The sequence below is a fragment of the Cucumis sativus genome, chromosome 6, assembly GCF_000004075.3.
Source record: "Cucumis sativus cultivar 9930 chromosome 6, Cucumber_9930_V3, whole genome shotgun sequence".
Taxonomy (NCBI): Eukaryota; Viridiplantae; Streptophyta; class Magnoliopsida; order Cucurbitales; family Cucurbitaceae; genus Cucumis; species Cucumis sativus.
In genome coordinates, this window is record NC_026660.2 from 15,016,643 (window position 1) to 15,158,632 (window position 141,990).

Genomic DNA, 141,990 nt, shown 5'->3' on the forward strand with positions numbered 1-141,990 from the left:
TCTTTTTTCTTTATATATATTTAAATATCACAATCTTCGATCTTCAATTTTTCTTATTAAATTCATTTTCTACTTTAATTTAAATTTTCCTTAATCAAAATTACACATATCTTTTTTTCCAATATTTAATTTTTTAAAAAAACTCATATATTAACAAAAATGTTATTAAAATATATTAAACAAATAAAAATAGAAATAATAATAATACTTCACCTCAAATCACCTATTTTTAAAAATAGTTTTGCATCTACCCTATTTTTTATATATGTTTCAAATTTTACATTATTTTTATAAAAAATCTCAAATTTAGCAATTAAATTCAAATTAATTAAGTATATAGCACAATTTTAAAAAAAAATTGCAAATATAGTAAAATTTGTCAAATTCTATCAATGATATAAGTCTATCACTGATAGACCATGTTGCAAATATTGGTCTATCACTGATATATCATATGAAGTCTATCAGTGATACAAGCCTATCAGTGATAGTTTTGTTATATTTACAATTTTTTTAAAATGTTGCTATATCCTTAATTATTATTGTTAAAATAGTCATTCATTGCAATTTCTCTAATTATTACCGTATTTTTTAAAAAATTGCAAATATAACAATATTTTCATTTCATTATGATCTATCAAATGTATTCACAATTTTGTTTAAATATTACTATATATACAAATATTTATTCTTCAATCTATTTGCAACTATTTTATTTTTAAATTACAAATATAGCAAAATCCTTCAATATTGATATTTGATAAACCATGTTAAAAATATTTTGATAAATCATGTTAAAAATATTAGTCCATCATTAAAAGTTCATCAACAATATAAGTTTACCGCCGATAAACTTTTATATGTTTATAAGTTTTTTAAAATATTGTTAATTATTATTCCTAAAATTTGTAGTAGTTGTAATTTTTCTAAAATAATTATAAATATATATAAAAAAACCATCAAATATTTTTATTTGTTTTTGTTCCTATTGTGTTTTTTTCATGAGTTGGATTCTCTCACCTTTTCGTTTAATTTTTTATTTTAAATGATTTTTCTTGTTGTTTGTTGTTTATCTGATTTCTTATTCCCGATTAAAGTTGGAATCTCTTTTCTCAATTTTGTCATATTTTTTACTTTAATTTTCATCGGATGTTCTATTTTCTTAAATTATATATTTCTCTTTCTTTATAACTTCGTTTTTTCCATCGCTATAGTTTTCTTTAATTATTTCTTTAACATTTTGACATTTATTAAAAGTTTATTTTTCATGTAAGTTGAAGTGTACTCCATATTGATTTTATTACTAAATATTTTTTCATATTTTTTATAAACAAATATATTGAAGAAACTAACTAGAGTCAAACATACAAGACTTCTCACAGAACAAGGGAAGTCAACCAGGCACAAGAGCGTCCTTACACTCACCTCCAGAAAGGCGACAAGGAAGCAACAAAAAATAGTCCTATGACTACTAGAAGAAACTATAGCACGTGCAAGACGATGAAAAGCATTGTTCGCCAAACACAAGCACAACCCAAGAAACATAATCTGAGAGAAGACAACAAGCTAAGGGTCTTGATGTTCGAGAATAAACCATCCAACTCAAACAGATCAAACCCCACCTCATTAATAACATTAATTATTAGCTCGAAACAATCAAATTCAATGAAAAGAGGGAGAGAGAATCCACAACAAACCTGGAACAACATCACAAAGAGCATTGAGCATGAAAAGAGCTCCCAAGTCTTTTATACCTCATTCAATCTAAACTTTTCTTACTTCGTGAGAATAAGCAATAATCCAACAAAATCACGAACCACTCAATTGATACGATCAAATATAGCATGATCAATCCAACTCAAGAGGCGTCTAAGTTAATCTCCAGCACCTAGGACGATGGAGAGATCGATTTCATTTACTACTTTTAATTAACTATATATCTAAGTCTAGCATTGATAAATGATTTTCTTCTCTCACTAATGGATTTGAAACAAGTATTTATTTTTCTCTACTTTCTCACTTTCTTCTTTCAAATCCAGTCTTCTTTGTCCCATTCATTTTCAATGCAACAAAGTTTCAAAGTAATTTCATGCAACCTCTCTTTTTCAAAGCAGCCATAACAATTAGAAAACAATTAAACTGCAGTTAAACTATCTATGCTTAAAGCTTAAAAGTGTTATAGTGAAAATCTACAGGTATCCTTCTATGTAAGTGATAGATTATATGTCATTAGCTATTATTGATAAATTTTAAGTAACATACGTTATAAGTCGTAGACTTTAATCAGTTTATTGGTGATACCTCATATCATTGATAGAGTTTATCAAAAATACCTCGTACTACTATAGAGTCTACCCATTGTTGATATCAATCTATCGATTTATGCTTTTTTTATTGATAAAGTATATGATTGATATAAATCTACCCGTGAGAAAAATATATAGTAATAGCAAAATTTAATAAGGATAGAGTCTGTCATTAATAGCCTCTATCCTTATATGTTAATATCATATCTAATTGATATATTTGCAACTACTTCTTTGTTATAAGTATTTGGTAAATGTCGCTTGTGTCATTCATTTTTTCCAATAATGCGGAAGGAAAAATTGCACGTTTGACCTCAAAGTTTACGATACATGTTTGATTGTCTATTATATATGTCCAATTATTATAATAGAATTTGAAATAATTATTAATATATTACTACGTAAAGATTGCTCCTTAATGCAACATTAGACTATCCCATAAGCAGCATTAGAAAATTAATGATAGTAATAATAATAATGAAAAAGGTTGGTTCCATTAGCAAACTTTAGATTTGGAGAAATTATCATAAATCCTCCTTTTCCTCCAATCTATAAGAATCTTCGTATTGACTTTTCTTTAAATAATATAAAGTTGAAGATGTTATCAATTTTTATATTGCAAATTCATAAACTATTTAATCTCAATTCTTGAATAGTTCACACAGATTTCTAATTAGAAAAAATGACAAAACGGTGAATTACTCAAATTTAACTTCATTTGGAGAAGTGGTCTAATATAAATTGATTTAGACTTAAGGATTTCATTTGAGAGAGTTAGAAATAATCTGTCTATAGCTATCGCAAATTAAGAAAATCTGTTAGGAGTATAGTTTTCTAATTTCTTCCTTTTTTTGGTTTGAAGAGAAAAAGAAAACCAAATAATACATTTTGGTAGGGGTTGATTGAGAGGTTTCATAGAAGCAAAGCAATGAAATAAAAATATATTATTAAAAGGCATATAATTTGAAAGTAAAAATGAAGAGAAGAGATGAAGCCTGAATGAGCAAACAACTGCCATCATTACACACCATTCTCATGCAATGAGTATTCATAAATACCTTTGCTTAAAATGTTGGCAATGCCCAACTTCACTTTACCACCACAACTCATATATCAAAACCTTCTACTATATTTTTTTTATTTATTTATTGGGTACATGTTTTAATGTTTAAAAAGTTCTTTTTAATAATTAAATTTTAAATTTCTTTTAATTAAGATTTAAATAATGAAACTCATTTGACCTTCATTTGTAGTAAATTTATAGTTTTAGGGAGGAAAGACGACTTACCTAACAAGAAAATAAAACATTAGTATGATGTTTCTGCTACGAAATCTTCTCAAGTCAAGATTTAGCAAACCATCAGCTCAAGCGAGAGATGGAGAGAGAAACTTACTTATGAATTTCTAGTCTCTTGTAGCATTTGTGGATTAAGATTCCAAACCTAAAATGGATTAGAAAAAGTAAAAGAAATTACAAAAAAGTTGACCATGAGAAGTGGGTCGGCCCCTCAAGGGCTAGGGATGCTTACCTCGACTCGACCTCAAACGAGTTAGATTTGTTTCATGTGCTTTTTTTATCCTTAATAACAACCGTTTTTTTTTTTTTTCCACAGTCACATCTCTGAATATAAATATATCTCTAAAGGTAAAAATATGTTAAAACTAAACTATGGCATTAAGTGGATATGGCAACAAATTAAAAGAATTAGAAACTTAAATTGTCAACTTCTATATTCTATTAAATATCATATCATGTCATGAATTTTAATGTTAATGTTCTTTTAAACATGAGGGGATTTAAGTTAGGTTTTCTTTTTAAAAAAAAAAATGGTAATAAATTAAAATTTTCAAATAGTATGATCTATGAATGAAACCCAACAAAAAAAGAAACTGGAGATTAAGACACATAAGAATGGCAGGTATGATTAATCCTGTGGGGGGAAATCATTATTAAAGTCTAAAAAGTATTCTGAAATTATATATTCATTTATATATTTAAAATATACTTTAGATAATTTTATTTATTATTTGAGTTGAAATCATTTGAGTTTCATCTTTCCATTTAATAATATAAATCTAATTATTACTTATTACCTTACCTTCCACGAGTATTTTGTATCCACACCTCATTGCTTCTATAAGAAGAATCTCCATATTTTATGTATGGGAAAAACAAAAAAATTAAGAAAAAGTTCTATGAATTGCTTCATTCTTATTCAATTCATTAATAAGCTTCATTTTTAGTTTTATACGTGTGTCACTATACTCTCTTAAATAATTATAAAATTTATCTCAATTCCCTCAATTGTTTCATTTAACTTTCAAACTAATATTTTTCCTCACATTAACTAAGATGTTTAGAGTTCTTTTACCCTAATAATGATTTTATTAGCGAAATTTTTCAGAATATACAATATAGCGTTGCTAGGTTTATCATTTGAATATTCGTGGAAGGAGGGATAAGAAAACAGAGGGAAGAAAGATGAACAAGACATTTATTCTTATTAATTTATGATAATAAGATTTACATCACTACATTTTTAAATTGAAAAAGTAGCAAATTTAAATCAGATGACCCTCTGATACACTTTCGATATATCAAATTACTTGTCATCTTTGTAATATACAAAAAATTTGTGTATTAACATTTTTTTTTTTTTGTCATATGATGTAAATTTTCTTAATAATAATATTGAGTGTAAATTGTTAGTACCGTCACATATTGAATTCAAGGCATTTTAATAAATATTAAATAAAATATATAATGATCATTAAACAAAATATTTTTAAAAAATTAAAAAAATTATTATTTACATGTTGTTAGTAATGAGAATCACCAATTGTAACTCGAAATAAATTCAAATATGTCATAGATGTCATATATATACTTTAGAAAATCACTTTAAAGAAAGGTCAAGGGAATAAGCTAATTTAGCCAGCCTTAAAAAAGAGGGGGAAAAGTAGTTTAGGATAAAACTTTTTTATTTTGTATTGAATTTCAGTATAAAGTTTGAAGAATTTAATATGAAATTAAAACAAAATATATATAACTTTTTTTTAAATCCTTAGGCATAGGGAAAAAAAATATATACATTTACCTTTTGTAAAAAAAGTTTAGTAAAAAAACAAAATATAAATAACTTATCAATTTTTATAATTTTTAAAAAATTTCTTTTTTAGTTCAGAAATATTTTCATTTGTCAAATAATTTTTAAAATGTTGAGTTTGAATTTAGTATTAGTTTTAATCTGTTACTTTTTACTTTTGAAATTTTAAGTTTGTCTAAATTTAGTCTTTAAAATTTAAAATTTTACATTTTTAACTTTAATTATTATTTAAATATTCACTTTCACCCACTATCCTGGATATCTATTAATCAATTTAAATTAGTTATTAAGTGAAATTTTAAATATAATTTTAATGTAGTGAAAAATTATGAAATTTAATTAATTATAGATAAAAAATAAAAAAAAAAAACAATCTTCACCCTTAAAATTTCATAAACTAATAATTTAGGTTTCATTTTTATAACAATGTTCTTTTTTGTTTTTGAAAATAAACATATTTTATTTTTCATTTCTTACGATAATTTATATTTCTTAAGTACAAATTTTTAGGTAAATTCAAAATAAAGATAAAACTTTATAAATTAGCTACTTCTTTTAGTTTTTAAATTTTGGTTTATAAAACATGATAAAATTTTATAAAATAGATCTTAATTTAAAAAAAAAAAAAAACAAAAATTCAAATGGTTGTTAGAACTTGGTTTTTTGTGATTTTGGTTAATGTATTTTCAATTTTGTAATAATTTGATCAGTATAATTTAAAATGTATAACATTGTGGGTACAAATAATAAGATGTTTTCGTATTTAAATGGATGAAATAAATTGTTATAACCTCAATTAAAATATAATTAATTAACATTAATAAAATACATAAACATTTAAGTGACGAAGAAATCATGCCGAATTTATGCAGAAACGAAAAACCCATCCGTTTTCTTTTCCCTATAATATTCTCTTTCACATTCCTTTTATCTTTCTTCTACCTATAAATAAAAACCGTAACCATTTTCTCAAATCCCTAAAATCCACCATGGCCTCCGTTTGCATTTCCAATTGCATCAACGACGCTCGTCTCCCCGTCCGTCCCACCTACATAAACCTCTACAAGTGGCCGGAATCCGACGCCGAGTTCATCCGATCCGTCAGTTCTAAGCTCAATCGAACTTCTCGAGTCGTCGATAGCATCTCTTGCCGTCAGATGTACCTCCGAAGCTACACTTTCTCTCGAGAAGAAGAGCACGCGCCAGAGACCAAGACTAATAAGTGTTTCGCTAAAGTCGGAATGCGCCAGAGAATCTCTCGCCGGAAAAAGAAGAAGACGGCGGCGTCTGAGTCCAGCGACGGCGATGAGAAGATTAGGAAATCTTCCAGGTTGAAGAAAGCGAAGGAGATTTCCTGCGCCGCTTTGACGTCTGTGTTCCGACGGTTGTTATCGTGCACCGCTAAAGTCGACGTCGCCGATACTATGCGAGAGGTTCATTAGTTAATTTTTTTTTCTCTTTTTCTTTTGGTTAAATTGCAAATTTCTCCTTTGGAAAAAAAAAGTGTAGGGACTAAATTCTAAAACTTAAAATTTTAGGGGTGAATTTGTAATTTAAAATTTCATTTTTCCTTTTTGGTTCATAGTCGTCGATGGAATTCAGCGAAGAAGAGGTGGGGATGGTGTACGGACATATTATTATGTAAATTAGATTTATTTTTTAAAAGTTTTTTTTAGAGAGATAATATTTTTTTATTTATAGTTTTCATGTGGAAAAAAGGAATTATGTTGCAATAAATATAACGGGTAATTCTTTTTTTTTTTTAATTTGTTAAATTTGATCATGCAAATCTCGCAAATCTATAATGTATTTTTGTTAAATTTGTGGAAACATAATCTTTTTTGGAACTTTTCTACCCTACGAAATCTTTATCTTTCTTTTACATCTTTTTTATATAAAATGTACTTAAATTTTAATTGGCATCATAATAGTGTTGCAATAGTTGGCGATATTAGTATTAGTATGAGATTAATATTTGTGTGTTTGAACCAATTAAATTGTTAAGTAGGTCAGTTTGATGAAGTTTTTTTTATGATTAATTTTACAATATGAAATTAAAAGTTAAAAAAATTGTTTTGTAAAAAATTCTTTAATTAGCGTTGCTAATTAGAACACCCTAATTATATATCAATTCATAAATGAATGATGATGTAAGATAATTTTCTAAGGTTTGAAATACATTAATATGTTTGATTGATGGAAGGAAAAATGAGATGAGTAGATAAATGCGCTAATTTGGAGACAATGATGAAAGGAAAAATGATTGAATGCATTAATATTTAAAGAAATATATTAAGTTGATAGAAAAGAAGGTGGATTATGAGTTTAAAAATTGAAGAATGGGAGATGGAAAGATTGGTGTGGAAGAGTTAAAGACAAATAGGTAGTTACATAGGAAAAAAGTAGTGTGTGTGGCAAAGAGCAATATGGCAAATAATTTACTAAGCACGGTTTTAGTTTTTGGTCCATAAAATCACACATTCAAAAACTCAAGGGACCCCGTAGTCTTGATAAATTGATAAAGTTACTTCACAAATTACAAATTCATATCCAAGAATACCTCTTGAAAAACATATTGAGAATTGAGAACGAACCCCGTACTATAAATTTATTTACTCTTATTCTTTTTAAAAGTAAGTATCAACTTAATTACGTAACAATTTCAATCATTATAATTTTACTCTAAACAATTGCTACTAATTAGAGTTTAAAGATTAACTTGATTATATATTTGAATGTAGTTGATTATATATTTGAATCAACTAAAATTGTTGTTTTTTATGAAAATTTAGACGCAACTAAAATTGTTGTTTTTGATGAAAATTTGGACGTTGGAAGTAATTTTCAATAATGATTTAAAGAAAATTTAGTATAAATATATGTATATACAGATACAAACAATTTAGGAATTTGGCAAATAGTTGAGGTTTTGAAATTCAAATGTTATAAATTCCACAAGGGTTGTGCTAAAAAGGGCTTGTTCGAAACTTTCTTTGTTTTATTCTTTACTTTTTTTACGTCCATTTTCAGGTTTAATCAAAATTTCAAATTTCAAAAGCATTTCAACTGTGGAAATGAACAAACTCCTTAAACTACATTCATCAAAATATACTTTCATTTATTTAATTCAAGAAACTCCATCCTTTTAAAATAAATTTACCACTTAAAACATTTTTTTGTAAAATAATTTAAAGTATATTTAAAATGGAAGTTTTATTAAAAGTGTTTAAATAAAGACGAGCTTAAATAAACATTTTTTCTCTAATTTAATTCACATAAATCTCTAGTAAATTTGGTAGGTGAAAATAAAGAATAGAAAACAGGGGCATGCTTTTACAAAATAAAAACTAAGAATGAAACTCTTATCAATTCATGCTTACAACTTTTCAATTCATTTTGTATTTGAAGTCGTTTTAGGATTTAGAAAAACTTATTAACTTTAGTTTTTTACTTTAAAATTTGTAACGATTGTAGTGTTTGAATCTAAATGAATAATAATTTAATCAACTTACTTGGTCTCGCACCAATTTATTCTTTATATTTATAAAACTCAAATCAAAATTAAGCATAAACTTTTGTTAAGTAAGACTTTAGCTATCTTTGTGTATTAGAAAGCAATTTGTTCCCTATTTGCTTATCAACTACACGGGTAAGAAAAGTGTTTGAAATTGTAATCTAGGAACTAAATTGCATCTAAATTGCAACTAACTTTTAAAATATAAATTATACTAAATTGTTAGTTTTAAAAATTTGTGTATCTAAAGCATTAACGAATTTAGTACAAGTTTGAGAGGTTCAACCTCATACTCTTTCCATAATATATATACATAGAAAATAGAAATATAGAAATAATAACAGTATCATAAGTTAGTGCACGGGTAAAAGTGTTTTGAGTTGTTTTAGATCAAATTCAAGCTCCACTTTAATACTTAGTTAAATTTAAAAAAAAAAAAAAAAAAAAACTTTTTGTTAGTTTATATAGAAAGAAAGTTAAAGGAAAAAGGGAATGTTTGCAACAAATGAGTTTGAGTTTGGAAGTTTGTCTGTGGGTTGTGGTTGCGTCATTGTGTGGTGGGACAAAGCTCCCCACTACCAAAGTAGCAAATACAGCCATTCTAATTAAACTCTTCCCACCACGCAACCCCCCCGGCCATGCTATCATTTCTACTAATTACCTTTAAACCATCACATTACCTCTTTTCACAACTCCCATCATTCTCATTCATTCTATTCAAACAAAAATGTCTCACCCTTCACTACTTTCCCTCAACATTAAAACCAAAATCAAACTCCAAAACTGTTTCCACCCTAACTCATCACTCTATTCATCCTTATGAAGTACTTCATAAGACTACACCTAATCCTTCTACATATCCAATATATAGTAATTATATTCCATTTTTTAACTTCTAATCCGATCATATTTCTTGATTTTATTAATATTTAAATTGCAAGTTATTGGATAGCTCGATTTTATCAAAATTTTCAAGTGAAAATCCGAATAAATAACAAGTAAACTTACTACACGAACATTCAAATTAAATAAATTTTAAAGGGTAGAGATAAAAGGGTATTTTAACTTTTGCTTTTCTTTTTCTTTTCTGTTTGATACATACACACCTACGTGTGTGTATATAAGTTTAATCTTAGTTTAACAATATATACTTGTCATAGTTATTTTTAATTTTTGAAAAAAAAAATGAAAAGGGAAATACAATAAGTAAAGTTAGGGTACATAGCTTTTTTTTTATTAGATTTGAGACATGTAGGTTAAAGTATGTGGCAATATTATGACATTTAGAAGCTTTTATTTAAATGTAACAAGAGAAAACTTTAGGATAAAGTTTGAAATAGATTTGGGTTAATACCAAACTAATAGTCTATAATATTTTTGGCACTTCTTAGACTTATCTATTTTATCCTCAATATATATTAAACACAATTAGTTAGGTACTTTCATAAAAATAAATAATATAAAATTTATTTCAAATAAAACTAACATCATTCAATTTATTTAATATCATATTTATGGTACGTTCATATTTCACTTGGGTAATACCATGTGTCCGTTTCTTTTATTTTTTTCCCCTAAAAAAATTATTTTACACCAACGGATTTAGTTTTCATTTGGTCATATAAATTTCCGTATTTTACGTTTTTAGCCCTCAAAACTTTGTATTTGATTACAAAACCGTTGCCTTTAAAATGTAATTTTACTGTGAATTTTGGGTTTGATTCTGACGTAGTCTCTAAATTGAAGTTAAAAATGTAAATGTTGAAACTTAGAAAAACAAATTTCAAATTGTAATATTTGGAAGTCCAGTTTAAATTGAAACCAAACTTAAATGGGTAAAATACTTCTTTGTTTGGTTGGCTAATTTTGTAGTGGTCTTGTTCTAGTGGGCGAAAGATCTCTACTTAGGTTCACATTCCTTTTATTATTTTCATTTTTTATATACATATTTTTTGTTTTCTTAAAGAAAAAAGAGTAGAATTTGGTAATTAATTAATGGCCAAAGTGGGTGCCAAATATGTATTTATTTCCAAACCCTTGGAAGAAGTCAACATATTAAAGCATAAAACAGGGCACTACTGAATTATTAAATTATAAATATACAAAGTTTCCAAAGAATCAGTATAGAAATCTTGGAAATTTTGGTAATATTAGTGAGGATCACATAAAATAATGTTGTCACATTATCGGTAACACCTACTACAATATAATAAAATCAAATTGGAGCCTAATTTAAAGAATACCAATACTTTAAGAATTGATTGTTAGGTTTATAATTCACGCAAGTGCTCTACTTTAAACTCTTGTTTATAATTGTTAACTTACACGTAGTATCAAACTTAATCTTGAATTTTTAGTATAAATGGAGTGGAGGAATTTGAACAATGGACCTTCACTATTGTACAAATCAGGATTCCAGGAGAAAAAATCAAACATTTTGAAGTTTAAATTATATTAACAAAACCTTGAGACCAAACTCTCTCTTGAAATGACACATAGACATAAATGGTTTCAAATGAATTTATAGCATATGCTAAACTACTATATTGGAATGAAAAATCAAGAGACTTTGATCGTCCAATAACACCAAATTCAAGACAAGAATGCATGGATGTTCATTACATAGTCGAAATATTCATAGTTTCTCAAAGTAAACAATATCCAGATGAAGAATTGTCCTAAATTGCAGCAAATACATATGCTCCATCAAAAAGAGATTCAGAACTAAACAAATACACAACAAAGCGCCTCCACACCGGATCTCATGAAAGAATAACATACGATCATCATTCTTGACATGATGCTCAGTTAAATATAAGACTAGATGTCTCAACAATTCTAGACAAACACGAAACCAGTGGCAAAAAAAAAAAAAATGAATATGATCGATGAAGAGATGCAAATCAGAATCAATCGGTAACGGAGATGCAAACTACCTTGTTCCTTAAAGAAGTAACATGTTTGGTAGATATTGCAAAGACTCACCTGGACAAAACCCCTTCTGTACATGAAAAGAACCCAATATGTTACATGTAGTTTGACACTGAAGAAATCTTTATAGTTTTGTTTGATTTGGTTCCTCCCTCTGCAAGGGAAAATGGCTATTTGATGTGAAAAGAAACCCAACTACAGACTGTCATGTTCATATTCAATGAAGCAAGGAACGTTGTTTAAACGCTCATGCCTACATTGTTGCCTGAAGTTTACAGAACACCTCATATTCAGCTGCGTCGGACCAATTCAAAAGATCGGAAACATCACTTTTCACTACTATTTTTTATGGGTTGAGAGTAGTCTATCGGGAGCAGATTAAATCAAGTATAAGAATCAACAGGATGGTCTAACACGGAGCAACATCAGGTCATCTACCCTCAGATTTCACCAGCTGAGAGAACACCCTACTCATAGAGACTCCAGAAAGATCATCCACACCCGGAATGTCGAACCGTGTGGCAGAAACACCTGCCTCAATGTTGTTGAAATTGTTAATTTGTGGAGAGAGCTCACCAATCATATTTGTACTGTTATCTTCAGGATCAGTTTCAATGACAGCTTCTTGTAGCTGAAGCGCATACTCCAAATTCCATAAAACGTCTCCCATCGATGGTCTGTCAACTCCATAGTCAGCCAAGCATTTTTCAGCAGTTTCTCCAAACTTTCTAAGAGAAGTTGATCTAATTTTTCCTACTAAAGTAGAATCAATTATTTGATCCAACTGCCCTTTCTTCTGCCATTTCATTGCCCATTCAGCTAAGTTTACCATTTCTCTAGGAAGGGTTGGATCTATGACAGGTCGTGCACAAAGGACTTCAAACAAAACAACCCCAAAAGAATAAACATCTGATTTCTCAGTCAGTTGTTGCCTCCGGAAATATTCAGGATCAAGGTACCCAAAACTTCCTTTCACAGCTGTACTGACATGGGTTTGATCAATTTCAGGTCCCGTCTTTGAAAGTCCAAAGTCAGCAACCTTTGCCATGAGAGTTTCATCGAGCAAAATATTAGCAGACTTCACATCACGATGAATAACGGGTTTAGCATAACCAGTGTGGAGGTAATGAAGTCCCCTAGCGGCTCCAATGCAGACCTCCAATCTCTCTTTCCAGCTCAAACTAGGGAAATCCGAACCATATAGATGACTCTTCAGTGTTCCCTGTTCCATGTACTCGTAAATCAGTATCATCTCATTTCTCTCATCACAGTATCCAATCAACGAAACAAGATGACGATGACGAAATTGTGATAGCATCTCGATTTCAGTTTGAAACTCTGCTAGTCCTTGTTGGGAACGTGGATTACCCCTCTTTACAGCAACTTTGGTGCCATCATTTAAAACTCCTTTGTATACTTTCCCAAACCCACCAATACCAATAACCCAACTCTCATCAAAGTTATTAGTAGCCTCTTGAACTGTTGCAAAAGGTATACGATATCCATAGTTGGAAGCAGCACTTGTGATTGTACCATTTGAGTATTTACTTCCCATAGTGTGTGACATTTCTCCAGCAGTGGATATTGAAATCCATGTTTTCGATGTAGCTTGATGCATTCCCTTTCTTCTTCGTTTGTGCAGTATAAACAGAATGCCAACCAATAGAGCTGCAACAAATGCCCCAACGCACACACCCACAATGACACCAATGTGCTTACTTGAAGAATTCGAGTCTGGAAAACTAATTACAGAGTCTTTCCCACTAAGACTGCCAACTGAGTTATTCATTTTCATGATTTCCAGACCATTTAAAATGGCATTTGGATACACATTAGCTATATTCGCTGGGCCAATACTCACAAGAAGTTCGTCATTATTGATCACTCCTGATACAGAGTCTATATAGTATGCAGTGCTCAAAGCATTGTTAAGAGGAACACTGAGATCTAGACCCCCAACAACCAGCCATGAGTCAATGTAAACATTGAAATAAAGTTCATGTAGAGATTTGCTCACAATATCACAGAAGTGAAACCTAACAAGATACTGAAACTCAGGATCCACTTTAAACTTCCACGTCACATTGAAATTGCTGTTTGGATCATCCTTCGAGTTCATCTCAGAGAGGGTACCATAGACAACATTTGGAGCAATCTCTGGCGCTGCCCCTTCAGCACTATATTTAACAGCTGCAATGTTGGAGAAACTTGTAGCAAGATTCTTATTAACTATAAAGCTGTCATCAGAAACCCAACTCCGAGTAAGAGGATCGTTATCAGGAGCAACTTTCGGCCCACCCATATTAACTCTAGCAACTGTCTCATATGCCTGATTAGACAACCCTTGAAATTTACCAGATGGTTCTAACAAAATGGCTTCATCACCAATGAGGATGTCAGGAACAGAAATAACTTCAATGGCATTCACATATGCAATAGAGCCATTAACAGGAGCAAATATAACTTCAAGTGTATCTGATGCTAAGTTCACAGAAAATTCTTTGATTATAGGATTCTTCCCTCCAGCTAAATCTCTCAACAGAACAAAATCTTGGGTCGAAACACTAAAATTTGCAGCACTCATATTGTAGACAGAAAACACAAATGGAAAGAAATAGAGACGGATCCAGTGCCTTCCAGCCTTTATTGGGAACTTGTATTTTGATGTTCCAGTGAAAACTCTAGCCGTTTTGAATAACAAGGAATCGTTGGAAGAAGTAGCAAGTAATGAAGATGTATTGGTATCAGCCATAATCACTTGTGGGGTTGAAAGAAACTTTGAAGCCAAATTATCATCAGCCATGAAAACACGATTACCCACAGAGACATTAGCAGCCGATCCACAATCAATAAGATAATTATCTACCGGATTAAACAAGCAAAAAATGGAAGGCAGCAAGGAGATAAACAAAACCCAGGACAGCAATCCAAATCTTCTTCCACAATCCATGGCTACAAGTTTGAAGAAGCAATCCAAGAAAGAGGACCAGAAGCAGAACCTGATTCGAAGCAAACTTTTTGAAAACTGGGGGTTTATGAAGAAAAAACGATCAATAGAATGTTGGTTCAATCAGAGCCCACGAAAGTGATGGAGAAAACAGCCGCTGCTTTATCATCAGAGATCCAAACAGTGATAGACCCAGATGTAAATTGCTGAAGAGAAAGCAAATCTGAGGCAAATAGGGAAGGAAAGTACAATAAATCTCAAAAAGCCCCAAGTGGGTTCAAGTTGAAGAACAACTTTAATAAAAGGAAGCACATAGAAACAGTTCCATAATCCATTACAAGAACACCGTGAAATAATTTGAGAGTCAAAAGGGGAACTATAGAACGCGGAGTGAGACAGCTGACTTCGCTCTGGCAAAACTCAAAAATATAATATGAAGTTTATCTCTGGAAGTAAGTTGAAGAAAACAAAAGAAATTGGGGAAAACAAATGAAAGAAAGAAGAAGAAGAAAATGGAATAAAGAAGTGAATTAATAAAGTAGGTGTGATAATCGGTCGGGCGGAATCCATTTTGAACAACACCAAAATAAAAATAAAAAAATAAACACCTCTCACCATTGACGACTCGGTTTTTATCGGTCGGTCTACTGGTTCACAGAGATGCTGAAATCGCCGGGCGGCCGATAACGTCAGTTTTTCTGACAAGAAAAACCATTAAAAAAAAAGAGAGAGGAATAAATGAAGAAATAAAGCAATGGAAATTGAGAAGAAAGAGTGAGAGTAAATGGTTAATTGAAAACATAGGTTCAAGTGAGAGAAAGGAAGGAGAGATGATGAAAATTTGAGTTGGATTTTTTTGGAAGTTGAAAGAGGAGTGGAGAAACATAAAAATTAAATTAATTAATATATTTTATAAATTCAAAGTGCTTTCATTTTATTATTTTTTTTTTTGGAGAAAACCACTATTGCACATGCTTATATCATTCAATCTATGCACTTTTGTTTTTATTTTGTTTTTTTATTCTTTTTATTTTTTCCTTTGTCTCAGTTTACTCTCTATATTTTATATTATAATTTGTTGAATTTGGTGTATTTAATTCGTTTTTTAAACAAACTCGGTAGTTTTTCCTTTCATTCAAACCATCATTTGTGAATAACAAGGTAATTTTCATAGAAAAGTTAATTGGGATGCTTATTTAAATAACAAGGTGAGAAATATAGTTATTTTTCAAGATACGTGAGTTGTGGCGAATAACAAAATAATAATTTAATGTATAATGGAAAGAAGCAAATTAGTGTTTAGGTTTTATATTTTAAAAATAAAGGATGAGGAATAGGACCCTATTTTGTTTGTTAATTGTAGAGAGGAGGAATGTAATTCTTACATCTTACGAAATGGAAGGGAAATAAAAAGTGTAAACATATGCATTCATATTTGTGATTAATTTGATTTCTGCAGCTCTCCTCCTGTCCACGTTTATACCTAATGTGATTGTTACGTTTCTTCATCAATTTCTCTAAGTTCAACCAATAATAGAAAATTATTCCAATATTTTATTTTATTTTTCAACTAATTCACCACTCAATTTAATTTGTTTTTATTAAAAACCCATTTTCACTCACTTTACGAGTTTTAAATTTTAATCAAATTTATACATAAAAAACGTTTTTTACTTTTTAATTCTGATTTGGTTGTTCACCCTTAGTGATACTCCAACAATACTACAATCAAATCAAAAGTTAGTGCTATCTATCATTGTTTATAATCTTTGTGATTACCTTCTGCTAGGGCTACTTTCACATTCTTCTTATATTTATGGATAAATATGCATAAACATAACAAAAGTTTTAAACATTTATAAAAGTCCGTAAACTCAATTATCTATTTATCTTTGTTTGAAAATTTTAATTATTACGAGACAATTTTTAAGTTCTTTTTCGTCTTTGTTATTTATTATTTTAATTACTTCTCCTCATTTTTTATATTTCCAATTTTTTTTATTCTCTTTCAAAATTTCTTTCTTATTTATCTTTAATTTTCTTTTTTTCTTTTTGGTATAAGATTGGTATAGGATCTAAACAATCGTGTACAAATATATAAACATTTTGGCTTTTTGGACTTTTAGTTAATATATATCAATCACCATTTAAATTATATTCATTGGTTAACAATAATCTATATTTACAATCTTCCCCAAACTATATATAGATTGTTTTTTGTTAATATTATATTTAGCACGTGTAATTTGACATTTTCAAATATAGCAATAAAAAAAAAGTTGAAACTATTTTAAAAATATAGTAAAATGTATTAAAATTGTTTTTTAGTTTTTTGTATTTAAGTTTCATTTATTTTTTTGAGTAACATTATTCATTAATATTTGAATTTAATTTATATTTGATTATTGAGATTTGAAAAGTGATATCAGTAAAAAGTAATTAACAAAACATTAAAAATTTGAATAGATTAATTGTTTAATAAAACTAGAGTAAATGATCGTCTGTCACTAAATTTCACGTAAACGTTTTAAAATAAGAGATGCTTAATTATGACATTCCTAATGTCATGTACTCGTTACTTTTACACACTACTTGTTTTATTTTTTCAAATAGTTTCCAAATTAAACTATTTTAATATTTAATTCGAAAAAGGAGTAAATATTGGGGTTTGTTAGTTCATTTTAAAACTCAATCCACTGTATATAAGTGTTGCTAATCAAATTCAAATTATTAAATAATTAATCAAATTAACTCTATACTATACTGTGTATCAAAATCAATAACAAAAAAGAAAGAAAAAGGATAATTCAATTCAAATCTAAATTATCATATTTGGATTCCATGTGTGATGTATAAAGAAATGTATTAATCTCAAACATCTAAATAAAAATCAAAGTAAATAGTCACCTCAAACACGGTTTAATAAAACGTATAAAAATTACTTAGGCAACAAGAATGCATTAGTTTGGAGAAAGAGATGTATTAGGTAACATAAATCATAGAGATATTGTAGTTATTTAATTGTAATTAAAAGATATTATTATACACATCTAACCTAAAAAAGAATAGTACAAGTTTTATGCTATTTTAACTATAATTATCTGGACCCAAATGGAGTGTTTGATCCATGGATTTGGAATTTGAAGTCAAACTCATGTTTGTTCACTTGTAATAAAATTCATAAGATTAAGATTTTAGACTCACGAGTTTGGATTTTTTTATAAAAAAAATCATTAAATATATTTTTTAGAAAAATTTTTACTTCAACATCTTATCGATAATCGTTAACAACAATTGTTAGTCAACTTCACGATCAACTACAATGACCGATCGACGTTCACAACAACCGACAGTTTTAACCGTTGCCTCTGGATCTTTATCATCTTCTTGACCGTTGATTATCAATTGTCTTGATCGTCGGTGATTGATCTTGATTGCTTGTGATCTACAACTTTGGACGTTACTGTCGTGGGGTGAACATCTTGATCGACAACAACCAATCGTTATCATTAATTATCGATCTCATGCCTATTAACAAGCGATCATAGTGATGCTCAATGATCAATAGTCATAACCCTTGACAATCGATTGCTATGATGGTCGACGACCAACCAATCGTCTTAAAATTGGTGACCGTTGATCGTTTTTATCATTGATCAACGAGTATCTTCACTGAGGCTTCCTACATTCTTTCTCGTTGGATTGAATAGTAAACACTATTCAAGGCCATGGATTACATTTTTTTCTAATTCAATCTAGAAATTTCATCAACCAACTCCAAACACCACTCTAGCAACCATTGTCGGTCAATCACTAGGTGTGATTTCTGACAAACTCAATCGACGAACTTCCGACCACCACTTTTGCTACTGCTGCAAACCTTGAAAATTAATAAGAATAAAATTTTGAAAACTTTTTTTATCGAGTCATTTCATATACGTTTTTTATTTAATCACACTTATATATTTTAAAATATACACATTTTTTCATTCTTTTATTTTATTTAGGAGTTTTTTTTATAACAATTGTTATTATATCATTTTTTTTAATTATCTCTTTTCTCTTCTTCATTTAAAACTATTTTTTCTTTCATTTTACAAAATTAACATTTAATTTGTTATGTTTTTTCAAGGTGAAAATTAATTACCTACCTATGGTGATCTCAAGTATAAATCAAATATTAATATATTGATAATATAGTAGAAATGTAATTATCTATCACATAATACCATAGCTTATTTTTAGTTTAATAACATTTTTCATATTTTTGTTAGTCACTTTAATTAGAAGACTTAAAAACTTGTTTGGATTGACTCAAGAAAAAATGTTTTTTTTTAATTCGTTTTTATTTAGACTTCTTTTGATAATATGGTTTAAAATACATTGCATGTGTGAACACTTATAACTATGGTTAAAACTCTATTTGACTTTCGCTTTTGCACGACCTTTTTTATTATGCTTATTTTGAAACCTATTAGACAATTTTTAATGTTGCTTAACTAGAACTTTCGTAAATTTCATTCGATTAAATGATTTGTTATATTTTGTTAATGGTTTGTAATATTCATACTTAGACTATTCATGTTAATACAACTGTAATCAAAATTATTGTTATATAATATTAAAATTTATCATTTTTACATTATTTTCATTAAAATCAATAGAGTCAACAAATTGAATTAGATGTACAAAAAATATATTTAAAAAATCAATTAAAAATTTGATAAAATAAATTTATGACGTACAATTAATAAAAAAAAATCAAACAAATTAACTAAACCCATTAATTCAAAATCAACCCCTCAAACACAGGCATAAAAATATAGACTTTCAGTTACTTCCCCCAAACACAGTAATTTGTAATACTCCATTAAAACCCATCAAATAAGTGACAAACATTTAATTCTCAGGTATTTGATTATGAATACATGCCCGTCAAACGTGGAAAAAGGTATTTAAGTATGCACAATAACTATTTCACAAATTAATAAATAATTTTGATCTAAAGTTTACTTTTAGTTTCATTTAATTGGATTGGTATTAATTTGGTTAACGTAGTTAAAAAGTAATTCTTCAAAAAGAAAAGCAAAATAGTGTTTAAGAAGTAAGAAAAACAAAACAATACTTGAGAATAACTTCTAATAATATGTTTTCTCTTTGAACCCAGATAAAGAAATTTTGAAAATGAATTTTTGGATAGTGTCATTAATATGATGTTTTTATTTATTTTTTAAATGTCAATTAACTATAAATCTGAGTAATTATAATATGAAGCGATTATAAGAATAATAATTAAATGTATAGTAACATTTTTTAAAAATACAAATATAACAAAATGTTGATAGGCTTTTATATCTATTAGTGTTAGATGATCTATCAATGATAATCTTCTATAATTGATAGAGTTTAATAAATTTCATTATATTTACAATTTTTTAAAACATTTTGGTGTATATATACTAATATTTTGAATTTAATTAGATTATTCCTCCGAATTTTAGCCTCTTTGATTCCTTTTGTTTACTACACCAAATATAAATTGAGATGAAGTGTTAAGATTGTGTATGGATATTTAAATTCAAAAGAATGAAGAGATGTCACCTATATAGTTTTATATTTTTTTAAAAATATACTTATTTATATAAATAAAAAAGTGGAAAGAGGCCTACTTATCAATTATATATATAGTGATGCATGTGAAAACAAGAAATTCAAAATGTGTATTAAATGAAATCAGGCTGAATTAGAGATGAGACTAAGTTATTTCCCATTATTAAACTTTAGTTGGATATACATAGAATAGAAAGGTCATGATCAACCAAAGGGTGAGTTGTTATAATTCTTTTTTAAATTCTCTCATACTACCTGCCAATGCTATATATATATATATATACTTACGAATTGACTATAAAAATAATATTTTTCAAAAATCTCATTTTTATAATTTTAGTTATTACACAGTATTCCGCCATATTCTAAAATGAATTACTTTATTAAACATTTTAAAATATATTCCAAACACACTTCTTAAATTTGTGGGGAAAAAAACTGAATCATAGACAGTTGAACGAACTATATAAAGTGCAACATGATTCTTAATAAAATGTTATATAAAAAATGTCTTATCATAGGCAACTTAAAGATAATTCATCAATTCAAACAAAGTTAAATGTTGAAAAATTGTTATGCTAAAAGAAAGTAGCTGTGAAGTGTAAGGATTCAAGAAAATACAAATACCTTATAGAAAAGACTCTTATTCAAAGTGCATTTCGATTATCCAATTTTGATTCGTATCTTTTCAGTACTTTTTAAATTTAATTTCTAAATATTTAACTTGGATGAAAATGAGTTAAATAATGATAGTAATTTTTGGTGCTCACAAGATGTGAGTGTATTTGTAAAAAGGAGAATAAAATTAAGATTTATTAGAAGTACATAGTCAAAGAAATAGAGAAATTATTATGGATGGTAAGAAAAGCTTAAATGGATTCTAGAGCATTTGATAGACTTTTCTAAATAGTTTTACTTTATTATTATTATTTTCTTTTTTATTTAATGTCATATTTAAAAATATCACTGAAAATTAAATAATTGAATGGGAATGAAATAAATACCAAAAGCCAAAAAGAGAAAGAAAATTTAAATAATAATAATAATAATAATGTAATTAATTGGAGTAAGAAGAATTGTGCGCCACGTGTTTGATTTGGCAGTTGAAAAGGACGTTCATTATATATTTTAACACACAAAATTTCAACTTCTTAAATAAATAAACAATCAACGACTTTTTTTTCTTCTTTGGTAACCGACGATAGTTGCGCCACCGAATGTGTCTTCAAAAACTATTTGTTTTTTTTCGGTTTTCTTTCCTTCTTTACATTTACGTTTTCTTTTCATATCGTTTAATATTTATTACGGAACATTGTTTCATACATTAATACAAATTATTTTCGTATGCTTTTCAAAAAAAACACGTGAAAAACAATAAATAAATATATATGGATGAGTTTTAAAAGAAACAAACCAACCAAATATTTACGCATCATAAAATAATTTTGAAAATGAAAAAAATTCATATGTTCACAATAATACAAAAAAATATCCGGTTGACATGCAATTATTTTGGTACGTGCGTAATTACTTGGTACACGATCTTGTTCCATTTAGATTTTTAAACGATTTTGAATCAAATAACAGTTAAAGAAAATATAAAAGAATAAAAGAAAAAGGCGATTGAAAGGAAAAAAATGCAAAACTATAATATTTTTAAAAAAATAATCGGATTTATGAACTCTTTTATTTGGTTACACGAACGGTAAACATTTTGATATTTTGTTATATATATATATATATATATATATATATTTAAATTAGTAAAATTTCAAATAAGTCAATAAATTTAGTACTTACGTAGTATTTTTTATATTAGTGGATTGATGTCAAATTCATGTAAATGTGAATATTTTAGTTAATGTTTTGTTTTCAAATCCTAAATTATAAGAAATAAGTTTTTGTTTATCTTATGATTTTTAGTTCACCACAAGAAATTTTGCCTTTGCCGACGCCCTAAATTTCATCGGTAAAAGTGGCATATGCCAACGATATATTTTATCATTGGCAATAATCATCGACGGTCAAATTTATAGCGTTGGCATAAATAAGTTTTGCCAACGACATATTTTTTTTCTGTCGACAAATGTAGACATATAGTGTAATATTACCATCGGCGTAAGTGAACAAATGCCGATGGAATTAAAATACCCGTCGGCGGTTCATTTGAAACAAGAAAAACCTAATGCACGATTTTTTCCCCAAATCACTTTCTTCTTCTTCCTTTCTCCCTCCCACACAGCCGCCCACCCCTTCCTTCCCCACACAAGGACAGCTGTCGGAGCCAAACTTTCCTTGCCACGCGAACCGACGGCCGACCCCCCTCATTTGTTGGCCATTTTTGGACGACCGCACATCCGTTGCTCCCTCTTTTTCTGGACAGAGTGTGGAAGGTCATCGTCGGTTGATTTTTTCACCCGTTCTCGTGAGTAAGTTTAACTTAGACCTATATTTTTTACATGTTTTTATATGAAAAAAAATGATAGATTCACTTCAATTTTACATGTTTTTAGAATAAGATTTTAGTAGATTATTTTGATATTATAGTTGGTATATGTGTTTGAGATCGAAATTATAGTTATATGTATTGAGATTGAAGTTACATTTATACACATTTATATGTATAGTTAATCTCTCCCATTTGTTTAGGGTTAGGGTTTATGAGATATAAATAACATTTTGTTTAGAATGCAAGATTGAAAAAATTATTGGGATGTAAATTGTAGAAGTAATAAGTCAAATAACGAAATAAATAAAAAATGAATGTGAGATTATATTGTTTGGAATGAATGTTTTTTTTGCTTAATTTTTGTAATTTTACATTCAAGTATGATTATTAGTTATTTTGTTTTGAAACATGAATTGTTCCCCATTTGTATAAATACAAAATGATTCAAAATGTTGGGCATGTGGTTCAAAGTTAGTTAAAACTAACTTTGATATTTTGTGTTGTTTCCATAGGTTTAAGGCTTGAACACTCTGGGAGTACCCAAGTTTATTAACTAATTGGAAAGAATATAATTGGAAATGTATAGAAAGAATGAACAAAGCAATTTATGGCGTCACAAGCAGGAACCTCAAAATAGTTATGCACTATCATTTTCTTCCTATGACGTTTGTTGCTATCCTGCAGTTATGGTAGGCAACTGTAATACATTAACAGTTTATGGATTGCTTACATATATCATGGTTTGAAGTTGTTGCTATCTTGCAGTTATGGTAGCAATTAAGATGTTTTTTGTATATTTGTTTTATTAGATGTAGGATGAAATATAGTTTTGTTTTTGTAAGTTGTAATTGTTTTGGTCATGTAAAGTTGTTCTAAGGAGTTTTGTTTTTAAGTTGCTATGTTTTCGTTGTAGAGAGGGGTTCATGAACATGTGTTTATATTTTAAAGTTGTTAGATTTTGGTTGTTTTTGTTATTATTTTGGTTTTATAAATTATTTAGTATGTAAGTTGTTATTTTATTTGGTTATAGAGAAAATTATATAAACTGTTATTGTAAGTTTATTTTTTAGTTAAGGTAGGTAAAGTTTTTTTTTTTATATATATATATGGAATATATTTCTATTGTTTTGTGTCATTTGTTTTTGAGGTTCAACTTTCAAGAAAGAAATGTCAAACAAATTAGTGGTTATGTACTATTTATGTGTTTATTGTAAATTTTTGTTATTTTTTATGATTTTGTCATTTTTATTTTCTTATATTTCTATAGTTTGAATTGTGCTTAGTTACAGATCAAAAGCAATGTGAAAAAATAATACAAATATAAAATATGTATTTTAAAGGATAGACTTTTGCCCACAACATCATTTTAAAAGCGTCGACATTTCATGGATTTGTCGACAAAAGTTATAGCTGTCGGCGTAACAGATCAACATTGTCGGTAAGAAATATTGTCGCTAATACAAGGATATGCCGATGACATTTTTACACCGTCGGCAAAATATACCCACGAATTATTGCGAATATCCCTTTCGCCGACGGTTAATTTCTCTTGTCGCCATAGTTTCGTTGGTTCAATTTCATCGATAGTTCATGTTTTCATCGTCGGTGGAGGATCTTCCGATGGACCTACGCCGATGGTGTGTGCTAACGACTTATTTTCGTTGGCAAAAGAAAAACTGACAAGTTTTTGAAGATTTGCCGACGATATTTGTCATCGGCAAATGGTAAATTTCTTGTAGTATAACCGATTTTAACTTTTGGTTCAATATTCTTTTGTTATGTTAATATATAACGCATAATTTCGTTAGATGGTTGAAATGAAATTCATCTTATTTTCATAACAAATGGCTACATAATCACATGCTTGTCTTTAACTTATTTGAAGATATAGTAATGTACAAGGTTGTTACACATCTGGATTAGTTCTTACAAGTAATTTATCTTCTTCTCCCTTTTATGTCAATGCATTATAATTATTTTAGTACATATCTTTAGAGGTCACCTCTTAATCTATAGTAATTACTATACAAATTTTAGTTTAAAATTTTATACATATATACACACATGCATTTTCACTAAAGTCATGACTTTATTTTTGTTCTTTCACTTCAATCTATTTTTTTCTCCTACTTTAATTTCAATATTGATTTGCTGATTTGCTCCTAAAGATAATGCTGATTTGCTCTATATTGAGGTTTGTTTTTGCCATGTTCTCTGTTTGTAGGATTGTTTTAGTCGTGTTTCTTTCTTTCTTTCTTTGGTTTGTTTTGTGTGGCGTTTTGTCCTATTGTGTGCTCTGACTATGGATTGTGAGATTTCCTTGTTGTTTAATGTATACATTTTTTAAAAAAAAGATGAACAAAGTAATATATTATAAAATGATTTTTTTTTTGTAGTGGAAGGGGTTATTGCTCATACAGAAAACTTACCATCCATTACATGGCAAAGTGTATACCGTGCCTCATTCACAACTCAAACTCCCTTTTGTTTTATACTTTAAGATATTTTTGATTTTGATAGGTTGGTTTTTTCTTTAATCTAACGTAACTTTCCATTCAAACACATTTAAAGTTTCTAACCCTTTTAGTTCGTGATTTGATGTTATTTTAAATTTTAAATTTTTATTTAATTATTTATGAAAAGTTTTAGACTATCCGTGACATCTATAAAAGAAAAAGCAATATAATTTTAAGATTATTTTCGTACGTGATAAACGGATCAACTTATTTATAAATATAGTAATAGTAAATAAAAAAATCTCAACCCATTGAAAATTTTATTTATGTTTGAAAATATTTGGGTATGTTTTCATTTAAAGCAATATTTCCAAATAACAAATTATAAAGAGTTGAAATATTCTATCTACCACATTCATTCTTACAAGAAGACAACAATAATAAAAGTTGGTAAAAGTATTTTTGTAGGCACATATATAAACACACACGTAAAATAATAATAAAAACAAGTAAATACAAATAATGGGGATAGGAATTGTATTCTCCCATTCTCTATTCCCTCCTCGTCTCCGACCTAAACAAGGAGTCATAAGCCTCACAATAAAAGCTTATCTCTCTGTTTTTTAGTTTTCCTCCATCATCCTCCTACAGTTGTACTCAAATATAATAAAAAAATGTGTAAATAATATTTTGGTTCGTGTATTTTTTACGTTGATTAGTATTCTTTATATTTTCAATATCTTCATTTTGATTCCTCTATTTTTAACTTTGGTTCATCTTCGTCGTTTTATTTTAATTTATAAGGAGTACGAGGATAGTTACTTTTTAAGTTGAAAGACTAAAATAAAATCAAATTTCGAGCGGAAACTAAAAGTAAAATAAACAATAAATAAATATATATATATATAAATAAAATTAAAAGGTATAGGTTTAATAGTAATCTTATTTGTTAAAAATAAAAATGAAAGGGAGTATAGTTTTGGTTGTGGGTGCCAAATTATGGGCCAAAGAAGAAAGAAGAAGTAAGGAGAAAGGGCTTTAGGCTTTAGGTCCACAAAAACCACCAATCACAAAACGAAGGGGAAAAAGTGAAAAAAAAAGCCGAAGGCCAACGAAGACGGTTCGCCGCTGCCATCACCGTCGCATACCGACTTTCTTCATCCTCTCTCTTCTCAATTAGGGCACACAACTACGATCTTTCTTTCTCAACCGGACGTCTTTCCGATCTGCTTTTCAGGTTTGATTTCATTTCTGATCCAGATTTACACATTTCGTTTTGCCTTCCGATCTTTATTTTTCTTCCTTTTATCTATCAATGCTGCTCCAAGGGTTTCCTCACATACTCTCGAGTTCTTTTCTTTTGTGGTTCTACTCTGAAAAGGATTATTTGAATAGAATCAGTTCAGAAACACTACGACAATTCTCATTTTGTTTATTTGTTTTAGTTGAGGGATAATCATTCATTTTTAGTAGATGTAATTACCTTTTTCTGTGTGTTAGACGGCGATATCGTGTTTGTCTTTGGAAGATTTTTGAAGAGTTTCTGAGTCGTTGGTTGCTTCTATAGATATGCGTTACTTTACTAGTTACAGTCCTTGATTTTGTTATGGAGGTTTGGATTTCATTTTACTTTTATTATCTTGTTTGGAGGCTGCCTAGACTACAGTGACTACGCTTTTCTAAAAGCAATCTGAGAATTGTACACGTTAGAAGTATAATATATGTACTCCTTGTTTTTCATATTATACTGGCTCTGCAGCCACATTGGGTTTAGTTTTGGTGTTTTTATCGTACTTATGGGCTTACTCTTACACTATACTATTATTTTCAGGCTGTAATTTGGTTAGCAATAAAGCATTTCAAATAGCTTCTCTATCTTTTGGCTCCTCAAAGACTGGAGTGTTGGGCTGTTTTCGACGAAGGAATGAAATTTGCCTAGTTTATTTTACTCTCACCTCATGCCATGTCGGGTTTACTTAATGTACTGTCACCTATCTACATTACTTTCATGCATTACTTGTTTCTCTGCAGTAGTCATTTTTATTTTCTACTTTTGATAGAAACAACTGCTTTCATTGAGAAAAATTGGAAGAATGCAACACCAAAAGCAAATACCACGATACCCCTTAGAGAAAGGGATTCCAACCAAGTAAAATCTTGCCTAGAGAATAGTACGAAAATAATTTCGACACCGAAGCCCAAGGAGAGACATGCAACCTCACTAAGGACTAAACCTCACTAGGGTCTGTTTCCACACCACGAACACTCAGGTTGTTTCTCTCCTTCCAAAGATCTCACAAAATTTCACACACCCCAAAATCCCAAAGAAAACAGTCGTTCTCTCTGAAAGGTGGATGGCAGAGGAACTCCCCGATCATCAAACGAACATCCCTTTGACAAACGAACGCAAAACCAAACTCCTGAAAGGAGTCATTTCACATAAATCTTGCAAACTGACACTCAAAGTGAAGGTGCTAAAGGTTTTCCATTCACCTTTCGACAAATGATGCAACACCAACAAAATGTATTCTTTCATTATTTCTCATGAAAGTAGATTTTACTATTTAGAAAAAGGCCCCATTAGTGTAGACATCTTTCACAGAAGCCTATCTCTTGTGTTCACATGCCCAAGCAAACCTTGCCAATAAAAGAACTTGACTTTCTTTGGAATTTTATCCTCCATAACAGTCAAGACTGACTCAATAGCGAGAGAGGGGTCAGGCAAAAACCTAAAGAAGGACCTATAAGAGAAGCCCTTCGAAGGGGAAGGACTCCACACCTTGACATCTTTCCTCCCAAGCCTAAAGTCAAAACACTCAGTCAAGGATAAAAGGGTGGCCACTTCTGTTTTCCTATTGGACGAAGACCCAAGAAACCCAGAGGAGAAAGAGACCTAATTTCCTTAAAGGTATGAAACTGAAGGTGAGAAAGAGCTACCTCCTTAGAGCCTACCTTAAAGGGCTCAACAATGCCACCTTCTACTCCTTTGTAAATGAGACAACTTAAAATATCCACTACCAGCAGGAAAAGGAAAGGATATAAAAGACCCCATGTATCAGGCCTCTAGAGGCTAAGATCGACCCCTGAGGGGAGCCATCTAAGGATCAAATAATTCACATTCCTAATAAATCCACACATCTGCGTTCTTCATTCATAACCAAAGTCTTTCTTTTCCACCACCCTGTTTAAGAAGTCAAAATCGACATGATCGTAAGCTTTCTCAAAGGTGATTTAAAAATACATCTTCCTCCTTCTTGGTCTATAATCCTCAGTGGCTTCATTTGCAATGAGGGCTTGATCAATAATTTATCTCCTCGCAACAAAGGCTCCTTGAGCTTTAGAAATGCTTTAAGGGAGCACTTTCCTAAGATGATTAGCTAGGACCTTAGCAAGGATCTTGTACACATTGGTTACATGGTCGATAGGTTTGAACTTCTTGACCTGCTTAGCATCTTCCTTATTCGAAATGAGACACATAGATATTTTCGAAAGAGAGTAATTCATAATGAATCTTACAAAGAATTCTTTGGATACATTTTCCAAATCCACCTTTAGAATGTTCCAGTTATCTTTGGAACAAGCCATTGAGAAGTTGTTTTGACCCAAAGACTTATTTCTATCACTCCCAAAAACCACCTTTTTCATTTTCTCCACAGTGAATGAGACTTTCAACTCTTCACCCTCTTTGGATGAAATGGGACACCACTCAATGCCTTGACCAAACGTCCTAGGCCTAATGATGGGGCTTAGCATGTCTGAAAATACCGACAAAACCTCCTCTTCCACCTCCTTATCGCTATGTGTTCGCTCCCCATTGTCCTTGATCAAAGGGCATATGCAATTCTTGTTTCTTCTACCATTAGCCACCTTGTGGAACATAATTGAAATGTCTTTTTGCCCACTTCATTTTCAACTTTTGGCACCAGCTCATATTCTCCTTTCTAATCACTTCAACAAACTTCCCTCTAAAATTTTCATGACAAGATCCATAAGCCCCTCCACCTCCTTAATATCAATCTCCTTAATTCTATTGGATTTCCTGTTTTCTAATTTTTATATCTCCAAAGACCTCTCTATTTCAAGATGTGAGAGTACCTTTTAGAGCTTTTAGTTTCCTTATAAAGCGGTATCCTTCCCACCCACCTCCCTTGGACTGGAGTATTTCACCAAGAAGAAATGTTAGCCTTTAAAGAAGGGCGGTCAAGCCACGTATTTCATACCTAAAGGGGTTGAGACCTCTCCATTGAGTACCTAAAGCTAAGACAATTGGTGAGTGATCTGAAATAACTCTTTGGCCTTATGACTGACTACCTATGGCTTCCATACCGCTCGATCCACTCCTTAGAAAGCAGAAATCTATCAATTTTTATAGTGGCCTTGCAATTAGCCTGAGTAAACTTCCCATTTAACAACAGGGGATGAAAAAGCTTGCATCAATTAGTAAAGCTCTTGATCGATCTCATGGACCCAATATATCTTCCTCCAGGGGCTTTGATTTGATGTCATTAAAATCTCTAGCCACACACCAAGGACCACACACTCTTAAGAGATCCCTGAGCTCATTCCAAATGTTTTTCCAACCTCGAATCCTCGGAGGCACCCATGAACTCCCGTAATTTAAAATTCCCTTCCCTCCCCATCAGAAAAAGAAATCGTTAGATAGGAAAAACCTCTAGCCACTTCACGAGTAGTGCGAGACCTGGTTTCCACAAAATCAGAATGCCCCCGGCTTCTTGACTTAGTCAAGGCTCTCCCACTCTATTTTTTTTGGTTATGTAAGAACTTAGTTCTTTCTAATGTAGAAATTCAATTCCAATCCTTGCCCTAATTCTTACTGAATTTCTAGTTGATCTATGTTGATTTAATCTTATTTTCATAACAATCAACTAATAATCGCATGCCTTTTGTTATGTTTACTGTTTACTTATTTTGAGATAGTCTTTTGCATTTCTGTAGAAGTTGGTGGCTACACCTGAATTCATTCTTTGTAATTAATGATTTATCTTTTTCTCCGTTCTGTGTTGGTCCATTGTAATTCTACTACAAAATTTTGTGATTTGCATGATTTGTAAATTTCCAAAGCTCTCGTTCTTTGCAGTCATCTCTTAATGGATCAACTTCAAATCTTCCAGATGGTACTGGGCGATCTTTTGCTACCTCATTTTCTGGTCAGTCTGGTGCAGCCTCCCCTGTTTTTCATCACTCTGGTGGGTTTATGTTCCTAGAGTTCCTAGAGTTTCTAAAGTTTTCTTTCAAATTTATAAAACTTAAGAGGTCTAAATTTCTAGGAGGAGGGTTGCATAACATTCATGGAAGCTTCAATATTCAGAACATGTCAGGTGCACTAAATTCAAGAAATTCAACGATAAATAGTGTTCCATCTGGTGGGGTGCAACAACCTACAGGAACACTTTCCAGTGGGCGTTTTGCATCAAACAACCTTCCTGTTGCTCTTTCTCAGGTATCTTTCATAATCAGGAACTCAGGCTATTCATCCATCATTGAATGCCATGTTTACTGACTGAGATCAGTTTTACTTCTTTGAGTTGCATTTTATGGTGGTCACGAAAGATTAGCTGTTGTATGATAACATAATTTAGGTATGATCACTTTGCTTGGTGAAGGAGAATATACTTGTTTATTATTTTGAAAAATTTTTGTACAGACATTTTCTATCTGATAGATTTGTTGAAGAAGTGATGGGCAGTTGCTTTACAAACTTGATACCAGATCATGATGTTCACGATTAGACTTGTTATCTGGTTTCTGATCATAGTATCCTCTCGCTAACCCTTATAACTGTGTGCTTCTACTCCATTTTTTAACTGTTTTGTTCTCTTATTTAGTTGTCTCATGGCAGCTCCCATGGGCATTCGGGAGTCACAAGTAGAGGAGGTCTAAGTGTTGTTGGGAACCCTGGATTTAGTAGTAGCACAAATGCAGTTGGCGGTTCTATACCTGGGATTCTGTCTACTTCTGCTGCTATTGGTAATCGTAATGCTGTTCCAGGATTGGGTGTGTCCCCGATTTTGGGAAATGCAGGTCCTCGAATCACAAGTTCAATGGGCAATATGGTCAGTGGAGGCAACATAGGAAGGAGTGTAACAGCAGGTGGAGGATTGTCACTACCTGGTCTTGCTTCTCGTCTAAATCTGAATGCAAATAGTGGATCAGGAAGCTTAACTGTCCAAGGACAAAACCGTCTAATGAGTGGTGTGCTACCACAAGGTATGATCCCTTGAATTTGTGGACAAATTTTTGCATTTATGTTAATTGGCCAGCTTCTGATAGTAAGATTTATATTCTGTACTTGGTTCTCTAACCACTGCATGGGTATCTAGATATGTCAATAATGGTGGTATTCTTTGCAAATTTATTTTGTGATTTTGTTGCTACTGAGTCGCTATCTTGTAATTTGACTATTGCTTTATTAATAATTTAATTAAACTACATATTAGCTAGTGGGAGAATGCCATATCCTCTCTTTTATACTCCTTTTGCTCAAATGTGAAAACTTTGTATTAGATGCTAGCATAATTAGCGTAATTGAGATGAATCATTTTGTTCTGTTTGAGATGAATCATTCTGTTTGTATCAACTCATTTTCCGTAATCATGCAGTACTATTTTATTCCATACTGTTATTTTTGTGTTATGTATTTGCTATTTATGATTTAATCCGTTATATTGTGAATTTAATCCGTTATGTTGTGAAGTGTGCACATTATGTTTTCATGAATGAGCTATTTTACATTTTTCCTACAAATATCGTATTTCTGAGGCTACATTGACCAGAAAATGGAAATGCTTTCATTACTATGTTATGTTTATGCTCACATCCGTATTCATGCTATATTTTAGTTGAAAATGTTATGGGCTATTTTGTTGTTAGTGACATGTTCTTGCCTCAGGATCTCAACAGGTCCTTTCTATGTTGGGTAATTCTTATCCCACTGCTGGAGGTCCCCTTTCCCAAAACCACATGCAGAGTGTGAATAGTTTGAATTCTTTGGGGATGTTGAATGATGTGAACGCCAACGACAACTCTCCTTTTGACATTAATGATTTTCCACAGTTAACAAGTCGTCCAAGTTCTGCAGGAGGGCCTCAGGGGCAATTAAGTTAGTTACTAGATATTGTTGGGTTTTTTCCACTCTCTGCCAGTTTTGTCTTATAGGGAGTGTCATGCAATTGTTTCAGGTTCACTGAGGAAGCAGGGCCTTAGTCCTATTGTTCAACAAAACCAAGAGTTCAGTATTCAGAATGAGGACTTTCCAGCATTACCGAGATTTAAAGGTGCAAATCCCTTTTTTTGCATTACCTAGTAGGCTTCATTCATGTAAATCATAAGCCAAAACTTTGTTTTCTGTACTCTACCCTATTTTTCAAAAAAGAAATATGATAATGTTGAAGAACTATTATTTGGAAATATCCTAGTTGACCTTGGATAATTGCTGAATAGATGGAGTAGAATTTCAGATTTCGTTTTTTGAGTAGGTTGCAACTTGCAATTATTAAGCTCAGGTGCTTCTTTGTAGAGAGTTAGGATTATTGTTTCTGTTGTCTCTTTGGATTGCAAATTTATAGCATGACAGATGTCTCTTGCTTTCTTTGGATATACTTGTAAAAAAAATGTTAACCTGTTGCTTACTTTGGATATAAAACAGGACACTTTCTATCATTGATTATAATTCTAGATCTTATGCAGGTGGCAATGCTGATTATGGTATGGACATTCATCAGAAAGATCAACATGAAAATTCTGTGCCTATGATGCAGTCTCAGCAATTCTCTGTGGGAACTCATTTTACTCAATCTTTTGCTAACTTTCATCATTTGGCGATGGGGTGTTTATCAACTTTTCCATTGTTTTGATCTTCAGATTGGAAGGTCTGCTGGATTTAACCTTGGGGGCACCTATTCGCATCGACCCCAGCAGCAGCAACAGCATTCTTCAGCCGTCAGTAACAGCACGGTCTCCTTTCCACCTGCAAATAATCAAGATCTCCTCCATTTACACGGATCAGATATATTTCCATCTTCACATGCTGCATCTTATCACCAGCAGGTGTGCTATTCTATTGCTCTAGTCCCTTATATTTGCACTTTTACTTTGCAGACATAAGGAATGAAACTGTCGCTTTTTAGAATATTTCAACTCTTTCTTTTTCTTAAATGCCATGCAATTTCAAGTTTCAACCTTTTGACGTCAATCATTCTCATGTATTAAAAAGATTCAACGGGATTAAATGCTTATAGCCTACATATATTAAATGTTTTCTCCATTGATAGTTTTCATTATTGATGCAGTCTAGTGGGCCTCCTGGTATTGGTCTAAGACCTCTGAGTTCTCCTAATTCAGCTTCTGGAATGGGTTACGACCAACTTCAGCAGCATCAGCAGCATCATGGTCAATCTCAATTTCGTTTGCAACACATGTCAGGTGTTAGCCAGTCGTTTAGAGATCAGGGCATGAAATCTTTGCAGGCAGCTCAATCTTCTCCGGATCCGTTTGGTTTACTTGGTTTGTTAAGTGTGATAAGACTGAGTGATCCTGATCTTGCATCCCTTGCACTCGGAATTGATTTGACCACGTTAGGATTAAATTTGAATTCAGCAGATAACCTTCACAAGACTTTTGGCTCCCCATGGTCTGATGAGCCTGCCAAGGGTGATCCAGATTTCAATGTACCTCAATGCTATGTTATTAAACCCCCAGCTTCACTACACGTGAGCCTTTTTCACCTTTCATATCCGTCTCTTAGTTCGCATGTGAAACTTGCTAACTTATTAATTTTTTTGGCAACTGCAGCAAGGGTATTTCTCAAAATTTACTCTGGAGACGCTGTTTTATATATTTTTCAGGTATGGTAAATTTAAATAACTTTACACACTTCTTTTTCCTCCACTTTCGTTTTGCTGTACATAATAAGTCTGCTTTCTCTTTGTGTCTCCACAGCATGCCAAAAGATGAAGCTCAGTTGTATGCTGCGAATGAACTGTAAGCTCTAACCCCTCGTATTATTTGACTTACTCTCACCAAAGTCTTAAAATTGGGTAGAATTTTCCCTAATGGTTGCAGCCTACATTTTATTTTATTTTATTTTACTTTTTGGTAGTTATAATAGAGGCTGGTTTTATCACAAAGAACATCGATTTTGGTTCATTAGAGTCTCAAACATGGAACCACTTGTGAAGACTAGCACATACGAAAGGGGATCGTATCTCTGTTTCGACCCTCACACATTTGAAACTGTCCGCAAGGTTTGTGGATTTGCCAATAATTATCTTTGAAGTTTCTTTCATACCTTTGGCCCCCATTCTTATTGATCATCTTATGTCCATTGCCTTCAGGATAATTTCGTTCTCCACTACGAGATGGTAGAAAAGAGACCAGTTCTATCGCAACATTAGTTTCAAAATATTTTTTTCTTGAATGTATAAAGTTTGTGGAATTTCCCCCCCTCTTGTTAGCTCTAGTTCTGTTTGTAGAATTGATGCTTTCTTCTTAATCTGGTATTTGCAATCAATCATATAGGCCCTTGTTATTGTGATAAGCCGTTTTTTCTCCTTTACAAAAAACAGAAACTGTATCATGCAATGGTTAGTGCTCTCTTTGTTCCTCGTGATATATTTGATCATTAGGCCTGCTTTATTTTTCGGCCTTCATGGTTTTTTCTCTTGATTTTGTGTTACTATATATTTGTAAATATGTTCTCAAAACATTTCATATATGCATTCAAAAATATCGTAGCAAGTTATATAACTGTGGTTTGAAAATTATTCCAAGCTTTCCTTTTTAGGTTTTTTAAAATTTTTTTATTTTTAACAAATGGAAATTCAAATTTATTTCGTTGTAATGATAAGAGCAGAGTAGTGCACATTTCTAACCCTGCCTTGTGCTGTCAGATTTACATACTTATTTGACTCATCCAACGTTTTAACAGTAATTGTTATGGGTCGTCTTCCTAACAAAGAATCATGAGCTCAAGAAGATAAAGAATGGGAGAGAGAAAACAAGTGGCATTGGGCCTCCTTGTGGCTGAGTTCTCCCCCATTTTCCATTTTCCATTTTCCATTTTCTTCTCTAAAATTATAAATTTACTATTGGAAAGCACATGAAGGTCATGTGGGTTTCCTTGTCTAGATTTTCTATCAACGAGATTTGGCTTATACTTATTTGTCCTTCTCTTTTCTTCCACATCCAATATTCATATGTTCCTACCACATTTTCATAAAAAGGTTTATGTTTTAAGTTTTAGCCTAAAATGCCTTTTTGGTTTTTAACTTTCCGCTTTATTTTGCATGTCATATATAGATTCCACATTTCAAAATGTTACACTTTTAGTTCTTAAATTGAGTTTGATTTTAATTTTGATCTCAAACTTCAAAATGATACACTTTTATTATTGATGTTTGAATTTTATTATAATTTGATTTCTAGATTTCAAGATATGTACTTCTCATCAATTTTTTATCAAGTGCTTTTACTTTTTAGTGCTAATGTCTATGCATCAATTTAAAACAAGTAACATGATGGAAGTTATTTAAGTTTTACAATTTTCTCATTACCACTTAAAATAATTTCAAAATTTTTCAAAACGAGTTTAGTTCAACTATAATTGACATGATCTTTGAGATTGAAATATTTAAATTTTTCAGTATTAAATTATTGTACTAAAAAATTGATTTTAAATTTTTACTTCATTATTATTTTAAATTAATTAATAAATATTAATATCATTTGAAAGTAAGTATCTAATAGAAAGTCTAAGTTCAAATATAAATCTTAAAATTTATGATTCAAATCGAGGTGTAATGAAGAACTCAAGTTAAGACTATAAGCGAGAAACCAACTAGAAATCAAATCCAAATCCCAAGAGACGGACACTTTGTCCCCTAAGTTTTTTCATTGATGTTAACACTTCTCCTTAAGGTTCTAATAAGGTAATTCATCACTTTATGATCAAGATCAACAAAATAGAGAATCATGATTTTTTGAAGGCATTCATCAATAATATATGTACAAATCAAGTTTTTTTTCTTATATATAGGTGAGAAATTTCAGTGAGCAGTTTGTAGAAGATGAAGATGGTACAATCATCATCATCTCCATAAAAAGGTGTAAGAAAATTTTGTCTGCCAAAACCCAAAAACTCTCTTGAGGGTCATTAAAAAGGGGGGAAAAAAAGGAAAAAGAAATTAGTTTCAAATTGCGTACATTTTCTTGAACTCATTGTTAAGTATCTCAGAATCAGACATGACTGAAAGGGAACAAGATTTTGATCTGCTTCCTCCCATTGAAGACTTCCTTATGCTCCTTAGATTTGATGCTTCAATTCTATGTTTGATTACCCAATAGCACATTGTCCCCAATGTCGTAGCCATTATGGTTGTTCCAATGAGCGTTACACCGATGGCGAGCCATTTCTCGCGCTCTCCGACAACGACAAACGAAAGTGCCAAGAACGCGACGGAGATGAGCACGCAAGCGAGCCACATTAGCTTGTTTATAATGGCCATCATTTGCTTCTTGGCTTGGCTTTCTATAACCACAACTGAAGTTTGAACTACCACAACAGCTAGTGATATGAAAAGGGCTATTGAATCAAAGATGAAAAAGATTATAAATGGAGCTTTCGGGGCGATATTCGCTTCGCCCAGGGAAAAACCTTCTGGCACGTCTTCTGGATCATCCACATATTGACCAGGGACTGTGAAAATGGCTGCAAATGCTACTGTGGCTATAAGAACAGCAACCACAGTTGTTGAATTGATGGCATTGTTTAGGCCCTCGGAGTGCATTTTGTTTAGGCGTTTCGCTATTCCTTGGACTCGTCTTCGGGTTTGTCGAGTGTGTTCTAATTGGTAATGAACTTCGTGTTTTATGTCGCTTACTGTTTGCTTTAATTCTCTTGCTGGATTTTTCACTTCTGGTTTGATTGCTTTTGCACTTTGTACACCATGCTCTTTTAGAGTCAAAGCTATGTCCGGGTTCCCTGTTTTCTCTGCCGTGTCTAGAGCTGTCTCCCCCGACCTATTCACCGCCTTCGTATTCGTTTCACTGTGCCTGAGAAGCATTCTAACAATCTGCACAAAGAATAGCCAAAATTATCTTATACATATCTTTATACAAAGGCAAGAACAAGATCATATATTAATGTTTCTATGGGAAACAGAGCAATGACAATGAATTATTGCAACTAAAAGTTTTGTTAGGTGCTTCTTATCTTAGCATTTTGATATTATTCATGATTTTAGACCTAAGACTGAGTTGGATATATAAATGATCTTTGAATCTGTATTATATGTTTCTTTCTCCCTTTAACAAAGGAACATCATTGGCAAACTACGTAAATTCATGATTTCTCTACTGTTTATGTATTTTATGTTTCTTTGATTGCTGATTTGTTAACATTTCTATTGTGGATCAAGCTACAAATCTCAATTATCACTTTACAATGTTTGTAAACATGAAATTTCAATCTGAATTCGTCCCGAAACACCTTGGAAATAATAGAAAAAAGGATTGGAAATTCATTGAAATACCTCAGCTCTGCCCTTTCTTGCAGCTATATGCAGGACAGTGTTGCCTTTATTGTCAACCATATTTATAGAGGATGGATCCGCCTTGATCAGCTCTTCCACCACCTCAAGGTTCTGCCCTTTCGACGCCATTTGCAGTGCGGTCTGTCCTTTCTTGTCGGTTCGTGTTGCCACGATCGGCTCCTTCGCAAGAAGCGCTCTGATCACATGCAAATGTCCATTTCTAGCAGCAGAATGCAGAGCAGTTTTACCATTGCTTCTAGCAATGGTAGCCAAACCGCTACCGGCTTCCAATAGAAAGTCCACAATCTCGATATGGCCTTGCGTCGCTGCGGTATGCAATGCGGTCGTGTTCGATATGTCGACAGTCATGGATAATTCCGGATGGGCCTCCATTAAAACTCTCAATATCTCTGCAATAAGGAACTGCTTTGATTAAGTCCGATTTCAATGGTAAGAAGACAGAAATTTGAGATGAAATTAAATTAAACATACCCAAATCGCCCTGTTTTGTTGCAATGTGAAAAGCATCAAATCCATTTCTTGCTTTGATCTCAGCATCAGCCAGATCGTAATATTTCAACAATTCTCTTACTAAATCAACGTATCCGTACTCCGCCGCCACGTATAACGCTGTTTCCCCGGAATGATTCTGCTTTGCCAGTAATTCTCTCAAATCCATCTCATCGGTGTCCGTCAAAATTTCCATCGCCGCCGTTAGATTTCCGGCTCTCGCAGCGGAATGTAATGGAGTGTCGTCTCTTTTTCCCGTCAATTGCTTCGTCATCTTCTTCCTCGGCAAACTTGTCTCCGCCGCCGCAGGCGGCACTCTGTTTGATTCCGACATCAAAATCAACGTATTTTCTCCTCTTTTTCCAATTTCAATCACCAAATTAAACTTTCTTTCTTCAAGAACCCAGATAGAAACATCTCATTTTTGGTCCACGATGATCACTTTTATTGAAAAAACCGGCCAAAGAAAACTAAAGAAGAATGAAAAGCTCTTATCAAAGCTCTGTCCTTTGGTTCCTTGAATCTCATTCCAATTCTCTCTTATGAATCCTAAAAGCAAAAATTCCCAATCAAAACAAACCAAATCTCATTCTCCCATTTACCCCTCAGAAAGAAAAAAAGAAAAAAAGAAAATCCAAGAAACCAGATTCTTGGTATCAAAATAATAAAAAAGACAAAAAGAAAGGAAACCCCATTTACGTATGGTAATGAAAAAAGAGGAATCCCCCCAAAAAATAACTTTGTGATCATGAACTTACATGGTTATATATACAGAAAAAAGAAAACCAAAGCTTTATATCACCATTAATGGCGAAAAGAAGAAGACAAAGAAATAAAAAGGGTTAAGTTCATATATATTATGAACCGATGGAGAGGAGAGGAAGACAGCGCACATGTAAGCAACAAATCATAAACAACTTTTATTTTTCTTTTTTTCTTTTCTTAAAAAGGTGAAGTAGAGATATGTTTTAAGAACAAAATGGAAATGGAAAAGGGGTTTTGAAAAAGTTGGTGATAATGAAGCAGAAGATAAAAGTTTTTGAGATTAAAAAAAAGAAAACCAAAGGATGAAATTAAAATGGAAGAAGAAAGTTGCAAAAAACTTGGGGTTCCCTTACATTTAATGGCATCTCTTTATATTTAAATTTGTTTTTTTAAAAAAATAACTGAATTAACAGAACCACGCCCCACTAAAACGAGCGTGTAACCACGCGCATTAATAAATAAGATATGACATTTCCAAATGATTACCCCTTCCCTTCCCATTTTCAAATAATCAACACTTTCTCTTTCTTTCTTTCTTACTTTCCTTCTTTCTTTTTGAAAAATATAAATATTGACTCTTTATTTTCCTAACCTTTTTTTTTTTTGTTTCTAAACAATATGATAAATCATGATGAGATGTGATGATAGGCTAAATAATTGATACTTTTTTAATATTGCCTTAATTAACGTGGACAAATATCATGAATTATTGTTAGGGAAGAAATAGTAAGTTAACTACTTGTACTGTTTATTTAAATTTGGCTTTGCATGAATTGTCACACATATGGTTTGTGTTCTTATATGAAAATTGGAGAGATACCTATTGACATGACATGCCCTTTCAGGAGGATAAATTAATTGTGAGGAAAAATACTTTAGGAGTTAGATTGAGCTAAAATGTGTGTAAAAAATGTTTTATATGACAAATTATTTCTTAAGTAATACTTTTGGTGATATTTTGGTTTCTTTATCTCCTATATTTACATTTTATATAAATTTTAGAACAAATTCACAAATAGAAGAGTAACTAAAGTATTTTTATTATTAAGTGTGAATTACTGTATTACTTTTTTATATTACTTATTATATGTTATATATATACACAATAGGGCACCGATGTTATGTTATCAAGTTTAGCTTGGATTTATTATGTTTTGATATGTGCCACTCAAATAATTTAACTATATGTTTTTTTCCCCCTTTTTTGTTGTAACGTTGGCTTTAATTAGGGAGTGTGAAAAAGAAATTATTTTATACAACAAACTTGGGCTACTAAATTAGATTTATTCGAAACTTGAATAATTTGTTTTTTTTTTTAATTTTATTTTAAAAAAAGGAAAATTGATTTGATTTGATTTGATATGTGAACTGTGAAGAGAGAGAGAGAGACAAAATTAGTGATGGTTTTTATTTCAATTATTGTAGAAAGGGACATCAACCTCATGGTTGGTTCTTTCAACATTTTTCTCTTTTTGTCAATTAAGATGAAATTATTCTATTTCGAGACGAGAGAAAAAATAAAGTGGATTATTTTAGGTAGAGAGATATGTAATAAAGAAAAAAGAAAGTGAATTGAAAAAATAGTTATGAAGTTATTCAACCTTCATAGCTAAAACAATAAATATTATTTACAAAAACTAAAACAATAATATCATATCTTAAAAACCAATATTCTTCATGGTTAAAAAAATGGGAAGAAAACAAGATATTATCATATTTGATTTTGAAATTATATTTATATCTTCAATTGCTTGTCTATATATAACAACACAACAAACTTGACTTTGCTATTATTGGTATCAACATAAGAGGTCTCATACCAAATGAATGGAAGTGACTTTTGGTCATGAAAATGGATACATCTTTTAACTTAGTGGTTATTAGTATATAATGTCAAAAACTCAATCCCTGCCTTATTTTAAATATTATTTTAATTGTTAGACACATTGAAAAGCATGTTTAATTAAGCTTTGTCCTAATATAAAATTTACAAAGGGTTAATGATCATTATTATATTTACCATTTTTCTAATGATGAACCCTCGCTATGTGTTGATCCTTTTGAATTGGGACAATTTTGTTTGTCTCTTTCATTGAAGATGAATTAATATATGATTATGATTTGATGATGTGAATTTAATTAATTAGTTGTAATTGTCATATTTATATTAGTTATTTAATATATAGTAGTAATACTAAAAAGAAATCAAGGAAATTACAAAATAAAATGGTTGGTAGATCTCAACATCATATATATGTGTATTATTATTATTAAAGTGAAACATATTTGCATTAATTTATATAGAAAAAAGAGTTAAAATAATATTAAGTGGATAAATTTAGAGTTAAGACATAAGAAGTAAGGTATGGTTTGCATACATAAATACTCTCATAATTAATTTATTGAAAAAATAAAAAAGAAAGTGTGTTAGAATAATTTTGGGAATGTGAAAAACAAGTAAAAGCATTTTTGTAAAGAAAATGATGGTTAAATGTAAATATGAAAAGAAATGAAGTGTGAATTAGAAGTGGAGGATTAGAGAAGGATGGGTTTGAAAAAGGAAGTAAACGTTTATATTCAACACAACCACCCCCGGCCCCAACTCCATCCTCTCTTTAATATTCTCTCTTTTGTCTTCTTTTATTATTTCTTCAAACATATATATAAAACTAAATAATATTTAGATTTCAATCATATATATATATATATATATATAACTAAATCATCTTCCATCATTTCAATCAAATTAATAAGACTTTGATACATTAAAATATGCTTAATTCTGGTGAGAAAAAAATTATTAAACATGTTTAAATATTATTATTTGAAAACGTTGTCATTGCTTGTAATATCATCCGCTTGTTTATTCTAATTTAAATATTTTACATAGTGTTATTTATTTGTTTCTTTTTACAGGTCTAAATAATGGACCTTTTTGTTATTAATTTTTTTAAGGTCACCTTTTCAACCCTTTTTTTTTTTTAATTTTAATTAAAATGAAATTAAGGAGTTTGATTGGTAACTATATTTGTAATTGATTGATAATTGGTTCAACTTGATAATATTAGAATGTTTAGTGATAACAAATGTATTAAGTGAAATTTATAACAAATTTGTAATTGTTTAGTCATATATAAAGTGATAGGGACTTAATTTCTTGTACAAATAAAAAGGTATGGATGACTGGTTACGTGAGTTTAGAGTACAAAACGTAGTATAGAAAATAAATATGAAAGGAAGAGTGGAGTGGGGGCCGCGGTTGCCAATTGGAATGCCCCACGCGCTTGACCCTCATTGGCTTTCACTATCAAACAAATTAATTCTCTTTCTTTTCTTCCTTCATTACATTTACAATATTAATTTTTAATTCAAACACTAAACACTAAACACTAAACACTAAACACTAAACACTAAACACCCAACACTCAACACACACACCCACTACTTTCCCTTTTTTATTTTTATTTTGTAGTCCATCCAAATCTACTCATGTATTTACTAATAATCTTGTGATGTGTAAGAAAACAAAATTCAAAGTATATAATAGTGAAAATAAAACATATGGTAAATTTAATATAGAAACAAAATATAGTAAAGGGCGTGGTATAGAGCCCACATATTTCCATGTGTAATAATGGTATCCTAATTGGTTTTGGGTAGAATGAGACACAAACTGAAAAGTGCATGTGGTTTATATATCCATTATCCAATCAAATACAATATCATATTATATACAATACATAAACTAACAAATTCCAAGTCCCAACCAACTATACATATAATATATACATATATATATGTACATACAACCAAATAAACGACCAAAACGAACAGAATTGGATTGGCCATTCAATCAAACCTCTCTTCACGGAATATCACATTAATTTATATATATATGCATGTATGTATGTATGAACACTTTATAATAATAGAACCAGCTTATATTTGTCTCTCTTTCTGCACTTCATTAAACTACACCCAATATATAATCTCCAATCCAATTAGAGTCTTAGCTATTCTCAATCTCATGCTATGTAACAACTCATATTTTGCTACATATTACAAGTTTGGACACATGGTTTTTGTTTCATAAAGGTAATCTTACTAAACTTTGTTACTTTAACTCACAAATATTCAACCCATTGTTTGGTTTGCACCTTACAATCAAAAATGAAAACATGAAAGGATTTTATGAGATATATGTATGTATTCGGTTTGGTATCCTTTTCAACTTTGAATTTTGAAAATTAAGCCTACAAATCTCACTTTTCATTTATTAGTTTTCAAGTTTTGTTAACTACCAATTTTTTTTTTTTTAAAAAATTCATTCTTCATTTAGATAAGATTTCAACTCATATAATCATTATGATGCATGTCATTACCAAATAGGACCTTTGAAATTAGATTTCAATTTAAATAATTGTTTGAAATGTGCTTCGTGATATATTAATGAATTATAAAATAGTTATCCGCTATAAATAAATTGAATATAAATCACTATAAATTAATTTAGTAGCATGCTTTATGTTTAACAAATTGTATACTTTTTATTCTGTAGTATCATATAATTTAATATATATATATATATGATATATTTTAGTTTAGTTTAACAAATATAAAAAACACCAAAATACTTTCTTAAGTTTCTCGTTTGTCTTTTTAAAATATAATTCTACATCTTTTAAATTAAAAAAAAAATAAATTGCAATACGATGAATACATTATCAAAATTTGCACTGAGACAAATTTCTAATAAAGAATCCAAATAATGTATCTAATGCATATTGGTTTAATGTGTGGAGGGCTTTCTTACTCATTCCTTTTCACTTATCTCATGATTGCTCATAGTGGATTTTATTCCAAAAATATGATCTTAAACAATACTCACACTATGCATATCATATCAATGTGAACTTTACTTTTTGGTTACGAAAGTATCTCTATCTTCTCACTTATTATTACATTTTTTGTTCACTTTTTCTAACATTTCTACTACTAATGGGTGTATTTGAGAGTGGTTTTGAGATTGTCAAAAATCATTTTTTTTTCTTATGTCAAGATAATTTTTTCTTCAAATGATGGTATTTGGCATTAACTAAAATTGATTTTAGAAAAACACAAAATCATTCAAATTGATTTTGGAGAAATTAAGTGGTTTGCGATTTTTGTCAGGTGATTCAAGTCCATCTCTCCCAAAATGGTTATTTAATTTAGCTTTTGTCAATTTTAAATATTTGAACAAAATATAACAAACACATTGTATATCATTCAATTGTTTATAAAACAAACAATTATATATGTTTTGAATTTTCTTTCGATATCTATAAATAAACGGTTTATATATGAACAATGTATATAAGAATTTAACAACAAATAAATAAAAATAGATTTTTACCATAATTATTTCTCAAATAAAAACTACAATTCACTAATTGGTTAACCGTAAGTTAAATTTTGGAACCCAACACAAAGATTGAAAATAAATTCTTAAGTATAAAAAACCACTTAAAAAAGTGTGATAGTAAACATAAATTGATTGATGGTTTAAAAATCAATTTTAGAGAATCAATTCTACCTGAATCATCAATATCCAACCATTACACGCCATAATTTATTTGTGCCAAACAAAGAACTAAATCTGTGTGTAATATAAGAAAAGGATAAAGTAATAAATTAAGCAATATTGAGATTTGTAATTCAAAATAGGGTTGTGTTGCTGACAATCATAAACTAAGAGAAGAAACTACAAAAGGAATAAAAGGATTTGTGGTTAGGCACTCACAAGAAAACAAATAATAGTATGCAAATTGAGGGGGTTGCCAGCAAATAGGACCGAAAGTATTAAATACTTCAGAACTAAGCTTCAATAAGAGAAGAGAATCGTGGCTACTGAAATCAATTAATCCCCAATTATATATATATATATATATCAATCAAACTTTTGCATGGATATGTTGGTAATTAAAATATTATGGACAAAGTATTTATTTTTATGATTCTGATAGGAAAGGAGACAAATAAATCACATGGGCTGCTTTCTGTTTGTTTTTGTGTTGGTGTACCCAATAATTAATTATAATCTTTTATCAAAATATTTCATTTTACAATTCCTGTTTTCCATTCATTAATTTTGAACCCGACATTTTAATATTTCATGACATATCTACACGTCAATAAATTAATATAGTATATTTTTTTTTATGAAAATCCCACAAATGAGATCATTGTTAGAGATTATGAGGTTCGTGGTTATCCCTTCCTCTAATTGTACAAAAAACATAGTGACAACTATAAGAACATAAATTTTCATTGTCCTCTTGGTATGAAAAGTAGTTTTAGGCAATCTTGAATCTTCTTTATGTCTTCTCGCCAAAGTTAATGATATTCTTAAGAAAAGTCAACTCTTACACCAATAACACAACAAGAATTTTAATCTTCTTTCTGTCTTCTTGCCAAATGATATTCTTCAGAAAAGTCAACTCTTACACCAATAACATAACAAGAATTTTGATGAAAACATGTAAAAATAGGTCAACTTACCATTTATGTTGTTATCATTTTTATTGGGTAAAATTTGATTCTTCTAGTTGAGTTAAATCTCTTAAATTAAGATTTAAATATTGACAAGTTTTCTTAAGATTTAAATATTGACAAGTTTTCTTACCTTTACACTTACATCATTTATATGTATGCCAATTATTTTTTCTTATCACATCCAAAGAGAAGATATCACATACTCGAGCAAATGTATGAGGTAAGAAACTATCAAAATTTGATAATCCGAAATGCATTTCAAGATATTTAGTAAAATTAATATAAGTTTGATACTAACTTTGAAATTTGTCTATTTGTTTTGGTTGTGCATTACCATATTTGCAGCGGTTTGTTGCCTTTTTTTTTTTTCTTTTTTCTAGTTAAAATTAATTTATTTACTTTGATTTGTTAAGAATATTTTCGTAGATCGAAGATGTTATTCCTTCGTTGGCCCTTTGTATTTGGTAATTCATTGTTTTGGAAAGAAGATTTTGATATCAGAACTTTGGAGAAATTGTGAATGGAACAAATTAAAAACAAATGAGATGAGAGTATCTAAATTAAATAAAAATAAAGAGTAGTTTACAAACTGATTATTTCTTAACTAAGATAACTTCAAAGTTAAGGTATCTTTTTGAATTATTATAAAAAAATACATTTGAACCTTTTCCCCCCCTTAAAATAAGGCCCGAGGGTATTGGTATTATTGAAGTTCAAAAGTATTTTCTATGATTTAATCTGATAGAATCTAAATATTAAATGAATATAACAATAGAAAAGGATGGAATTAAAAAAAATAAATTATCTTTTGGAAGAGAAAACTAAGTTACGAAGGTGTTTATAAATAGTTGAAGACACAAGTTGTATTTTCTATAAAAAGGAACAAAAATAAAAGAACAAATGTGATCCTAAATTAGTGCGTTACACGCATAATAATGTGGAAGGAATCTTTCTAAAGGCAACAAACCGCACGTGTGGGAAGCACGGTCGTTCTTCGTATTTGGTCCAATTTACTTCATATGAAGATGAAGTGACTTCCCTCATATGGGGCCCTCCATTCTCATTCATAAATAAGCATTATCTTTTTTTTTTAAAAAAGTTAAAAATTAAAATTTAAAAATATGAGGGAAAGAAAAGTCCACATATGTTAAAAATATTGTAATGGGTTGTTGACTTTGGACTTTACTTGGCCAATAAAGGTTGCTTTATCTTACATCTACTTGTGTTGTTGTCTAAGCTCTCAGTGTGAGAAACTGAAAAAGAAAAAAACAATGGTCGCTTTCGCTACTTGAAGCAGTCCAATTTTTCAGTGGGAGATTTTGCTTGATCCATCATTTTTAACAAATGCGCAAAAGTAAACAACTGCTGCTGATATCTATTCTAGAGTCAAACACCTTTGTATTTTTGATCAATTGAGTCTTGACATTTATGAAGTGCCTTCGTATATATGGAATATTTATAGGGTCTTCTTGATCAAATCAAAAATTTCAACCACCCTCAGTTGGGCCTAATGGTAAAAAAAAAAAAAAAGACATTTTAATAAATGATCAAGATGTTATGAGTTCAATCTATATTGGTCGGTTAGCAAAGAGTTAATTACCCATTAATTTGTTTGACACAAATATTGTAAAGTTGTGCCACCATGAGTTAACTCTTGCACCAATACATGTAGACAAGAAATCCTAGGTCCTTGCATTTAATTACAATAAAAATGTTGTAAGGTTGTTTCGTGAAATCTATCAAGGTACGAGTCTGGACACTCACGACTATTAGAAAAAAAACCAAACTAAACTAAACCATGATTTTGTAATAATCGAATTTTGAATTCTTTTAAAATCAAATTTGTCATCTAATTAGGTTTGGTTGGTTTTGGTGTTCACTCCTAATAATTACCCGAGATGGGGGGTGAAATTATTGTCCTTGAGTTCTAGAAAATAGTATTGACTTGAGGGATGATATCAATGATGGGGTTGTGGGATAGTCAAATGTTTCCATTTTCTTACGAAGGAAAAACTTAATCCATCAGCTAATCTAATTTGACAATCCCTAAAAATAAGCTCAACGTGTTATGACTATTGTATTGACTAGCATGTCCCCAGAATACTAAACTCATAAAGAAACGTTGCTCTAAATGCGTGTATTTTAATATGAAGCTGACTAATAATGCTAATAAAATATGAGAAAGAAAGATCATGAACGCAACATGCTACACCTTCCATCAATAAGTAGAAGCTCTTCTTCCTACTTTTATATCTGGTCCATTTTTATTGGTGCCTTGATGACATACTGAATAAATAGATAGGCCTACTTTTTTTTTTTTTTTTTCAATGTAGAAATGACATGGCAAAAAAATAAAAATTCTTAGTGATATTTCACCCATTTTTTGAAGAAAAAGATAGAAGGCATAACAAATAATCTCGCAGTTTATACCAGGAAAGATAATGCATACCTATGTGGGCTTGCATTAATCTTTGTTGCTCGACTCCAAGCATTAAAATATATAATAAAGGTTGATTAGTAATATCGAAACCTGCAGCACAACATCCTTCGTACTTTCCTCTAAATAAAGAAATCAATGAAAATTAACCCATCATTAGTGCATAATTTAATGTGTTCTTATTAAACACATACATCTATTATAAAGCATTGGCTAGTTTTTAGGGAAAGGTAAATTTTATTTTACAGATACAAGTCTATTTAGATGAGTTGGAATTGCATCTTTTCAAGTCTAAAAAATTATGTCATAGTAAGTTTGCATGCTTACTTCTTGTTGAAGCTTCTGTATTAAGATTCCTGGGAGCCCAAAAACTTTCCTTTAACTGCTTTCCAACATGTTCACCGAGTTTAATCATGGATAATTCCCATGAAATATGGAAACGGCTGAGAACTTGATCTAATCAGCAGTTATATTATTATCATCGGCAGCTTGTAGCATCAGCTTGTAGAGATAAAATCCGCCATGATGGCAGCCCGGCATTTTCAACGTCATGTTCTCTACATCAACCTGAAAAAGGTGAACTCATAAATTGGGGATTCTAAAAACCAATTTGTGAAAAAAAAATGTTAAGATGTGCTCACAATTCTAGCACCATTATTTCATAGTCCTAGCCAAAAGTCGATGGATTAAATAAAATTCGGAATCTTTAATGAGGAAGATTTGAGAGGTGACTTGATAAAACCGTCTTCTTTACGGTTGCATCATTAATGCAATTTTGAATATGAGAATTGTTAGCTTCCGGTGCCCTTGTAGGTTTTAGATCTTCATGAAAGTTGTATTACCTGTTCAACAAAACAGGTCTTGACGTTGAATCTTTCAGGAAGGGATTGGGCAGAAAAGTATCGACTAACTAATAGGTGGAATGAATTTCAAAGTAGGCTCTCAAGGGGATTTTTTTCTAGAGCTGGAATGCAATCGGGATAAATGGGACTGAGAAGTGTTGGAAAGCGTGAGAATAAAAAACTGAACTAAAATGAGATAGTGAAGCATGAAAACAGTGCAAAAGAGATTTGGATTGAAAACTATCCGAACGAAATGAGTTGTGTGTTACAAATTGAGGTCAAAATGTTCAATCTAAACATGAGTTTTGGATTATATTAAATTACAAATCCATCCCATTGCAGGCCACTAAACAATCTCCAAGTGTCCACCAAAGATTCTCTGTTTCAACTTCTATACACCATGTCTCGCTTCATCTTTAATTTGTCATTTGACAATGACATATAAAGAACAGCCCACTAGATAGAAGCCCCAAAGCATAGAAAAGGCTTCAAGTCCAAAAGATAACATGATTACAATAGGCCTTATAGGCCACCGCCCATAAGGAAGAATTAAAACATATATTATCTCAAAGAACATCCTCTGAAGCCATTTTGAATGCTCTTGGAGGACAATTAACTTGAGCTCAACAACTAATGAAAGCTTCAATAGGGTGTATCGAAGGGACGTGAATTCTTGTTTAGGGCTTGCCGTTTCTAGAAACTATAACCAGATCGACACAAGAGTGTATCATTAGCTAGGTTAATAAGTAAAGCAGGTGCCAAAAGATATTATGGTCCTTCGTTAGTTTTGGAAAGGTAACCTTCAAACTTGACTTACCTACAACAGCAGGGAACCACTCCGCTTCCATGTTAACAGCTATAACTCACCAAGGACACCAACTTGAACCCAACACAGCATTACCCCTTGGCTTGATTCGAATTTTGAGCTTCAACAATAACCAGAAAAATGTTGGAAGTTTGTCCCTCAACACATTACAAAGGGAACTGAATGTCCTTATTCAGTGGAAGAAATATAATGAGAAGAAACTATATGTGAAGAATTCAAGTGACCGTCCAAGCTATTTCCCAATTTCCACCTTCAAACCTTCAAAAACAGCGTGAAACTCTAGGTCTCTCCTATTGAAAAAATTAAAGAAACATTGTCTCCAATGCATTGAACATGATCAAAGAAAGTTACTCTGTCATCCATACAGGCAAGAATAGAAGCTTCAGAAGGGCATGGGAGTTTTTTCCTTATGTAAACTCTGATGGTAATAAAAAATGAAGAGATAGGGACACACGAAGGGAAAATAGTAAGCATGAAGAGGGTGAGTGGAGAGGAGTCAATGGCGTTAGGATCTCTAACTTCATTTTGGAAAGCAAAAGACCCCTCAAATGTAAGGTAGTTTTGTAAGTATTCCTTGCGAATGATATTAAATTAACTTCCCTAGCTCTATAATCATAATTCATGTATGTTTCAGCTTCAAACATGCATATACCGATAAAATAAATATATATCTTTGATACTAACCATTGGAACTGTATAAAGTTGAGTGGACTCGTAGCCATCTTGTGCACTGGTATATAGTTTCTGAATTTCAAGAGAATCCAGACTACACTTTATAAAGAAGAAAGCAGCTGGTCTGACATTTAATTCTCTGCGGGATACACCAATAAGAACTGGGTTGCACTGTATAAGTTCAAGAAGAGCATATTACCAATAAGTATATTTGGATAATAATTAATCACCACGGATAGCTCCCATTTTAGTTCTACAAAAACATTTTTTTTATAGGAAACAAAGATTTTAAAAGTTCTACAAAAACATTTTAAAAAAAATTAGGATCCTCCTAAAAAAATACATCATCTACGCTTGAAGTTAGACTAAAAAGACAAGTTGTGAAAGAGAGAAATTTGGAACAACGCTATTGAAAACTACAGGCATTGACGGGGCTTGTAACTATGTTATTACCATTCCACAGTTATATTGCTGAAATAACCTATAACCAGCCTTTCTTATAAAAATAGAAAACTTTATCATAGTTGATAAAAGCTGCCAAGCACCCCACTCACCACCAGAGACTCAGAGAGAGAGGGATCAACATACAAGGGATTCTGGTGGTACTCCAATTTCTTCTACAACTTCCCGGATAATGCTATTAAACATCTCATGTGAAAGCTTTTCGTCAATGGTATTGGGATCTGCAAAACCTTTTGCATCGTCATGGGATTCTATTCCAAGCTCTTGGGGCTGCAAATATTGGACATTTTTTTTAATGGAAAGCAGATGGCTGGCAATGCAAAGACTCTCAAGGCAGGCAACAAAATGTTGATATTACTGCTTTGACTAATTGGATATTTTGTGAAGTTGTGTAAAAAGAAAAAAATGGACAAGATAATGAAGCCCAGTTATAGGCTTGCTTGAATCCATGAGCATATTCATATGTCAGGACTAAAACAAGCCAAAAGTTTGCCCTCAAAGAGTTTAAAGTACAGAAATGATAATGGAACACTAAAATTAGTAAATTACACAGGCCATACCTCCGGATGACCTCCTGGAAATACAAAGTGACCTGGGAATTCTCCTACATTATTACTCCTCTTCAACAAAACTATTTTCCCATCCGAAGTCTCCACAATAGCGCCGTTACCCAGAGGACTTGAGGAATGTTGACATAAGATTGAGTCATCTGCAGGAGTATAATATGGATAGCAAAATGGTCACAAATAATCCATACAATTTTGGGTTTGTGCATTCTCTTACATTTTGGTTTTAGCATCAAGTGTTTCAATTAGTGAACAGGGTTATAAGTAATCCTAATTTACATAGAAGCATAAATAGTATGGAAAGACTTCGTAATGTTTAACCATTTCTAAAATCATAGAGAATTACCTTCTGATGGAACAAGGAACCTTTCCCACAAAGGACTTAAGTTTGTTCCCACAAAAGTCCTAATAAAAGAAATATCGTTAGTGGATGAAATGGCTTGAATCATCACAATGTTCTTTATTATCATGCCTTTTTCTACTAGCCACCAATAGAAATAAATTTGAAAATATTCTTGATTAATGATTGATATAAATATATAATTGAAAATAAATTCACAAATAAACAAAATTGGACTTCCAATTATTGGAAATTAAAACAATCCTCAATCACTTAAGGAACTAAACTACTTTAGAAAGCTACTGCAGTAGCTGTAAGAAAATTATATTCTTGAATGTGGAGATAAACTTTACGTTCTCAAACAAGAAAAGAACGAAGTTTTCCTTTTCTAGAGAAAAAACATGTTGAGAGTTCAACTATGAATACATTAAGAATAGGAAAATTTCAATGTGACATCACACCCTTCCTTCCAGTATAATAACTTCAGGGGTAGCTATCTGAGAAACATATGGATAAACCTCCTAGGACATCAAAATTCTTGAAGGACATCAGACATCAATATGAAAGGAAATGTTAAAAGTCCAAATAAATTTCAATTCTCAAAATATCAATATCCATCTAGTCCTGTAAAATTTGTGAATATATAAATGTAACAAGGATGGAGAAAAACCTATAATCTGTCAAACCTAAGTGGAGACATACGTGAGGATCTTCATTCGAACTACCTCCTTCACTAAGGAATGTGAATCCTCCATACTGAAATTCATTGAGAAAGAATATATTAGTTAATACTTCATAACAAAAAATAAATTAATAAAATAGAGTCCAATACATTGAAAGGAGGAGATAAAATGTTGATGAGAGAACAGAATAATGTTAAACTTCAGATACAAACTATTATCAACTATCAAGCACGATAGAAGCAAATTTTACTCGGTGCTTTGCCATTCTGTTTCCAAATAACGATTAAAAAAATTAATCCAGAGTTCACAACGATCAAAACCAAGATATTACATAAATCATGAATTATGTAATCTGTCTAGATTTCAGAAACAAATAAACGATCTGGTTAAAGCACAACGAAATAATGCAGAGAAGCTTAAACCAAAATAAACAAGCATACTCTGAACTTCTTTCCATTGAATAATGATGAGTTTGTCTGAAGCCGTTGATTCCAAATCTAAGAGCAAAAAGATTTAAAGCAAAGTCAGAAAGAGCAAAACTGAAAACCATATCCACATAACAGCGCTTCAGAGCGGGAAATTTCCAACGACTGGAGCAATGCTTTGAGCCTTAAACAGAAAAAACAAACCAGGATTTCGAGTCGAACTGAAATTCACTTGCTTACAAAACTAACTCCTCCTAATCAAGATGGCAAATATGTGAAGAACTCGTGCAGACCACATAAATGCTAGCAAAATGAGTATTGAATAGATTTAACCATTTCAGCAACCTCGTAAATAAAGTCCATTCCCCAGCATTGGATTAAAACGAAATTTCTCACAATCTTACCTCGGTAATGGAATCCTCCAAGCTAGAATCGGGATGCGAAATCCTATCGTACTTGTCGCTGAAAGCTATAGAAACCTATCGATGGAGAATTTGCAGACATGAATCAGAACAGGCAATCTGTGAATTCGGAGAAAAAGAATGGAAAAATAGAGGACCTGTGATGGAGTAAGACCAGATGGAGAGGCGATCAGAATCTTGAATGGGGAGCGTTGTACATCCACTGCCTTCTCCATCTGAGAAGCGCACTGCAGATCACCGGCTGCTGGATGAATTTCTTCAATAAAAGAGAATCAAGCAAATGACGGGCCCGCGGGAACCAGGCGGGAGAGAATCCTCGTTAAAGGGGAAAAATGAGAGAGGGAATCTCTATTAGCTAGACGGGGACCGTCGCCGTTCCCGCCCTGATTCCTTTCCTTTTCTCTTCATGACTACTTTTCTTTTCTGATTCTTTTTGTTGTTAACGATTCTTTTCCCACTCATTCTTAGGCTACCTTATATCAACTCTTTTCTTCGACTAACTATTTATCAAAGTTTATTTTTCTTTAAAAAAACAAAACAAAATTTATTACGCTTTCTAAATATTTGGTCAATTTTTTTATTTTTTTTATAATCTCTTAATAATTTTAAAGAAAAAAAATATCAATACATAAAAATAGATCCTGTTTGGATTTATATTTTAGGTGCGACTTTTAATTTTTTTTTTTTTATGATAGATAGATAAAAAAGTATATTAGAGGAATGCATTCTATATGCACCTACAATTTTTTGATGTTATATAATCTAAAATTTATATTTGAATTCAACATATTATGACTTAGATACTCAACTTTTGTAATTTATAATTTTCTCGACTATTGTAATACTTTAACCCTCATTAAAATAAATTGAAAACGATAATATAGATTAATTGAGTTTGGATATTTACAAGGTCTTAATTCATTAAATTACACACTATTTATTTAAAAAATTATTTATTAAAAAATAAAACTTCAAAATTGTGGATAGGAGAGATACAAACGAATTATACCATCTTCAAGCCGACCAGAATTAAGAGTATGATGTTTTACAAACTGGCACCAATTAGGTAGGAAGCTAGTAAGTACCAAGATGATGATAGAATCCTCTTGGAGCTAGCTTGTGGTTGGTATGTTTCTATCCCTGCTTGGCATAGAATAGTTATCGAAATTAATGTAATAAATGATGTATACAAATGTTCAGAGTATGTTTAAACAAAAAAGTTGTCAAATTGAACAAAGTATAATTGATGTGTTATGTGTACCACCTCACTTCATGATCATATCGAACATCTAAATTATCTTACTCCATTTCTTCTACTACAAGAACTGAGGTGTGAAAATTAGAAGGTGTACGTGTCATTTGTTAAAATATTCAGCAACATTAGCTAATTTAGAAATGTCTTCAAATATCCATAATATGTCATTAATGTATAAATACAATTTCTTTAAACATATCTTAGATTTTATTTAGATTAAGAAATTGGAGAGATTTTTTTCAAATAAGGATTGTGACTAAAAACATATAAAATAGTTAAAACTCTAGACAACGACTCCTGATGTTTTTTTCAAGTAAAAAAGAGTATTTTTTTAAAGAAAAAATGTATCATTCGTAAACTTTCTTAATAATTTCTTTTTTTGGTCAAATTCTTCGATAACAATATTTTCCAAAACTTGATGGGAAGTTAAAATAATATTTATCATTTAAAATAGTATATTGGTAAAACGATTTATGCACTTCATTCCATGTTTATGTATGAAGTGTAATCAAATAAAAATTATGAATTTAAAAATGAGTTTGAAAATAATTTTACTTAATTTCACCAGGGAATTAGTTTGATCCCAAGAAATGAAAAGTAATTCTGGTGGAGCCAAGAAAATAAATGGGGATAGGGACAGAGGGGGTAAAGTCAGAAAAAATAAATAGGTACACATCCATATTTTTGGAAAAACTACATTTTGTTTCCATTTGTTTTGGAAAATGATATATCATCATTTTATTTTGGGAAAAAAAAAAGGTACAATTATTACACCATTCTTAATTACCCCTAATTTCAAGTTTAGTTAACTTATAAGATTTCTAAATTTCAAATTCTTGCCTTTATTTTTATTAAATGTCATCCCATCATCTATGTTGCATATTAATTTATTTTAAAGAATTAGAAATATTGAAAGTTAAAGTATTCCTTGCCATTTTTAGAATAGATGTATTGAAAACTAATCTCAAATGTCTAACGGTAAGATATTCAAAAATGTAACCTATTCAAATCTAATTTAAAATAAAGTCAAGAATATAATATAAATCTTAATTGATAACCCTAAAAACAAAATAAGGTTTTAAAAACTAATTTCTTTAAAATTGTATGGTATTAATTTTTTGAAAATTAAGAATTAAAAAACAAATAATTATAATATATATTGAAAATAAACCAGTTATAAAATAAAGTCAAAACGTGGGTTAGAAAAAAAAAAGATTCCTTTAATTTTATTTTGATGGGCCTAGAAAGAATGAGAAAATAGAATGGGTGTTAATTATATGTTGTTATTTTATTTATTATTTGTTTGGGGTGTGAATATTTTTTGGTCACCACCAAATAGGATATGTGCGTATGAAGAATTACATGATTGAATTTAATGTCACCCGCGCTATGACCACAACCACATAGCACATTATTTGTAGTTTATACACACTTTAATTTTCTTTTCCCACTCCTACAAAATGAAAATAATTATTGCCACGTGTAACCTCCTTCCACACGAACGTTTTAAAGCTAAAGGAGACCAATACATTTCTTTCATTCTTTCATTTGTTTAACAAACGTCAAACTTTAAGATATTTTATATACTTTAACTATTCAAATAGATGCACAACCTAAATTTTTAAATTTTTAAATCTTATATTAAGAAAAGGAAGCTAAACAACTCCTTTAATATTTTTAACTCAAAATTAAATCACATATTTAAAATGGCAATTCCTAGCTTAAAATTAAAATAGGACAAAAATAAATAAAATATAAAATCTTAAATTATTTGATTATTTGAATTTTCACACAGTATTCTAAAAATATGATTCTCTCGAATATATTAAACAATTTAAGGAGAAAGAAATTATTTTTTTTATCTTTATTGTTTTTCAATCCTCTAATATTCTTCCTCTTATCAATTGGATTGATTATTGTATTTCCATAATTTTTATGTTGCTGCTTTTATTATGTTTATATTGTATTTTGTATGGTTGTGGTGATTTTTGGGTTAAAATTACTAATATCTTAGATTTAAAAATAAATTGACATATGAGGTATGGTTGTATTGCATAGTGTATTGGTGTTATGGCTACCAACTTTGAGGCTGTTGTTAAATATCAATGAAGGGTTTTACGTAGAAAAGAGAAAGAAAGAAAAGAAAAGAAAAGAAAAGAGAAAATGTTTTTACCATTAAAAGTGAATGTTTGGATGTATGATAATAAAAAAAAGGCAGTTTGCGGGCATATATTTATGTCATTTAAATGTTAAGAAATTGTAATATAACTAAAAACTCTACAATTTCATGTGATTTGTAAAGGTTAAAGCTTCATCAAATCCTAAAAACACAATAATGTGTGGATGTTTAATTTGGAACCTACAACATAACTCAACCCCTTTTCTTTTATTTTCTTTTCCAAACTTTTTCTCTCCAACAACTGTCACGTGATATTAATTAAAAAGTGGGTTCTACAACAAACTCCACAAAATTAACTCATTTCTCAAAATAAACTAAAATTAATCTCCTAAAAAAACAAATAGTAATGTTCCTAAATTTAATTTAAAAGATTATAACCACAAATCATATAGTGGTTAATACACTTATTACATTTAGGACTACTTCACAAGTAAACAACAAACACATCAATAGTATCGGACGAGGAGAAAAGAAAAAGGCAAAAGAGGTTAAATAAATACATTTTACTGTTAAAAGGACAAAATTAAAGTCAGCCAGGTTGGGTTGTGTAGACAACATATTAGACACAATTCATTTCAAATATATCACAAAATCCTTCAATCAAACATCAACATACATACATTACATTATCTCAAATTATATATATATATATATATATAAACATGTAAACATATAAACATATAAACAGTAACTTTTGGAGTTTTTGTTTTTGTTTTTTTTCTTAAAAAAGGCATAATAAAAACCCTACCAACAGTAAACTGAGTAAGAATGTGTGTATTTTCATTACTCATTATAGTCCAAAAGTTCCTCTTTCAAATGTTGAATTTTAATTTGAGTATTTTTAATAATTCTTCATTTTAGTTCCTCAAACTTAATTTGTTATATAACATGTGAATATATTTTCAGAAATCAATAATTTCTTAAAGATATAGAAAATAAAATGAAACAGTTAAATTTAAGGCTATCTTAAAAGCACTTAAGTATATTAATATTAGGGATGAAAATGATATTTGAAGTTAAAAGAGAAGCAAATTTGAAAACTAAATCACATTGGGGATATTTTGGGTTAGGGAGAGAACTTATTCCTTTATGAAACAATTCAAATCAACAACACTAATACAGTAAATACACAGATTACACATTCAAACACAATATCAAATGAGGAAGAAACAAATTTACCAAATTACAAAAAAAAAAAAAGAACAATCTATCATCACCATCTTCTTCTTCTTTTGCTCCATCATCAAATCATGCCTGCTCTGTTTTTTCACAGTTACTCCGGAAGTTTAAAAGTTGCTATATCTTCCTGTTGAATCCATCCATACTTTTCCAAAAATGGATTCGAAATGGATTCCCTTGGGTAATGTTCAATGCAATCTTCCCAAACATTACCATCTTCCAAATCTCTCACCACTTCCCATAAACAGCTATTGCATTTAAACCCAGCTCCAAAGCTTATCATCAGTATTCTTTCTCCTTTCTTCAATCTCTTTTTTGCTTCCATGTATGCCAATACATACCACAAACTACTCGCCGACGTGTTCCCGAATCGGTGTAACGTCATTCTCGCCGGCTCTAAATCGTATTTCTCCAACCCCAAGCTCAGACCGATTCCGTCGATCACCGCCTTCCCGCCGGTGTGGATGCAGAAATGATCCACCCCTGTTTTGAAATTCACCGCACTCGTTTTCGCCCCACTCCCCTGTTTTGGATTTGTGTTCAGTTTCTTCACTAGACTCAGAATTAAAAATTGAAGTAACTCCCTTGCCGGTAAAATCCTCGGCGCGATTTCTCGAAGATTGTCGACGAAAGCTCTCGTTGCTGCTTTTGGAAGGTTTTTCCCTAAGTGAAAACCAGTGTAACCTTTATCATCCTCTGTTTGAATACAACAACCGTAGGATTCATCTCTGGCCCCGTGATGAGTTCTGATCAAGCATTTGAGTTTGAACATAGCTCTGTTTTTCAAAGCTCTGTTGTTCGTTAATAGAATTGCACACCCGCCGGATCGGAACAAACAATTAGATAAAATCATCGATCTGTCGTTACCTGAATACCAATTTGGACTCAACGATTCAGACGTTATAACAAGAGCGTTGATGTTTTTATGCGACTTGAATACTCTGGAAACGATGTCGACGGAAATCAAACTCGCACTGCAACCCATTCCGGTGAGATTAAACACCTTAACATCAGACCGGAGTTTATAATAATTAATGATTCGAGCAGATAACGACGGAATCGTCGCTAACATGGAGACATTAACAACCAAAACATCGATATCCGAAGGAGAAAATCCTGATTTCTGAAAGATCTTCCCAATACTGTCATGAAAAAACTCATCCATCTCCGAGATCCCATCATCCAGCGTCGGAGTATCTTCCCTGCCAGCGAACATAACCCTCGGACCGTAGGTTTCTTCACCGATACCGGAGCTAACAACAGCTTTAAGAAGGAATTTATACTCATTGAGACCCAGATTTTTGGTCCTCTTGATGATTTCACCGCAGAACTCCGTACTTAATTTCCTATCGTCGGTCGGCTTGTAACATTGATAACTCAATATGTAACATTCTTGATCTTGTTTGTCATTAAAATGCTTCCAAATGATGAAGAGAAAATAGAAAACAGAGCAGAGGAAGAAGAAATAGAGAAGCTCCATAACAGAGAGAGAGAGAGAGATGAAAACGGGGTTTGATTTTTTTTAGAAGTTGTTGAAGAATTGGAGAGGGAAATGGGGATTTAAGGGAGGTACTGAATCTAGAAGAAGAAGAAGAAGAAGAAGAAGAAGAAGAACATGTGAAGATGGTTAATAAGGTTTCCCAACGGATTGACGTCTCTGTTAATCGGAGGAGAAAGAGTTGTTCATACGAAGGGCATGTGGGAGAGTAAAAGCAAAGCCATGAAAAAGGAAAAAGAGAATAAAAATAAAACCATAAGTATAAAATCAAATTATTGGTGGATTTGTTTTCTTTGAGTACTTCCTTGACTTCGTATCCTCTTCATTTATATAGAACATTTTTTTGTGTTTTTTTTCTTTTCTTTCTCAAACAAATTTCTAAATTGGATTATTTGTAAATTTAAAATAAGTCCAATAAATGGCCGAAGACACAAATATTTCAATTTACTCTTTTTTTTTTTTTTTTGACTTTGAGAGTTTAAGTTGACCAAATAAAAAATAAAATAATAGTAAGTGTGTCTGATACCATAAAGTAATTAGGGGTGGAAGAGGCATTAAGTATGTACAACTATTTATAACATACAGTCTTCTTCTATATAATGTTTACCATTACTCTTTGATCCTAAGTTGAGCCAGAAAGGTTTTGTGATTCAATCCTAGCTTTTGGTGTACCTTTGTGTGAGAAAGGTTTAGTTTCATGGTTGATTTTCATAGTTAATACACCAATCTCGATGTGCTAGGTAAATAACAAGTTGTGTTTTTTGTCTTTTAATTCTTTGACGAAACTCCTTTTCGCCTAATTTTGGAGTTCAATCACGATTTACACGAGAAAAACATATAACTATATTTAATGAAAAAAAGAGTAAATAGAAGGTTTAACATTTTTCTTTCATTCTCTCCATTTTTATTTGCTATAGTATGTACTATTCGTTCATCCATTGCCATCACCCATTCAACTACCTAAATGCTAAGTTTCAACTTGAAAGGTAGGTTATTGTGTTTTGAAATTGATGTTAAATTATTGTGATTAACCTATAAACTAAATAGGCTTGCTATCAAAATTTGCCTAACTTTTAATTATTTTGATAAATCTTATTTTAAAAAGTTATAACATAATAATTAAGTAATAAAATAAAACTATTATTAAGAAACAAAATATTATTGGTGATAACTTATTTAAAATCATAAAGTGTTTGTTTAATGATTTAATTTTAGTCTTTTAGTTTTCTACTCTTCTACTTTTTATAATTTTTGAAATAAAAAAATATCGTAATTTTATTCATTTATGAAATTAAAACTTTGATATTTTAAACTATGTTTGTAAAGTTATGTATGATTTGTTTCGTTTGATATTAACAAAAATGTTTGTAATATGGAAGTGTCTTTATATACCTTTACAATATGTTGTGAGTTTGGATTCCAATGGTACAAAGATTTTAGACAGGGTTGGGAGATAAACAAATGTGATTCACACTTGTTGTCGTTTCATTAAGGGAGTTAACACATTGCTATTGTCTAGTTCAATTGCTGTGTACGTTCCAATATAGTTTAGACACCATTTTTAAATTAAAAAATAAGACAGTAGTATACAAACTTCCACCTCTAACTTTCTTCATCTGTTATTAATTAAACTCTCTCCACGATTTAAGAAAAAAAAAACAAGCCAATAATATTTGAAAACTATAAAAAAAAAATAGCTTTCAAAATATTGTTTTTGTTTTTGAAATTTGGATAATAATTCAACCCTCTTATTTAAGAAAAATGCAAATAATTGTCAAGACATAAAAAATAAAAAAGATAAATGAACTTATTTTTCTTTTTATAACAAAACAAAAACAAAATAGATATCTATCCAGTAGTTTAGAATTTCATAGAAAAAATAGGATTTATTTGATATAAAATCCAACTTCTATTTTATGTTTTTGAATCAGGTGAGAGTCAACGAAGTCTCTACCAACCAAAAAATTTAACTTCAATTATATATATATATATATATTTTGATGAATATGAAAAAGGAATTTGAAAGTATATGATATAGAACATTAAAAACTTTACAGTTAGCAGCTTACCCAATTAAGCTAGCGGCAATTAAAGAAAGAGTGCAGCCCCCCACCCTCAACGTTTTCTTTTCTTTAAGCTAATTTCACAGCTTCCCCTAAATTTTTTTATTATTATATATATCCACAAAAATTAAAGAAAAACTTTGTTTTCTATATATATATTACAACTTGGATTCCATTCCATCTTCCTAACATTCTATAATTAACACAACTTTTGTTATAATGGGTTTTCACTCATTTTAGGAATTAGGCATAGTGTGGTCTCATACCACAACATGTGTACTATTAAATGCAATATCATGTAGATCATCCAAAATTATACCAAACTTACAACACAATCATCCCCATTATAATTCAAGAGAGTAAATAATAATCATGCATGGATTATTGTAATGGACACGTGAGCTATGGCTAACAAATCAACAATATTCTAATCACACTATACTATGTAATATGATGTTAAAAACCATAATTTAGTCTATACATTACTCTTATTAATTAGATATTGAGACAAGAAAATTAACGTCTACTACTTAAATAAATGTCGTATCAATTATATTATTGAATATATATGTACGCCTATTGTTGTGATAAATATGGTTTGTGATCTTCTGCATATTAAATCTTGGTTGTAAGTTGTGTTTTGTTGAACCATTGATTGGTAATTGTAAAATAGTGTGGCAAATTGGTATTATTAACGTGGTCGTTTGAATGACAACATTTTTCTTTTGATATTGAAAATTTGACTTTTAGTTCTAATTAATTGATAAAGATGATGTTGATATATAGTTTAGTTAGTTTATGTTGTTTTTGATCACTTGGTAATAATATACGTACACAAATATATATATATATCAATTATTTAGAAATCGATATGAAAGCGAGATAAACAAAATTCCTTAAATTATTGTTTGATAATCAATAATAAAAGCAACAATGTCAAATGGTTACCAATGTGTTACTGAAAAGATGACAAAATAATGATATTTAAATTAAAAGAATGTTGTAAAACTACTCATTAATAATTATATGATTGATTATATTTACGCTTTCAAACTTCCACTTTATTCACGTTTTATTATTATTTGTAAAACTTTAGAGTAACACTTCAATTATTCTAAAATGTAATTTAACCTCTTTTTGTTACTTACAAATTTTGATAGTTAAATTAGTAACCGTGGTATTGATCACTATCGTCTAAAAAATTATATTTCAAATTCATATCAAACAACTCTAAAGATGGAAGAAAACAACTAATTTTAAAGTTGATGGGTGTATTTTACAATATTTAAAGTTCAAATATTTTTCATTACAAATAAGAGTGAAATTATTCTAATATCAAGCTTCTGGATTACTATTGTCACATATAATTTATTAATTAAAGCATACTTATTTTCATGTAGTTTGCAAAAGTACATCAATCAATCTACAGACATTATGAAATGTTTGGTAACTTAAGATCGATTTCATTTGGATGAAGTTAAAAAAAAAAATTGTCCACACCATACCATTAAAAATGATTTAACGTGATTATTAAATGCTTTGATTTTTTCTAAAACTAAGCCCTTAGAAATATATTTTAAAGAGACTCTTCCTAATTTTTTGGTAGAAGATTATGAAAAGAAATGTGAGTAATTGATAAAATATTTGGTGTGGTCAATGGAAGAGGGTGGGGGAATAATTTTAAAAATAACAATAAAAGAGAAAAGAGTATGAAGAGTATGAAGAGTGGAGTAATTGACTTAGATGAGTCAAGTAGTTTAAAGTTATATGTGTGTTCAAGTGGTTCCTATTATTTATTACAATGGCTGGTCAAAATATGAAAAACAATAAGTCTTTCCCAAAGGATAACAATAAAATGGGAACCTTCTTTTCTTTTTTTCTTCTCAAGTATCAAATCAAGTTAATTTACTCTTTTATATAGTTTATAAACACATAGGATAATAAAAGAAAAATACAATTAATTAAACTATATTAATATTTAACAATAGTTTTGGCTATAGAATTGTTAGTACTAAAATTGTTACAAAATTATTGAGCATATACTATATTTGAATGGTGAGATTCAAAACATAAAAGGTTGTTAATGGACAGAGTAATGTAAGTATAGTGAAATTAAATTATTTGGGGGTGAGGAAGCAAGAAGCAACATATAAATGCACATACAATGAACCAATGAGAAATGAAGTTAATATTATTGTGAGAGGAGGAAGTTTCGTTGTTGGTGTTGGTGTTGATGTTGGGCAAGTTGCAATAACATATGCATCTATATATATCAATACCACTTGAAAGCTCAAAGAGAGCAGCTAGTCAAACACACTAACAACTAACAATTAAAGTTTATATATGACAAGTCAACTCCAAAATAATTTAGGCTTTTCACATAAACATCAATTCCAAATTCAAATATTTATCTATCTCATTCTATATATATAAATTTATTTATAAATGCACCCGTCCACCCAAACATACCTTACCCCAAAATATCTCATATACTCTCTATCGGCTCTGATTTAAAATGTACCAAATTATTCGCTAAGAATGAAGCACACCTACTTTAGTTTACATAGTATTTGTACTATCCATCTAAATTTTAATACTTAATAAGAATATTATTGAGATGAGTGTGAGATAATATTAAAGCACTCTCGTAATGAGGTACGTATCCTTATTCGTACTTAGAATAGTTTGAAATATTGTTTCGCAATATTATTCATTAGTTATAATTTTTTGTTTTCACTCTCATGCTTCTAATTAGAAAACTTTCAATTGAAGTTTTTTTTGGAGGGTGACACTGGTCATCATAAAATTGCTCCAAAGCTAAACATACTTAAATTTGAAATTCTTACTATTATAAAAAATAAAAAAAAAAAGGTTTGCATACCTTGTTTGTATCAATATATAATATCTTTAAGTTCTTTAAATAAGTTATTTTAAACTCACGATTTCATATCAATTGTGGTTACTTTCATTCATTTGAGTGGTAAACAAGACTTTTAATAGATTTAAGTGTTAGTGTCTTTCTCATTCAAATATGATAACAGTTTATTCAGTATGTTGCTTCGATGTTACAATCGTGATTATCTTTTAACTTTTGATTTCACAGTTAAAGGTGAATTTTAAATTTGACATAATTTAAGGAAAAGTATTAATTATTGGAAAAGTTGGAAGTGTAAGTATGAAGTAGAAATATATGTGAAGAATTGTTTCCACTTGGAGCACTTTTGTATTTAAATGGTATTGAATAGTGTTATTGGAATGGACAAGAAAGTCTTTGTCTTCAAGTTTGTGGAGTCCAAAAGCAAAGAATAGTGAAAAATGTCATTGTTCTTCACAGTTAGCAGCTTACCCAATATTGAATTCCAACATTAAATCAACACGAAATTTCTCTTTTATTTGAACTCTATATATAGAAAATTATTTTTATTAAGTAAAATCCCAGCCACTTCTTTCTCAATATTAATTTTATACTTTGGTATAAATAGCAAGTCTTAACTTTTTTGTGTATCTAAAATATTATTCCAAATACAAACGTAGTCTTATTTCCCCAAACTACAAAATAACAATAATAAATAAAATAAACAACTAATTTTTGTATTATATTAAAATAATTAAAATAAATTACTGCTACAATCAACAAACACAATCTCTTACCAAATTTATGTTACTCTAACTTAGCATAACAATGGTAAAGGATACCGTTAGTAAAATTTTATACTCTATTAATATCTATTACCAAATTTATCAAAATGTTGAAGATGTGTCCCTGAAATTTTAATTATAGAGAAATAAAATTTGATTAAGAAAAAAAAGATATTCATAATTTCCCCTTTCCTCTTAGAATAGCTTTTGGACAAATATTAGTAAAAGTGTAATTCCAAATTTGATGAATAATGTTTTTTGTGCATATATGAAGAACTTTTGTTTTGGAGTTTAGTAGGTATTAAATGTCTTGTGGATGAATCATCATAATTTTGTATGAGAAATTATTTGAACTAACCAACCCTACCCATTATTTTTAAAATTGAAATTGAAATAGAGAGAAAAAAAAAATATTTCCAACCACAACTTGTAATTGTATGAAACATATTATAAATCCATCATATCTTGTTTGACCTTTTAGTGTCTTCTACCAACATTAATAATATTGAAAATATTGTACTCTTTACTTAAATTGACCATAGCTATATCCATTTATATAATTATCTAATATAAAAGTTTTTAAATTTTCCAACTTCAAGTAATATATCTATAATATGAACATCACAAAAAACTATATATTAATATGGGTTTTTTTCAATAGAAAATATATTATAGTTAATTAGCTCATTATTAACACTACAATTATTAGAATTTTTTGGTATATACTTTTCTTTACTTTATAAAACATTTTCAAATCTTAACATCTTTTAACCAAATTAGGTTTTATTGTTTTTAATTATTGAGTTTAGGCTCTTTAATAGAGAGAATGGTACTATAGAGATGTTAGGATGGCTACTTAATTACTGTAATTTCATCATCTTTAATAATTTGAAACAACTCTAAAAGCAAATGAACTATAAGTCAAAGCATAATTAATTATATTTCAACTTTCAACATATTATTAATATAGCAATCCATCACTTAGAGTTTTTAAATTGGACAGCACAAAATTAGGGTATAATTATTGATGTGGAAATGAGTTAGAAAATATCTTTTTTTTTCTTTAATTCTAATTTTAAAAAAAAAATTAAAAAGATCGCATTTTTATTCACGTATTTCTAAACTAAAAAAAAAGAGAGAGTAATTTAAGACATCAACTTTGATATCTAAATTTAATTGTACAAAGCTATGAAAGTATAAGAATCTATCTTTCACTATCTAATCAACATAGATTGGTTCTATCAGTTAAGAATTGATGAGTTAATTAATCACACATACTTGAACTCATTAAATTTCTCAACGCTCTTTATAATACATAAAACTATCAATCAATAAAAAATTCACACAAAAAGAATGACCTGAAGAATTTGATTCTAATTACATCATGAACAATAGCATACGAGAGTCGTCACATAAAAAAATGTCTACCTCAAATGTTAATGAATTAAAAGAACAAAATATCTTTTAGCACTAAAATTTTATAACTTATCTTTATAAATCCAACGTCAATTTAGATAAATTTAACATGTACTTTAAAACGTAAGATTTACATCGACTTAAGGAGTTTAAGAAAATTGGGAAAAGTAACGAAATAGTTTATTATTATTATTATTATTATTATTAATCCTATATTTTTTGGAAAAGAATTATTTAAATTAAATATGTTTAATTATTGGTCCAAATTTTGAAAAGAAGATTTAAAACAAACTTTGTGGACTACCTTTATTACAAAGAGAGAGAAAAGAAAAAGAATATAGAAAGAAGCTATCAAAGTAGGAGTTTGGTGGGAGATGTAATTAAAGAGATTGGATTTTAGAAGCAATTAGTGATTGGTTGAATTTGAGTCAACTTTAACTTTGATTTTACTTTAAAACAAATGAAAAAAAGAGAGAGGCAAAAGCATGTGAATTTCACACACCACTCGTTAATTAAACTTATTTCTTTCTCCTTCTTTTCAAAAATTATTGAATCACAATTAGCTAATGAAAAAACGGTAGAGTTTTTCATTTCATTGAATTTTTTTTCTAAATGTAAGAGTAATAAATTTTATTTCTACTAGTAGTTTTGTTCAGTGTAAATAATTTATCATTTTCTATTTTTAAAAAATTCTAAAAAATTCTTCTTATTTAACCTATTAAGTACGTTAGTGAATAAAACATATATAGTTACATAATATGGAGCAAATTAAAATATCCACCTCTCTTTGTGTTTAAATTTTAAATTATAGAAATAACAAGTTTTTTTAACAAAAATATACGAAACATTTATGGAACAATTTCGAAACAAAAAAAAAAAATCTTCGCACACGATGAAAAATTCAAAAAATAATGAATTAATTGTGCACGTAACACATTTGATAAATGATTGTTTAGAATAGCCAAATGAGGGTTTAGATTTAGCTACTTTGTACCGATTTTATTGTTTAAATTTGAATAACCAAATCTAAACAATTTTTTTCTAATAATTTTATAGAATCGTTTAAATTTGATAGCCAATGATTTTTTTCTAGATTCTTTGGTACTTATTTTTCTATTTTTGTTACGCAATCGTGTATATTTGATCTAGATTTGTACACAAACATTTAGAAATCGTTTAGATTTGACTATTTTTGTAGGTTTAGCTAGCCAATATTCAATAATTTTTTTCACGATTCTTTTATATTTGACCCACAATCTTGAACTACCAAATACAGTTTGAAAAAAAATAGCTATTTTATATTTGGTACACGATATTGAATCAAATAACATTTTGGAAAAAAAGAAAAGAGAAATGGTCGAAGAACAAAAATTAGAAAAATGGCAAACCTAAAATATTTAAAAAAATAGTCGACTTCGTGAACTTTTTAATTTTGTTACATGGGCCGTAAATATTTTAGTATTTTGTTATATTTATAAAAATTAATCACAAATAAATTTGTTTTAAAAGCTACAATTTATTGAAAAATTAAAACTTTAATCTAATAGGTTTTTGATTTAGATAATACTGTTGGCTTTTTTGCCCTTAATCTCAAATTAATTATTTTTAATTGTTTAATTAATTTATGTTTTGATGATAACAAATCTGAATTTTTTATTGACAATTTTATTAATTTGAATAGACCATATCGTAGAGCTTGGAAAAATAATTCTAACGCCTTTTAAATAATCCAAATCGAAGTCCAAAAGAAGAAAATATTGCTAAAAGAAGCTTTAACGAAAAATACCCGAGATGGTGACGTGGCGACTAAGCATTCAATTTGAACCAATTAGAGAAAGACACTTCGAGCAATGGAGGAGTAACAAATGTGAATATTATTATAAAGAAAATGAATTTAAAAAGAAATGACTTTAATATTATTATTTTTTATTGTGTTTAACGGCTAGTTTTTTAAAAAGATGATGAAGTTGCTTTATTGGTTTTTTTAAATAAAATATTTTGAAAAGACATATTATTATATTATTATTTGTATTGTGTCTAGAGACTAATTGAGTTTAAATCTCAACCCTTCAGTTTTCTTTTACTTATGTCTAATGACCCAAAATGATTTTGAATTTGTCTTTCTTTTTTTTTTAAATACTTCATTTTTTTCCAAATTTTAAAGTGACAAGATTATTAAAACTTTACGATCCTAAAAAAATGCAAAAAGCCAACATTGTAATTCTCTCTAAAACTTTCAATTCTTATTATTTTCATCTTATTCTTGAGAGCTTCTTATTGTATTGTGAGGATTAAATTTGTGAGCTTCAAATTGTATGCTCACTCTTTTATAGAGTTTTCTTTTGTGTGATTTAAAAACTTCAACATATTGTAACGGTTGGATCCTAATCCGTGAAAAGGATCGGGTTTGCTCTTGAACCCGAAAAATGAGCAAGAATCGGTTCGACTCAAATCCGTGGAAATAGTCAAAAGAAGATTTTCAATCAAAATCCCAAGAGGTGCTTGGAAAAGTGGATGTAGGTTGAGTTTAACTGAACCACTATAAAATTTCGGTGTCTTCTTCTGTAACTCTTTTCTAAGTATTTTTTAATTTAATTTTAGTTACATATTCTTATTGGTTGAGTTTGATCGCATACTTTCATTCATATCTTTTTATCAATCTTGTTATTTAACAAAGTTTACAAAATTGTTTATTTAAATTAAAAAATATATAATTAGTTGAATTTACTTTTTATTTGTCAAAAAGCTTATTTAAACCCTATTCACCCTGTAGGGTTGTCTGATCCAACAATTGTCACATTCGTCAATTGATACGAAGAATTATTTGATTGTGAACAATTTACCAATTTTTTTTAAATTACCAAATATGGTCAGATCATATGGCTTATTAACCTTTTTTAATTAAAAAAAAAAAGCAACTAAATTAACTGAAATAAGAAACCGTGATTTTCCTTTCAACGATAGTGATATATCACATGTTATAGTTGAAATAGTCTTTATTCTATCCATAAGTTTTCAAATTATCAATGAATACCGAAGTAATTGAAGTGATTGCTAATTTAGTTGTCTAATGTTGTGTAGTTGTTCATACACATTCTTTTAGAAGTAATTAATTAAATAATAAAGAAAATTTATAGAATTCTTTATAACCAATGCTCTATAATGTTATTTGTAATGGTAAAAGAATGGATTTGCTTTAAACACACTATAAGAACAACATTGTGCTTTCACAACTTTTACTCTTACTTCCTTTTTCTATGTATGAGCTTAATTTTATTGTTTTAAAGTAATTTTCAATTACAAGATTTAAAAATAATCGGTTAATATAGTTTGTTAAAAATTGTTCGCATATTCTTTAAGTTTGTTTTTCCCTTTATGTTATTAACCAACCTCCCATGTATATACATTTATAATTTTTTTCTCATTTTTCATAAATAAAGTGGGTGAAATATTTTTTCTATTCTCTATTCATTATGGTACCAGAGAAAAATATTTTCCTCCTAAAATTCTTTTTCATCTTTTGCTAAAACCCACAACTCACCCCTGTCGCGATGATAACTCCTACTGTCAACACTTCATAGAACCTGTCGGAAACCCAAGAAAACTATAATTCTAGTCAGTCGGATACCTCTACCCAAACTTCTTTTAATCAAAACCAAGAATATCTAAATCCTTACTTCCTTCGTCGTAATTATAATACTTTTTTGTGGCATCAAAGGCTTGGTCACTCTTCTGATGATGTTTTGAAATCATTGCAAAACATTGTTGCAATCAAAGTCTTTTAATTCTCATTCTTGTACTACTTGTCCCTTAGCAAAGCAAAGAATACTTTCTTTTTCTTCAAATAATCATGTGTCTCCCAATCCTCTTGATCTTATACATGTTGACATTTGGGGTCCTTTATCTACTGCTACACATGTAGGATATGCATACTTTCTGACCATAGTGGATGATGCTACACGTTTTACATGAGTTTTCATGCTTAAGCAAAAGTCTGATGTCAAACAAATCACACCTCAATTTTTTAAGCTTATTGAAACCCAACATAGTAAAACAATCAAACAAATGTGATCTGACAATACCCCTGAACTTATGTTTACTTAACTTTTAAGAGAAAAATGAGTGTTGCATCGGTTTTCTTGCACATCAGAACTCTGTAGTCGAAAGGAAACATCAACATATACTCAACACAACTCGAGCATTATTTTTTCAATCGGGTATTCCTCTAAGTTTTTGGGAAGAATGCATATTGATTTATCAACAAAAATCCATCAAAGATGTTAAATTAGAAGTCTCCATTCCAACTACTTAACAACAACAAGCCTGATTACAATAACCCAAAAGGTGTTCGAGTCCCTACGTTATGCTTCAACTTTGTCACACAACCGCTCTAAATTTCAAGCAAGAGCAATATACCAGCTATTTTTGTTGGTTATCCACAAGGCATGAAAGCATACAAGCTGTACAACATTGATCAACACAAGTATTTTTGTCTTAAGAGATGTATTTCATGAAGAAGTCTTTCCATTTAAAGACTCACCCATTCCACAGCCCATGGAAGACCCTTTACCAAGTTTTTCTTTACCTAAAGTCTTTCATGAATCTTCAGTTGATCATTTGAATCCCTCAAGCAGTATACCCACACTTTCCTCTTTACCAAACATGAACAATGACAACACCTTAGAAGTCATAGCCCAATCCACAAACAGTCCAACTTCATCAACCCAACAACCTGAACAACATATTTCTGAAACTTCCAGCAATCATACAGTTAGAAGATCCACTCAAATCAACAAACAACCTTCTTATCTCTCGAAGCTTACCATTGCGGTCTTCTTACGTCACAACCTTATCACTCAAGCTCCACAAAATACCCTCTAAACCAATACATCTCATACCAAGCTCTCTCTCATTCCTTAAAACATTCAATACTCCAAGCTTCCTACCTTACATGAACCAAACTTTTACCATGAGGTTGTCATACATGATGATTGGAGAAGGGTCATGGAAGCTGAACTAAAAGCTATGGAGGTTAATAAAACATGGAGTATAGTTCCTCTACCACCCGACAAGAATATTGTAGGATGTTGATGGATATACAAAATTAAACATAAAGTTGATGGCTCTGTTGAGAGGTATAAGGAGATGCTCGTTGCAAAATGATATACACAACAAGAAGGCCTTGACTATTTTGAGATTTTAACACCTGTGGCTAAAATGGTAACTGTCAAAACCTTATTGACCATAGCAGTATCAAAAGATTGGCATCTACTTCAATTGGATGTGAATAATGCATTTCTACATGAAAACTTGTTTGAAGAAGTATACATGGATTTGCCTTTTGGTTACAAACTCAACCTCATAAGTCTATATATGGCTTAAAACAGGTTTTTTGTCAGTGACATGTCAAGTTCTCTCAATTCCTTATTTCAATAGGCTTTCAACGGTCCAAGGTTGATTATTCCCTCATTGTAAAATGCCAAGGTACTAGTTTTATAGCTCTACTTGTCTATGTTGATCTTATTCAAAGCCCACAAAATATGCTCAACTACAAGTTTCTGCTTAAAGACTTGGGGTCTCTCAAATTCTTCCTTGGTCTTGAATTAACTCGTTCCTCGGCTGGTATCCTATTGTCATAAAGACATTGTGCCCTGCGCTTGCAAGACGAAGCTAGTTTACTTGGTGCTAGACCAACGTCTATACCTATGGATCTAAAAACCAAATTAAAAGCTTTTGACAAAGACCTTCTTCAAGACCCAACTGCCTATCAGACACTAGTTGGAAAACTTCTGTACTTGACCATTTCAAGGCTTGATATCTCATTTGTTGTTTACAAGCTCAACCAATTCATGGCAAAACCTGACAAAACTCACATGAATGTAGCTAATCATCTCTTGAGATACATCAATGGTTCCCCGGGCCAAGGAATTTTTCTATCTAAAACAAATGATCTAATCTTGAAAGCATTTGCAAATGCTGATTGGGGATCATGCCCTGATACCCGCCGTTCAATCATCGAGTTTCATGTTTTCCTTGGTTAGTCCCCTATAGCATGGAAGTCAAAGAAACAACAAACAATTTCACGGTCATCAGCTGAAGCAGAGTACCGAGCATTGGCCACTATTTCTTGTGAAGTTATCTGGCTCAAAAGTCTCCTCAAAGAGTTGCAGATTGCAATAAACGCACCTACTGTGGTGTTTTGTGATAATCAAGTTACAACTTACATAGCTAATAACTCCATTGTTTCATGAGAGAACCAAACACATAGAGTTGGACTTCCACTTAATTTGAGATAGGATTGTTGATGGATCCATCAAATTGTTTCTTGTAGGTTCTTCACATCAAATTGTTGATGCCCTCACTAAGCCACTTAATGCCACGACTTTCTCTCTTCATATGTGCAAGATGGGAGAAAAAGATATTTTTTCTCCATCTTAAGGGGGAGTATCATAACTAATGATTGTTAATATAGTTTGTTAAAGATTGTTAGCATATTGTTAAGTTTGTTTTTTCCTTTATGTTATCTTTGATAACCAACCTCCTATGTACATACATCTATAAATTTTCCTCATTGTTCATAAATAAAGTGAGTGAAATATTTCTTCTATTCTCTGCTCAATAGAAAGAAACAACATTGACACCATTGCTCATCACTTTGACATCTTCAATAAAAACCAAAAGTTTCAGATAGATCGACTCCATCGTTATTCAACAACTCTTTACATCCTTCAAATAGTCATATTCTACAAATAAGTTTGAAAGATTATTGTTAGTTGATGGACACCAGTTGATTTCAATCTCGATCAAGTAAGTTTTATGTTCTAATAGGTAATCCCTAATGCTCACGGTCTCTTATCAATTCTTTTCTTGCCTAAACATTATATTCATTCTAAAAAAAATATATTAACTTGGTCAAATGAAAGTTTATATGAGTGACTATAAGATATTTGAGATAGCTACACTCAAATGTAATATTTTTATAAATAACTCAAACAAAGTTTATAGAATAATCATAGCATGTCATAATTATTATATTAGGCAGTAGTCGAAGTTAAAAATTTCTTTAAAGCAAAGTTATGGTTAAAAGGCCTGAATTCTATCAAATAAATAAATAAACGTCCAATAGATATGATATTTGAAAATATAATAATGTAAAATCTATCTATTTCCTTTTATTATACTTTAGACTTTGCTTGATATAAACTTTATTATTATAAGTTCTATGTTTAAAAATTATATGCTTGTTTTTTAGTCGTCGTATAGTTTTAATATTATTATTGAAAAATCGATTGAATTTTGAGTTAAATTCTAAAAATAAAAACTAAAGAAAAGAAATGACTTGGTTTCTAAAAATATTGATAAGAAAATAGCTAATTCAAATAGATTAATTTTTCAATGGAAAAAGGACTTAGTTTTCTTTTGTTTTTAAAATTAAGTTTAAAAACATTGTTTACGCTCCTAAAATTGTATGTTTTGGTATTCAATTTGTAGGATTAATGAGTAAATTTTTTTGAAAAGCTTCTCTTTGTTTTTAGAATTGGACTATAATTTTAAATGTTCCTGTAAGAAAGATAAAAAAGGATAATCGAGAAATGAAGAAACATAAACAAAAATGTAGAAAACAAAAAGGAAAATGGGTGTAATTAGATTATAAATAGTTTGTAATTTGTATTTTTTTTTAGGTTTGTTTGAGCTTCACAGAGGGGTTGTAGACCAAAGGAAAGTTTTCTGTGTGGAAGTACTCTCTCTTGCTCAAATGACTTCACATTTTTAGACTATGTTTTGAAAGACTAAGTTCACACCTAAGGCTGACATTTGTTTGCAACAAAATCTTCTTCTACCACATTGCTCCTACTAAAGCCGACCTTTACGCAAAAAAATGAAATTCATTCTAATCTTTAGGTGTATTTTGTGAAAATCTCGTATAGATTCCTTGATTCCTATGTTTTTTAAAATCTAATGTAGATATTCTTTGTAATATGGAGACTAGATGAGTTAGCAGGAACATTGGAGGTAGATCATTGATTTACATATCTATGCTGAGGAACCATTCTTTATTGTGAAGGGGTGGTGTTGGATTTGATACTATCAATGAGTTGATAAATGATGTGTCTAAGGTTATATGCAAATATAATGAAGTGCAGATTCTTTGAAATGATGATAGCTATTTGAACTGCCTTGGAGGTTGTTCAGCTACTCAACAATGAAATTTATGGGAAGATGAAATTTATCAAATGGGTATGAATAATAAAAAAAAAAAAAATGAAATCAGACCCCACATTTACAATTAGATATAAAATAAAATTGATTGATGAAACTAATTATTCTTTAGTTACAATTACAAACACAATTAAAAATCAGAAGACACAAACAATAATTTCAATATTAACCTTTTCTTTACTTGTATTATAATATTATTTAATTAATATATAGGCTAATTTTTTTAAAAAAAATAGTATATTCTATATTTATAAATAATTTCAATTGTTTTTTCTATTCATTCATAGTAATTTCTCATAAAAGTGTATATATATGGATAGATTTTTATAATTAAATATGTTATGACTTATGATTACTAGAAAAGTATCATCATGGTTTTAATTTAATAAATAATAATTTGTTTGATATTATTTTAGTTCCGTAGATGAAATATTAATCAACATGTTAGTGGTTGATAAACAATAATATATTTATTTGTCTCAAGAGAAGAAAAAAAAACACTTTATATATACTATTTAAAATTAGTTACTTGATAAACCAAATAAAAGTTGGACATATTTTTATATATATCTACAATTGAAAAATGAAATTTCCTATTTTGAAAAGTGAATCATTCTAATTTCGAGAGATTACATCCATTTATGTTAGCTCATTCAATCAAAATTTTGCTTCTACATTTTCATATTATGGTTTGTTTTCTCACGCATTGCTTCTTAATAAATATTTTAAACTTTTAATCAAATTCAAAACATAAAAATGAAATTGTATAGGCTACCTGTTGATGATCCACAAAACCATAGAGCATACCTTTTAGAATTGCACATCTAGAATTTTTAAGTGCTCGTATTAGGCTAAATTGAACTAAATCAAAAGTAGCTTATAGTTCAATTGAGTCGAGTTGGCTTAAAATGGGCTCTATGCTATATTAGGTGGTTACCCAAACCAAAATCTGAAAGTTGGACTCTTAGTCATTTTTTAACTTACGTACACCTATGGATGAATATAACTTAAAAAATCTTTACAATCAAATCCTAATTCATTAGTTTAAACATGAAACGTATATTTTTTACGGATTCTAATCATCAAATTCCCTCCTCTCTAATCTTCTAAACTTAAAAAGTTAACAATAAATAACGAAATTTGTATAGAATTCATTAAAAAGAAAGATGGTAGTGTGTTTGAATATAAGTAACAAATTAATTCAATCCACCACAACAAAAAAGAGAAAAACGAATAGACAAATGAGAAGGAGAAGTCAAGTTGTGTATGAAACTTAGGATATCCAACTTGAACGGCGAATTAAAAGAAAGGTTACACAAAAGAACAAAACCATGTGCCAAAAAACATACAAAAAATAAAGATATAGGGAAAAAAGCATATAGAGGTTGGTGATTAATTGCGAAGGCATAAAATTGCATGAAATGAATCATTGTGAGCTGTGGGCTTAAAAGCAATTTTGCCATTCATCACAATCACTTCCTTTCTATCTCACAATGTCTCCATCTTAAGCCAGCTAGCTGCTTTCTCTTACAACCACTTTGCCCCTTGCATTTACTCTCTTCTCCTTTTCCTTTTCTTTCTTTCTTGTTCAAATGTTTTATGTAGGTATCCTTATCTTTCTTGTTGCTTATTTAGTTTTTTTATAATGGAATATGACATTATCGTTGAAATGTATTATATAATAATTTTCTTACTGCCTTCCTCCGGTAACTGAAGCTTCTAATCTCAATTCGTTTACGTAAATTAATTATGTCAATCTTATGTAAACTACGTACAAAATGAAACCAAAAGAGATGGAAAGAATGTGATTTTGGTGAGGGATCAGAACAACGGTAGGAAAAAAATCAAGAATTATATTATGTTTTCTTTGTTTTGGAAATGTTGTCTGTGAAAGTATATTCTGAAGAATATTCTCTTGATTTGTTTATTGACCAAAGGGAGTGTATTTATACAAGGGTAATTACCCAAATAAACTAAGCCTACTTTATTTACATTAACATCATTACCCAAAATAACTAAGCCTACTTTATTTACATTAATACCCTCCTCAAACTCAAGGTGGTAGAGTAGCGATCAACTTGAGTTTGGTAAGTAAGTGACAAAATCGATTAGATGGCAAGGCTTTGGTGAAGATATCCGCAGGTTGTTCAATAGTAGAAACAGAACGTAAGAGGAGGGTGTTGCTTAAGAGGTGGTGACGAACAAAGTGACAGTCATTTTCAATGTGTTTTGTACGTTCATGAAACACATCATTGTGAGCAATCTGAATGGCACTACGATTGTCACAATGGAGGAGGGTAGGACCCTGTTGAGGGACACTCATATCGGCAAGGAGCCACCGAAGCCATATAAGTTCAGCTGTAGCATCAGCCAGAGCACGATATTCAGATTCCGTACTGGAACGAGATATAACACTTTGTTTCTTACTACGCCATGAGATGAGAGAATCACCTAAGTAAAAACAGTATCCTGTAGTGGATCGTCGATCAGTAGGATCCCCCGCCCAATCAGCATCAGAATATCCCGACAACACAAGGGAAGACTGAGATGAGAATTGAAGACCATGTCCCAAGGTGCCTTTGACATAGCGAAGTATGCGTAGAACAGCAGTGAAATGAATTGTTCGAGGAGCAGCCATAAATTGACTGACAATATGAACAGCATATGCAATATCTGGGCGAGTTACTGTTAGGTATATAAGACTGCCAACAAGTTGCCGATACAAGCTTGCATCGTCAAGAGGAACACCATCAAACGGAGTTAGATGGACATGAGGATCTAACGGTGTTGAAGATGTGGTGGAGTCTGTAATTCCTGAGCGTGCTATTAGATCAGATGCATATTTCGCTTGAGATAACAGATAACCATCTGAACGGTGAGAGACTTCAAGACCGAGAAAGTAATTGAGAGATCCAAGGTCTTTCATCTCAAAATGTTGACCAAGATATTGTTGTAGGTCGGATATGGCCTGTTGATCATTACCAGTAATAATCATATCATCAACATAAAGAAGGAGAAGAACAATACCATGAGTTGTCTGTCGTGTAAAAAGGGCATTGTCGTGAGAGCTGGAGGTAAATCCAAGTTGAGTAATGGTGGAGCTAAACGTGGCAAACCAAGCTCGTGGAGCCTGTTTTAGACCGTATAGAGCGCGACGAAGGAGACACACCTTGTTGGGAGGAGGAGAAGTTCCCTGAGGTGGCTTCATATACACTTCTTCAGATAGGTTGCCGTTAAGAAATGCATTTTTGACATCCATCTGAAAAAGAGGCCACTGTTTGGCAGCAGCAACAGCTAACAAGCTGCGAACAGATGTCATCCGGGCAACAGGGGCAAATGTTTCTTCATAGTCAATCCCATATTCTTGTGAGTATCCTTTTGCAACAAGCCGAGCTTTATAACGTTCAATAGTTCCATCAGAGTGAGTTTTGATTTTGTAAATCCATTTGCAACCAATGGGTCTTTTACCGGGAGGTAAATCAACATAGTCCCAAGTGTGCGTCTTTTCAAGAGCCTGTAATTCTTCATCCATTGCTTTCTGCCATACTGGGTTAATACTGGCCTCTTGATAAGAGGTGGGTTCAACAAGGGAAACAATGGTAGAAAAACAATGGTAATCAGTGAGATGAGGGGGAGGTTCTCTTACCCTGGTAGAGCGACGAAGAGGAGTAGCAGGTGGCGATTCAGGAACATCATCGGAGACAGACGGTGGATCCAGATTTGCAGTAGCAGGTGAAGATTGTGCAAGCTCAGTATCCAAGGTGGGTTCAGAGAGAGGAAAAAGGTCAACAGATGTGTTTGTAAAGAAAGATTGAGGACTAGAGAAGGAGGTGTGGAAGGAGGACAAACGAGAGAACATAGTGTGTTCCCAAAAAGTGACATGCCGAGATATCCGGAGTCGGTTGGAAAGAGGGTCCCAACAACGAAATCCTTTGTGTTCGGTGCCATAGCCAAGGAAGCAACAGAGACGGGCACGTGGTTCAAGTTTATTGTGTTCATGAGGATGTAACAGAACGAAGCAGGCACTACCAAAAACTTTGAGTTTAGAATAGTCGGGAGAAATACCATATAGTTTTTCGAACGGAGAGGTATTTTGAAGGACAGAGGAAGGGAGACGATTGATTGTATATACTGATGTAAGGGCAGCTTCACCCCAGAATTTTTCTGGACAAGAGGCAGAAAGAAGGAGGGCACGTACTGAGTCAAGAATGTGACGATGTTTGCGCTCAGCACGTCCATTTTGTTGAGAGGTATGAGGGCAAGAGCGCTGAACAATAGTGCCCTGTTGGGAAAGAAAAGAAAGAAGGATGGAATCTTTATATTCCAAAGCATTATCAGTGCGAAGAATTTTGATGGGAGAGGAAAATTGAGTGCGAATCATGTTAGCAAACTCAATATATGTGCGAGATAATTCAGAACGATGTTTTAGAAAGTAAATCCATGTAAATCGAGAGTAGTCATCAATGAATAAAACATAGTAGCGATAACCATGAACAGTAGTAATTGGGGCAGGACCCCAAATATCAGAATGCACTAAATCAAAAGGTTTATCACAATTAGAGATGGATTGAGAAAAAGATAAGGCAGGTTGTTTAGCAAGTTTGCAATTCAAACAATTAAAAGGAACAAATTTAGTAAGATTAGTCAAATTGTTAACAGAAATTAAATGACGAAGTTTTTCAGAGGAAGCATGACCAAGACGAAGATGCCACTGATATGTGTCAGAATCAGTGACCGAAGCAGAGATGGAAGAAGGAGATGAAATCCGAAGTGATGTGAGCTCAAACAATCTTCCCACTTTGCGACCCGTTCCAATCGTCTGTCCCGTCTGCGGATCCTGAACCTGACAACCATTGGGAGAAAATGAAACATTTAAGCCCAGATCACATAATTGACCAACAGACACTAGATTAAAGGTCAGGTTAGGAACACAGTAAGTATGGGGAAGATGTACACTGGGAGTATCAATGGTACCAGTATGAGAGATGTTCATACAATTACCATCAGCAGCAGCATAAATAGGAGGTAAAGATTTTGTAGGGCTAGACGTAGACATAAGAGAAGAGTCAGAGGTCATATGATTACAACAGGCAGAATCAAGAAGCCATCGATTACCTGATGAAACAGCCAGAGCGGAGGATGATGAAATTAGTTGATTCAATAAGCTCTGAAGATCACTTATCTGAATGAGGGATGAATCATCCGAGGTCGCAGCAACAACAGATGAGGAACCATGTTTGGTAAAAATTTTCTCTTTTGTGGAAGTGCTAGGAGGTCGGGGTGGTCTGGTAGGGCAGTTATCCAGAATGTGGCCATGTTTATGGCAGTACCTGCACTCTATTTTAGGACAGTTACTAAATTTGTGACCAGAGAGCTTACAATTCTTACAAAACATATTTGCGGCTCTGTTGGGAGTGTATGTGCTAGCAAGGACAACATCAGATTGTTTAGTAGAGTTGATGCCAAGACGCTTTTCTTCAAACAGAATTTCTTGAATAGCTGCATCTAATGAGGGTAAGGGATTCCGGTGTAGTAAAGCAGCTCTAACAGATTCATATTCTGGACGTAATCCCATAAGGACTTTAATAAGGCGAAGATGATCTTTGCTGATGTTCGCTTGGTCAAGTTGAGTCCAAATGGGTTGAAGAACTGCCAAATATTCATTAACAGACTGACCAGAATCTTGATTTAGATTTACAAGTGTACTGTGCAGTTGGTAATAATGGGCTAAACCAATAGACTTGAAGCGTGTAGACAAAAAATCCCATAATATTTTAGCATCATCAAAGGCATCAAACTGTGCATGTATAGCGGGAATAGAGGTGTTACCAAGCCAGGTGATAATTTGATGATTTTTACTGTCCCAATCTTCGAGACGTTCAATGAATGTGTTATCCCCTTCCTTTGCAGTTGGTTTGGTGATGTCGCCAGTTACAATGCGCCATAGTTTTCTTCCAATAAGAAAACTTTTCATTTGATTTGCCCATGTGATATAATTTGTACCATCAAGTATGGTAGAAATGGGTCTAAAGATATGGTCTCTCTCCATTTTGATTTGGGGTTAACAATGCGGATTTTCGGCCGAGTTTTGACTGATTCGTGACTGGATTTGTCAGATCTGGGTTTCACTGTATTTGGCGACTGGATTCAGGGGTGCACGGCTGGGTTGCGGCGACTGGATTCAGGGGTGCACGGCTGGGAACGGAGACAAACAAAAAAAACTTGAAGACAAACGGCTGAAAGATTCGTCAGATCTGAAGACAAACGGCTGAAGGATTCGTCAGATCTGGTGGGCGGCGTCGGACGGTAGACGTCGTCTTGCACTCACGGCTGGAAGAGAAGTCGTGTGCGGTTTGGAAACCATCGCGAACAGACAGCAAATCTGAACGGTTACAGCAACTAGTCGGCCGACGTCGATAGCAGGTGGAGCGGCAGTTGTGAGCGGGGAGCGTGGCGGTTACTGGTTCACGCGGCGGCCTTGGCTTCAACGGAGACAGAACCGGCTGAGACGGCTGGACAGCGGCGGAAGAGCAATGGCGGCAGCGGCGGAAGGTCTTGCGGTACAGATATGGACGGCGGCCGCAAGGTGACGCGTACGGCTGCCTCGCGGATGGAGACGAATCGGAGCGGAAACGGCGCGGCTGCGCTCGCGGATGGAGACGAATCGGAGCGGAAACGGCCACCTGCGATGCCGAGGCTGCGACTGATCGGCGCGACGCCGATGTTGTGGTGGAATGGCTGGAGACAGATCGGAGCTGTCTGCGAGGCGCGCGGAAGGGCTGGAGACAGATCGGAGCTGTCTGCGAGACGCGAGGCGCGATGAGGATGACGATGACGGAACGGCTGCGAGGCGCGATGAGGATGACGGAGACGGAGACTTTCACGGGTGGGCGGCGGCGGCTAAGATGAAAACCCTAGCTCTGATACCATGTGAAAGTATATTCTGAAGAATATTCTCTTGATTTGTTTATTGACCAAAGGGAGTGTATTTATACAAGGGTAATTACCCAAATAAACTAAGCCTACTTTATTTACATTAACATCATTACCCAAAATAACTAAGCCTACTTTATTTACATTAATATTGTCATTGCCTTTTTTTCATTGTTAATTAGCTAGTTAGGATTCATTGTCGACCATACATCACCTTCTAAATTGGTTAGTAGCAAGAGGTGTTACTTTATAAATCTTTTAGTTAAATTATATATATATATATATATATATGTCTTTAAAGTTTTAAACATACTCTTAAACTTTAAAAGAAGACATTAAAAAAAATTATTCATGTTGTTAGTTGGGGATGAAATCTGTTTAAAAAACATTCATGATCTTTTAATAAAAGTTAAAAAAATATGTTCCATGTTAGTATTTTAACAAATGCTCTTATAATGATTATAGTGATTAATTTGTTTGAAGCATTTTATATATATATATATATAGATACTCTCACATTTCTCTCTTAGTTTTTCAATTCTTAAGTTTACACCAAACATAATAACTCACAAAAAAAAATTCACACAATTTTAAAAGTTAAAATGTCATTTTAAATCATACCAAAATAATAAGTAATCAAATAAAACAAAGTACTTCACTATTAACACTCACACTCAAGTAGTAACGGGCAATTTAGTCAAAATATTTAAGTCTTGAAATCAATCAATGCTTTATTGATTAAATTTTTTCTTATTATTACTTAATAACTTAATTAAAGTTTATAATTTTATTTATTTCTTTATTTTAGATAAACTAATTTCACATAGTAAGGAGATAATGAAGCATAGAGGAAAAAATGGAAAATTGAGACGTAATTAACAGTTTTTATTTCACTCAAAAGTTCTAAACTTTTTTATTTTAATTTAAAGGTATTTTTTACACAAAACATTCACGATTTCCCTCCAAAACTCTAAGAGTATTTTGAAACCTCAAGAGCACTGTTTACACAAACAATAGAGTTTAGGAATATATATATTTAGCATGTTGGAAAAATATTAAATTGATTTATTGCATGCAATTTTAAAAATTTGGAAAACTTTCCTTTTATAAAAAAAAACGATAGAAATCTTAGACACAACATTCAGGTTACAAAGAGATCTATAAGAATTTTTTTATAATGATATAGTGCCAAAGTCTACAGTTTGTGAAAGAAAGATTGAAATTGTGTGTTTATAATTTTGTTAAACAACAAGATTTAACCTCATGCCTTTAGAGATTGAATAGGTTTTTTTTTCCTTTATCACATTAATGAATATAATATATGTATGTTTATGTAGCAACTTCCAACTATATTAAATTTAGAATTATGTGGTGTACTGGGGTGGAATTGAATTGCAAATGAATGAGCAAAGATAGAATTGGATTGAATTGAATTATTTGAGATAAAAAAGAGGGATTTGGTTCAAATATATTTGAAATGAAGAGTACAATTATTTAAAATTGTTGACCAAAAATTGTAATTTGTACAATAAGATCATATGTCATGTAAATGTCATCTTATCCACCCCTAATGTTTACTCCACTCCAATTAATGAACTAAATTAATATTGCATTCAATTAAACCACATTCAAAGTTTAAAACTAATTGTCCTCCAACATTCAACATAATCATTTCTACTAGGTTCTATTTATGTTCGTTCACAACCAATTAATGTTTTCTAAAAAATACATTTTCATTTCAATATCATTTTCTAAAAACTTCTTCAAACAAAAATACTATACATTTTCATTTAAACATCTTTTTCTAAAAACTTCTTGAAAGAAAAATACGTGAGTGTTTAACAACTTCTTTTTCAAAAGTGTTCCTAGATAAAAATTTGTTTGATTTATAATAGAGTAAAATATTTATATATAGAGAAAGATAATTTTTGTGTGGAGATTTTGATAAAAGTTTGACAATGATCATCGAGGATGTTGGTTTGAGGTGATCGAAAACTATTAGATCTGTTACTGTAAATTGATAATTAAAGGTTGACGATAGTGGTCATCGGAAGTCAAACGTTGACAATCACAAAAAAAAAAAAATAGTTGTTGGCAGTTGGTCGATAACAGTCATAGAAAAATGATAGGACAAAAGTTGACCGGTAACGATTACCATAAAACAATTGACAAAAAATAAGCCAACAACGACCACAGAAAAATGACCAACAAAAGTTGATATACGACCACAAAAAAACGGTTGGTTGGTGAGGATAGATGAAAGTGCTGGTCGGATTGTTTCATACAAATTATGAAGATTAACCATTAAACACACCAAATTTATTTTTCTAAAAGTTTGTTTTAGGTATTTATTCTAAACCACGTTATTTTATAAATTCATTTTTACAAAATTTATTTTAGGTGATTACCAAACACATCATCTTTTTTTTCAAAATAACTTATTTTTTAATTTAATCACTTGAAAATATAATTCAACCACACTATTGGATAACTCGTCAATTTAATTTTTTTACAACTCCCAAATTACTATTACTATGTGTTTTAGAAAATTAATGACAGAATTCTTAAGGATCAATTTTTGGATTTAGTTAAAAGTTATTGGATGAAATAAACTAATTTTATTCTAGTTTGACATTAATATTCAAACTCAAGTCTAGCTAATTGCACTCAATATTATGATTAATTTGTTCTAAAATCGATTTAGTTGAACTCAAGGGATTTTGATAATAATATCGTAATTGAGATTTTTATTGTTTGAATCATATCATTATCAATTATTATTTTATGTAAACCTTTTCTAAGTGTTTGATTGGAAAGCCCACTTAAGAATTCAGTGTAGCAATGGACTTTCCAGTAATTGGAAGGCCCATTTAGAGGAGAGTTGAAAAAGGAGGGCCACAATTCAGTTACATTACTGTTTATAAATTGCGAAAATAGTTCTTTTCCATGAAAATAATTTGAAAAACAGGCCTATAATATGTACTATTTTATAGTAATAATCCTCCTTTATACTTTATACTTTTTTGGGCTCTCAGGTTTCTATCATTTCGGGAATTTGTATCTCAATCATATCTCAAATTATATGTTTGTTTGTACTTTTTTTTAAATCTTTTTAATTTACCTTTTATTTGATTTTTAGACTTTATGTTTATTAAGTCCGTGATATATTTAGTTTTTTTTAAAAAAAATAATTGATAGTGGATCTATTAGGTATAAAATTAAATTCTAATGAAACCCTAAAATTTTATTGTTAGATTTTAGAGTATATAATAACTTTGGCACTAAACCTAATATACAAAAATTATAATTTTGTTTGATCAATTCTACACCACATTAAACATTCAAAGTTTAAGAATTTTGTTAGATTCTATTTTAAATTCATTAAATTAAAATTCCATAATTCACAATTCTACGCTTCAAACACAAACTTTAAAACTTCATATAACACAAACACGAACTTTACAACTCTACAAACTTCACAACTTTCAAACTTTGAAACTCGAGATTTCTAAGGTCCACTTCTTATTCAAAGAAGAATCTATTGTTTAGCCACTTTTTGAAGTCCAAAAAAGTATTTAATAAAAATCAAGAACGAATTAGACAAAACTTGAAACTTCAACGATTAGACTTGTAATTTAACATATTTTTTTCTTTCTACAAGAAGTTTGGTTTATGTAAAGATACAAATGTAGAGGATTGAACTATTGCCTCTTACGATAATAATTAAAATTTATCTACTAATTAGTTATGTTTGTAATGACATAACAAGCTTAAACAAAAAATTAGTGTTGCCACGCATTTTGTTTCTTACTAATGTCCAATGATTAATTGCATATATAGTTGCTAGCTAGTTTATTAATGTAATTCAAGAGTTTGTAGACTTTAGTCTAATTAAATGGTCATTTATTTTTGTATGTGTGTATATATACATGGAGAGTTATTTATTCTCTCACATATATTTTCAGTTTTATCCTTTTAGAATATATAAAAATGTTATCATTGATTAATTTCCAATACGTTAAAATTCAAACATTTAAATTTTGCGATTCGATAAATTCAAATATGTAAGGTCATAATGTATATGTTTTAGTTAATATTATGTTAGAGTTTTATAGTATAATTAAATTAATTAATGTTTATGAAATAAATAAAGTGGGGGGAGAATCTAAAGTATGACCAATTGTGTTGATTTATTTTGACATAATTATTAAATGAATTTATTTACCAAACATGAACAAATGATATGAATTTTGAGGAATAAATAAGAAGAAAGGGTACCACCAAACTCTAATTCATTTATTTGTATAAAAGAATTTTATGTACATGAATAATGTAAAACAACCGGGGGGAGGGGCATCCACGTGTCAACGGGCCAATCGCCCTCGAGAAGACGGCGAGGAATGGGATGATGAATGAGACGAGGACCCGCTCCCAACACTTTCGGATCCATGCCCGTAAAATAGATCCGATAAATAGTTGCCCAAATCATCAGGCGATAATCGGACCGCATGGTCCGATCCAGAAACCCGCCTAACCCGAACCCGATTCCTCTTGTAAAACTCGCCATAGAGAGCTCCCATTTCCCTCGCTAATAAGATCTTTATTTCATCGCGAAGCTTCTGATCGGGGACGATCCATGAGGTTTGTTTTCTGTAAGTTTCTTCAAAAGCTCTGTTGAAATTTATAAACGATTCTCTTGCTTCCTCCGGCGATATTTCCGCCGTCACATCCGTCGGTAGCGACGAGAAAACTCCACTCCATCCAATGCGTCTGTACTTGGAGGAGTACAGTTTGATCTTTGATTCGTGTCTCTCAACCCATTCACTGCCGAGGATGAATCTCAGATTCGAGGTACGAACTTTTTCAACGATGTACTGGAGATTGTTTGCTAAGAACAAGTAGGAGAGAGCGACGTCGTTGTAATGCTCTGCTTTGCCGTCCAGTTTGCAAAGGAGGACGAGAATCAACCAAGCGAAACGTAAGGTAATTGGACTATCTTCTTGTTTAGGTGTTCCGTAATATGATTCTGGCATTGATAATTTTGTTGCTAAAGACCAATCGGCTACAATGTCGTTTAGTATTCCACTGTAATCGGAGAGGAATGAGATGTAGTTCATCACGTAGCGAGTGAGTGGATGAACTCCGCCTCTAGGAACAGGCGTTTTCGATGATTCTTTCTGAATAGCCATTTCGAATTCCGAGAGTAATGTTCGAATGTTCTCTCCGAGTTTGATTAGTGAGCTGACGGCTTGTGACTGTATCATTGATGTTGCTGTGGATGAGAAAATGTAATCGATCTCCGGCCAGAGATCGGCTATGGCTTCGTATAGATCTAGCATAATGAAAATTTTCTCCGGAGTTTTCTTGTATTTCGCAACTAATTCTGGAAATCCAAACAGAATTTCTGCTCCGTCTTTGGAAATTTGAGCGAAGCACGATTCTCTGATTGGAACAGAACCTGAGAAAACATGATCGCAAAGAATTTTCTCTCCTTCAAACAAAGACTTCACTGCCGTTTTGACACCTTTCAACCAGATTTTGATTTTGATTTCCAGAACCTCCCAATCCATCTTCTGAACTTTCGAAAAACTCAATTTCTCAATCCCTAGATTATAGAGACTCTCATCAATTATCGACTTCCTCACAATTTTATAAACCTTCACACATTCTTTACCATAGCCCGTCGATATCATACAATCCGCAATTGCTTTCAAATCCGCCATAGCCGACATAGAAACTCGCTCAACCTCCGCAATAGATTCATTAGCAAATCGGAATTCATCTTCCGATTCCAATTCAAAATCAGAAACACTCGATCTGGCCGATATCGTCATCGGCGATTGGATGCCAGAAACCGATTCCGGATACAAATACTCTCGATTAGCTGACAAAATCTGATAAAACTCTTTCTGTAGCCTCTCCATAGCTATCTTCATCAAATCATGAGCATGCATAAGCTTCCGGGAAGATGAATCCCGAGAAGCAAGGCTATGCATGGAATTATGCAAACCCTTAACGGCTTTGAGATACTTCCGAGCTTCATCACGGTCATCTCCTTGAAACAAAGAACCAACAATGGTGGAATCAGGTCTCCACCTCATCACAAACGATTCTGCAACTTCAAGATTCTCCTCAACCATTGAATCCGGTAAAGTGGGTCGAGACGACGAGTGCGAGGACGACGAGGACGACGGCGTGCTCGGTACAGAAGAAGAAATTGGAGAATTGAAGAACACACTCCTCATTCCCTTTTGTGGCATAGTTAAATAAGTATGAATTCAAAGGAAATGAAATGGGGTATATTGATTATGGATTATTGGAAATAGATGATTTGAGAGATTTTGTTGGGGGAATAATAATTTGATAGGGGAAATGGAGAAGTGGAGGGGATATTTATAGACAAAAAGGTAAACAATAGGGAATTAATCAGCTTGATCTTAAAGCAAGTAGGGAAGAAAGAGAAACCGAGTAATAGTGATTTGTTTTTCTTTTCTTCATATTAAGAAAAGAATAACAAATATTATGGTTGTATTTTATATGTTAATTTGTGAAAAGGTATTTGTTTGTTTGTTTTGGTATGACGTTGATGAGTGCGAAACGCGGTGTGTTACCTTTCTAATTCGATTGCGTGCGCAGTATCAGATAAATAAATACTCATTGGGATTTGTTGGACTTTTCTCACAAGTCTTAAAAACGACTTACTTTTCTTCCTTGAAACTTCACTTTTCCTTCTATTTTTCAAATCTAATGCTCCATAACTTCATACATCCTTTCACTATTTTTAATTTAAAAGTTTATGGGATAATTATCACTATATTTTTGCAATTTATCTTTTATTTTTATCAATAATCATTCCTATGTCTACTTTTATTTTATTCTAATAGTGATACGTAGTTACATGTATAAATTCTCAAATTGCATGTATGTTGGATGCAATTAATGAGTATGGATAATATACCAGTATAATTTAGATGTAAGGATATAAGTTAATAAGTTTAGCTCAATACTAATTATATTGACACTAAATTCTATCTATATCTTAGAGGTGAAAGATTTAATCTTCATCTCATGATTGTTATATGAAAGAAAAACTTTAAATTTTAGAGACTAAAGAGAAATAATTGCTAAAAGTTAATGAAATTGATTTTAACTCTAACATGTAAGTATTTGCTTAATTAGGTTTTTTTTTTTTATTTGAGTGAAATTTTGGTCATTAGTGTTTGAGTTTAGTTTCAGCTTGGATTTAGAGAAATTGTGGTGAATAAAATTGGATATAGCAAAAGAAAAATATTAAACCGATCAATTTTGTTATATTTGTAAATAATTTGATAAGTTTTATTATATTTGTAAATAATTTTAATGTTTTACTATATTTTTATGATTGAATTTTTAGTTTAATTGTTACTTTAATGATATTTCATTTTTACTCTTTGCATATTGAGTTTTTGCCTTAATTCAGTCCTAGGTTAGTAGGTTTAAAGAGATTTACTTTTAACATTTTTTTTAGTGAATATTAATTTTCAGCCATTAGTGTCAATGTTAAAAGAATTTAAAAATTGTTATACTAATGAATTTTTATCATATTTCAACTTTCCCAAAATTTATTTTATTATTTTACTTCATAGTTATTATAAATTAATTAACTTCTTAACGTAGGAAAATAGGTGAAATAGCTAAAATTTAACGAACAAAAAAGTAAAGTATAGAAAGGTATATTACACGTTTTGAAACTTACCGAAATTAAACTTAAAATTTATGGTAAAAGGTGGTTTTAATAAGGGATTTTTAGGAAATTTTAAAATAAATTCAACTTTTCTCAACAACAAAAATTACCAAAAAACGTCTGAAAAAAAAAAGTTCTCAAAGATAGCATCGGTAGAGTCTCGTCAGACGTGAAAAAAACCTCATATTAACATAACAAAACTGCTTAATTGAAAATGCAAAATTAACATTCTTAGGATTTTATCACCCCGCTCTTTAAGAAATGGGGTCGACAATTAGCATAGGGAACGTCCATTTTTTCAAACACTAATGAAGGGTGAGGAAAAACCATTTTTCCAATGGTTTTACGACGTCTGAAAAGATACTGACGGATGATGGAAGAGAATAAGAATCAATTTTGGATTGAAAAAGTATGCATTAGAGCTGTCATCGAATTACGAAAAATCGCATTGTCAATGGTTTTGTATGGTAACACTTAGAATGAGAATAAACTTACAACATAGAAACAGCTTAACAACCAGTTCGGTTAAGGAATATATGTTTTGAAATGAAAATTAAGTAATAATAATAATAATAATAATAACAACAATCCTTTCAAATAATTATAATAATAACAACAACAATAATAATTAAAACAAGATTACTTTGTTTTAGTTCTTGCCCATCCTGTAAAAACCACACAACAGTAATCAACATAGCATAATTCATAATTAAAATAAAATTAACATTTTCAAAAAAGGAAAAAAAAATCATTAATTCATTTCTTATTGTGATTTTCGTCTCTGACCCTAATTTTCCTTCTTTGAACGAATCCATATTATTAAATACAATATTTTACAAATAAAATTTCACGTGGAAAAACAGTGACATTAGACTATAGACACAATAATTAAATTATAATCATTTTGTGTATCCATTATTAGAAAGTCCAATCCAAAAATGTTGGTCATGAAGCACACCAAATATATATATATATGTATAGCCACGCCTCGTTTATTGCCACCCTTTTTGGACTCTTCTTCTAATTTCACTTTTTAAAAGTCAATTTATTCTTCTAAAATTGGTTTTATTTTAATCCTTTTTAAAAATTATTTCAACCCTTTTTACCTCCTCCTTCAATTAGTATTTAATTTACTTTTTGTCTTCTCATTATCTGTTTGTTTACAGTTATACACACACACACACACACATATATATATATTCAAACAGTTTATGACTGGTTCCCTGTTTTTAATTTAATTGGACGTGTGGTTTGAGTCGTTAATCAAATTAATTATTTTAATTCATCTAATTAATTAAATACACACTTATATGTATTATATATTTATGTTTTTTTGTTTCCTGAAAAGATGTGTTCGTGTGTGTATGGAACAATAATATAATATAAAGATCCAAATATTAGATTTTGACCAGGTCCTTGAACCAATTTTTTTATTTGAAAAAGTTGAAGAAGTTGTTTAGGACATTTTGGGACTATTCTTTTAACTTACATGGGAATGTGAAATCAATTCCCAGCCAACCAACTCAAAATAATTTAAGTTCTATACAAAATATTATGGTAATGTCATACGAAATTAGATTGTAATGTAATAATAATAATAGTAGTAATAATTTGGTTCATTTAATCATGACAATAATATTGGCATGCATATAGATGGCTGACCAAAACCATTTTCTTTTAAATAAATTAATTAATATCAACTTATACAATTTTTAAATATTAAAATATTACAATCCTGTCAAATAGTTGTAATGAAAGATTAAAACGTGTAACTTAATTTTGTATGTAATACGGTTTGTGACGTTGTGATTCATTAATTAGTTGAAGTTAAAATCATGTTTTTTTTTCTTCTTCTTCTAATTTTTATATTTATTTCATATATGATTTACCAATTCAATGATAGAAAGAGTAATTATCAAAATAAAGGATGGAACAGTTTCTAAATAATGTCGTGTAGTATTTGGAAGTAAACTTAATAACAAAGTATAATTTCCAATATATATATATATGGACTATATTTTTCCCTCCAATAGAACACAATAATTTATTTATAGTAGAGATGAATGACAGAGCTAATTAAAATACATAATTTTATTTTCAAACTGATGTCCATATATATACTGACTGATTGATATTCCAACCATTAATATATTCAACATCTTATGCTCCAAACCATTTAGAAGTGATCAAACATTGATTAAATAATGAAGAAAGAGAGAATGAAAATTAATAAAAAGGAAAATTACTTAGTGCATGGATCTCGCACATGCTCATCACATGCAGACCCCATTGAGGGCTTCACCTCGATGACCATCATGCATATGCATCTTTTCGTTTGGTTCTACTGCATGAAAGATCTTTGCATCTATATGGTGTTAAGTTTATGATCGACAATCTAACATCTAAGTTAGTATAACATACAAAAGTAAGAATGAAGCGGCTCTTTCCTTTGAAAATTACCTTACTATTCTATTTGGAGATTGTCGAATTAAGCTACTTATAATATGTTTTGCTCTAACAACATTTGGTTATGTGTAACTTTGGCATGACTTTTCCCTTTCAAAGACGAGTGTTTTCCATATCTCCTCTTAATTTTTCACACGGTTTGGTCTTTATATTACTTGAAACTCAAAACTAAAAATTATATCAATTTAAACTCTAAATTCGAGTGGTTAATTAATTTACACCCCATTACATTTTATCTGGAGAAAACGTTGTGTGAAAAGTTAATTTTGTCATTAAACTTAAAAATTTTAAAATTCTTGTAAGTGTGGAAATTTACATCCTCCGTTACGTTTTATTGGAGAATTTCCCTATAGTCATCAATTTATTTACTTTAGTAGACATTTTAATTGAAGAAGTATGCCTGAATTATTTGAAGATTGAAATGTAATTACAATGAATAATATGAATAAATTGAGTTAAATTTAAAGTTTTAGTACAAAATGATTGGAACAAAATTCATACATTTAAGAAATTTTAGAATTTAAAATTTAAATAGTTAGAATCTTGGAAAGGTCATATAAGATGAATATTTGTAAGAAAATTATTATTATTGTTTTGAAAATGTGTAAGAAAAAAACTTAAAAACAACCAAAACGTTGAGAAGAAGCCACGTGGCAACAAATGAAAAGGCGTGAGGAATGAATGGAAGAGGGGATGTCATAATTTGACTCAAACAACACTAATTATATTATTACACAAAGGTTCAAACCCAAATTATTATTTATTTTTGTTAATTATGCAATTGAAGGCTTTAAGTTTAAAATAATTGTGGAGAAGAAAGGGAAACAATTATTTTCAAAAAATTCTCATGGAGCTGGTGAAGGAAGAGGTGATGTCATTTTTTTCCAACATTATTTAGCCTCCAACAGTACTTTAGAGTATTAAATATAAACAAAATTGTTTGTGGAAAAAAATCTAACTCAGTTAACAAAAATACAACCATTCAAAGTTTATTGTTTAGTGGTTATGCAATTTTTTTTTTTTATATACATTACAATATATATATAAGGTGGAATCAATATCAAACCTCAAATCTTCTCATCCTACCATGAAACAGTTGATCTTCTTGAGATGAAACAAACAAAATTGTTTTTGATTTCTGATTATATTTTCAAAAATCCAGAATTGTAGTGTTGAGAAATGTGTTGATGTTGAGGTTTAGACCACCAAAATGGACATTTCTTTTAGTGGCTTCAATTATAACTTCTAATCTCTTTCTTACCTCATTGCTTACTTCAAACTCTCATTTTTATATGATTAAATGATTGTTACCCACTTTAAATTCATATTTAATTAACTACATAAATCTAACGATCCTTTTCTTTTAGAATCTTCTTTGGCATTTCAACACTACCCATCTGCTTCACCAGAATAGGGCGTCTCTCAATCATTTTCTTTCTTCTTTCCATTTCTTCAATCATCATTTTCTTTTTTAATATAATATTCGTCCCATCCAATTCATCCTCAAAATCTATACTTCACTACACTTATATGTTTCTGTTAGGTTAGTTGCCTACTCTATTCTGCCATAACCACCACATCATAACCTTTAATGTTGGTGTTTGATGCTCTATTTAAAATTTTCCATCTTCTAATGAAACTTTTAATTTCTCCACTTTCCTTCTCTTTCATGAAATTCTCACAAGTATCAATGTCACTAAAAACCGATGTTTGCTTGACACATAATGGATGCTAAAAGACTATGTTTGATTGATACATGATGGACACTAACGGGTAATGACATCTATTTTTATCGTAATATTTATAATATATGATATTTAATGAATTTTTCAATATAATGATATTGTGACATGGTCCATTCACCTTTTTTTTTTTTTTTTTTGTCGATGACAACCATAAATATGTAGAAATGCCAGTAGAAATGTAATTATATATATATATATATATATATATATATATATATATATATATATATATATATATAACAAATTTAGTGCAACTTGGCCTAGAAGTAAAAGAAACAATCAATTCCAAATATAATATCTCATAAGTATAAGCATTTTAGTTTTTGTTTAAAGTTTCCAAAACAAATGATAAAAAATATTCTAGATAAAAATTAAACAAAAATATTAATACTTAAAAAAAACTCAAAATATTAATTAAACCAATTTTGAATGTTGGAAATAAAAAAGGTCTTTCAAAAACAAATACTATGGACCATAGTTTTTTTTTTAAAAAAAATATATTTCTTTATTATTGTTATTTTTAATGAGCAAATGCGTGAATTATGGACTTTAAGTTAATGAGAACATAATTTTTTTTTTCCTTTTTTTTCTTTCCGTTATTATTTAGGGGGACAAAAAAGAATATAAATAAATAAATAGGTATTTGATAAGTTAATTTACATATTGAGGGATCCATTTTCCCACGTCCATGTCAAAGGGCCACTCGGCAATGAGTGGGCCACCTTGTTGATGGGCCCTATTGGCGGCCCAATGAAGGAGCCTCATTGACTTCTGTGTATCCAACGTCTATTTCTCAAATACACATTCTTTTATTTACAATATGGACATTAGTTTCCTTCTCCAACTCCAATTTTATTATTTTTTTCGGTTAATTTGTTGCTTTTCCTTCCAAAATTTGCATCATTTCTTCATGTTCTAACCTGCTAAATTTGCAATTTGAAAGGAAAAACCTTCTGCATCCTTAAGTCAAAGATAAGGACGGTAAATAGTGGATAAAAAGTCGAAAGATCATGCCAAAATTAAGATAAATAAAGGAAAACATATTTGATTATTATTTGACAACAACAATGAATTTGTAATAACTTGGAGAGAAGGAAAAGACCATGCAAATTAAATCAAGCTTTGATGTCGTAGTTAGAGATGACAAACTTTCAAATTATATGGGATTATAATAATGTATTTACAAGGATAGTTACGAAAAATTATGATATTTTTTTCGTGACGTAGATTTGTTTGTTGGATCATAAATTTGAGGCTCAATCAAGAGGTCATAGAATTGAGAGGGATGCTTGTGGTTGTTAATTGTATTAAAGACAATATTAGGGATTTCTAACCAACAAGTCAACAAAATGAAAAGGAAAAGGAAAAATGAAAAAGAGAGGCAATGGGGACTAAGAATTGGGTTTAGGCAAGTTGGTAACATAATTGTGTTCTTGGAAGTTTCCACTCACTTCAATTTTAATTTCCTTTTTTCTTTCCTTCCTCTTTTTGTTTTCTTTTCTCTTTTCAGTTCTCAAACAACAGACTTAGTTTGTTGTAAATAAAAAACAATAAATTTAAGATTATTAAATATTTGGGTTTAGTTTCATTTGTGTCTTTTAAAAGGTTGCGTTTCTTAATTGAAGAGGTTGCCCATGAAAGTTTCATCACAAAATGTGGAGAACAAATTAATTAAAAACAATCCCAAGTACTCTTTCTAATTTGTTGATTTCTTGTTATTCATTTTTCTATTATTTCCTCAAACAAATATTTTAAAATACCAACTACTTAGTTTAGCTATAAACAATTTCATATTTAATACATTCTGTTGAAAATGTCAAATTTTAAATAAAAAAAACACATCACTTTCCCAATACACCAATAATAAATTTATTTAATGAGATTGGATTGAGGCCTAAAAAAGAAAAAAACTTGTACATCCTTGTGGTGCTTGTTACACACACTTTGATATTGAACTCAAATATTTCAAGAATATGAAAGTTATGAAATTTGAGAGTATGATTCAAATTACCTAACATGGAGATATAGTAATGTACTAATAAAAAGGTAATTGACTTAGTACTAATAGAGATTCGAAGCCATTTTGTGATAGTAAACATATAAGTCGAAGGATGTAACCTCTTTCTTGTTTGGCTAGGGTCATTAGGCTAGAGAACGTATGAGACATGTCCCATTAGCTTTTTCCAAAGCTAATTGAGGTTAAATACATCAATGTGCACTTAGTCAACTATCATTAACCCTCTACCCAAAAGCTTACATTGACCTAACTAACAGTACTATATCTGACTGGCTAAAACTTTGTGTTTTTTTGTGGCCTTATTGCCTTATCTTCTTATTTTATGTCGATTATATCCTTGAGTCTAAAATCATCCGATACATAATCATTTGTCTCAATCACTCTATAAATAAGTAGCAATTTCTATTTTAATTTTAGATCTAAGTGCTATACTTAGGAGTATCCCCAATTCTTAAGCAACTTCGGGTGAAGTAGAAATACTTTGGGCTTCAAAGAAGTGGTAAATACGGCACATCTAAAAACACATTGAATTCGGCCTTTTAGAAAAGTAATATTGGGCTAATGGGCTGGGATCCAAAAGAATGGGCCCATGAAGAAAATAAAGTTTCAAAAAATGTCGACCACAGTGGGAGTCGAACCCACGACCTTTTGATCCGAAGTCAAACGCGCTAATCCACTGCGCTATGCGGTCATTTTGTTAACAAAGTAAATTTGAAACAATATAAGTAAAATAATCAAATATTGAACATAAAATAATAAAGACGGAAAGTAAATATGGACTTAGCAAAAAGGGAGAAAAAGAAATGAAAATAATAAAATTGGCATTCTTCATGGCACCCCTTGATTTCAGGATCACACCCCTTTGCTTTTTCATCTATTTATTAAAGAGTAAAGCATACAATTTTTTAAAATAACAAAGAAAAAAGAAAAGAAAAAAACCAAATTTGGTGATCCACAATTTATTCTATGTAATTTTAAAAATTAAAATCTCATAAATAATCTATGAGAAGTTCATTATATAACATAAAAATTTGGAAAAGTAATGGGTCTCTTGATGCTGGCTTTCGTCTTAGAATCTAATTAAACACTAAAAATGTAAAAAGTTGATTAATAAGCTTTTGTTTAGATTAAGTATTAGTGGGTTGTTGTTGAATATTTGGTTCGATGTTGACCCCTTTTTTGTCCCATTTACTTACTTATGCTCTAATAATTGTTTACCCTCCCATAACCTTCTAAATAAATTCCTCCAAAATATTCCTCATTCTTTTTCTTACTTTGATTTCTCTCTATTTTGTATCTTAATTACACCTATAAATTAAGATTACAATCTTAATTAACTTCAATATATTACAAAATTAATAATGAAGTATATTATGTTTTGTTGTCTAACCTACCTCACCGACCTCAAATAATTAATTTAGCTAACTAACCTTAGCTTCTTAATCCAATTAGACTAAATTAAGAACATTATCAAACTACTTCTTACCAACAATTTATACTAATTACTACTTACAACTTTTGCAATTATAACCTAATTTAATAGCTAAGATATTGGTGAGAGAAAACAATAGTAAACATCTCACAACATGCAACAATGTTATGTCGTGGATCCAATGGATATACTATGGTTAGTATATTGAGTATATTTTTCTCCATGTCATACTCAAATCGCTAAATCACAACATGTCAAATTTTCATCAACAACAAGCTTTACTATAAAAGTGAATAGATAGTCCTACTCTAGAACAACCTTTAAGATGTTGAATAATGATTATTGAATAAACAAAAAAAACTTTCGACTCGCAAGGTTGTCGATATATAGTTTGCAAGTTGCAACTCTCTCTCACTCACACACGAAATGTCACAAAAAAGATATAGGCAAATGCTAGATGCCACGGTCTTACAAACCATTGCATTAGTAGTGAAAAGTTGCATCGTACCATACAAATTCGAATTTTAGGGCGTTTCGTATTTTTTTTTTGTGTTGTAATGATATAGTTTTGGACCCTTATTTTGTATTAAATTCTATTATTCCTATTTTATAATTCATAAAAAAAATTGACATTTATTTTTAATGAGTTTGAATGCAGTGATCCCTCGTGAATCAAGCTTGAATAGGTTGAAGAAAATTAAAGACATCAAACAAAAACAATCATTCAAGAGAGAATGAACTGAAGGAAAGCAAGTCAAGTTTTTGACCAAATCTTGACCTATGTGACAGTTAACATTTGGTATAAGTGAATTTCTTATTGATTTTGTTTCCTCCAAAATTAGGTTTTTAAAATCCACACTTGGGATTTGTGAAACAATAATATCCACTAAACAATTCCCATTATTAATTTATTAAGACCCAATACATTATGTTTAAGAAACAAGACCATATAATAAACACAACTCTATGTCATTCATGTTACTAGAAGTGGTAGTAATCATTTCATATCAATTCTCAAATAAACTCTTTTTTTTTTTTTTTTCTTTCTCCAAACCCACCCCCCAACATAAATAATTACATTAAAAACCACCCAAAAATGAAAACTTTCAGAAAGACCCCATTAATCACATAGCTTCAAATTATGTAATTATCACCAATTCTTTCTCATGGGTCCCTCCCTCCCTCCTCCTCCTCCTCCTCCTTCATAGTTCCTCATTTTCTCTCTTAGCTTAAAAGCAAAATCCATACTCTCATTCGCAATCCACAACATGAAAAAACTAGACATTTTTTGCAAATCTAGAGCTTCCACGGCTGTTCGTTCAAGTTTCGCCCGACGTCCACTCACCGGAGATGCTCATTCCGGCGATCGGAGAAAAGGGCAGCTTCATTTTGAGAATCATAGAAAGAGTACGAGCTGTTCCACTCTGAATCGAAAGGAACTTAATGATTTACGAAGAAAAAGCTGTGCGGATGTTGATGATTTGAAGAGCCCTGTTTCCGGTTCCTCTGCTCGCTATCTTTTGGGTGATTCGCCGTTCCTTGATTGGTTCCCAGCGGTCTCCGGCGAGGAGGTTCCGGCACTGATGCCGGAGAAGAGGAAGATAATAAGCGACAATTCACAGAAATCTTTTTTGTTGAATCGTTCTTTGACTGTTCGTGAATATGGTGGCCTCAAATCTCCTTCCTCTGTTCTTGAATCCCCTGTTTTGAAAACACCTTCTTTAACTCAATCTCGTGATCAGGTCGTTAAACAACAAATTTTGTCTTTATAATTTGGAAAAAATTACATAAGTAATTTCATTTACGAACATCTTATCGAACCATATTACATTTGTCCTTACTTTATCAAATTATAGAAACTAAATTGCATGGTTTTTGAATAATGGGACAAAATTTGCAATTAAAATCTTGTTTTTTTTTTTCTCATTACTAATATGTTTGTGGTTGATCTTCTTTTTTTGAGTTCATAGGTGGTGGTTTTGAAGGTTTCATTGAACTGCAGAGGCTGTGAAAAGAAGGTGAAAAAGCATATTTCAAAGATGGAAGGTAAAGCTTCTCCGCATTTCAAACCTAAAAAGTTACTAAATTTTTTGGCAAATATCAATTTAGGGATTATATCAACTTTTGCATCTATGCCTGTGAAGTTTATTATTCGAGTAAAATCAATTTAAACCTTTTTATATATATTACGATTACAGAATAAAATCATACATACATAAAATTTCTTTATAATAGTATAAATACATGAAGATGGAAGATGAGAAGTCTAAATTGATAAATTTATGAAAGTTTAAGAGTTTAATTAATTGATATAATCAAAAGTTTCATACAATTTTTTTAACGTGGAAAGAGTGTAAATCGATATAATCCTTAAAATTTAAGGGTATGAATTGATATTTTTTATTATTATTTGAAAGAAGATGGGTTAGAAGTATAGATTTATGAAAAGGGTGTTGATGAATCATGCAGGAGTGACCTCATATAGTGTGGATTTCACAACAAAAAAAGTGACCATAATTGGGGATATAACCCCTTTTGATGTGTTGGCCAGTGTGTCAAAAGTGAAGTCAGCTCAGTTTTGGCCATCACCAAATTCATCTTCATCTTCTACTCCACAATCTTCTTCATCATCATCAACATTTTGATTACTGGAAAAGCAAAGCATATATTTTGCTACAAAAATCCCATTTGGGATTTGCTTGTATTAAGCAGAAAAGCTGTGGAGATGTAAATCTTGCTGTTCTTGTGAGGAAGTTGTCTTAGTAATAGTACTTTTAATTTGCATATCCTATATATTATAGATTCAGTGTTGAATGGGATGGTTTGTTCTTATAAGTTGAATAGTTACTGAGGTTGTTAGAATCTGCATTCAAAGGGATTGTTGTTGGTAATAATTCTGGATGAAGATGATTATGTTTTTTGAGGAAAGGATTGTAGTGGAAGAGAACATGGAGTATGAAAGATGGAAGAAAAAACATCATTGAAGCTTTACAAACAGTGAGAAAAATGAATGCATGCGGAAGGAAATGGTGGGTGGGCACTCAAACTAACACATTTCTCCTTTTTTGCTGTCTCCTGGATTGTCTTTGCCCACTTAACTAACAACATTCACACTCTCTGCTTCCAAACGTCCACGGAAATTTGTCAAAAGTAACATGGTTGAATTTTCCTCTCACCAAATTAACATCTTTTTAAATCTTATACTAAATCTCCTACCAAATCTTATATGCTTCTATCTAATTCTATGTCAAAAACTTAATCATTTTTATAATATTTTAATTTATTTTTAGATGGAATAAGAATCTTCGTGTGTACTCACTCTACCGAGTTGGACCGAAAAGGCTCGAACAATCAATAGGTTAAAATTTTTTAAACAAGATCTCCATGGTCGATTTCACCCAAGATTAACTAAGAAAAAATGTTGGAAGAAATTACTAGAATCTTGGAGATCCAACAAGAAGACCCAAACAATGATAAGTTGAGAATTTCTAATTATTTAACAAAATCTCAAAGGTCGATCTCTCCCTAGATGAACCTAGAAAAATTGTGCTAAAACCAACCTGCAGTTATGACAAATTCCCAAAATCCATGCTTCTTTTCACCACGTGGTTAACAATGGAATAATGACCTCACTTTTTGGGATTTTTTTTTTAGTATGAACTTGGTTGATCGGATGTTTGAACGAGTACTTAAATTTTGATCATTCAGCCAATTTTAGTAAATGATGAGTTATGCATATGGTAAAACCGTAAATCCACTAAAAAGGAAAGGCAAACAATCGATTCAACAAAAAATATGAAGGTAAACCATAATATGAAACATACTTACTCCATTAGCATTAGCATGAATAAAATAACATATCAAAAACCAACCAATCAATTTTTCTCATTATTTGATAAGAAATCAACCAATCAGATCATGATCCTTGCAGTTTTGGAAGCTATATTCTCATAAGGTGTGTAATGCATAGTCAAAAAAATTGAAAGATAGACTCTCATAAGGTGTATAATGCAAATTCAACCAAGAATTAGTAGCTATTTGAATCACTAAATAGAGATTTACTAATGGATCACGATCAAACCCCACCAATACTGCAAGAATGAAATAAAAAAATCTACTAATGGATCACGATCAAACCCTACCAATATCTACAAGAATGAAACATACTCATTGAGTATTCTTATCTGCTTGTTTCTTTAAAAAAAATAATTTTGAATCTTGAGATAATTTGTCTAATCTGTAATATTAGATTATATCAAAAGAAAAAAGAAAATCCATTTGTCCATTTTGATAGATTTTCTAATCATCAATTCCAATAACAAAAACTAGGTTTAACAGCTATCATTCTTCGCTGACGAGGCTAGCTCTAGACACAATATGAGGATTGCTTCCTTATCCCATGTTTTGTTGTTGTCACAATGTTTGTGTCCACTCTCTCGTAAGCAAGGCTTTGAAGAATAAACTTCTCTTATTCTTTCACCCTACCTCGAGTGGTTTTGGTTTTCGTTGCTTATGTCCGATAGATTTTCTCGTGATCAATTCCAATAACAAAAGCTATTTTCGGGCAAAATATTATATTACAAATAAGTGGGCATGAATTCAAACCAACTTCCCTTAGGCATAGATGCTTTAACCATGGGGTTAAGGTCAAAAAGAGATAAAAGAAAAAGGTTTTGACAGAAGTTTGGGCAAAAACAAGTTGAACCACATACCCCAAACCCCTAGTGTAGGTAACCCTCAGAAGAGAGGTGGGTCTGATGTGAACAGCATATTTAGACAGTGCTCTTTTACTTTTAAGTGTATCATTATTCATTGTGAATAAAAGCCACGGTGAACCAGACAAGGACAACAAGGTGGAGCTTTTGCTCCCAAGTCGGTTTCAACTTTGCCAATAGTGGGTCATCTTCTTCTCTGTCTTTAACCCTATCTTTGCTTCAAACTTTATCATACTCTTCCACACGGACACGACAAGAGTTTTTTTTAATCTTACTCATCTCTTTCTTCTTATGAAAATTTCCATAGCTTTGGTACTCTTTTTATCTCATAACCTAAATCATAGGCAGCACCAAAGAAGGAAAAATAGAAGAAAAAGGGGGGGGGGGAAAGACAGAAGAAGCTAAAAACAGTGTATACCTTTTTTCCCTTCTAGAAAATAGAAACAAGCAAGAAATATATTGCAAATTAATATTTAAATTCATCATCATTGTGTACAGAACTCTTTTACTCATCAAGATAGTTTACAGATAAAGCAACAAGCAAAAGCTAGCAAGGTTGCAGTGATTGTACTGACCTTCACACTTCACTAAGAATCAGAATTGAAGTTGCCATTTTCTTGTTTCAAAGTACAAGGAGTTCCTTCTTTTCATTCATAAATTACGAATCTTGCAGTCATACCAGATGCCTGAAACGACAAACAAAAGGCAATCGGCATAACAGAATTAAGCAAGTTGTCTAGTTTCTCTATGATTAGTGAATCAAATTGTTACCGGAAAAGATGTGTGATGATAGAAAAGAAATTGAAAATGGTAGAGAATGACACCAAGTGTGTTCACTACGCTACAGATGAAAGGAGAAAGTAATTTTATAGTTCGAGGTAAATATCAAAAATTATATATATATAGGCGTCAATGAGATTAGAGGTTTTGTATATCACCTCTGAAAACCCTAGACCAGAAATCGTATATTACATATAATCCGTATGCAATTTAGGTTTTGGGGGGTGTTGACCTTAGACCCCAACTTGACCAGGCAGCGAGAACGGTGTTTGGTTATTAAGAATGTCATATATATATATATAAAGGCATTTCAACAAGGAACATACCACTTTGCAGATGTGCTCAATGATGTGTGTGCATAAAGGAACATACCATGGACGAGTGTTTTAATATTGAAGCTTGGCAGACATTGCTTCCTGCATCTCGGGAAAGCTGAAGCCTCACATGTGGAACACTCTTCCAACTCTCTCCTAGGGCAGGTTTTGAAGTACCTCTATCTCCGCCCACAGTGTGATTTGTTACCTTTGGTATTACAATTACAAGTTACTGGAAGTCAATAAAAAATGTATTTAATCCATTCTTTATAAGTTAAAACTAAAAATATCATAATGTAATTGAAGGAGTTGTATTCACGAAGAGACAAAAGGAATGATGTGAAGAAAAGAGAGCAGAAGTTTAGGAGAAATTACTTAAAATCAGAGAGGGTTAAAGACATTTACTGTTGACAGAAAGCCATGTTGTAATTGAAGAATCTTCAAGTAAGAAATTACCAGTACAGCTATATTATGTTCATGAGCTATTTTCTTCAGTAGAGTTCCAGCAGATATCATCAAAGCATGTCCTGTATATGCTTATCAAGTATGAATCTTCATTTATATTGTATACAGAAGTCTAACATATGAAGTTCTTACAGATTCATGCATCTCATTCAACATTTAATTAATAATTATCTTTTTAAAACCACAGAAAATCTGAAATGACAACCCAGGCAAACAAAGAAAACGAATGTCCAATTTCAAGTCACTTGGTATATGAGAACAATTATCAGTCTTAAATAAACCTTTAGAAATGTCTTGAATAAGCACATGAATATAATACACAGAATTCCTTTCCTGTACACCATATCTTTGTATTGTCTGAAGAAGCAAGAAATTGTACATGTACTTTCAATCAAGCTCAACAATTATGCTTATGTGAAGGATAGACAGTTATCTACATCCAATCATGCGTACCCTGTGAACTACTTCCACCGAGGATGGGTGTAATTAGCGATGAAATTGAATCTATAATCAGTAACTGCACTCTTCGATCCCCTTTGCACGTCTGATATGGTTTTAGTTTGTTAATTGGGATTAAAAAATTATGCCTGGTCAAACTCAAATTCACCACCTAAGATGCATTATGTTTACTGTGAACCTGGGATCTCAAATTGAATTCCAACTGATGCAAGACATCGAACAGTGCAAAAATGTTGAATACAGAGTGACATGAAATACTGGTCATTACTCGCTGAAGCATGCTCTGTTCACTCTACGAAATGGATTCAAGAGATGGCCAGATCAAGTTGGAGCATTCACAAAATACAAACTTGGAAGAGGGAAACATAGAAAAGATAAGAATAAGTCACAAAAAGGGTAAATAAAGGCAACTGTTTACTCCAGGCATTGTTATATAGAATGTGATAACGTTGACAAACCAGCAATTTGTTTTGGCTGGCAGCAAGTTGGCAACTTAGGAACTTAAGTAAAACAAGCTTATACAGCAATCCAAACAATCAACGAAGTATGATATTTGTTTTTCTAAGCCTTCAACAATCTCATAACACAGTGGTATATCTTTTAAACAAGAAAAAAGGCTTGAGGACCAAATATGTGTTCACCTTATTATTTATAATCTCAGTCCATTGCAACAAAGACAATTTTTGCCTAGCCTGCACGACCATTTCCTTTGTGATTCTTTTTTGTGAAATCAACGATTTTCATTGGGAAAAAGTGAAAGAATATAAAGGCATACAAAAAACAGGTCACCAAAACAACCCTACAAAAAGAAGGGGACTGACTAAGTAAAATGTTACCCATGGAATAATTACAAAAATCTTTCAAAATGAAAGCCCAAAGGGACACGAGAAATCTAACGAAAGACCAAATCTCACTATGCTCCCCCTTACCCCGAAAGATTTGATCGTTCCTCTCACCCCAAATGTCCCAAATAACAGTGCACACCTTTGCAAGCAATAAAAAAAAAAAGCCTATGTTTCTGAAGGGCAGATAGAGGAGGAACTCCTTGATTGTCGCTCTGACACTCCGAAGACCAGCAAAACTAACACCGAACTCTTGGAGGAAAGAGCTTATAAATAATAGGGTATGGTGTATGAGTAGTTTGGTCCCTAATCTTGTTTAACTGATGCACCATTAGATCATATTATTAGATTGCTTAAGTTTAGAAAGAAAAAAAAAAACAAATAAACAAGATTGTACTTCTTAAGTTGCTGAATTTTTTAATAGTGCTGCTATACTGAATTGCTTGAGCGGTTGACTGCCCCAAAATGCTAATTCGGCCAACATTTAATGATATTCTATATAGCAATGGCCAGGGTAACCGATTGTCAGTATAATTTTGGCAGTTGAAGTGGTTATAAGTTATCACTCTTTTCTAAACGGAAGACTATAATTTTCACTAAAAGAGATCGGTTATTTCCAATCTTAAAAAACCTTCAACAGCCACACGTAATCTAGTTACCCAATCTAAAGCAGTTCCGGGCTTCCAATTAACAAAGCCTGAGATGCGTTGGGGTGAAAAGGAATTCCCTGTGTCCATGTAGAAAACCTCAGCCTTGTAGTTCTTTGCCACATTGGAAGCAGCTCGCAGACAAACCTTACCATAAATATAAAAAATTCAAACGTATCATGTATAAACTAATTAATATAGTACCAGTGACATGTTAAACAGGTGGAGAAAAACAAACCCAATTACAGAAATCAAGTTCCTAACCCATAAATCAAACACTTGAATAATTAAAATTTGTAAATAGTCGTTCAAGTAGAATAGTAGCAATAAGTTCCAAATGCAAAATTCATCCTAGCAAAAAGAGTCCCGACTAGCTACCTGAGTTTTACCAGAAGACGATGGCCCAACAATCTCAGTCAACTGTCCCTCGCGTAGCCCACCTCCAAGCAAAACATCAACCCTGCCATAAATTCCATTAAGTAAACAGATGAGCAATTGAACAAAAAAAAAAACGTTGTGAAAATACCCTTCAAAACCAATAGACAGAATATTCTTGTTTTCTCGAGCATCTTCCAAGAGCTCCAAACCATTGACCCATGGTTGTCGTTCAGTAGCATCAATTATTGAAAGGATTTGGGTAATTCCCTGTGTACACATACAAGGTATAGAGAAGTTGAGTACAGTGAATGATAAACAAGAGAACGGAAAGTGTAAGGAATGTTTCACCTGCTTCAATTTCTCTGATGCAGGCTGTTGTTCTGCAAAAGCAGCTAAAACGTATAGATCACGGATGAGGAAATCCTCCACTAGCAGCAAAATCAAAATGATGGGTTATATTGAAATTGAACTAAAATCAAATGGGACGAAGAAGAAGAAGAAAGTACCAGTGAAAATGCCGTGTGAAGCACAAAAGGTTAGGAAATTAGAGTCTATGAATGGGCAAAGCTCCTCCAGAGACTTCAATGGCGCCATTTTCTTTTTCGCGCTCCAATGATTTTAGGGCTGCGTTTCGCTCGCAACAGTTCAAAGCAAAACGAGTCTATTTTCAAATTTTTGTTTTTCTGGATCATTTTCATTTTCATTTTTACTTTTTCAAATACAACAAATAAATTTTTTAATTAAAATATGTTTGTTATTTTTGTTTCTAAAAATTATTTTAGAAAATAACACCTAAAATAGCTCATTTTCAAAAATAATAAATTGTCATTTTTTTGTTGTAATTGTGATCAATTCATGATAAAAATAAATTTTAAATTGAACTCATTGTGTTTTCTAATACAACGAAAAAATAATTTATTTTTGTTTTTCACTACATTCTTTATTTATTAAAATAAGTTTTTAATACCAAACCTTTTTTTATCTTCTTCAAATTTTTTTAATGTTTTTGTCGATCTTTTCAATTAAAATTATTTCTCTATTTCTAGAATGAAATTTTCTAAAATTATTCAGTTTTAAGTAGATACAATTCTTTAATGAAATTACTTTTAAATATAATTAGTAAGAAAATAAAAAATGGTTTACCTAACCTAAACTTTCAATTTCATATTTAATAAATATCTAAGTATTAGCATAAGTTTGTAAACTATCATTTAAATTTTTTGAATAAATAACCTAATATATCTTATTTTCTCTCTTACTGTTGCATTGTTTCTTTCCTTATACTCGTGCTTTTAGTCATCTTTCAACTATCTCGATTGCATGAATCTAAAGAAAAAACTTGAAAATTATTTTATATTTTAGATATCATTATAATCTTCATCCCAAACTCGTCCCATTTTTACCCATAACAAATCTTCTACACCCCAACTAATTTCTCATTCTTATCACTTCTCCTCCTACCCCCAAAAGCACAAAGGTTTGAGGTTGAAAACAAATAAATCCTCGCTGCTACAATAAGAAAATGATTTGATATGATTTTAATAAACTTGATAATGAAAGAAATAAAAAAATAAGAAAATAGTAATGTGGCTGCTGGGATTCGAGCCCAGGTCTCCACGGCCACAACGTGGAATTCTTACCACTAAACTACAGCCACAATTTACTTTCAAAGTATTATATTTATTTATATATTTTCCTTTTGGATGAACTTTAAATAATTAACCGAAGACAAAGAAAATGTCTAATTTCTCACTAAAAATGTTTTTAAAAAAATTGTTTATATTGGCTTAAGAAAAAATGTTTTTAAAAAACTTTTTTTTTATTGAAACAATTATTTCTATTTTGAATGGCTTTAAATACTTTAGTTTTTATTTTCAAAAACAACTTACTTTATTTTAGTTAAACACTTGAAAATGTAATTAAAAGACACTATTCATCTATCAATATTTTCATATTTTTATCTATCTCAATATTGATATGAAGATACAACATTTTCAATATATTGTTAAAAGAAGTAAGCGAAAAAAAGTGTCACTAATTTAAGTATAATATAAATAATATGTGTGTTCATTTGTTTAAAAATCATAAATTGTTTATTTAATAATAAGAAAAAGTACAAATTATTTATACTATGTCAAAAAGAACTACTAAACTACAAAAACTCATTGCATTTGATTTTGTCTAAAGTGTAATTAGTTTTTCCATTTTAACAATTTTGATAATTTGTTTGTTTTAGATTTATTTTTGAGAAATATATATATGCATTGATATTTACATAAAATTAAGACCTCTACATGTTGGTTGAGGCGGATATTGATAAAAGTAGTCATCTCATTTACATTTGGAAACTCTTGCATAAGGTGAACTCCCAAGAAACACCTAGTTGATAAGCAACACCCATAATGCTAAACATATTTGGTTTAGATATTGATAAAAGATTAAAAAAAAAAATGTATTTTTCCTAACTTCAAGATTTCAACACCGAAAGAAAAGACTATCCATCGATCACCACGAAAATCAGCCTTTAGGCTCTGGCTCTTCGACCAGAGGCTGTAGCCGTTCTTGTCCCTCTTTCAAGGGCGGGCAGTAGTGCTTTTAGTTGTCCTTGCTTTCGTTGACTAAAGCTTAACTCAATCAGATAGTTCACTCAATAATCTCATTAATTTCATTCTCTCTCTCTCTCTGGTCAAAGATGAATTCTCCGCGGGCACCCATGTCTAAAAAATCTAACAACACAAGAATCCAAAGCAATGATAAAGTCTAGGAGATTCAATTCTATAAAAATTATCTCGAAATGTGTTTTTATTCTCAAATGTCAAAAGTGCATTTTTTTTTTTACTAATCGACAAACATTCATTTACGTAACGAACATTCATTTATGACAGTGTACATAAATTGATACGTTTAGTCTTAAATATGTGGATGAACATGAATTTCAAGATTTATTAAGTCTCTTGGATGATCAGTATCTTTCTGGCTCTATTTGAAAGTTTAGCTGAATGCTCAAACACTCACCGTTGCCGATTATTTCTTTGTCAAATATCTTAAATCTTGATTCTCTTTTACAACTTTTCTCTCCTTAAGCTTCCAAATTATGGAGTTTCGAAATCATCCCGAATGATTTTGTTTCAAGATCTAACTATTTCATTTTTTATTTTTAAAAATAAATTATATTATTTTTATCATTTATTAGGATAATTTGTATCACTGAAACTGATTGTATTTCTAGCTAAATTTATAAATAAAAAACTAAAAGCTACATTTTGTAAGTTTTAAAAATTTTGGTTTGATTTTTAAACTACTATTTTAATAGTTGGTAAGAAAGGAAAAATTTGAAGGTCGAAAAAATAGTGTCTATAGAACTTAAGTTTTCAAAAACAAAATTTATTAAAGCTTTTGTTCCAACTTATCTCGTATATGGAAATATATATTTCTAAAATAATTCATGTATAACTCGAAAGTTGGGAAGAAAAATTGAGAATCTTAAAATCATTTTTCAAAATTTTCAATCTAAGAGGGGACAAAGAACTTTACCTACTTCCACCTAAAGAGCGAGAAGATCATTTTAAGAACAAAAGCAAGAAGCAGAAGAAAATTGGCCTCAGTAAAATATTATCTCTATCACCAATATTTCAGCAGTGAAAACCTACAACAAACCTATTCTAAATTCTACTTCCTTACCAATTTTCCACAACCCTTGTCTTTGGCTTTTTCAAATATAACATGGTCCAATCATGGACTTTCCTTCATTGGGCTCGAAGATCGGCTCACCGAGCTTGATGATCGGTTCACTGGGCTTGATGATTGGCTCGTCTGGCTTGAAGAACGGTCCTCCGGCGTTTCAGAAGTTGGAAGTTTCTGAGTTGCATTTCGCAGGAAGCTTCTAGCATAAATCGAACCGAAGACCAAAACCTGAACATGGTTATAAAAAGAAGCAAGTGTTATGATTGAGGGATATGAAAATATTCGATAATGCGTTTGCAAAGGGTTGAAATCATGACTTACAGCTCCAATCCATTGTTCCCAGCTAAGAGGATGAGAAAACCATACGCAAGATAACATGATGCTGACCAACTTCAACCAAAAAAGAGTATGGTTCAGCATAAAAAGAATCATGACCAAGAAATTGAATCGATGAGCATAGAAGTTGATGAGATTTAAGAGTTAACCTGTCTTGTTGTCATTATGGTGGCAAAAGTCAGAGCTCCAAAAGTTCGAATTGTGTAAGAAATAAAAAATTGACTACCAGTTGCTACCTGTGGAGTCAACATTAGTTCGGCTCACAATCCGTTGATTCAAAGCTAGGACTCTTAACAATCAAACCAAACAAATAAATAAGACTGAAGAAGAAGAACTTAAAATTGAACGGCAGTATAAGGGTTACTCACTGTGGAGAGAAATGCAATGTCGAAGAAACAATCCTTATGAAGATAAACAAACTCAATTGCAGGGAGTAGATGACCTTGTAATATAAGACCTAAACAACAAAGCAAAAGGTATGAAGTGAACATCAATTCAGAAGAGAGTAAGGTGAAATAATTGAACATTTTTGCAGCGTAAATACTATGAAGTGCTATGCATATTAGAAAAGAAAAATTGATCAATTAACCCAAATCTCCTTCACAGCGGAGAATTGTATTTTCAGAAGGAATTGAGATCCAAATCTTGAATAGCAAGTGAAAGGTCGGTTTTTCACTTTATAGTATTCAAACTGCAATGCAGATTAGAAAAAACAGATTTGATAAATGAAGTCAAATCACCTTCCCAAAGTGAGCTTAGTTCACTAAGCACAAAATTTGTGTTAACGACCAAGATGTCTATAGTTTGAATCTCTCACCTCATATTGTACTAAAGAAAAGAAGAATAAGAAGGGGGGAATTTCCTTCACAGCAGAGAATTTTGAAATCAGAAAGATTTACTCCAATGGCTAACATCAACTACCCTAACCCCAGCCTCTCGTTTCTTAGCATCCATGTTTCCTTGCACTCCCATTATCACACAGTCTGGAGGTGAGGGTTCAATTTTAGGAAACAAGTCCTGATTTTCAATCTTAATGAATACTCATTGTAATCATTGCACTTTTCTCCCTCTCTTACAAACCGATATCATGAGTAGGTGTACACAATCCTTAAATTATCTCACGAAAGCACAGGCTGACCTTGCAATTACATGTAGTTCTAGTTGTCATGAAACATATAGGACTATAATATCCACGTACAACATCCTAATTCCTAGGTAGGTGAACACCCCGGGATTGCATCAACCCAAAATCTTTACCTTCTTTTTTTTGGCCTCTTGACCACTAGGTGGCCGCGAAGTTTCTAAACATTCAATCGCAGTCAAAAAAATATGAAGCATGAAATCCAAAGTATCCTCCACGAAATTAATCATCAAAGGTCAAAATGAGTTTACCAGATCAAGTAATAGAACAAGGAGCTGACCTGTCAGACTAAGAATGCAAGAACACAAAGTTGTATAGAAAATTTGATTGTGTATGTCCATATTGTAGCCTTTGAAAAGTTTATCTTGGAATGTACTTGTAAAGCCATCAAACCTGTTAAATGCACCGAGTATTAGAAATTTGTCTGCTTACTAACCATTTATATATTGAGAGATTTAAAATTTTACATAAGATAACGATAAAAGATTAAGTGTCAGGGACATTGCACAATAGGGACATTGCACAATAGATTTAATTCTTTTGATTCTTTTTGGACTGTGGTTCAACACACAGCCTCTTGGTGGAGTACGAATTACACCAAACACTTTTGTAATTATAGCCTTTCTATGATTTTCAACAATTGGAAGGCCATTATGTCTTAGTTCCTTAGCTTCTTCCGGGGAGGGCCCTCTCATCCCTCGCCCTTAGGTTGTTCTGTTTTGTTATATGAATATACTTATCTCTTATCAAAAAAAATATTATGACTAAAATTTACTTCCCCTTAAAATCAAGCTTCAGCTCACACCATCCCCAATAAATTCAAGAAGAAATAGTATCATAACTGTATATGTTAAAGGTATGGTTCTCAAATTATTTTCTCTCGTTGATATCTTCCACATATTGCTTTTTCCTTGTTCTCCTCCCAGGAGGAGAAGACAGGAGATTTTCTCTCTTGTTATTTTGCTGAGTTTCTTCCCTTGTAGTTTTCTACCATTTCCCACGATAACTAAACTAAAAATTCAAAATAGAAGGATAAGGAATCTATCATCATTCAACAATAATTTAATGAGTTACAAATTATTACCCAAGATAACCAATCATAAGCGAGACACCCCAAACAGTGCTTTCCCTTCCTCTATCGTATGGACTAATCTCAGCTGATGCCTACAATTGGGGGGAGATTTAATAAATCATAAATCATCTGTAACAGGATTTAGAGTCACAACATTAACAACAAATATATGAAAACAAAATTTTAGAAAATATATTACATTGTATCTGATCTACCATATCAATATCTTCAGTGCATGTTGCCATATAGGGAAAAATATAAACACTAGCAAATGTATCATTTAATCCATGAACAGTACCCAAAAGCACAGAGCACAAATCGTGAAGCAATTGAATTGACGAGAGGTGATGCACCACGGCATGGCACTCACCACATAACATTCTAATTACAAATGTAGACCACCTAAGATCCCCTCAAGAGCACATAAGGAGAACTATTTATTTTCAAAAACTAATCACCACTTGACAGCTCAGTATTCAAGAAATTCAGAGGAATTCAAACATTTCCACTTCGAATTGGTTTTGATTCTTCAAAAGGTTGAAGTTAACAAATGAGAATAATCTGTAGCATGTGTTGGTATTTACAAGCTGACTTTAAACATCCATTTTCACAGGTAAGTTTGGCACTAAAAAATAAATTGCATGACATTATACATTAGATGAGGTACCAAACAAATGAAGTAGGATGCTACTATGTCCCCATCTCATAAATATGATAAAGAAAACAAGAACAGATGGTGACTACAATCAAAGCGTTACCGGATAGAGAACAAATATCGAACAACCCAGAGTCACAATAAGAGCCAGCAAATAGTCATGACCCTTATATTTCTTTTGCATAATAATGGTACCCCACACCTGTAAAATGATGGATAACAATAAAACAATTAGTCACTCAAGAACCTAATGCCCACGCCTCTCCATCCACTACAAATTGAAGGTAACTCAAATACTAGAATGGGAAGAAATCAGAATGTAGATCAAGGTAGATTAATAGATTTCACAAAGAAAAACTACATCAATAAACACACTAGAAACTCTCACCATGACAGGTATCATTTTAGCACACTTTGCCAGAGTTTGAACAGGAAAGCTGACATACTTGAGGGCCTATAGAAAAGCATGAGACAGTCAATCATGAATATACAGGAATATGTCGTGTGCCACAATCAAAGACTGGTCAGCGTACCTCATACTGACATGTGGTGGTCAATATGTTTGTTATTGAAACAAGGCAGTATTTGTAAACTGGGGCTACAGGGTCCACTGTCTTTTTACTTGCCTATATATACATATATCAAGAGAATCAGCGGAAACTCTAGAAAAGAAAGTATTTCATAAGTGTAAAATTAGAGGTTCACATAAAGCCAGGTAAGCTGCAGTATAAAGCAAATATTAGTAGCAATTATCCAAACATATTTTAATTTCACTTGAAAACCCTTAAGGAATACGCATAAAAATAAATTTCGGAAATCATCAAAGAACAGGCTCTTACCAGTAAAACACCTGCAGAAACTGCAGAAGTGGTAATGCGGTTACAAAAAACAAGAAACAGTGAATGCTTAAAATAATCTTTGTTCACCCCATATGGAACTCTCATGATCTTTTCCTGTAAACAAAACAATCAAAGTGAGCTTAATAACTTATGACGAGTGACAAATAACTTTGCAGAAGTCCTAGACAGCAGTTTACTTTTAGACCGTCAATCAAGCATAAAATTGAGCAAATGATATATCAATAGTCCACTACTCTAGAGCAAGTACAAAGAACACCAGATCAATCCAAGGATCGCATGGGGAGATCAGGCATTAACGATGGACATTAACGTTATAGTTACTCCAAAAATGTTTCCACACACACCCACACTCTTCTTCATTTCTTCCAAATTTCCCTCCTTAATCCTTAAACAACTGCTAAAACGAGTACTTAACAACCAACGAAGACAACCCATCAAAAGGTTGAGCTTATCTGAGCATTGAAAAACGTGTACATTCTTAAAACATCCAAAGCTATTGATTCAATCAAATACCAAACTTGGGAAATTCCCAGGAAAAATAAAACATTAAAAAGAGAATATTGTACAAGATTGAAAAATCAAAAGAAGTAAAAGAGAAAAAAATGTTGGGGAAGTAACCTGCAAGACTCCGTAGGTGACGAGGGTGGTCATGATTCCAGCGACAGCAAATAACCCTTTCCATAGTTTATTATCTTTATCAGTAGGTTCGGCCATAACCCAAAAACAGACTCTAATTGATCACGTCCTACACTTGACTTTCCGATTAACGAAGAAGATGGATTCCATTTGTGGAAAATCAAGAGGAAGAGAAGGAGAAGGAGAAGAAAGGCAAAAGAGAGGAGGAACTCATAGATGCAGTGTAAGAAAATTGGAGACGATGTTGAAGATGAGTGATTAATGCAAGGCAACAAGGATTTCGGATCAAAGTGAATCGAGAAAAAGGCCTAAAAAGGGAGTCTTTACTGTTTTGCCACCGAATCGCTTCTCCGGCGTCTTTCTCTCTTTCCCTTTTTCCTTTTGCTTCTTCTTCAATATTTTCTTTTCATTTCTTCCAAAAACATTCCTATGGTTTTTTTTTTGCTTCTTATTTCTTTAAAAACTTTTTGACTTTTAAATTTTATTTTATAATGTCACATAATCAGCATCACTTTTTCAATGTTGTATAAAAATATATATTTATTAACTTATTAAATAATACAATTTTTAGAAAAATAAATTGTTTATACTTTAGGTTTATATATAAACCTAATTTCAAAATTTTGTAAATTTTGTGCTTCCAAACTCCTAATTTCAAAAAAATTTATGTAAACATTTCATAGGGTCCAACCACTTTTAGATTATAATTTAATATTTTAAATAAGAAAATCAGCTATAGATTTTGATTTTATATAATATTTTTAAGACTAAATTCAAAATTACCTTTAAACTTTCCGACCTTCAATAATATTCTTAAACTTTAAAAAATACCTTTAAACTTTTAAAGTTTCAATAATATTCTTAAACTTTGGTTTGAGAGAAAAATAATTAAAGTTTTGTTTTTAAAATATCATTTGAATTGTTGAAACGTTTCATAAATGTTGTTGAGAGCTTAAAGAATTTTTTTTAAATATTATATTTTTAAAAATTTTACAACAATTTTCTTACCAATCAAAATTTTAAGTTAAAATCGTAGTTTTAATTTTATTTGACTATTAACATACAATAATAGATCATCACCCCAACCATTCTTAGTAGGTTTTGTTATAATTAATATATAGTTAATTGTCTAATAAAAAATGTATTTAGTTGTTCGCACACAGACATAATCTAATCTATCATGTGATATTTTTTATTTTATTTTACTGGTTATTGTTTTATTATATTTTAAGGAGAATTTCCTTTCAAAACTTGATGAGATTTTGTGGAATATGTTTTAACAAAAGTTTAAAATATCGTTGATGGACACGTAGAAGTGTTAAAACAAAAAATTCAAAAATTATATTTAAGTTAGTCAATAAATCCTTTATTATTAAAAAAAAAAGTAAACATGTTTATTATTTATATTAACATCATTTTTATGTTTATTATATGTGATTCATAGATTTTTCTTTATTCACTACTTCTATCGATATTGAATCCATAAAAAGTGAAAATATCAATAGAAATATCAACGTATTGATGGATATTTAAACTACAATTTTAACTTAAAATTTTAATTTTTTGTTTTGATTGCTAAGAAATTTGATGTAAAAATTAGATTAATTAGAGTTTTTTTTTTTTTTAAGTCAAAGGATATTTTATTTATGAAACTCTTTACTCGTTCAAATCTATTTTTTAAACAAAACTTTTAATAATTTTCATTCAAAGCCAACGGTAAAGGTACTTTTGAATCGTTTTCAAAAGTAAAAAAAATCAAAATTTCAACTTTTGAAATGTGCTTTTTTTTATAATTTAGCCTATTTGTAATTAGTCTTTCAAATTTGAAATTTGTTCTATACAACTATTTAAACTTAACCATCATGACTTCACCTAATAGTAAAATGATATATAATTAAGGGGCTCTTTGGGCCCCGGTTTATTACTGTGGGCTTGGAACCACGTTTGGGGCCTGTATAATGGAAACCCTAGTTTTAGGGTTTCCATTACTCGTCTTCACACTTTACTCCTTCGTCTTCCATTCGTTTTTCTCCCCAATTTACTTCCTCTCAACTCGTCTTCATCCCTCGCAACTAGTCTTCAATCTCTTTACACTACTTCGTCCTTAAAGCCGTTTAATCCTTCCAATCGAAATCCCGTTTAATCCTTCCAATCGAAATCCCGTTTAATCCTTCCAATCGAAATCATCCCCTCTCTTCAATCCTTGTAAGGACATTGATTTAGATTTATTTTCAGAAAAAACTTTTCCATTTTTTCCTTAACTCACCTTCAACGTATTCCGGTTTAGGTTTGGCCGTCGTTTTCTTCTCGGTAAAAAATCTATCTTCCTCTAAATTCCTTTCTCTCCCACTCTTCGTCCTCCCAATTTTCGTTGAAGGCTTCGCTCACAGTGTTGCCTCTGAAACAAATGGGTTTTCATCCGAAACAAATGAGTTTTCTGTCGATTTCGTTGAACGAGTTTTACATTTTGCCTCTGAAACCTTTGCGCTTGCATGTTCAACATTATTGGTGAACATGCAATCCGACTCAGTTTTTCCCTTCCACAAGACCTTGCCGCTTGGACTCCCACTTGCAGATCGGGTATTGTTTTCCTCTGATTTGGACACATTCTACACTACGGATACTATCACCGTATCACCACTGCATTTGGGATGTTCGAGCAAGGTATGGTTGGAGGTAAGTGGTTGGATTTCGAGTTTCTGTCTTCGCCGATGATGAGGATTATGGTTATGCACTTCTGAATAATTGTTTGTGATTATTTCTGTTCTATGCATAATTATTTGTAATCGTTTTTGTTTTTTACTTCTATTGTCTCTTTCCACGTTTCTGATTACTTTTGTTTCTGTAGTTTTTTGAAATCACTTCTGTCTGTGTATCTGTGAAAAATTTTGTCTATGTGCTTCAACGTATGTCCCTGTTTGCCATGTTTCTAATCTCTTTCCATATTGCACATCCATATTGTTTAAATTTTGCTTCTGTTATTTTGGATTAATTTTGCCCATCCTTGTTTCAACATATGTCCCTGTTTGCCATGTTTCTAATTGTTTTGTTGGTTTCACTTTCTTATTGCTACTGTGCCTAGCAATCTGAACACATTTTGTACCATTTTTTTAATACTATCCCTCATAAATATGTTGACATATTTATTTCATTTGACATTTGACTAACTATGTTCACAGTTCCCACTTACTTGCAATCAAGATGTCTTCTGAATTTGCTTTGCTGAGTATTTTCTCAACTGTCTGTTCTGTTTCTTTCTCTTTATTTCTAAGCAAATCTCATTCATCCATCAATTAAACTACACTGTGTTCATTTATTTTTTTTGGTTATCTATTTGTCTACTCATAGATTCTTTTTTCTTTTTGTATGAGTGAATAAAGACATACTTTATTCACCCTATAACCCTATATATATAGCACTTCTTTTGTTGTATTTTATTGTGTTGTTTTCCTTGTTTCCTCCTCTGTTCTTTCTTTATTTGATATGTAACTTAACTTTGTTTTCTTCTTTTGAAGTTCTATTTTGCATTCTTTTTTTTCTTTTGCCATATCTATGTTAAGTACATTCTGTTATTGTTTAAAGAATATTTGTGGGCTATCACTTCTTTTTTTTTTATGAAGGGTATACCTTCTTATACACAAACTTAGACACTGTCATAGCATACTTTTCATGATTTCCTTGATCATCTCATGTTCACTGGCCATATTCAGTTTAAGGAATGTTGATGTTTTGTGACTCTTTCATATACGTTTTATGTGTCGATGTTTTATGCTTATTTGGTTGCATTTGTATAGATATATATGTTTTGTTGCACATCCTATTGTTGCTTCTTTTTGTATTAATGTTTGTAATAATAGATCCAGTTCGTTACACCAAACAGATTCAATTCCTCTGAGGCAGAACGTTTTTTTAAATAACACGGCCTAAATTGCTCATTCATTTTAATCAATCTTGTTTTTTCAATTCGACCTTGACATTCCTCCAAACAATACGGTACGTAATCGATACACCTCATCCTTATACTATTTGTACTTGTACTTTTGTTATGTCGGGACACTAATTTCCTTACTTTATTTGCTGGATATCCGACTTCCTACTTCGTTCGTTAGAGGTACGAGGCATTGGCGCTTTATATTGTACTACTTTATTTTCAAATATTGTCAGTTAATATTTTTGCATTCTTCCATATTGTACTTCGGACTTTAGTGACCATATTGGGAATAAAGAATTGTGTTTTTTTTTTTTCATGATTCCAAATTTAACTGCATTTTTTGACTTGACAGTTTGTTTCGATTTCAAAAATTGTCTTCATTTTTAAAAAAATTCATAAACAAAGTGTATACCCACACAACCAGGTCAATAATATGAAACTGGAAATGACAATGGATTTATTCAAAGTAAAAAAATTATTTTTGCAGTAACTATATATTTAAAAAAATTTGCATAAAATAAAACTATTTTTGGTTGACAAAACATATTTTGAACATCAAATGCCATTTTATTACTTTTTTTTTCGTACCAAGGTAAGACATGTAATTTTACCATAAATTTCATTTTCAGAAAACATGTATAGTTTGTTCTATAAAAAATTAATTTACATCAACATTTGTAAAAAAATACATTTCGAACAAAAAATAAACAAAATAAATAACCTTATTTATATATGAATGAAAAAAAAATGGTGTCATTAATAAATTTTCACGCATTTGTAAGCAATTAGGAGGCTTTTTTGAAAATGTGGAAGAAACTATTTTTTTTTTAAAAAATAAACACAAAATAGGATTGAAACAAATTCTAAAATAAAAGGAAAAATAATAACTAATTTTTTTTTTTTTTTTGTTTATGGAAGTCACACACTTTCGATATTAGCCAACTGTTATGATAGACCACATCGTACTTGAGTTTTTCAAAAAAGTAGCCAACTGTTTTCTTTCGATATTAGCCACGCTTTTTAAACTGAACAACATGAATTTTGAACAATATTTTGGTTTAGGGTTTGAACATACTCATACTAGTAACATATTGGGATGCATAAGTTCATTTTACATAATTATATTTTAGAAGTACATAAATATTTTATTCTAATGTATGCATTTAAGGTATACTAGCATTACAGTTACAAAAATAGACCGTGAGGTTCGTAGTAACTATCCTGAAATGGATAACCAAAACATTCGCACTATACTAGTTGTTTTCACATTCACCCATAACCAGTTAGTACTGCTATTGGATGCACTAATGAATGACAATAAGCGGGTGACCCATACAACGTACGAATTTAGGCATCAAATTAGACAACTGTCATACTTTCGTATGATCCACTCCTCCGACCTCGTTTGTCGTGAAAGTACCAGAATGGACAAACGAACTTTTTCCATTCTATGTCACTTACTGAGGACGATTGTTGGTCTGACGTCGACCGAAATCGTCGATGTCGAGGAGATGGTCGCCATGTTTCTACATATATTGGCACACGATGTCAAGAGTAGAGTCATCCAGCGGGATTTCGTGCAATCAGGAGAGATTGTTTTCCATCACTTTAACCTCGTATTGTTGGTTGTGTTGCGATTGCACGATGAGTTGTTGAAGAAGCTGCAGTTAGTGACTAACACATGCACTAATTCATGATGGAGTTGCTTCGAGGTCCGCATATTACTGTATTATGTTACTTATCAATCACCACGTGCAACTACTTAACTTGGTGGTATTTCATTATGCAGAACTGCCTTGGGGCATTGGATGGCACGTACATCAAGGTTAACGTGCCGCAAACCGATAGGCCTAGGTATAGAACACGTAAGGGAAAAGTTGCCACAAACATCCTCGGTGTGTGTGATACGAAAGGCGACTTCGTCTTCGTATTGGCTGGTTGGGAAGGGTCCGCAACAGATTCCCGCATTCTTCGAGATGCTATTGCACGACCAAATGGGTTGCATGTTCCTCAGGGTAATCAAATGTTTTATGCCTCGAACGTATACTACTTACAACGTCAATCAAATTAGTTAGATCAGACCCATTCGTAATAGGTTATTACTATCTATGCGACATGGGATATCCCGATCTAGAGGGATTTCTAGCTCCCTATAGAGGACAAAGATACCTCTTGCAAGAGTGACGAGGAGCGGGAAATGCCTCTGGCACCGCAAAAGAGTACTTCAACATGAAACATTATGCCGCTAGAAATGTTATTAAACGAGCGTTCAGATTGTTGAAGGGTCGATGGGCAATCATTCGCGGCAAGTCGTACTATCCCGTGCAAATTCAATGTCGAACAATTCTTGCGTGTTGCCTACTACACAATCTCATCAACCACAAGATGACGAATGTCGATTTCGTTGACGACGTTGACGAAGAAGACTCCACCTACGCGACGATTGGAGGTGATGACATTCAATTCGTTAAGAACTCAAACGAATGGACGCAGTGGAGGGATAATTTGGCCACATAGATGTTCAATGAATGAAAGTTGCCTAATGAATAGGCTTTGCGTGTCAATTTAGTATTCCTATATTTGTATTTAGTTAGTATTGGGTGTGTCTTCCTGTATGCTTGAATGTATGCATGCAGTATAAAAAACGAATTTAACAATTTTGGCTTCTTGTGTATTTTAATAATTATTACTTCCTGTGTATTGAAGATACTGAAACAAATGCATGGTTGTATGAATGTCAATATGACATGTTCATCATGTGCTCCTAAGCATGTATGGATGAAGGAGGAGGAGGCAACCCTCGTCGAGTGTATGGTCGAGTTCGTGTCTGCTCGTGGATGGAAGTCAGACAATGGCACATTTAGACCCGGGTATCTGGCACAACTTCTGCGAATGATGACTGCAAAGTTGCCGGGATGCAATGTACATGAGACCACAGTGATCGACTGCAGCATAAAGACGTTGAAGCGCTCATACCAGGCAATCGCAGAAATGCACGACCCGTCATGTAGTGGGTTTGGTTGGAATGACGATGCGAAGTGCATCGTTGCTGAGAAGGAGTTGTTTGACAACTGGGTCAGGGTGTGTGAAAAGTATAATTGTACACTGATATACTTTTTACTTAAATATGAAACAAGTCTAATATTTGATTTTTCTTTCCTATACAGAGTCATCTTGCAGCCAAGGGGCTGTTAAATAAGCCTTTCCCATATTACGACAAGTTGGCGTATATATTCGGGAAAGATCGTGCAACAGGAGCCCATGCAGAGACCTTTGCCGATGTCGGATCGAACGTTCCTCCTGGGTTTGAGGAATTTCCTCATGTGGATCTCAATGATATGAAAATTCCTTCCATGTTCAGCCATAGGTTTAACATGTCACAAGACGACATCGCACGTCCAGGTCGAGGAACCGATAGTAGGACGACTTCAAGCGGCTCGAAGCGAAGGCGGGGAGGGTAGACTTCAGAAACAGCTGATGTAATTAAGGATGCCATGACTCTTCAAACTGACCAGTTGAGGCTCATTGCAGAGTGGCCGCAGTTGGCACTGGAGGATGAAAGCAGGGTCCGTAGAGAGGTCGTTCGCACATTACGTGCCATACCTCAGCTCAGTAGGTTGGACATGGCGCAATGTAATAGAATACTAATGAACAATTTAACGGACATGAAGGGTTTCCTCGAACTGTTAGATGAGGAGAAACTTGACTACTGTGTTGGATCGGTATGGCAACCCTAGAGGGGGGTGAATAGGGTTTAAATAAACTTTTTGACAAATAAAAAGTAAAATCAACTAATTAGATACTTTTTTAAATTTAAATAAAGAACTTTGTAAACTTTGTTAAATAACAAGATTGATAAAAATATATGAATGGAAGTATGCAATCAAACTCAACCAATAAGAGTATGTAACTAAAATTAAATTAAAAAATAATTAGAAAAGAGTTAGAGAAGAAGACATAGTAGTTCGGTTAAACTCAACCTACGTCCACTTTTCCAAGCACCTCTTGGGATTTTGATTGAAAATCTTCTTTGGACTCTTTCCACAGATTTGAGTCGAACCGATTCTTGCTCATTTTTCGGATTCAAGAGCAAACCCGATCCTTTTCACGAGTTAGGATCCAACCGTTACAATAGGTTGAAGTTTTTAAATCATACAAAAGAAAACTCTCTAAAAGAGTGAGTATACAATTTGAAGCTCACAAATTTAATCCTCACAATACAATAAGAAGCTCTCAAGAATAAGATGAAAAGAATAAAAATTGGAAGCTTTAGAGAGAATAACAATGTTGGTTTTTTGCTTGAGGATTGTAAAGATTTTTTTTTTTTTTTGATGATCTTGTGTAAATGTGAAGTATTTAAAAAGAGAGGAAAGATAAATTCAAAATCATTTGGGTCATTAGATATAAGTAAAAGAAAAATGAATGGTTGAGATTTAAACTTAATTAGCCGTTAGACACAATACAAATAATAATATAATAATATGTCTTTTCAAAATACTTTGTTTAAAAAGAAATCAATAAAGCAACTTCACCATCTTTTAAAAAAACTAGCCGTTAGACACAAGGAAAAATAATAATATTAAAATCATTTTCTTTTTAAATTCATTTTCTTTATAAAAGCCAATAAAACATAACAAAAAGCCACATTTGTTACTCCTTCATTGCTCTAAGTGGCTTTCTCTAATTGGTTCAAATTGAATGCTTGGTCGCCACGTCACCATCTCGGGTATTTTTCCGTTAAGCTTCTTTTAGCAATATTTTCTTCATTTGAACTTCGATTTGGGTGATTCAAGAGGCGTTAGAATCATTTTTCCAAGCTCTACGATATGGTCTATTCAAATTAATATAATTGTCAATAAAAAAAATCAGATTTGTTATCATCAAAACATAAATTAATTGAATAATTAAAATAAATTAATTTGAGATTAAGGGCCAAAAAGCCAACATACTGCACGGTGCTCATACGAGGCGTTAGCTGATTGTTTGTTTTACTTCCACGAAGTATTGTTATGTTTTCTTTTTATGTATGTACATGTTAACTGCTTTTTATTGGTGTTTTCGAATGATATTGCAAGTCATATGTTTTTGTTTTCCAATATTTCAAGTAGTAACATTAATGTGACATAATTTAATTTTGATTTTAAATATTTTAAATAATTCACTTTTACCATTGGATTTTAAATATGAATTTGCTAAAAAAAACCAATTAAATAATAAATATATCACATCACTGCCAATACAACACAACACTACCTAAATAACTCTTCCCCAAACACATCTTATCATAATACTATCATAACACTACTCACATAACCCTCCCCCCAAACATATCTTATCATAACACTATCATAACATTACTCACATAAACCTTTCCCCAAACAATTTTTATCATAAAACTAGTTTTATCATAACACTAGTTTTATCATAACACTAGTTTTATCATAACCCTAACCCTTTCATAACTCAACCCTTCCCCCAAACGGCCCCTAAGTGTTAATGAGTGTTCACCAACCTCAACCATCAACTAATACCGTTAATTTTTTTATCGATCGGTCGATTTAACACAAAAAAGTATTTTTTTTTAAATTATGGGTTGGAGACTTTTTCAAACTCAACCTAACATAGTAAGCTTTAACCAATAACAATTAAAATTTAAAATATATTTTAACCAATAAAAAACTGTAGTTTACAAATTGATACTGACCTTTAATCTCAATACTAAAAAAAAAAAAAAAGAAATTAATGTAAAGATTTAGATTTAATTGACAATGTTACTTTTATCAATTTTGAATGGAAACAACACTTACATTTTCATAATAGTTTGTGAATTTTGCAATAATTACAAATTTAATTCTCAAAGTTTAAATATGATTACATAAATTATAACTCATCTATGGAATATAATAATTTCAAGTTCGAAGAAAGAAAATGAAAATTCATAAATTTTTACTGATCACGGATGCATTGGTTGATGAATAAATGCTTCAAAGAAAAATCGCCGAGAACTCGGCTTCATCACAAATTTCTCCTTCCCTCGATTTATTTGTTCATCGGTTTCGTTGGTCTGTTCCTTGAATCGATGCATCTCTTCTGAATTCAGGGTGCTGCAGAATTTGAGCACGAAGTGTTTGATAATGCGCTACTCTTTCTCGTAGAACATTTTCTCTTCCAAGCGTTTCCAGCATTGCTGAAGAAGAAGAATCAGGAGTAGAGAAACTCAAGACTTGCAATCTGCAGAGAGGGCAACTCGAATGATTACGGAACCAGGCATCGATACAAGGACTATGAAACGAATGATTACAATTCGGTAAGTGTTTAATCAATTCCCCTTCTTCGAATTCACCCAAACAAACAGCGCATTCCGTATTGAAACTTGTCGTTGATTCGGATTCTTCATTCTTTTTGAACTGCGATATAGGTAGCAAACGAATCATCGAGGTCTCCAGTCCATGGCCATGGATTTGTAGTGAAGGATTGTTAGGGTTTTCCTCAAATTGGACCGTAGGTCGACCGGTAAACAGTCCATGAAGGACACGGCACAATTGTTTCAAAAGTCTATAGTTGCTCAACAGTAGGAAGACGATGCATACGACGACGATGGTCGAGATTGACCATGGACTCCAGCTAGAGTAATCAGGCACCGGAGATGGCGGAGGCGGACTCGATGGCATGTAAGATTATAGATTCGTGGATGAGACGAGAGCATTTATGATGATGATAAAAGTTGGTGAAGGGTTTCGATGGTTATTGTTTTTGTTTATAAATAAGACGAATAGGGAATCTCGCACCTGAATTTCTCCGTCAAAAAACCGATTAAAATTGAATTAGATGATACCCAAGTAGAAAACGAGTAAAGATATTGAATACTAGTTATTATATTCAGATAACAACGCAAGAAGTTAAAGTTTGTTGTCACTGTTTCTTGTCATTTTTTTTCTGCTGAGGAAAAGAAATTGAAGTTGAGATTGGTTAGCATGATGGGGCCGATGAAGTTAATTTTTGATGTAATTAAAACTTCAAATCTCCTCAATAAAACTACTATCAAGTCATTTTTTACACTGCCAACTCCAGATCAATCTTGAATTTGTACAATGGCGGTCACTGAATTTTCTGTCTCTTGGCTCCTAGAATCTGCGGGTGGTTAACATTTGGAGCCATCATCAAGGCGCTGTTGAAGCAAGAACCAGAAGGACCATTTGTGAAACTCAACATAGAGGAAGCTGAACAAATTTGAGAAGACCCACGGGATAACATTTCAGCGTGTAAAAGAGAATGGAGTGGCTTTTGGGAAGAGCTGCTGGCTTTTGAAGAAGGGTTTTGATCGATATTTTTAGTGTTGCAGCCATTCACTAGAAGAGGGGGAATCTTGAAAGCTTGCAATGGCGGAGGATTACGCCATTGTGGAAGAGGCCCAGCAACGAGAAGTGTCTGAAGCAAAGGACCGGCTTCTGTAACAGCTTGCAGGAGCTTCCCTTTCTGAGGTAATGCTCTTCCCTTAGCAAGATTATCAATCACTGCAGAGAATGGATCAGGCTTTTCTGTTTTTGGAGTGTCAAGTCCTGTTGCCAGAGGAGGTTGAGGGGCATTGTTATACTCTGGGACAAAGGGCTGATTTACAAAACTTATTTTGCTTGAATCGGCCATGTTTGCAGTGGAGAAATCTGGTGATGAAACACCATCAAAGAACGAATCTGCTGGTGAAGAACCATATGAATGATGATTATAAGTTTCATAGAGACTATTTGATTCTGTGATGCTTGAATTTGCTTTTGTAGGTATGTTGAGAGGGCTTTCAGGTTGGAAATGACGCAGAGCGGGTAATTCAGTTGCAGTAGTTGGCATAATTTTGTTCATCAGTTTCTGCAGTTGATCTCTTGCTTCATCTCTTTCTTCATATGCTGCCTGCAGTAGAAGAAGTAAGCTCTTCACTTTCTCTTTGTTCTTAACACTTTCTTCATTTGCTTCCATTTTTAGAGACTCGAGTTCAAAAGTCGTCTGTAGGAGTTTCTGCTTCAAATCCTCCACGTTCTGCAAATTGAAAATTAGTTTTGTTAGCGTAAGCAGAACAAAATATTTGCTTTAAAGATATAGAAAATCCTCTTCTGCGTTTACTTTCTTCAAGAGAGAGAAAGTGGGAAGATAATGATAAACTATTGGAGCATCAGGATGAGGTTATAGAATGCCAAGAAGTTGGAAATCCAAAGTCCATTGTCAAATAATGCTGTAAATTAGGTACTATTAATCAATGTCTTTGGAATAACATATAGCATAATTCTGATCAAAACCGACATATTCTTTTCCATTTGCAACCAAACATGCTCAGATAAAAAAAAGTCAGCACACACGTCGTGTAAAGCACAAACACTGTTTGTTACTCCCAATCCCTTGCTTCTGCTACTTAAAACAAGACAAATAGAACATTTGTAGTTCATTTCCCCCACCAAAGAATAAAGAAAACCAAAAGATCTAGCTTGGTGTATGCATTGTGATATAAGATAATCATTACAACACCCAACTTCAGTGAACTTAATCGATCATTTTCCATTCAAAAATTGGAATTCTTAAAGAAAACAGAGAATGAGGAAGATCATGGGAAGATCAAACAAACAATCATTGTAAGGAAAAGCCCTCCTAGTTGAAAACACCCAAAATTGAGAAGACCCAGAAGAAGAAATGAACTGAACTAACTCTTGGGACATGAAGAGCGAGAGAATAAGAGAGACCCACCTCCTGAAATCTCCATAAACAGCCCAAATCCTCCATAGTTGTTTCTACTGCTTGGCTAATATGAAGGGAGGAAGAGAGGAAGGGAGAAAAGTATAGGGAGTTTAAGAAAGAAAGTTGAACCCTGAGACATTTATAAATTGATGTGGATGATAGGACAGGTATAAACTAGAGAGAGAGAGAAATGGGTCTTTTTCTCTCTCTCACAAAGTTCCAGAGAAAGGCAGTCGACATCAAGAAAGAAATTAGTAGAAAAATGAAAAAAAAGAAGTGGGGGGAGGGTCAGGTATAGAAAGAAATGAAATTCCAAATTCTACGCCCGAGAGGAAGGGCGTATTGAATTCCATTATAAACCACTTCTTCTCTCTTTGCTCAAAAATGGAAACAGGAGACTCTCTTTCTCTCACATGAAGGTCAAGCAGTAAAGACCGGTTAGATTTCCCTTATTTAAATTCCTATCGCTACAATACAAATACAAAATGCCTACCTTTTCTAAGCTTAGACTCTAAATAAAGATTTAAAATCCCAAATTATCTCCTTTTAAATTTTAATTTCCCTCCGGCGGCTCTCTTTCTCTCTCTACTGCAACATTTTTATTTGTACAAAGGGGTTTTACTTGGAGAAATGGGCCCATGGAAGCCCATATTTTCATTCATTTCTACGCTGTCTTACATTATGGATCCAAGTAATCTGTAGAAAATTGGAATGTTACAACTTTTATCTCTCTTTGAAAAAGGCTTAAATTTTAAATTCAATGACTGAGTTTAGTCTTCAAAATTTTAAAGATGGTGTGTGAAATACTCAATATCTAAACTTTTTAAATAGTCTAATCGTTAACTTTCAGTTTTCTATTCTAATGTTATTTTAACTTTATAAAATGTTTTTAATTTTATGTTTAATAAATGTGTTAATTTTAAATTGTGTCCTACTTTAGTATACTAAATACAAAATTTTAAGTTTGGGATTGTTTTCAGATAAAATTTTAATTTATATCTAATTAATTAATTGGTTTTTAAAAATCTTAATTATGAATTATAAGACACCAAAATGAAAGTTGAAGAAATTGTTCGTATTTGTTATTCAACCAAATATATGTGTATGTAAAGTTCCATTGTTCAGCAATAAGGGGGATTTGAATCTTTGATCACTTGATTGATGACATATATACTTTATGTCAGTTGAATTTAGTTAATGGTTTAGATTGATACAATTACGTAAGTTCAGAGTTACATTTATAAAATGTTAGGCTAAATTGATACAATTACTAGTTTGAGGTTTAAATTGATACAACTTTCAAAGTGTATGTTTTAAATCGATACAATTATTAGTTTAAGTTTTAAATTGATGTAAACTTAAAAGTTTAGGGTTGAAATTGATATTCTTTTAATTATTTGTACAATTTATATTTTATATCGTGGTTATTGTTTCTTCTAGGTTAGAAGGCCAGATCGAGACCAAGATAGCATAGTGACGGGCTAAGGGAAGGGAGTTCGACATTTGGTGGCCTCACCCTTAGCATTTTGGCTTTGATGTGTCTAAGTTAGTTGGTTAGCCAACTTCTCCCTTGACCTTTGCCTCGAAGATTCAGCTCGACCTCAAAACCATGCTTTCACTCAAGGCATGTTTGTCACGCCGATGAGCCTAGGGTCCAATCAAGCAAATTTACACTTGTTACGTGAGGGTTGTGTGCGTTTTCTAATTTTCAAATTTTGGTATCAACACTATTTATAAGAAAAATACTTTAATAATTGTGTTTAGGTCTATGGAATAATATTTAAAAAAGCAATAAAGAGAGAGTGTGTTGAGAGAGGGAGAGCAGTGAGCATTCCCTATTTTGAAAAAATTACACATCCTTTATTTTGGCCTTTGAAATAAAAAGTGCAACTCTTTGTTATTTTACGTTACATGACACAAGTGTCCAAAAAAGAGGAGACCAAAATCGCTTTTACCTCCCTAGTTTCCTAACAGCTAACGACTTTACCTGTCGACAAATCCTTGGAATATCGTGGAAATTATTACAAAATATATACTCTCTCACAATCACACACATAGACTCCTCACATAGACATCAATATTAAACTACACCATACTTTTCTATTTTTTCCCTCTCCTCATGACCGAATCATTATTTGACTTCCACAGTCTACAAACATAACCTTACGTATAGGATCATTTATAAATTCATAATATAATCATATTTATTCCAAAATAAGTCCAAATCATAACAATAAGGGTGGGGTTAGGAGGACTTAGGAGGGGATTAATTAGCAAAGAGGTCCAGGGTGGAGTGCAAATTCACATGGGGAGTTAGGTAGGTGTCTCATAGGGGCCATTCGGAACTCCACACGTGGACTAATGTCCAATTTGACGTCTCCCTCATGTACTACGTGGCACCAAATATTGTACTGATTAGAGTTCTGCATGATTCGAATAACCTGTTTTTTCTTTTTGTTTTTCTTTCCTTCACCATCTGATGTGGCACATGCAATTTGCCAATAATCGTGCTATGCACGTGGCTATTTCTAGCTTGCACGTGCCTCTCCCCCTATTACTTATTTTTTGATTAAATTATAATTAGGGATGATAAGTATGAATGGGTCTATGTTCTATGCTAATTCTCACTCAATATTAACAACCACGTACTCTTGAGATGCTTTTCTTTTCTTACTTTACTTTTATATATTTCTTTTCTTTCCTTTTCTTTCCTTTTCTTTCAGGTTAAATTACCCATTTTTGGTCCAACACTATATTTGTTGGACTAAAAAGTATATATTTAATTACACAGTCATGTGTAATTTAGATTATATTTTGTTTCCCTCTAAATAGGCAAAATGTGTGGTTGATGGCGATTATGTTTTTTTGAGGTGATGTTGAACTAAAAACAGGGAAGTGATATGATATATGACAATTACTTGATGAGGTTTTTAAATTGATCAATAATCAATAATGTGAACTTGTAAGAAATCATTGAAATGTTAAATGAGAAATGGTTGGGAGTGTGTTTCTGAGATACTGAGTTTTAAAAAGAAGAAGAAGAGAGAGATGAGGGAGGGAGGCATAGCAGCATGGCAGTGTGAGGAGATTTTTAAAAACTGCTTTCAATTATTATTATTGTAAAGAAAGAGACATAGTCTTAATACATGATTAACCCAATTATGAATTAATTTCTTACTACTTTTCTTGATTTCCCAAATATTTGTCATCTACTTGGTTTACAAAACTATTATTGTATGTAATTGAAAATTTTGTCACATCAACTACCATGTCTATGTAACACATTTCATTAATTAATTCATGGACCATAATGGAACATTATTCAATTATCAACAATTAAAATTTCCTATTAAATTCATACAAACCAATGTTTAAAGAAGTAGAATGGAGAGGTTAAATAAACAAATATTATTATAAGACATTTACGCCTTAAGCAAAACTAATATTTTTCTTAATGATTAAAAGTGTTCGTTGATTTGACTTAATTAGATGTTTTTTTAAAAAATAGTTGTAAGTTGATGGATTAAACTTCTAGCTTTTAGAGAGAGAGGTTATAGCAAAACTACTAAAGCTCAGTTTCGTTGCCAAATTATAAAATCTATATTTTTAGTTTAATTTTATATAGTTCTATTTATAATTTAGTTATAGTGTTATTATATTGTACATGTATGATATGAAAGTGTGATCTTATACTAAAAAAGAAAAAAGATGGTTAATTGTTTATTTTTGTTAAGAAAGAAAAGGTGATTATGAGTTAGAATGCTATTTTTAGTAAAGATGGTTTTGATTATTTTATATGTAAATCCTAAACATTAGAATAGAATATTTATAAAAAATGATGGTTAAAATAAAATATAATAAAGAAAAAAGGATGGGAATTATATCTATAAAGTATGAATTAAAATAGAATGATTACTGATAGAATAATCAAAGGGAAAAGGGTGCTAATTTTTAAGAGAGAACGCCCACAGCAATAGAAAGAAGATAATTGCGACAAATGGTAGTCATAATTTAACCGACGAACAATACTCCAGTAAAAGCCTCAAAGCAAAGGACTTAGACAACAAAATTCACTGGGAATCATCATTTCAGAGCTTGGGTTAATTGGGTTTGTCGAGACGGAAAAGTGGTTTTTTCAATTATCATAGGAATTAATAAGGAAATTCGACAGGTAAATTTCTCGAAACCGTACCCTTTGTAAAACCTTTTTTGAGTTTGGTTGTTATTTGAGTGATTATAACTTAGAATTGTTGGTTCATAGTTATGATTGCCATGATTATACACAAAAAGCAAAACCCAATGTGTTAATAACTTCATTCTCATGTCATAGGATTCTTTATTCCAGCTACCCAAGTAATCAAACCCTTCCAAAAATTTCCCCAATCCCCTCCCTCCAAAATTGGTGTTTTTGATTGATCGTTTTACTGTATTGTTTCCATATGAATTGTCTGTATGGCAGAGGGATGAATTGCCCCATTGATGGCTATGAATTTTGGAGAGGCAAAGGAATGCCCACCAAATGTTTGATAAAAGTCCCCAGTGAACTTTTTAGTGTAGGAAAAGGGTGTCTGTTGCCAATTCGTAGGGAGCAGCTTAGTGTAATGTATGAGACACGACGGCAGAGGGAAAGTGGGGGTGAGCTCCATATATTGTGTACTGTCTGTGTGCATATAAACTAACACTAACACATTCTAAACTCCAAAAAGTCAATATTTACTTGCTCTCTGCTTTTACGAAATGATTAGATTTGGTGGGTGTCTCGGGAAAATATAAAAGAAAAAGGGGGGAAGGGAAAAAGGGGTAATAAAGAGTGGATATTTTTTGAGACAAAAAGCTAGATGAAGGAGACCACCGAACCGAAAAGACAGATGCAAAAGCAATCAATAGATTAGTGGACACAGAAAGTCAAAAAAACACTCTTTTTTTTCTCCCTTGGAATAAAATCATGGCTATTGCAATCATATATTTGAATGCTTAGTTATTTGCCAAAGGGGAGGAAATGTTCTTTCCCCTCCATTGATTTCATTTTCCTCCTTGAATTTCAAGTTCATATCCAATTTGATACTTCAATAAAGCTCCAAAAGTTACAATTATTCCATCAAGCTTATTGTTGTAATAATGTCATTAGTCTTATCTCTATTAAGAAAAATGATTGATTGTTGTATGTATGACATGGTCTTATTGTAGTTGGCTTGCATTATTTAATAGAAAAAAAAACATCTACACATTTCATTTCGTTATGTATATAATGTACATGAATGTTCCAAACATTTTTGTTTTGACTGATATGTTAATATTTATCAAATGACATATTTGAATGTCTTTTTCTTAATCCTGACAACCAAGCAAAACATGTCATTGTCATGGTAGATTGTTCTTTTTTCAGGAGAGATTTAGTAATGAGAACAACTTTTTTTAAACAATTAAAAAAAATATGTTTGGGACATGATTCAATATATAAAATATCAACTAGTTTCAAGTAGGGTTTTATGAACTCAAGGATGAACACATTATTAACCCAAGAAAACTGATCTAGATTTGATTTTCATCCTTGTTTCATACATATAACTTACCGCTAGGAAGCAATTACTTCAAATGCGAGTTTTTCTTTTCAATTTTTTCTTCATTTTTTATTAGCTAATATATACTAAGTTGGTCTATGAGTTTTGTTTATTTAATCATCATACTTTCAAAATGTCTATATCAGGTATGGTGTTTCAAAATCATCTTTTCATTTTTATCTCATTTTCTATGTTCAAAATTTCGAGATGATACTTCTTAAAATTTATACTCAACCATTTACCTTACATAAATTTATGTTAAAATTTGGTAATTTGGGAAACATATGGCTCAAAAGAAACCAATGAAGAAAATAAAGTAATATTTGAACTCTTGTTTATTATAGTCTTCAAACATTTAAAATTTTAATCTTAGCAAAAATGTGAGATGAAATAATTTATTGTCCAATCCGTAATGCCGTGTTATTGCTACTCCACAATAGAGGGCAGATGGAAGAGTTCAAACAAAGTTCAATGCTTTAATTGGTATACATTACTACTTTTAGTATATAGATTAGTAAAAATATGAACATATATATATATATATTTAAGTGGTAATTTAAAGTGAGACAAACTATATTATGCTAATCCTTGTCTTTTAAAGTCAAAATATCAGAGTCTGAAAGTCAAATTTATTTTACTCTCTTTTTACTTTTTAACATTTTCTGTTCTTGCCGGTGGAGTTCTTTTCATAACTAATATATATATATATATTAAAATCAACATTTTACAAAAGAGTAGTTCTCTAACTAGTTTGCTTAAAAGTTAAAACAAAGGTCATTTTGACCATTAAGAAGGCAAGCTTGCCAATCAAGAATTCAGTAGAGAATTTGAATTTTGTTCTGTATTTTTAGATTTATTGAATTTATAGATTACTTGGATTCTGTTTCTAAAAATTGTTCTTAGATTTGTGGTTAATTTTTTTTTTTAAAAAAATCTGTTTTCAGATTATAGATTAATATTTTCCATGCACATTTATTTACAATCTTCCTCCTCCTCCTTTTTATTTTAATTTTTTCCCCAACAATAGCATGTAGGAATGATGGAACCTTTGAGATGAGATGAGATGATAATTATTGCCATTTCTACTCTACTTAGTTTCTCACAAGTATGCATGATACATGATTTCCTACTCAAGTACACTTATTATCAAGACATTGTATTTCAATTCACAATGTTTCGATGTAACATAACTGATACTGATAGGCACCCATGAACCAGAAAGAATACATACATACACACGCGCACACACACACCAGGCAACTACTTGTTGACGTAATAATATATTTAAACAACTACTTGTTGAGACAATATCTAATATAATAAGCAATTTGATTTCAATTCATCAGCTTTTGCGTCAGCTACCACACACACACACACAATTGTTAATTAGAAATGTTTTTGATGGTGGTGGGTTATTTGTACATCTAGAAACGAAGGTCCACTGAACGTGGAAAAGAAAAAAAATTAAACAAATAGAAACATAATTCAATGTCACCAGTGCTGAAAAATAATTTATATTCTTCTGCTTTTCCTCACCATAATTCTGGTCACTGGGAAAATCAATATTCTTGCGAGCTTTTATGATATATATTTATGTGAATGAAAGAAAGAAAAAAAAAAAAAAAAAAAAAAAAAAGAAGAAGATAATGATAATGATAAAGACATAACACAAGGATTAAGCGGTCAAAAAACACTTTTTTTTCCATAGGAAACTAACTGGCTACCACTAGATGCTAAAGAATCAATTCACCATCTCTTGTGAAGTGTTTCAATATTATATATATATATATTAAGTTGTGTTTCCATCAAGTCAAACAATTACATATGTCTAAATTGTTCAAACATCCAAGAATGAGTGTAGTTTACCGTAGATTATACCAGATTAGCCTAAACTTTTAGTTTCTCTTCTTCTTATGCTGCTTCCCCAATTTTGATCTCCTTTGCTTGAACAGATAAAGGTACAGTTTCAAGAACAATAGTGGGTAGACAAGAAGCAGAACCTGAACAACAATATTAGATTGGGAGATAAGCATATGTTGGCAGGATTATTACATGTAGAGTAATCTCACTTCGGGTAAATCAAAATAACTAAGTTCTTCCTAGGAAGATCTACGGAGGGTTTGGACATACCCTGATGAAATTGTAATAGCTCAAGGGGAGGTAATCAAAGACATCTGCATAGAGGTTCTTCTTTATCATAAATGGAATTGCTTGGTACATGAGCCACACTGCACAAAATCAAATGCTTCTAATAAGTTGCCAATGATCCTTTTTCTTGATGAAATGGAATATTAGTTTATGTTCTGTGCATCATCACTCACAGTAAAATACAAGTAAATTTAGAGTACTGGTGAAGAGAAAAAGGGGATATTTGACTCGTGATTTCAATAAGCATGGTGGTTCGAGGGTTGAGAAGATTGAGTTTATGTACCGGTAATTAAATTGGAGAAACCAAGGTTTTTGTAGCATATGTTTGTTTCCTAGGCTCGTGATTTGTCAAAATATATGGCTTGAGAATTTATTTGGAAGCGTGGGTTTAAGTAGCAATACATAGATCAGCTCCCCAATTCTAGCCTATACAAACCCAACCAGTGAACTAAGCACTACGCCAGTTCCTTGAAGATATATCAAATTATAGGAATAAAGATGAGTTAGATATTGTGACTCACTTTCACCAATTGTCACTCCAATAGGATAGAGGATTATGAATGCAGTGTACCTAGAAGAAACAAAACACAAAATTAAATATTAGAATTATTCTTCTCATTTTGGGTACGTGTTGTTTTCCTTGGAAGATGAAGAGTACCTAAGATATGTAAGCCAAAATGGGCAAACTCCCAAGCAATTCAAAGCATGGTGAAAATATCTGATAACCTGAATCCATTTCATCACAGTAAGAATCCAGAAACCCAATTGATTAAGGAAAAAAGAAAACGTATGAAGATGAAGAATATCCCAAAGGCGGTAGAGAACATCAGTGTAAGGAATTACAATTTGACGGAGAGATGGAACTCCAGGTAAATCAATGAAAATAAGCAGCAAAGAGAGAAAAGGAAATCGTTAAGAAGACAACAAACTAGCAAGCACAAAAAGAAAGAATGCTATCATTTTACCATAAGAAGAATGCCATTAACCTTTTTCTTTCTTTCTTTCTTCTTTTAAGATATAGATAGGTTGCATTCGGAAGACTTAGATTTCACTTTTCAGTAGAGCAAGGTAAAATCTCTGATATTTGTAACAGATTACAATTATCTTAGCATGATTATATTTATTGCTCGCTAGCCCAGCCCTACCAAACTATCCATCTATAAGTAAAGACTAAATTGGTACTTGGCTATTACTCTCTAACAAACCTAAAATCAACCTCTAATTTTCTTCTAAGATATATGTTTAAAAAATGTCTGCTCGTTCACTACCTAATTTTGTTAAGTAATTTAAAGAAAGAATGAACCGTAAACCACAGATACCCAACTTTGAAAGAAAAAGAAATTTTTTTACCTCAGATAAGCTCCAAGCTAGGAAAGTGATGAACACAGAAGGCAACCGTTGAATCTGTCAAACAAAAAGAAAGAGCAGTGAATTACTTGTAGTTGTCATGAACGTTATGGCTGTTTATGTTATCAAGATTGTAATAGAATCCGTTAAATATTTTGTTTGAGTAGTTAGTGGAGCACTTATGCTTATATATTATATATCCAAGTGTTCTATTCATTAACAATACAATTAACTACACAAAATTTCCACTATTTCTTCCGGCTCTCTAGGAGGAAAACATCCAGCAAGAAACTATGTCTTTCTGGTAAAGAAAATTGCAAGATAATGAGAAAGACAAAGAACCTCATCAAGTTGACGAACAACTGCAACCACAAAATGAACCCTCCCACCCCATTGCATTAGAGGAAGCAGCACTCCAGTTGGTACCAGGCCTGAAGTTTAAAGGTTATCATTCTTGGATATTGTTAAGCGATATAAAATAAAATTTGTCGTTATTCACGAGCTTAAACTTTTGGGTTAATAGGTGATTTAAGATGACATCAAGGAAGTGTAGTGTAGTATGGGAGGTCATGTGTTGCCATCTCTCCAATTAAAGTTGGTTTCCACTTGTTGAATCTCTTTTATACTTGTATTCTCTCCAATTATGATTAGTTTCCATTTGTTGAGTCTTTCCCGTATTTAAGGCATAAAGTGAAGGAAAGAAGGAAAGAGTTAGATGATATAAAGTTAAATTTGCCTTTTAACTCATAAGCTTAACCATTTGGGTTATGGGGTGATTTAAGAGATATCAAAGAAAAGAATATCACCAAAGTTCCTTTAAATTACCAACAGCTCCATGAATGACTTCCAAGAATGCAGCAGTTTGCAAGAAACCTTTGAAGAGAAAGGAAAAGCATAAGAACCTCTTATCCATCATCCAATTCAACGGACATTTTCTATCAGATTCCTAAACTTTCCTAGGAACAAAATAGAGGGCTAAAAACTTACAGACAAGTTCTCCCGTAGACGAGTAAGCACCACTAGTAGATTTAGTGGCTGCAAAATCTCCCACAAGTCTGTAAAGAGAAACCATCCTGACAACAAGAAAGAAAATTCCATTGCTGACGAAGAACAACAGCAGAAAGATAAGACTGGAAAATTGAAAAATACCATTACCAGCCAAAACCTTGGAGGGAATTGTAAGTTAGAAGATATAAATTCGATAGACGAGACATTGTGTTGTTGATAAATTGAACAGTAACCCACTTCTTGACCTTCAAATTGGAAATGGAAATAGAAATAGAAAGTTTCTGTTTTGATGGGTTCTCTTCTCTCAGGTTTTGGTAAAAATCACATCTGGGAGTAGAGAAATCGGAATGGAATTAACTTGGGGGGGTTCTGTTTTTGTTTCTTTGGACTCAACTTGGGATATGATGTCAATAAATTGCCAACCATTATGTTTTTTTCCAGCCAAAGTAAATTAAGGCTAATTTGTTTGGAGCGCCACCACTTTCAATACATAGGCTACTAAGTCAACTTGGCTTTATAACCATCCTGTCTCTTCCACTCATTATTGTTTTACTCTCTTGTAATAACAGCATACTCTTTTTATTTGGAGAGATGATACTAAACATTATACTATAAAAATAGAAAACAGGTTACTCCATAGTTCCAAATCTATTTATATCCCTAAACTTTAGAAGTTTGGTCGATTTATTTCAATTTAAACATTAAACTTTTGTAAAGGTAAATTGGTCGATTTATTTCAATTTAAACATTAAACTTTTGTAAAGGTAAATTTACCCTCTCCATTCAAGACTATATATGAAATTGATTTGTATGTTTTAACTTTATCTAAATTATATATAAAAAACTTACAGTTTAACCTAATTTTATATATAATACATATTTCATTTTATTTAAAAAAAATTGAATTGAATTGAGTTTATAATATGATATAATATTTTTCTTTAATGTTTATTTAATATATTTCTACCTTTTAAATTTTAAAATTCAAATTCTGAATATCAAGAAAACACAAAAATGTTGTTTTCAAAATTTACACAAGTTAAATAACAAAAAAAAGTTACGGTTAAAAAAATCAAAATTCATATTGTCTTTCAAAAAAATATATTCCCTAATCTAAAAACATAAAATAAAATCTAAATTGGATTGTAACATGCATAAATCCATTTTTTTTAAAGAAAAAAATTGTATTTCATTGCTGCTAAAAGATATAATATTGTGGTGTCTTTCCTGAATAAGTACTTCCACTTCGGATTCTCAATATAAAATTCACTTCCCTCCTTAGTCCTTAGTTCTTAGCCATATATATGTGAATTATTTAGGATTTCTTTCCCCCTGAAATATACCATTCTAATCCACAAAGAAACCAATTAAACCTGTTGACTGGTCAAGTGAGGAATTATTCCCATCCCCACTTTTCTCTCTGTCCATTAGGAATGTGGCTGAGAATCATGCTCTCTTGTACATGATTTATTACTTAGGTTCCTTTACTTACAAACTATACTAATTTTAGGATTTGTATATTGTTTGATTAGACTCATCAAGCATCAAACTACAGCATGCTTTTATCGCACAAAAAGATATATCTACGCTACAAGACGTATCTTTTTTATTTCAGTCACTTCAAGTTTACTATTGTTGTTGTAAGTAAAACACATGTTAAACGTCGATCACGTATGAGATCAATTTTATTGATAAAAATAATTAACATATTGACTCTTTGATGTGACTATATTTAACTTAGTACCCTAGTGATAACACTAACTCTTGTGTCTTGTGTCTTGTGTCGTGTCTTATCGATCTAAAATGGTTTTCTAGCTAGTTTGTCTGTGGTTAATTGGAAGGCAAAGATGGTATGAGCTTTAAACAACTGTTTATGGCATGCTTGAGTGGTTGGTGAGGTAGGGGTTTGGTCAACTCTTCCTAGAGCTAGCAAACATGCTAATTAAAGTAGCAAGACCTGATGTCCAAATGGACTTTTTTTTTTCACCCTCTTCTTTAATGTTAAAAATTAACTCACAACACATCAATTATTTTGTTTCTTCTATATAATAATTGGGAGATACTTTCTTTTGAGAAGGATGATAGATACTATTTGTTATTATTATCATTGCTGTTTGTCTTTTGACATGTTTGTTGGATACATTGGTCTTTTTTGGAAGGCATCAAAGTGTATCATACTGTTGAATATGCTCTTCCACTTATCATATTTTTATGAGATGCAAAAATTAATTCATCTGTCCTACCCTTTACTTCCTTCCATCTTCTAACTCAACTTGAATTTTTTGGGTAAAATAACATTTTAACATTTTGTATTTGTGTGTTATATATAAGTTTAGTGGATCTTTTAAATTTTAAAAAAATGTCCAACTGATACTTTTGATTATGTGTCTATTAGATTTTTAGTTTTGCTTAGAATAAGTCTTTGATCTTTTTGACATTTTTTTAATATGTCTATTAAACATAACGTTAAAATGTTATAGTTCCATGGGACATAATTCTACAATTCCAATTTTATGTCCTTTTACGTGTTAAAAAATGAACATATCAAAGATGAATCAGATGGAAAGTTAAAAGTTTTTATAAATTATCATAAGCAAAATTAAAAGTTTAGGAAGGTATTAAATATTAGAAAAGTTTACGTATTGGAGGGACAATATATAAATTGGAAAAGGTAGAGTAAATTAAACCAGTGATATATATATATATATTAGGGATGTGGTGGTGGTGAGTTGAATTGATAATGGTGTTAATGGAACTGTCCAGCTAACAAGATATAATTTATAAATCAGCCTTAGAAAAACCCAAAAAGCAAATGCCGCCTTTTGTTTTTAACTTAACCACTTTTTATCTTTATCTTCATCTTTTCTCTTTCTCTTTCTCTGTTATTTATATATACTCTATTGCTTTTATTTAGAAGATAGAAACGAACAGCCATCAAAAGTTTTTATTCAAAACTTAATCACATCACAGAAGTAGAAAAATGGATCTAAATCCATCACTTTCCATTATTCTTTAACTTAGTTTGTATGAACAAAAACACAGCTAAAAAAGCACATTAACTTACAAATGCATTAGTGAACTTAGACGACAACAGAAGTAATCACTACATATTTATACACAAAATTCAATAGAAAAAATTCTGATTAGGCTGAGCTAAGCCAAGACATGGCCACCCAGAGAATATTAGCTTGCTTTCTTCTTCCTCCATCTTCCACAGTGAATCCCCACAGCAATAATCCTCCCATGAAGAAGCAGCAGAATTCAAAGCAGGACAAGAAAAGTTATTGTCTTCACTATACACATCTTGATTCATAATCAAACTCTCATGATTTGATACCTCAATATCTTTCCATATATCATCCATGGTGTATCCATTTTGATCACCACCCACTTCTTTGTTCTCTTCAATCTTCTTCTTTGTTGAAGATGAAGCTGATATTTCAGACCCACCTGAATCAAAAAACTTCACTGGTCCTGTATCTGCAGGAAATTCCTTTGCTGGGTTGTTGAAGGAAGAAGATGAAGAAGAAATTGATGATGATGATGATGACGATGATGAAGAAGAAGATGCAGATAAACCCCTTCTTTTCTCTTGTGCTTTTTTCCTCATATGGGTTCTCCAGTAGTTCTTGATTTCATTATCAGTTCTACCTGGTAATTTTCTAGCAATTTTGGACCATCTGATATTGAAACAAAACAAGAGGAATTTAGAGATCAAATGGTTCAGAAGTTTAGACTTAAGAATCTATGAAGTTTGTAGAGATGAACCTGTTTCCCCATTTGGCGTGAAGTTCAAGCACAAGTCTTTCTTCTTGAGTAGTCATCTTTCCTCTCTTAAGACCAGGATGAAGATAATTAACCCATCTCAGCCTACAGCTTTTGCCTGTTCTATTCAATCCTACAACAAAAATTCCACAAAATTTCCCAAAATCCAAAAGTAATCAAAACAGAGTCCTTTGAAAAAAAGATAAAATCTTCAGTTTAGCCTACCTATCAACTGTCTCCCGCCACCTTCAAACCTGAAACTTTTGCAATGAAATCCCATCTTCGATCTCCAAATAAGCCCACAAAGCATATCAGCTGAATGTCTTCTTGTTCTGTCCATGGACCCTTTCTGATTTCCTGTCCTTCAACCATTTTTTTTTTTCTTTTCTTCTTTTTTTCTCTCTCAGCTCACCAACTCATGGAGACTTTGAGTGTATTCAACTAATATTTATAGCATCACAATCTCAAGTAAGTGACTTTACTTTATGAAGGAGTTTTGAATCCTGACCGTACGTGTAATGTAATGTAATGGAGGGAGAGCCACCAATGGAAGTGAGGTGGGGTTTTTTATTTATTAGTGATAAGTAACCTTATGCATATGATGTAAGCCATTAACACCAAAAATAATCAAAGTAAGCGATTGATATGTTGATGTAGCTTTCAAAAACGCCTCTTTCGAACCCAAGGGTCGATCAACTTCTTCCTGTCTGTCTCTAGTATTCTTTTAGAAATAAAAAAACAAAAGGGAAAAACAACCCACTATACATTGAGATCTTTTTTCTTTAATATAGAAAGAAAAATAAAGTTTTTATAAGGTATTATGAAAACCCACGTTGGGATTTCAAAATAAGGTGGAGTTTTGTGGAAGGCAATTGGTATATGCGTTGAAAGTGTTCGATGAAATGCTCCATAGAGTTCTAATGTGTAAACAAATAAAGGTTAAAACTGCGGTAAAGTGGTTAGTGGAATACCTTTGTGTTTCTGAAAATGCTTGTCAAATCATTTGTATTGAGAAAAGACATCATCTAAATTCCACCAACAATGGGAAGAGAAGAGCAAACAAAAAAGATAAAAAGAAAAGGCTTAGAAACCACCTTTTTTTCCCCTTTGTTTTGGGTGCAAATTCGTAGTGTTGATTGCTGGAATAAGCTGCTGAAGAGAAATGAGTTCAAAATGAAATTAGGAGATTTGGACCAAGTAGCCCTTTTTAAGAAAAATAAAACTAAGCTTCTATCAACTTTGTTTTGTATATTGCAAATCTAACAAAAAAAAAAAAGAAAAATATTAATAATATTAGAGATTTTAATTGTGGTTAGTTGAGGAAATAATTCTAAGGAGGATTGTAAAATGAAGAGGAAAAGAATGGAAGCAGAAGGAGAGGAAAAATATTATTGCCATTATTGATTATGAA

General features: G+C 31.4%; 16 protein-coding genes, 1 long non-coding RNA gene and 3 other non-coding genes across 33 annotated transcripts; 6 read left to right on the top strand and 14 right to left on the bottom strand.

Moving 5' to 3' along the window:
* Positions 1-6,402: 6,402 nt before the first annotated feature.
* Positions 6,403-6,855, top strand: LOC101218723. Its single transcript, XM_004148192.3, has one exon. The coding sequence runs from the start codon at positions 6,403-6,405 to the stop codon at positions 6,853-6,855; it is 453 nt and encodes a 150-aa protein (XP_004148240.1).
* Positions 6,856-11,518: 4,663 nt separating this feature from the next.
* LOC101218488 (receptor-like protein kinase HERK 1) lies at positions 11,519-15,648 on the bottom strand. Its single transcript, XM_031887482.1, has 2 exons — positions 15,421-15,648; positions 11,519-15,028 (listed from the first exon to the last, which is right to left on the bottom strand). The coding sequence occupies exon 2, from the start codon at positions 14,806-14,808 to the stop codon at positions 12,289-12,291; it is 2,520 nt and encodes an 839-aa protein (XP_031743342.1). The 5' UTR covers positions 14,809-15,028; positions 15,421-15,648; the 3' UTR covers positions 11,519-12,288.
* Positions 15,649-26,362: 10,714 nt separating this feature from the next.
* On the top strand, positions 26,363-34,999 carry LOC101213694 (probable NOT transcription complex subunit VIP2). Of its 2 annotated transcripts, XM_011658941.2 has the most exons (14): positions 26,363-26,557; positions 27,152-27,301; positions 30,419-30,527; positions 30,609-30,781; positions 31,167-31,548; positions 32,231-32,440; positions 32,520-32,615; positions 33,028-33,113; positions 33,202-33,387; positions 33,630-34,049; positions 34,132-34,184; positions 34,279-34,320; positions 34,439-34,583; positions 34,674-34,999. In XM_011658941.2, exons 2-14 carry the CDS (start codon positions 27,284-27,286, stop codon positions 34,731-34,733), a joined length of 1,980 nt encoding a protein of 659 aa, XP_011657243.1. In that variant the 5' UTR covers positions 26,363-26,557; positions 27,152-27,283; the 3' UTR covers positions 34,734-34,999. The 2 variants fall into 2 exon arrangements, with proteins under 2 accessions (XP_011657243.1, XP_031743579.1); XM_031887719.1 differs by lacking the exon at positions 27,152-27,301 and having other exon boundaries at positions 26,364-26,557.
* LOC116404854 lies at positions 30,447-30,527 on the bottom strand. The gene has a single exon (XR_004217952.1). It is a non-coding gene; the product is annotated as a small nucleolar RNA snoR35 (small nucleolar RNA).
* Positions 35,000-36,300: 1,301 nt separating the features above from the next.
* On the bottom strand, positions 36,301-39,419 carry LOC101213459 (ankyrin repeat-containing protein At5g02620). 2 transcript variants are annotated; one of them, XM_004148175.3, is made up of 3 exons: positions 38,361-39,419; positions 37,869-38,278; positions 36,301-37,409 (listed from the first exon to the last, which is right to left on the bottom strand). In XM_004148175.3, the coding sequence occupies exons 1-3, from the start codon at positions 38,710-38,712 to the stop codon at positions 36,528-36,530; spliced, it is 1,644 nt and encodes a 547-aa protein (XP_004148223.1). In that variant the 5' UTR covers positions 38,713-39,419; the 3' UTR covers positions 36,301-36,527. The 2 variants fall into 2 exon arrangements, with proteins under 2 accessions (XP_004148223.1, XP_011657244.1); XM_011658942.2 differs by having other exon boundaries at positions 37,869-38,291; positions 38,361-38,503.
* Positions 39,420-46,822: 7,403 nt separating this feature from the next.
* On the bottom strand, positions 46,823-53,817 carry LOC101218248 (nudix hydrolase 9). Of its 3 annotated transcripts, none has more exons than XR_969788.2 (11): positions 53,490-53,817; positions 53,335-53,409; positions 52,946-53,002; positions 52,493-52,578; positions 51,829-51,887; positions 51,477-51,625; positions 51,043-51,186; positions 50,467-50,625; positions 48,442-48,681; positions 48,127-48,236; positions 46,823-47,184 (listed from the first exon to the last, which is right to left on the bottom strand). XR_969788.2 is itself a non-coding variant. In XM_004148190.3 (9 exons), the coding sequence occupies exons 1-9, from the start codon at positions 53,565-53,567 to the stop codon at positions 48,571-48,573; spliced, it is 918 nt and encodes a 305-aa protein (XP_004148238.2). In that variant the 5' UTR covers positions 53,568-53,817; the 3' UTR covers positions 48,242-48,570. The 3 variants fall into 3 exon arrangements, 1 of the variants encoding a protein (XP_004148238.2); XR_004217855.1 differs by having other exon boundaries at positions 46,832-47,184; positions 47,278-48,236; XM_004148190.3 differs by lacking the exons at positions 46,823-47,184; positions 48,127-48,236 and having other exon boundaries at positions 48,242-48,681.
* A 3,935-nt stretch (positions 53,818-57,752) lies between these two features.
* LOC101213216 (3-ketoacyl-CoA synthase 12) lies at positions 57,753-59,768 on the bottom strand. The gene has a single exon (XM_011658944.2). The coding sequence runs from the start codon at positions 59,443-59,445 to the stop codon at positions 58,060-58,062; it is 1,386 nt and encodes a 461-aa protein (XP_011657246.1). The 5' UTR covers positions 59,446-59,768; the 3' UTR covers positions 57,753-58,059.
* A 26,224-nt stretch (positions 59,769-85,992) lies between these two features.
* LOC101212978 (exocyst complex component EXO70H1) lies at positions 85,993-88,186 on the bottom strand. The gene has a single exon (XM_004148173.3). The coding sequence runs from the start codon at positions 87,992-87,994 to the stop codon at positions 86,099-86,101; it is 1,896 nt and encodes a 631-aa protein (XP_004148221.1). The 5' UTR covers positions 87,995-88,186; the 3' UTR covers positions 85,993-86,098.
* Positions 88,187-96,302: 8,116 nt separating this feature from the next.
* On the bottom strand, positions 96,303-96,376 carry TRNAR-UCG. Its single transcript has one exon. It is a non-coding gene; the product is annotated as a tRNA-Arg (tRNA).
* A 1,745-nt stretch (positions 96,377-98,121) lies between these two features.
* On the top strand, positions 98,122-100,281 carry LOC101212737 (protein SODIUM POTASSIUM ROOT DEFECTIVE 1). The gene is made up of 3 exons (XM_004148172.3): positions 98,122-98,859; positions 99,088-99,163; positions 99,587-100,281. Exons 1-3 carry the CDS (start codon positions 98,386-98,388, stop codon positions 99,760-99,762), a joined length of 726 nt encoding a protein of 241 aa, XP_004148220.1. The 5' UTR covers positions 98,122-98,385; the 3' UTR covers positions 99,763-100,281.
* Positions 100,282-102,251: 1,970 nt separating this feature from the next.
* LOC101212497 (DNA repair protein RAD51 homolog 4) lies at positions 102,252-106,395 on the bottom strand. Of its 7 annotated transcripts, none has more exons than XM_031887597.1 (11): positions 106,224-106,389; positions 106,066-106,145; positions 105,866-105,984; positions 105,718-105,799; positions 105,352-105,486; positions 104,492-104,542; positions 104,029-104,142; positions 103,845-103,935; positions 103,383-103,453; positions 102,985-103,134; positions 102,252-102,518 (listed from the first exon to the last, which is right to left on the bottom strand). In XM_031887597.1, the coding sequence occupies exons 1-11, from the start codon at positions 106,309-106,311 to the stop codon at positions 102,480-102,482; spliced, it is 1,020 nt and encodes a 339-aa protein (XP_031743457.1). In that variant the 5' UTR covers positions 106,312-106,389; the 3' UTR covers positions 102,252-102,479. The 7 variants fall into 7 exon arrangements, with proteins under 7 accessions (XP_031743457.1, XP_031743459.1, XP_031743458.1 ...); XM_031887596.1 differs by having other exon boundaries at positions 102,450-102,518; positions 103,332-103,453; positions 106,224-106,392; XM_031887599.1 differs by lacking the exon at positions 105,352-105,486 and having other exon boundaries at positions 103,332-103,453; positions 106,224-106,392.
* Positions 106,396-107,302: 907 nt separating this feature from the next.
* Positions 107,303-107,374, bottom strand: TRNAH-GUG. Its single transcript has one exon. It is a non-coding gene; the product is annotated as a tRNA-His (tRNA).
* Positions 107,375-109,219: 1,845 nt separating this feature from the next.
* LOC101212253 (UDP-galactose/UDP-glucose transporter 5B) lies at positions 109,220-114,545 on the bottom strand. The gene is made up of 11 exons (XM_004148170.3): positions 114,084-114,545; positions 113,445-113,558; positions 113,139-113,231; positions 112,994-113,059; positions 112,709-112,807; positions 111,963-112,042; positions 111,159-111,271; positions 110,106-110,194; positions 109,887-109,973; positions 109,723-109,791; positions 109,220-109,629 (listed from the first exon to the last, which is right to left on the bottom strand). The coding sequence occupies exons 1-11, from the start codon at positions 114,177-114,179 to the stop codon at positions 109,450-109,452; spliced, it is 1,086 nt and encodes a 361-aa protein (XP_004148218.1). The 5' UTR covers positions 114,180-114,545; the 3' UTR covers positions 109,220-109,449.
* A 1,521-nt stretch (positions 114,546-116,066) lies between these two features.
* LOC116404722 lies at positions 116,067-121,854 on the top strand. Of its 3 annotated transcripts, none has more exons than XM_031888037.1 (3): positions 116,067-119,744; positions 119,822-121,113; positions 121,200-121,854. In XM_031888037.1, exons 2-3 carry the CDS (start codon positions 120,655-120,657, stop codon positions 121,491-121,493), a joined length of 753 nt encoding a protein of 250 aa, XP_031743897.1. In that variant the 5' UTR covers positions 116,067-119,744; positions 119,822-120,654; the 3' UTR covers positions 121,494-121,854. The 3 variants fall into 3 exon arrangements, with proteins under 3 accessions (XP_031743897.1, XP_031743898.1, XP_031743896.1); XM_031888038.1 differs by having other exon boundaries at positions 116,067-118,094; positions 118,211-121,113; XM_031888036.1 differs by having other exon boundaries at positions 116,067-121,113.
* Positions 119,259-120,549, top strand: LOC116404495. Its single transcript, XM_031887009.1, has 3 exons — positions 119,259-119,702; positions 119,822-120,047; positions 120,224-120,549. The coding sequence occupies exons 1-3, from the start codon at positions 119,259-119,261 to the stop codon at positions 120,547-120,549; spliced, it is 996 nt and encodes a 331-aa protein (XP_031742869.1).
* Positions 121,855-123,852: 1,998 nt separating the features above from the next.
* On the bottom strand, positions 123,853-124,756 carry LOC116404633 (RING-H2 finger protein ATL52-like). Its single transcript, XM_031887770.1, has one exon. It carries the CDS (start codon positions 124,701-124,703, stop codon positions 124,080-124,082), a length of 624 nt encoding a protein of 207 aa, XP_031743630.1. The 5' UTR covers positions 124,704-124,756; the 3' UTR covers positions 123,853-124,079.
* A 265-nt stretch (positions 124,757-125,021) lies between these two features.
* On the bottom strand, positions 125,022-127,282 carry LOC101217302 (hypothetical protein). Its single transcript, XM_011658949.2, has 2 exons — positions 126,760-127,282; positions 125,022-126,060 (listed from the first exon to the last, which is right to left on the bottom strand). Exons 1-2 carry the CDS (start codon positions 126,793-126,795, stop codon positions 125,131-125,133), a joined length of 966 nt encoding a protein of 321 aa, XP_011657251.1. The 5' UTR covers positions 126,796-127,282; the 3' UTR covers positions 125,022-125,130.
* Positions 127,283-130,656: 3,374 nt separating this feature from the next.
* Positions 130,657-135,972, top strand: LOC116404810. The gene is made up of 2 exons (XR_004217914.1): positions 130,657-130,921; positions 134,264-135,972. It is a non-coding gene; the product is annotated as an uncharacterized LOC116404810 (long non-coding RNA).
* LOC101212013 (very-long-chain (3R)-3-hydroxyacyl-CoA dehydratase 2) lies at positions 133,987-137,276 on the bottom strand. Its single transcript, XM_004148169.3, has 9 exons — positions 136,962-137,276; positions 136,794-136,879; positions 136,632-136,679; positions 136,149-136,237; positions 135,810-135,863; positions 135,118-135,185; positions 134,981-135,030; positions 134,442-134,539; positions 133,987-134,311 (listed from the first exon to the last, which is right to left on the bottom strand). The coding sequence occupies exons 1-9, from the start codon at positions 137,018-137,020 to the stop codon at positions 134,207-134,209; spliced, it is 657 nt and encodes a 218-aa protein (XP_004148217.1). The 5' UTR covers positions 137,021-137,276; the 3' UTR covers positions 133,987-134,206.
* Positions 137,277-139,740: 2,464 nt separating this feature from the next.
* Positions 139,741-141,302, bottom strand: LOC101211775 (transcription factor MYB48). 2 transcript variants are annotated; one of them, XM_004148168.3, is made up of 3 exons: positions 140,834-141,302; positions 140,583-140,712; positions 139,741-140,494 (listed from the first exon to the last, which is right to left on the bottom strand). In XM_004148168.3, exons 1-3 carry the CDS (start codon positions 140,949-140,951, stop codon positions 139,939-139,941), a joined length of 804 nt encoding a protein of 267 aa, XP_004148216.1. In that variant the 5' UTR covers positions 140,952-141,302; the 3' UTR covers positions 139,741-139,938. The 2 variants fall into 2 exon arrangements, with proteins under 2 accessions (XP_004148216.1, XP_011657252.1); XM_011658950.2 differs by having other exon boundaries at positions 140,805-141,298.
* Between the last annotated feature and the right edge of the window lie 688 nt (positions 141,303-141,990).

Bases quoted from the DNA above. Each gene is read 5' to 3' on its own strand.
- LOC101218723 (XM_004148192.3), top strand. From the start codon at position 6,403: ATGGCCTCCGTTTGCATTTCCAATTGCATCAACGACGCTCGTCTCCCC.
- LOC101218488 (XM_031887482.1), bottom strand. From the start codon at position 14,808: ATGGATTGTGGAAGAAGATTTGGATTGCTGTCCTGGGTTTTGTTTATC.
- LOC101213694 (XM_011658941.2), top strand. The intron at 32,441-32,519 runs GTTAGTTACTAG...CAATTGTTTCAG, and splicing joins AGGGCCTCAGGGGCAATTAA to GTTCACTGAGGAAGCAGGGC. The intron at 33,114-33,201 runs GTGGGAACTCAT...TTTGATCTTCAG, and splicing joins TGCAGTCTCAGCAATTCTCT to ATTGGAAGGTCTGCTGGATT.
- LOC101213459 (XM_004148175.3), bottom strand. From the start codon at position 38,712: ATGTCGGAATCAAACAGAGTGCCGCCTGCGGCGGCGGAGACAAGTTTG. The intron at 38,279-38,360 runs GTATGTTTAATT...TCCTTATTGCAG, and splicing joins AACAAAACAGGGCGATTTGG to AGATATTGAGAGTTTTAATG. The intron at 37,410-37,868 runs GTATTTCAATGA...TTCTTTGTGCAG, and splicing joins CAAGAAAGGGCAGAGCTGAG to ATTGTTAGAATGCTTCTCAG.
- LOC101218248 (XM_004148190.3), bottom strand. From the start codon at position 53,567: ATGGAGAAGGCAGTGGATGTACAACGCTCCCCATTCAAGATTCTGATC. The intron at 53,003-53,334 runs GTAAGATTGTGA...TTTTGCTCTTAG, and splicing joins TGGAGGATTCCATTACCGAG to ATTTGGAATCAACGGCTTCA. The intron at 51,888-52,492 runs GTTTTTCTCCAT...TTCTTTTATTAG, and splicing joins TTAGGTTTGACAGATTATAG to GACTTTTGTGGGAACAAACT.
- LOC101213216 (XM_011658944.2), bottom strand. From the start codon at position 59,445: ATGGAGCTTCTCTATTTCTTCTTCCTCTGCTCTGTTTTCTATTTTCTC.
- LOC101212978 (XM_004148173.3), bottom strand. From the start codon at position 87,994: ATGCCACAAAAGGGAATGAGGAGTGTGTTCTTCAATTCTCCAATTTCT.
- LOC101212737 (XM_004148172.3), top strand. From the start codon at position 98,386: ATGAAAAAACTAGACATTTTTTGCAAATCTAGAGCTTCCACGGCTGTT. The intron at 98,860-99,087 runs GTCGTTAAACAA...TTGAGTTCATAG, and splicing joins TAACTCAATCTCGTGATCAG to GTGGTGGTTTTGAAGGTTTC. The intron at 99,164-99,586 runs GTAAAGCTTCTC...TGAATCATGCAG, and splicing joins GCATATTTCAAAGATGGAAG to GAGTGACCTCATATAGTGTG.
- LOC101212497 (XM_031887596.1), bottom strand. From the start codon at position 106,311: ATGGCGCCATTGAAGTCTCTGGAGGAGCTTTGCCCATTCATAGACTCT. The intron at 104,143-104,491 runs GTGAACACATAT...TCCATTTCGTAG, and splicing joins CTGAGATTATAAATAATAAG to AGTGAACAGAGCATGCTTCA. The intron at 103,454-103,844 runs GTACGCATGATT...AAGCATATACAG, and splicing joins CGGTGGAAGTAGTTCACAGG to GACATGCTTTGATGATATCT.
- LOC101212253 (XM_004148170.3), bottom strand. From the start codon at position 114,179: ATGGCCGAACCTACTGATAAAGATAATAAACTATGGAAAGGGTTATTT. The intron at 110,195-111,158 runs GTCAGCTCCTTG...TTTGTTGTTTAG, and splicing joins TTGCATTCTTAGTCTGACAG to GTCTTATATTACAAGGTCAT. The intron at 109,974-110,105 runs GTGAGTAACCCT...TTGACTCCACAG, and splicing joins ACATTGCATTTCTCTCCACA to GTAGCAACTGGTAGTCAATT.
- LOC116404495 (XM_031887009.1), top strand. From the start codon at position 119,259: ATGGATAACCAAAACATTCGCACTATACTAGTTGTTTTCACATTCACC. The intron at 119,703-119,821 runs GTGACTAACACA...TTCATTATGCAG, and splicing joins TGTTGAAGAAGCTGCAGTTA to AACTGCCTTGGGGCATTGGA. The intron at 120,048-120,223 runs GTAATCAAATGT...AGTGACGAGGAG, and splicing joins TGGGTTGCATGTTCCTCAGG to CGGGAAATGCCTCTGGCACC.
- LOC116404722 (XM_031888036.1), top strand. From the start codon at position 120,655: ATGTATGCATGCAGTATAAAAAACGAATTTAACAATTTTGGCTTCTTG. The intron at 121,114-121,199 runs GTGTGTGAAAAG...TTTCCTATACAG, and splicing joins TGTTTGACAACTGGGTCAGG to AGTCATCTTGCAGCCAAGGG.
- LOC116404633 (XM_031887770.1), bottom strand. From the start codon at position 124,703: ATGCCATCGAGTCCGCCTCCGCCATCTCCGGTGCCTGATTACTCTAGC.
- LOC101217302 (XM_011658949.2), bottom strand. From the start codon at position 126,795: ATGGAGGATTTGGGCTGTTTATGGAGATTTCAGGAG. The intron at 126,061-126,759 runs GTGGGTCTCTCT...TTCAATTTGCAG, and splicing joins GTTTATGGAGATTTCAGGAG to AACGTGGAGGATTTGAAGCA.
- LOC101212013 (XM_004148169.3), bottom strand. From the start codon at position 137,020: ATGTCTCGTCTATCGAATTTATATCTTCTAACTTACAATTCCCTCCAA. The intron at 136,680-136,793 runs GTAAGTTTTTAG...TTCTCTTCAAAG, and splicing joins GTCTACGGGAGAACTTGTCT to GTTTCTTGCAAACTGCTGCA. The intron at 134,312-134,441 runs GTATGTCCAAAC...ATTGTTGTTCAG, and splicing joins GCTATTACAATTTCATCAGG to GTTCTGCTTCTTGTCTACCC.
- LOC101211775 (XM_004148168.3), bottom strand. From the start codon at position 140,951: ATGGTTGAAGGACAGGAAATCAGAAAGGGTCCATGGACAGAACAAGAA. The intron at 140,713-140,833 runs GTTTGAAGGTGG...TTTTTGTTGTAG, and splicing joins TTTCATTGCAAAAGTTTCAG to GATTGAATAGAACAGGCAAA. The intron at 140,495-140,582 runs GTTCATCTCTAC...TTTCAATATCAG, and splicing joins CACGCCAAATGGGGAAACAG to ATGGTCCAAAATTGCTAGAA.